This window comes from Anguilla rostrata, chromosome 6, assembly GCF_018555375.3.
Source record: "Anguilla rostrata isolate EN2019 chromosome 6, ASM1855537v3, whole genome shotgun sequence".
Classification (NCBI taxonomy): Eukaryota; Metazoa; Chordata; class Actinopteri; order Anguilliformes; family Anguillidae; genus Anguilla; species Anguilla rostrata.
This window is the reverse complement of record NC_057938.1, coordinates 44,894,783-45,038,961: the sequence shown is the minus strand read 5'-3', so window position 1 is coordinate 45,038,961 and position 144,179 is coordinate 44,894,783. Positions and strand designations below refer to the sequence as shown.

Here is a 144,179-nt window from a genome sequence, read left to right as displayed (position 1 = left end):
CTACATGGATGTGTATGCACAATGAGAAAAGAAACTGAGCGTTGAATAATTTATTTACCAAGGTTGTTGGGTAAGAAAATCTGATGTCTGTGCATTGAAACTCAAAGAGCCCTGGAACATCCAATTGTACTTGGTGTAAGTGGTAAAGGTCACGTATCAAGGGACTCGGCCAAGTTTAGTGCGATTAGTCATGTTTATTTCCACTAAGGCAATGCAATTTCCCAAAAGAGTAGAGTGAAAAAGGGTCAGAGATGCCAAGCATGGATTTAGTTGTTTCCTTTCTCTGTGAGTGTTTTCCTAAGTAAAATTTGTTATGGGGGTACATTTATTTAATTTGCAAAGAGTGCATACCCTTTGTTGCCTGCTGCGCATGTCTTCCTTGCTTTGGGGGGCCAACGACAATGAGCCAGCCAAGTGCGTGATCGACTGTACGAGCGGGGCTGCATTCCAGAATGTTGTCTTGTCTAGGTCCGCAGCCAAGAATGCATCCATATCATGATGTGATTGTATTTAATTTCAGGGAGTATACGTAAGTGTAACGGAATAGCAAGACTGGGGTAAGAAGATGTAAATATGCATATTCTGTAATTCTGTCTGCCTGGCATACTTCAGTGTGTTTTCTGCCTTATATCTAAAGCAAACTCCGTCTGATCCAAAAAAAAATCCTTTGGAAGAGAATACCTCATCATTAAATTTCTCTTTCGTAAATTCCACTTTCATTTCCTAATATTGCAAAGAGACTGCAGCGCCCTCTTAAGTAAACACTGTTCACATGATTTAACTTTTATCCTGGGTATGTGAGAAAATCTGTCCTTTCAAAGGCTCCATATTCTGAGAGCATTAAAAACACATTTGTGGTGCCCTAATTTTCAAAACCATATTCAAATCAAGGAATTAGGTTCTTGGTCAATGAAGAACTTCAGTATATGTGTCTGTCTTCCATTTTGTGTCAGCAGTGCTCATCCAGCTTTGCTCTGACATTCAAGGCTGCAATGAATTTCAAGACATCACCATACACGTTGTATCAGAGTTGTCAGACAAAGTTGATTCAGCCATACATCCATTGTTCAACATTGTTGTCATAGTCAGACAGTCTCCAGACACAACATGTACATGCCAGTTCAGATGTTCATGCCAGAGGTGCTTTTTTTGGGATCATATTGTGTCAATGCAGTTTTCAGCACATTATACCCGAGTTGTTTCATTTCATAAAAGTCTGCCAATATTAATATGTGTGAGTAGATACCACATTTTCATGACATTAAATCACGTCAAGTCAAGTCACAACCATTAACCATTAACTTTGTATGAAAATCAATAACAGAATGTTGAATGTATCGGGGTACTTCTCTTATTCCAGACCGAGCCAACATGAAACTGTCAATCTCTGATTTCTTTCCCCAGAGCTTGTGTTATGGTATGGAAGTTCACCTTATAAAGACATCCTCCAGCTGTCTATGTGAGAAGATGCAATGGCTGAACATACATCCCCAGGATATATTGACACAGGGCATGTACGTTTATACATTGACCACCATCGCTGGTTGGTCCTTGAACCCATCTGAATGTGATATTGCTGACTGATGCACACAAGTGCCTGGTGATGTTGGATGTCTCATGTCCTTCCTCAGCATACAAATGGCCCCTCTGTCAGCTGTGGTGTTCATAATAATATATTTTTTTGCTGTCCCATGCTCAGAGAAACAGAAAAAAATGACAGATCACCGTCAGGTTAAACATCTGAAAACCTTGTACGTGAATAAGATTAGCTTTTCAGGTTTAGTGAATAGAAACATATTTTTGACTAGCAAAAATAATGCATTGAAATTTTAATTCTTCTCAATAAATGTCCCCTTGGGTTAGAATAGTGTACACAATGTATTTGAGTCTTATTAAAGATCTGCAAAGTCATGTGCGCACAAATTATGATAGTTGGGAGCTTTTTGATTGATAAAATCAAACACTCATTAATAAAAGTACCCAGGCTTATTATCAATTGATGATAGATATACAAGTAGAGAACAATTATGTTTTCATTATATTATCTCTCATATACAGCATATGATCAATACTAATGTAATATGAAAGGCTTCTTTATATTTAATTAATTTAATGCTAGCTAATGCTACCTACCTGAAATACTACTCTGCCATGCAATACTACCTGTCAATTTGTAAGGATAGAAACTGTTCTGTCATGTTTCTGGTATATAATAGCATTTTATGGTTTAGGGCAACTTAAGCATAAAAAATCAATTACTATAAAACTTACATCCAGATTAATATTGAAAATAAATCTGTTTCTAATGCACTTATTTCCCAGATATTGATTTCAACTGTTGGAAGAAGTCAGTTTTGTATTTAATTAATTTTATTGATTTCTTTAAGCCACATGTCAAGGAATCCTCAGTACAAATACTATTTTATACAAGGACCATTATATCTGGCGACTAGCCACTGAGTAATTTCATGAGAAAAATATTATACTGAAGTATAATGTTCATGATACAGGAAATAGCTTTACCATATGCTTTGCAATACATTTTTTGGAACATTTCTTGCAGATAAATATATTGAGCGAATTAAACATTTGAGGGAGAACACATCAGATTATACTTTTGCTGTCCATTTTTTGATGAGCATGGCTTTCACTTGGAAAGTAGTGAAAAATGTTATTGTATCCATTGTTTGGATTAATTTGGCAGATTGACCGTGCTCTAAAGATTATGTTTAAGCTGAATACAGAGTATGTCATTAGATCATGTTGCAAGCAGACCGGGCATTCGCATAGTTTGGGTAATTTTATGTTTAGACTCTATGGTTATTGGACTGACAGTCCGAGGAGGGTGTGCAACCCATACGTTATCCTGTTTTTTCCCTTGTCTTCGGGAAATATTATGTTTTCGAGGCACCCACAGTATTCTCCTTCGCTGAACTCTGTGATATGCTTTAAAATAAATGAATACATTTTGAATGCCAGCTCAAATTTTTGGCCTGAAGCATTTTCACTTCAACACCCTTTGTCAATGCAGAGAGTACCCACTCCCAGTTACCCCCGAGACATGCAGCCATCGCACATGTGGAATGCACCCAGGCGGTACAGGCAGACTGTAAGCACCAGATCCATCGGTGCAGTTAAACTTCACCAATCCTGACCAATCATGGGCAGCCTATGGTGTCAACTGCACAGTGAAAACTATTTTTAACAGGCTTGAACCTCTGACTTCTGACCCAGTATCTCTCTATGGTAGAGGTCTGCAACAGATGGCTTCAGATCTGGTGTTTTTTTTGTTGTTGTTATTACTAAGCACTTAATTGCAATCAATTAAAGCAGATGATTATCGTTAAATCACCTCACCAGGGTTATTGGACTCAAACTGCTCATTTTAAGGTGAAAACAAAACCCTGGAATCTCTGGGGCTCTGGATTACAGTGAGAAAAAAAGGACGCATCTGGGCTGATTAATTTGGGAAAGTTTATTTTGGTTTAAAAGCATTTATATTCCCTTATAGAGACTGAGTGAATTTCCTTGAATCTTGTAAAAACACTTTAAAAAAACATAATTGCTAAAATTCATTATTCGCAGAATTCTTATAGTCACAGTTGAAGACATTATGCCTCCGGGACTGAGAATGAGTGATTATTAGTGTAAGTCAGAATGTATTTTTGTAGAGTTACATGCCCCCTGAGTATCTTAATGAAAAGTTGCTATTAACAAAGGGGGTTATCCTGATTGAGTTGCTCATGTAATATATATATATATATATTTTTGTTCTGCAGGAATTCCGGAAAGGCCAATAATACCCTGAAGTAAAGTACAGCACAGCACTTTACCATTGTGTACAGTGGACAGTGGCACGCATGATAACAAAACTTTTTCAGTCGATATTGTGTATAGTCATATGAAAGGCTAGGGACCACCAATGTTCAGAATGGCATGGACTTAATTTTATTCACAGTAATAATTTGAATAAATAAAGGAATAATGGTTTTTGGCATTAAAGCCAGCCTACTGTTTGCTTCCCCACAAGTTCTTCTTAAGGAGTTCAAAGAAGATCTCTTCTCAAAGTAACTCATATGTTTGTTAGCACTCTGATTTCAGAATAGGTATTTTGTAACTGACTTAGATTTTTTCAATACTTCACATTTTTGATTCTGTTTGTTTTCATTTCCCTTTGAGAAAAAAATTGGTTTGGGAATTATGTTTATGTGACACAAAACCATTTCAAGGCCAACAACACACTTACCGGCTTGCAACAAATGTAGCCAAGATAGCACAATAGCCACAAAATGAAAATGAAAAGCACCGCCAACAGCTGCACTGGTTATCCAGAAAGATCTATGTGACATTAAGACATGTGACAGTGGAGCTTGTTTGGTAGGCAAGCTCTGAGTGTGCACTCAAAGCAGTGGAAAAGTGAAAGCTGTTACCTTCCAATGAAGGGAAACATTTAAGTCAAGTACAACATCCAATTTCATTTCAGAGATTTGCACAAGTATTAGAATATGGGAGTCAGTGGGATATGGAATACAGCAGTCTGTTTTATTTATGTATTTTTAGTTGATATCATTATTCCAAATTTTTTTTTTCCTTTTGAGAAATGGGAATGCCTGATTACTACTGTAAGCCAGTCCCATCGCAACATGAGAGTCCTATTAAACTTGAATTTGTGGATAATGAACAAATGACCAAAGTTTAAGACAACAAATAATGCCGTAATGAAGCTGAAGTGCCCATTTTATCTTTCAGCTTAGACCAAACCAGCCATAAGGGCATGGAAGTCCCCTCAAACATCTCAACGAAACAATAAAACCACTATAAGAGTTAGCCTCATCTGTACTTTATTACAGCTGCCTGCAACTTCCAGTCATTAAAACTACATGAAAGCAAGCGTAAATGAGATTTAATTTAGTTCGCAAAACTGATTAACTTTCTAATTACAAAGTAAATAGACAAGTAGAATGATTCAGTCGTTTCTGAGATAAATTCAATTTTTTTTAAAGCAAGAGGAAAACTGACAATAAACCCTTGTTAATTGTGTAAATTGGGTTTCTATTTCAGATACTAAAACACCAACATGGTTGCTTCTGTCAATGTTTTGTTATACTTTAATCTACACAAATTACTATAATGTTTTTGCGCCTGACCATAGTCATAATGTGCCGCACCTTCTTTAGCAGGCTATCTTGACATGACCTCATTTGGGTTGTTTTTTGAGGTACCATGAATGTGCAGGTGGTGACTCCATCGCTAGAACAATTATATCAGACATGTCTGCCGTTTTACTATGGCCTTGATTCATAAGTATTAAAGGGAAAGGAAGTGGCTTATATGACTAATAATGAAACTAAACCTCAACAACTCCCCCAGGTAATTTATTCCTCTTTAACCAACCTCTCTTACAAGTGTGCTGCTGGGAAGCTACAGTCTCCTGGCACAAAATTGAGTTGGACATGCCTTAATTTGCCTCCACTATTCAAATTTGAGGTGCCGCTAGAGTTTTACGATTGCACTTTGGCTGCTAAAATAGGGCCCTATATCACATCAAGTCCGTGATGATTCTTGAATTCCTGAAATATCAGCTTTGCCACACTGCAATAAACTGAATGAGCAACTAATGAGGAGAGAGCACCCAGTCATTTCCATATGTAAATACATTGTAAATATGCTACACTTTATATATGAAATATAATTGTACTGTGCCTCGATATTTCACCTTGTAAAATACATAAAAAGGTGGCAGTTAAAGCCCTCATCCAGTTGTAGCCCACAACCATGTACTGCATTGTATTTTGACTGGAAAGAATCACACATGGCTGTACAATTCATACATGTAGAAATTTGCAACCGATTCAAGGTCACCAACCTCCATTTCAATACTTTCATAAAGACTACAACATGCACTACAGAATATTGTGTGATCTTTTTATGGATGACATTCTAACAGGTTTATGAAATTAACTGCTAGATATTAAGAGCTACATTCTATGTGTAATTGATACAAATACAAATGCATTTATTTATTTGTTTATTTATTTACTAAGGCATGAAAACTATGTTCCTACCTTGTATCGATAATCTACTTCAAGAAAGTGGGCATCATTGTTCAATTGGCTAGTCCATTTAAAATACTGTCGTCTGTCAGAATTCCTAATATTATAACAGCACCAGACAAAGTGTTGTTATTATCTGTAATAATGTTTATGTGACCCTGGCTCAATTAAGTGAACACAGTTTTTTTTTTGCTTAAGCAATAGATGAAACAAGTGAAGACATGAAGAAATCAGGCAATGCCTACAGAAGAATGCGATTTTAATTTGATCTGTCTATTGTTTTTCATACGAGGTTCATCACAAAGGCACTCTGTATCACACAGCTGTGCATTATCAGAAAGTTCTGGAACAGCACTTCATGAAGAGCCCTAGAGGCTTGCAACCGACATGCTGTGAACTTCCGTCCGTTCCCTTTATTTGAACCAACATAAACACTCAAGCTGGCCCTGATAGCACATTTAGAAGGACTTTTATTTTAAATTACCCGAATACCTAATTTATCCGGTCAAAATATAATAAAATGGAAAAGAAAAATACTTGAGTCCACGATGTACCTTGGACATGCAGGATGGCTGCTTCAACTAAATTAGCACAGCTCAGGTATTAAGCAATTACAGAATGTCATATATGATAAAATAGTCTTTGTTATTAACATTTGAGTCTTTCAAACATCCTGTTAATGTCTAACCGAATTAGTGTTAAGTGTGGTTTTATCTGCCCTTTCAGTATTAAACGACCGGTCTTGTCAGCCTAAATTGTTAATATTTTATTCATATCAAACCTTTCTCATTAAAAAAAGAAAAGTGGCTGCTTCCTGTTCTTTTAAAAGTAGTGGGCGCAATCATCTACCTGAACTCAATTAGTGACATGCTTGAACTGTTTTTTTTTAAAAGGTAAAATATATAAACACAAAATCAACAGAATAAGCTGGACTGGACAAAATTACTTTTTAAAACTGTTGTTGGTTCAGCTGGGACATTGTTTCATTTGTAATCCAATGACCTGAAGAAAACATTGTCTTTTGCATTCTTTAATAGTTGACAATAAAAATGTTTTTTTTTTTAAAACAAAAAAAAAAAAACAGTGAATTGGAAAAAAGTTGAATTTTATCACAGGATGAATGGAAGTATAAAAAGACAATCTCCTAAATTATTTTGAAATAGCAAATACTGTACCATTGTTAAATCAGAACTAGGTATTGCTAAATGTCTGATGACTTTGTGGAAGCTGAACTACCCAGAATGTCACAAATGAACCGGAATCACAATTAAGCATTGCATTTCACTTTTATCATAAGAAATGAGAATGAAAAATATATTTAAAAGGTGGTGTCAGCATTTCCTTAGCTGTAGACTGATCTAAAAGTGTTCTTCAAGTTCCTTTTAAAATACAGTCAATAAATTCAACATTTCCAAATAATTATTTGCAGTTATGTAAACAGAAAAATGATACACTACACCATATACTATATCAAGAACATTAATACTTTTCAAGAAATTGTTACTTGTGATTTGGGTCCTGAAGCCAGTATTAAATATTTACAGATAACAAATTGTGTGATTGTCTACATGCCACATTTGTTGTGGATACAAACAAGTCACTTTTATGGTAGCATATGTTGCTAAATTATGTACATATGGTGAACATATGCAAGGGAAATGTTTAACTTACTAATTTATTTCAGGGGCTCTAATGTACTCTCGTATGTGTTTTCAGCCATTCTGTGTTTTTAGATGTGTCCCTTGCCACTGATAGTAGTGCACTGATAGTCTATGCACAGATAAAGAAGGTTTTTTTTTTTTTTTTTGCAACTATTTACCCTAAGGTGTAGGTTACACACAGAGCTGATGCACCATTATTTTTCAAAAGACACGGAAACAAGGCTGCTTTCAATAACAGCCCTTTGCGCAAAGGTTACGCTGAAGCAGAGTAATGGGTTTCCCAGTGCTCGGCAAATTTTTATCCATATGCCACTGAGCTGCTTAGCACCCTCGTTCTTTACGATCACAACACGTGGAATGATGTATATGGGGACTGGAAGTAAACGGAAGCAGGTTTATAATGAGTTCCCAGGGTCTAATCAAGAAATAATTTGGAAATCACTCCGGGAATTTGTTTTTCTCTTCTCAATTGTTCTCAAATGAAAAGGGCAGAAATGCACAAGCATTTTTAAGAGGCATTAAAAACCTAATTGGTTATTCCGCTTTACGTTCACTGTGTGTGAGATGTCGCAATAGATGATAAAACCACAAGGCCTTGATTTTTGAAAACACACGTGACACTGAGCTACACTGAATATGTCCTTGCTTTTAATTTCTTTTTTTACAATACTTTTACATTACACAGAGGTTATGCATACATTTACAACAACAACAACAACAACAATAATAATAATAATAATAATAATAATAATACATTGTATTCCAATCAAGACACCTTTTCAAACTGAGGCAAAACTGCATATTTTAGAATTAAACTATATCTCTATGTATTTATTGTTGTTTAACTAGGACATATAATTGCTGTTTTTCTTAAAAATTTAACCATTATGAAACCATCTCTTCATGGCTAAAATATTTTCAATTAGCTGTACGTGTAATTTAAGAGCTTAGGGGTCACGCATCGGTAATAGGAGAAAATTGCTGCTTTTGATAAAACAATGACTCATGACACAAGCAGGACTACAAATGTAGCTCTTGGCTCAAGTGGGGCAACTCTGATTCATCGCAAAAGGTCAATGGGCGTAAGTACAGTCCTTGATATTTTTTCAAGATTTTCATCGGATAACATACAGTACCCACAACCACTGCAGAAAACACGGCGACTGCATCAAGGGATATCAATTATTACTATTCAGTGTTTGTGCAGATGTTATGTAAAGAATATCTTGTCAAGAAAATAACATGATTGACATGGTCCTTGCTAAACGCTTGAAGGGTGAATGACGGCGACATCCAGTGATGCGGAGGAAAAAAATGTGTTATTGTGTGCTCCATAGAATAGTGGATTTGCTGAGGGATTTTTACTTTATCTGGTTGAAGGATTACTTTCAGTAAAAGGTCTTTAGTAGAGAGACTTGTGTCTGACGGATCGCTGTAATGCTGGAATACTGAGGAGACTTACAGTGCTACACCATATGCATTCACTATGCATACTGTATGTTTGAGAGATTTTATGCTAATATTTCATACTTCAAAAACATTTATTGCCTTTGATGTGCATACAACTATCTTTTGAAAGCAAAAAGCAACAATATCTTCTGTCAAAGAATACAATCAATGTAGGTTTTCAGATGACAGACAAACTGGTATTGATACTTGCTCAGGCATCCATATGTAGTGTGCATTGTACAAGATCAATTTCATGATGAAAAGAAATGTCTCTGGGCATTATTTGTTAGTTGTGCCTATATTTAGAAGCACATTTCTTCATGTATTTTTTGCCCATAATAAATTTATCATATGTACATATGTATGTTTCTGCAATTATTGCTAAATGACACATGTTCTCTGTGGTTTATATTTGCATGTTTAACTCACGTGGAAAGTCTTCTAAATGTTCGCATATGAAGAATATATGCCTGCAAACATAATGGATGTTTGTGGTCTACCACAATGAGACACTTCTTCAGCAATAAAAAACAGAAGAGCTGTATTTCATGGAATCTGAGATATAAAACTAGTGCCGAAACAGATAACAAATAAGAACATAAGGACATACACATTTTTACTACTGAGCCTATCCAAGCTCATCATGTTTTGTTTCACTGTGTCTAGCCATTGTTTAGATTTTTGTGAATTATGAATGCCAGTCAAAGTGGATAGTCAGAATTATGTAAAACCAGAGGTGTACAAATTTAGCTACGCTTACATAACTGGTACTGTATGAGATCTAACCTACCTAAGTCTGGTATATTGGATCGGTTTCCTGTTCTTTTTCTGTTCTTGGGGATAGCTGTTTCTATGCCATGCTTTTTAACTCTTTATAACAAGCTCTGGTTTTGCATAACTGTCCTATTCTGACAGCCAATTTGCATACATTCAAGAAAGTACCCATTGTCAGGCACTCCTTGCACATGTGGAGGAATCAAAGTAGAATGAATATACTCAGCTTTCAGCAGCAGTACTGTATTCTGGGGAGAGAAAAAATAAATATTTCAGCATGGGTGGAGAACACACACTTTATAAGTGGTATTTGCATGCATTTTTGACCAGCTGAATCAGGAAAACACCACATAATCACATCAGGGTACTTTCTCTGGGAAAAAAAAATGCGCATAGGGGGAAAAAAAAGACATACACGCCCACTTTAACAATACATTCCCACATAGAAGTTGTCCTCAAACAGCTGTGTCTGCAGTAGAGTCAGTAATGATAACCAAGGTAAAGCCAGCCTCAAGGGCACAACGCCAATCCCCTCTTTGGGAGCTGAACTCATGACCCCCCCGAGTCACGTGTTTAAACCCCCAGACATATATCCCCCACCCCCCCACCCCCACCCACTCCCCGCGCAACTGAAATGAGATACCTTCAGATGTGAAGGCAGCGGAGCCGCAACTGATCTTTTCTGCAAAGACCGCTGGTTCGAGGTAACGGCGTGGTCCGGCGGCGTCTGTGGGAAAGTGCAACAGTCAACATCATTTGAATTCCAGAGTTTCCCCCCACGACGGCGGCAGCAGCATTTGACATTGATCCCCCGTTCTAAACCACGGCACAGTCCCACGTCCCTCCCTTCAGCTCACACAAACTATTTGTTTGCGCAGATTCACAGCAAGCATAAATGCTCGCAGAGTGTTGTCTGTTTCTTTCTTTCCATGTTTTTTTCGAGAGGACCATTTTTTAAATTTAGTCCATTTTGCAAAGTAAAGCACTCTGCCGTAGTTTTGCACTTAAAGGTCCAGGAAACTGGATTCAAGTTGTGGTTATATTTTTCACAAGTGACAATTGATTGTCTTAATATTTCTTTCAAGTTTATCCAATTATAGCCATTAAATTGTCATGAACACTATGAGATTGTGACCTGTTCGTCAAATAAGGACAGGGTGGGTGTACCTGCACTGATTAATATCTTTATCTATAAGATACATCACATGTAAACTATTATTTGTTGCATCTTTAGGGCAGGTTATCCCGTGCAGTAACATTAGACTACCAGACAACATGAAAGGAAGCAACATAGGCTTTACCACTTTATAGCTACAGCCACAGATCATTCAATGTGTAATAATGTTTTAACATTGAGCTACTATACACTAACATTAGACTCAACGGCAGTCTCAAACTCCAGACATTACACCCAAATAAAGATAGGCTTCGAGTCCACGTATCTAAACTTGAAATCTATTTAATTGTTGCTAGCTAATGGTAGACCTACTTATCAATCCATCACACGTCATTTCGGCGACAACCAGGATAGCAGCTAGAGGGAGGGGAAGGAAGGGGAGACACTGTGCTATACACCAGTGCTAGCTTTTTTGCAAGGCCACATTATTTTTTTAGATAGTTGGTGAAGTCCTCCACATGAAAATGGACAGTACAAATATGAACTGTTGGGGTTATTGCAATATTTAATTGCCCACGGGCCTCTAGAAATGAAACCCATTTCTGCTGGGGCTCTTCATTTTTGGAAAAAGAAAAAAAAGTATATTGGTTTTTCTGCATCCAGAGAAGGCCCAATGCTTAAGCATTTCCAAGTTAGTTTGCCCACTTCAAAGTGGCAAGAGCATCATTTAAATGAACTCCGCCACAATCATCAAGGCACCAAATGACAGAATATCTTTTAGATATCGTTCCATCCCTCCAGTAGAGTTCCAGAGACTTGTAGAATCTATGCAGAGGCTCATTGAAGCTGTTCTGGTGGCTCATGGTGACCCAACACAATTACTTAGGCACTTTATGCTGGTTTTCCCTTAAATTTGTCACCCCTCTGAATGTCTGTCAATGGTAACATTGTGATTCAGGTGGGGATTGTGTTGTATTCATTATGACTTTATTTGTGTGACATGATATAAGGAGTTATAGTACTTTTCATAAGCATACAAAGACATTGATACAAGTAAATATATTTCCTTAAGACCTTTTCAACAAACCAATATTTGCAATATTTACAATATATACTATGTCAGTGTTTCAAGATCACATGAATTTTGCAATAAATCAATTCAATTTCAAACATTTTATGTTCCCTGCAAAGACATGAATTGCATTTCCATATCACAGCCCTGTACAGTGTCAATCACATTCAATGGCGGGTGCTAATGCTTATCAAACAGCTCTTTCCAAATGTAAAATAGCCCTGATTAAATATTCATAGCAGTAAGAAAGGGCTGATACGTTGATAGCACACTGATTTCATCCTCGACAAAAAAAACCCCATTCCTCCATTCCTCATTCTCTGGCCAGCAACTTCTTCAGAATTAAATGTTGTTGGTCTAGTTATCACAAACCAGTACTTCCTAGACACAACACTGTCTAGCACATAATTCCTGTATCTGTTTTTAAAGCCAGAAAAAGCACCTCAGTAACACTTCATATGTAATGTTTTTTTTCTCTTAGACTGAAAGGAAATTCCTCTGCATGTTGTTCAGACTGATAAGGTGTCATGTGGTCCCTGAAGGAGACTTAAGCCTCATCTTGTTCCCCAACGCATTCCTTCAAGTAAATCATAGCTGGTTCTGTCCTAAAATAAGCAATATCTGAGGACTCCAAATAAATGACAAAATTTACATAAATAATGTCTGTTTCCCTGTCTTCTACCAAAGAATTTTGCATATAACTACTGTTTATCTTTAGTCTAGCTTTTCTGTTTCAAAGCCAAAAATGACCTTTTAAGATCAGAAGAGCTCTTACGCTTAACCCCCAAACTTGAACCTGCTCGGTGAAATCACAGTGATTTACAAGGTGAGAAAACCCTGTGAATTCCTCCTGTTCAGGTTTACTACCTTAAACATGACTTGACTCTTTCTTGCTTTCCGTTTACAAGAGAACAAAATGACACAGGTGTGAAATGCAAACGACAACTGTGTCACCAATCATCTATAAATATGTTGCCTGTTTCGAAATTGAATTCCACTGCTGAACAGTTTATCTGCGTTCATAAATCTTACTCTTTGCGATACGCGAGTTGAAATGCGCTCTGATTTGTTTCAGATTTTCACCATATCCCTGAAACGGAGAGCGGAGAAAAGAAAAATATTTAATATATGTATAATTCATGGTCTGTTTGGCTTTTTACGAGGTGCTAAAACCCAGACGATATAGACTTCTCAACACTCTGTGCCACGGTATAAATTCTTAATACATTTTATGAACTGCATTACCTTGTGTTTATAGAAACTCCAATAAAAATCTGAATCGTGACAGCATTACAGCTTTCCCAGAGCACAAATATGAACCAGAATACACACATGGGTGCATCTATATTGGCAAGAGCCATTACTATTAAGAACAGGTCTGCTTTTCTGCTGATCTGTAATAATAATTATTAACTGAGGGGCTACCAATTTCAAAAAATAACCTGTGTACTCAGATGTAGCAGGCTGAATTATTTGAATTGATATCTGTGAAGGAATTCATAGTTTTGCTTCAAAATAATGAAAAAAGCTATATGGAGAGTAGGTTTCCTCAATTAGCCCACATATTAACCTGTACAAACTGAATTTGTCCATAAGGCAGACTCAACTTAACATATGACACATGTTGGCATTCATAATTTGTCTGATGTTTCAATATTCTTGTGCATGTCTGCAGGTTGAAGGAATGGGGAAAAAAAATACAGATGTCAAACAAGGGGATGTACCGGGTGTCTGTTCCTATAAACAGCGCCATAAATCACACGTCCATGTGTTCACTCCTTGCGTCTCTTTCCGTAGACAGGAATTCAGTCTGCGGGAAGGCTGTCATAGTTCATCATGATAAGAGAAAGGGAGTACATCTTCTGAAGCCTGAAACCAATGCCGTGCGCAGCCTACGCGCATCTCTGTCTGTCGCCTGTGATGAATAGACAGGCTTTTTCGGAGAGCGGCGACGAGCGCCGTGACAAATTCGCCACGTGTTTGAGTGGCGTGGCGCATGAAGGATGTCCGTCTCTAACGCGGCCTCCACTTTCAAAGAGACCTGGGACACTTCCGTTACGTAACGGGTCATGCGTTGGGGTTTCTTCCAAAATTAAAGCCATATTCTCTCTCATTAACTCTGTTTAGCGATGGCTTATTTCATGAATTCATTAGGTCTGCTTTTTTTTTTTTTAAACCAATATCAATACTTCTGCTTTTGCAATTATAAATTGTTTTATTGTTCATAAGTAACATTGTTTGTAAGGATAGCGCTAGGGTTTGTGATAACATATCACATTTATAAATTATCACTTTACCATTTATTATCATAAATAATGCTTTGAAAGCATATAAGGTCATAAATAAAATATATATTTGCTATCAACATATGATTTTGCAATCTGAGCTTAATATTTTGCAAACCATGTAAAAAGATTAACTGCAAATCTTGGAAAATGATGATATGTACTACTGAAGCTTTAGAGCTATTTTTGCTCACAGTTATGTATCAGGCTTACAGAAAAAAGACCAAACTTACAGCAAGGGGTAAATTATTTTTTAATGCATACTCTAATACTCCAGTGGATTTAGCGATTAGCAAGCATGTGCATTTTATGTTGAAATAATGATGGAACATAAATACGTTAGAAACTGTGATGATGCACATTTTTATAACAAAATCAATATTTCACATGCTTGCAACAGTATATAAGTCATGCTGGGATTTTGGTATGCAAGCTGCAGACCTTTGTTTAGATTTGGCAGTCCTCTGTGAGAATCACTGATCAGAAGATAATTCTGAACATCTAAATCCGGCAACTCCCCAATTCCCCCGTACACTGGAGTGAGTCTGTTCAATGCACATGAAATTGTTAGTCGCTGTAATTACTGTATTGGTGGTCTATTGCTAGAAATCAAACCATCGTTTTCAAATAAATAAATATTTGATGATATACCTCCGAGAGCATATGTTTAAAATCCGCTCTATGAAAATGCAAAAGTATGTTTTATGAACGCTATCTGAAAATGAAAATTTGGGGAAAAGGTTGGTTGAAAATGTTACTATAGTCCCAGGTGTGAATTCATGATGTACAAACATTTTTTCAATTCATGTATTTTGTTTGAAATGATGCCTGAAAACAGAGGCTTGCATGTGCACGTGTCAGTTGTTAGACCGATGAATGATCCACGTGCCTTTTTTTCCAGTTAGGACATCGATTCGAAAATATATATTGACAGTGAAGTGATGACCCTTAGTGACCACCACCACCGCCCACAAGCACGTGGGCCGGTGATTCATGTCCCTTAAATTGTTATTGACATTGCTGTAGAAAATGGTCATACGGTTGGTGGGGTGACAGACTGCAGATGTTTTCCTGGAACTCAACAGCATGCTTTGATGAAGGGATTTGTTTTGAATCTTAATTTGGAGCCAAATGAGAGCTGGAGAACTGATAACCTCCCCCCTCCCTTCCCCCCACAAGCATGCTCCAGCTTGGCGAAACTCAGTGAGTCACATTTTATCCATCCAAACCAAACCAAACTGAAAAAAGGAAACATAACGAGGGTTGTGAGCTTTTTTTTTCCTTTAAAAGAAAATTCAGTTGTGATTTCATCGTGGACCTGCAAATGTCCCTGCAGGCTATTCATTTGAATAGGTTTTTTTTTTTTTTTTGGTTAAGACACTAACTTGAATATGACTACAGCAGAGACAAATTCCAGGCCAGCAGTCTCTAGCCCTGGTTTAAAAATACTACATGCAGAATTTGCCTCGCAGTCTGTCTATGTTCTTGAAGAAGCAACCGAAGATGACTTACATCTTCAAAAGACAAAGGCGTCATAATGAAAAGGATGCCCAGAATACGACTTGCTTGCACTATAAAGTACCCTACAAATTTACGTCTTCTCTTCTCAGAACAGCCTTGACGCAAATGGAACACTGAGACAGGGATACCCGTATGCACGCATACACGCACACAGTCGTGCCTGCACATGCACGCACACACAGCCATCGACGTCTGTTTGTGTGACAGCAGCATCCATTGCGACCGCCGGCTCTAACACAATGGCTTTGTTTTGCTTTCAAAATTGACAAAAGCTTCGAGATATTTATTCAAATGGCTCCCGCGAGAAACTAAAGACATCGATCTATCTGCACTGTTGATAGCAATGTAAAGGATAATGAAGTACTCATCACCTCAGTTACAGGCTAATTACCAAATAGCCTTTTAATAATGGAGGACAATCAGAACCTCTCAGTAGCTCATTTGCCAAAAGATGCATGAGCTTTCAGTTCAACAATTGAAATGGATTGTTTGCTATTCACTAATTCAATATCACGAAATCAGAAACAGCCGCTAAACAGTTGAGGTCAGAGGAAGAACCACACTTAGGTAATTCATGAATGAATGACTGACCTAAATTTTATGGCAGCATGAACAAATTATGAAATGGAAATGTGACTATTTGCATTGGTGATTAATTCTATATATATATAAATTGAGTACTGCAAGGTAACTCAACAAATAAACGCTGATGCGTGTTTCCCATATAATTGTAATCTGTTATTTCTGGAACAAATGCGTACATGTACAGCTTGTACATGTTGTCCTTCGTTTACATCAAAAAGAATAAGTACATTACAATTTTTCATTGATTTGAGTCTCAGATAATGACAAAAGCGGAAACAAAGTTGATTGTTCTAGGGCCACAATGAGGCATCGTTTTACAATAAAAAATAACTCAAACCAAAAGGAATCTAATTTTCATCAATGATTTTGAAAGCCAAACATATTTTCCATAATACTCACTTCCTGACTACTTGGTGCTCACCTTCCAATCACGAGATGGCTCCATTTAAACCAGATTGTGCATGTCCAATACAAACACAACCCACATGCCCTGACAAATTTAATGAAAATGGATGATTATCTATAAAAAGTACAGGGCTGGAAACCTCACAGGCTGTCATCTTTCCCACCATGCTGGAGGGAAATAGACCACTCATTAAGCTCTTCCCTGGAAAAGATGACATCTCTGCTAACAAGAAAAATATAAAGCCGGGATACATAGCTCTGTTTAACACATTTTTCAAAAGATGGGATACTTATTGACAAACTAATGTCCTGAAAAAAGTTAACTGTGACAGTACTCAAACAGAAGGCCAAGTTTGTCCCTCAAATATGATTGTGCTGCTCTAAACATTCAGTTATGCGTTGAAATGACTGTCTGTGTGAAAGACGCTCAAGGTTAATAAGCATGATTTTTCAATTAAAATAAATTAAATTTTTGTCCTTCTGGTCACATGAGATGCACTCATTTACTAGCTTGTGACAAGCTTGTGATTTCATTCATAGAGGTCAGAAGTCAGAGTGCATAGAAATAGCACTTCACGATTCACTGACTCTGATTTACACAGGAAGTCAATATCCCAATCGTTACAACAATTAGCTACTGGGATAATTGACCACTCTGAGCCAAATACTCATACTACAGCATATTTTATAGTTGACAGCTACTAATTGTCAAAATATTAATATGCTTACATTCCCATACATATACTGCGCCAAATATCGGCACTTACTCTACTATTCCATTCTTGTTGCAATGGTCGTTTCTTGACTCGAGCATCAATTCACAGATGGTGGCATCTTTTTAATCCAACAGGACACACTTAAAATCGGCGAAGTATTGAAGAGACTTCAATAGGCTATTTAATACATGAAAAGTGATAAACACAAGAGATTCATTAAGAAACCCACGCTTATTCATCACACATGTTTTGAACCCTCCTCGTAGCAGGTCAAATTTTGCGGTCAAATTCCTTCGTGTAACGAAAACAATGCTCGCTGGGTTCATCTGTTGGCCAACAGCACTGTAAGCAGCGCCAGCACACTTGTTCTGGAACTTGTGTCATATTTCCCGATGAGTAAAACCGCTTGCGGAACAGAAACTCGCAATAAGCATTGCTTACTGAAGCGGGCTTTCGGCCGCGGAGCCGCGAAAACTGCTGAACAGCACAATTGTCATCTGTGAAAAATGGAGGCGCGGGGGGGGGGGGGGGGAGAGGGGACCGAAATAGCAGGAGAGCCGCCCGGCGAAAGGAGCGGCGCATGTCGTCTTTCAGGGGGTGTTCCTGCGCCTCCGCCTCGACTCCCGACGATCAATCACTGCCCCGCTCCCTCGTCAGGAGTCCATTCCTGACTCTAATCTTCCCGTCGGGAAAGATCAAAGGTTCTTGGGGAGAGAGAAGGGGGGTGGGGGGAGCAGGGGGGCGCCTGCCCAGCGGAACGCAACCTCTCTCCGTCTCCCAGGACGCCTCTCACTGAGTTTTGTGTTGCTCGGAAAGCCCGGAAAACTTCATCCGAGGCTTGACCGCATCAGCCTTCCGTGTCTGTGGCGCAGAAGGCTTTCGGATTCCGAATGTCATATGACACCCATTGACGTTCGTTGTCACTCTTGCATAGCAGCCAGTTGTTATCGAGCAGATCTAATCTTCCCCTCTGAGGAAATGGGAAAAAGTTCATTATGGCTCAGTAATGAGTCAATTGGTTGTTGACCACAGACAGTTACGCTGTGAAGCCTAACCACATAACTTCATGCAACAAGACTGAACAGGCCACCAGTGTCAGTTGCAGACTTTGTAAAGCAATTTATTTTGTGATACCTCTTTTTTCATTCCCTGCTGAGTAACAGATAATTAAGACTGCACTGTATCATTTGTTCCTTCTAACTGGTACTGTCCTGACTATTTTCCCAGAGTAATGAAAATAAACGATAAAACATTCCATTTATCTTTTAAATTATGGAATAAGTACATTTTTTTGCTATCCGAAGGAAAACATGTAAAAAAGCAGGTTGTTCATTTATCATACCTACCTTTAGCAACAGTTCAACAATGTATACTGACAGTAATGCAGGACATTTAACCGCCATGGCCTAAAAATAAGCCAGTCTCACCTTTAGCGGGTGAGGAGCAGAGAAGTGTGGACAAGTCTTGATTTCAGCGATGCGCAAGATTTACCCCATGCCAAGATGCAGAATGGAGAGGCAGCAGATCAGCATGCATAATTCATGAGGCTGAATTAACCCTGAGTGGAGTCCCTCCATCAATCATAGAGATCAGGCATAACAGAGTGGGGGCCGGGAGGGTGGGAAAGAGTTTGGGGGGGGAGGGGAGAGGAGGGGGGGGGTCTCTCTCAACATGAGAGCAACACCCGCTCATGTATCTTAACTCGCCATTGGAATTAGCCACCCAATCTTTCAACAGGTGGCCTGTATCTGTAATGTACTGCATGTCAGCAGAGACAGGGTGGAGCATCTGGACTGAAGTCCAAAATGGCCCCTCTTTGAGAATACTGGCCTGTATCAGCACAGATGTTCTTTTGCCATTGATTCTGCTTTTTTTTGACATTAGTGAATACTTATACTGTAGGAGCAATGGAATAGACAAAGTTGAATAGACCTAATGTGTGGTTTAGCAGCGTTTATGTCACAAAACAAAACAAATTTTAAAAAGGGCACGGGGTATCCAATTCGTATGTGTGTAGCATAATTAAATAGCTTGCTGTTTCAAATCCACAAAAGTAAAGTGAAAGGCGAGAAAAACTACATCTTTTCAGTTTGCAAGACAGGTAGGCTTAAAAACTCTTCAAGGGATAAGAAGCATAATATATTTTGTCGTAAAATAAACTCTCATCTCATTTTCTGAGGCTGTTATTATCTGTATCTGATAGCTTGGCTGATGTGAAATAAAGTATTGTTGATAGGGGAATTTAATATTTCAGCTTCTCAATGTGCATTTACCTGAATGAGCACACCCCTACAATGCATGGACTGCCCGGGTGAAATGGAATTCACTTTATTTATTTATTTTATTTCACATTCCTGAAATACAGGCCCATGTTTTATTGATTAGAAAGCTTCTGCGATGGCATTTACATGAAGCCTTTTAGCACCTGCATGAAATCTACCCTGCATTCTCCGAGTACAATCTCTGAATGTGCAATAAAGGAACGTAGGATATGAGGAAAAGTCTTGCCTCTGCAGATGTTGCCACACGTGCATACTGTGTGTGGAAACGTTGTGATGCACGTGTCCTGCATTACAAACATTTAGTGAAATGTTTATGCTCCCAGATTTTCCGGAGATGTTATGGATGTGGAATCGTCAATTTATCACACTCGGAATTAGTTCTGCTTTCGGCTTTGCCAATGTGGCAAAATGTCTTCTGTGAGGAAAGTTAAGAGTCTGAGGGAGACATTAATGGTCACTTAGTCGAGGGCTGGTCTTCTTCGGATCCTACCTCGACGAACGCATTAGTGCAGTTCTTTGGAACATTGTGCTGTCGGAAATGAAGTCCTTTCACAGGCACGTTAAACTACAGTCCTTCATACGAGCCGCATTAGAGATTCAAAGCATTATTCAGCCGAGAGAAAGGCTATTAGCTCTGCTTTCTGGGACAAGTTCCAGCTCTGATCAGAATTCTGCCGCGTTTAAATCCCCACAAGAGTTCCTCGAACAGGCCTGCCGTTTTCTCTTCGACAGACAAGCCGCGGACACGGAGATAATAATGTTAGCTACGGCGGCCTTATACCGGGATCGCTGTTTGTTTAACTGCATATTCATTGGCTTTGCGCCGATAAAGCCAGTGGACACCTCTCCGAGGGCCGGCGCGGCGGCAGTTTGGAGGAGAGCGTTTGTTTTTGTTCTTTGTGCTCCAGCGTTCCCCGCGTTAAAGGCTTCGGTAAACCGACGCGGCTGGCGTCAACCGATAGCCCGCAGATTCTTTCAGCATCCACTCCTGCTTCGCTCCCCGTCTGATTAAAATGGGGGGGGGGGGGGGGGAACAAACAAGAAATGGGCAAAACAATTCATGCAATTTATACCTCTTAGCAGAAGTGCTGAAAATGAACAGTGACGGCACTTGTTTTATTTTCACGCAAAGCAAACGTTCTGAGGCGAGGCCCATAATGCACTTTTAATTATTGCATTTCCATACCATTGTGACAGAAGTGTACAAATACAATATGCCACCTTTTGCGGTCTAATATAAACAGATGACAACGATGATAATTATTATCAAGATCATTACTCACGCAGTCTGAGGAAAGTACCCTTTGATTAAGCGTCTTCTCTTCTCGAGCGCCCTACATATGTCTCGCATCGCCTTTTTGATTTATTTTTCCTCCTTTACAGAAATAAAAAAATAAAGAAACAAAAAAGAAAAAAATCTGTTTGATTTCAAAGGTACCTTTGAACATCATTAAGGAGAACATATTTCAGACTCATTTTGCATGCACCTTTTTTAACAGCAAACACAGTGGCTCAGTTGTTGGAATTGGAAAGCATGCCAAGAATTTACAATCCTTGGACTTTTTCCACTAAGTTTCTTTTTGTGTTTAAAGCCCTTTAAAGAGTTTCCTGTGCAATATTCTCCACTTTTCCCCTATACCGTATACTGTTTTTCTATTTGGGTCAGGCAACAGACAGGCTTCTGTGGATAGGAAAGCTGTCAAAAGAACCCTTCACTTTGCAGTGACTGACGTAAAGAGGCCTCTGAAACACCTTAGTGCCTACATGCTTGGCTCAGCTAACTGAAAGCACAATAACAAAGCATTATTCACATATATATGCGCTTATACGTCCTCCAGTTACTCGTGTGCTGGTACTGCTGAAAACAGGGTATCATGTGCGATGCAATTAAAAGTGTTATAGAAGAAAAAAATGATGCTTTCATGTGACTGGAAGAAAAGTAATAGCGATATTTTAATATACAGAAAACAAAAAATGTGAGATATACTCTGGTGAATCTTAAACATTCAGCTGCTGTGCACTGTTCTTCATGCACAATTTTTCTGAGTGTCAACACAACTCTAAATGAGAAAGCAGACTTTAAGGGAGATGTTGTGTCCTCAAAAGATTATTCACTCACACAGCATATACAAGTTTGTTTATTTTAAAAAGGGACAGTGGCAATTAATAAACATAATGTCCCTGTGCAGGTTGATAGAAAAACATAAAAAAAAAAAAAACATTTGTCATGACATAATAGCACATAATCAGCAACAAATGAGCATCACCAAGTCCCCAGCAAGCACATAGCATTATGCTGCACATAGCAATACATTGAACAGATAGAGCACACATAACAACATTTAATGCCATATAAAGCATAAGCAGCAAGCAACACATATAGTATACACAGTGCAACACATATAGCATAGACATATGTCATATTTAGCAAACACAAAGACGTTACAGACAAAGGCATCTCAGCAGCGACTGGACTAATTTATGATATATTATGTTATGAAAACATTTTTTAATTGCCCAATAACCACTGTTAAACAGATTTGGTAAAGTAATTTAAAAAATGTGACGGCACCTGAAAAGAGGAATAGCTAAGTTATTTATTGAATATAATGTTTCCCATTTGCAGCAGATATGTTGCATCCAAACAAACCGTCATTTGGGGCCTACAGTATGTGCTGGTCAGTGCAGGCAGTGTTTATATGGCAGAGCCTTTGCTTCTTGAACTCTGGCATGTTGAATCTATGGGCATCACCCAGGACATTGTATTAATGCACTGGCTAGAACATTACTCAGGCGTCCATCTGCACTCCAATTGGGCACAAGGCTCAACGCATGCTCTAATTATCCTAAAACCAGCTGGTGAGTGGGGGCCTATAGCGCAGTTGTTTAAGTGCAATGCCAAGCGTCCGGCTTTTGCACTGTTAATGAGAAATCCTTGATTTATTATTATTTATTTTTTTTATCTCGTGCATCTTGCCATTCATGCCGGTCGTACCATACACTGGGTCCAGATGGTACGCTGTATGGCAACCTCTTGAGTACAATTCATACTGTGGTCTTATTTATTGCAAGACTACACCCTCAATGCCAGTCAGTATGGTCAACATCTGCTAATGTGCTAACACAGAAAGAAATGGACATATGCTCGCATGGTAACAAGAAATGCATTGCATTTTCTTGCTTAATGAATCATTTTTATGAGGCTGACAATAATCGTAGCCATATCAAATATGAATGCTAATTCTACAAATATGGTCATTCGGACATTATTCTGTTGAGAGATAATGCCCTCAGCACACGTTTAAGTTCCCTTTTCCACGGTTCAAAAAGATTGTTAGTACCCATAAAATACATAATAAAAATGAAATATCTGTTCATTAGTAGAGATTGAGGGATGTTGAATACATATTTTTTAAACATTTCTGGTTTATTTATTTATTTATTTATTTTATGATTATTTCATGAAAACATTTTGTTAGACGGCCTTCAAAATTTGTAAACATACTGAACTTAGATACTCTTTTTAATATTCAGGCCTTATTATTTCCTTAAAAGTTGTAAAATTAGGAATTAAATGAAAAAAAACTTTCAAATGCACATTTATGAAAATACTACACAAAAGTTATTGTGTCCATTTATAAGGTCTTCAGTATTGTTCACTCAAATGGAATCAACTTTATTTTGCATTCCTACTCCAACAAATTCAAAACCAAACACGCAAATGCTAGCCCTAACTTAATGAGTACCCTAAGTACAGGTACTGTATACTTGCTAGCTTCCCATAGGCAGAGGCAAGGAACCTGGAGTAAACCCGTGATTAAAATACAGGAAGACTCAAAATTTGAGCGAAGAAGGGAACACGAGTACTGACTTGTCGGAAGGTACCTTGTTAATAATTGGGATGTAGACATGGCAGAGCCCTTTGGTTTTAATGTGATCCGTATGGCAGCAGCGGGCCTGCCTTCCTGTCTTACAGAGCTTTTATAACTGTCACATCACTGGCTTGCTTCCAGTAGATAAGAGGACTTGTAAAAAAAAAAAAAAAAAAGAACACTGAGCACTTTGACACTGTAAATGAAAGAACAAGACATGATGACATGAACGGGCACGATGTCGCTGACATTTAACATCAAATTCAGCACGGCTGTGCAGGCTAAAGCCAGAGTTCAAGTTGAACGGGGTTCGGTTTTAATTGATTTTCTCGAAGTAATGCATTTTTTAAATATATCGGGTTTTTTTTTTAAATTAATTTTTTTTAATAAAGTGACTCTGCAACAGCAATGGTCTGAAAACTTCCAAATTATCCTTATTTAATTAAATTCGCCACGAGTTTCGACATGAGATCGGCCCCATTTGTTTCTGCATGGAAGCATGCGAGTTCGATCTGTTCATGCATCCGCCGCATCAATCAAACGTGTCAGCCCATTTGGCGAGAGGGGCCCTGGGTCCTTACAGTTACAGTTTGCGTTTTTGGCGCAATGAAAACACACGCGGTCGCACTTTGTGTTTTCAGGGACGGGTTTCCGGGGGGGGGGGGGGTGCTTTCAAGAGAGCGCCAACTGTCTGTCGCATCAATCAAGGAGCATCCGTCCGGCAATCACTCAGCGAGTCGGCAGCGCCGGTGCCATCAATAAGGGCGCACTGACAGCCGGCTTCGAGAGGCCATAATGGTTCCCCTCCCTTGAAGTCCAGCCTAAACAACTCACTCCAGCAGAGCGGTCTGCTCCCTGCACTTATTCAAATGAAGTCGCGGAGCACCGTGTGAGTCCAGCAGAGGACAAAAAAACAAGGAGATCCAGGCCATGAAAAGCGATTAACATTTCACAGATTGTAATTCCGAGCGGCTCCGTCGCCTCTATTGTCTTAAACTAAACGGATGAAGTGTCTGTTTACTCGCTTATTTCAATAGTAATTAAAATGATAAAACGGCTCGATCGGAGCAGGAAACAGCCAGCGAACTGCAGTGCTTTCGCCACTTATGCACCGTGAATCATAGCCTTGTTAAATCAAATAAACACTGTGGATATCATCACTTCCATTTTTAATCAGGTCATGAAAGCCCTCCATTCTGGGAGTCCTCCAAGCATAAAGAGTAATAAGGATTGATTTATTTGAATTTTTTGTTTTTGTTTTTTTTTGGTTGTTTATTTTTTAAAATACTTTTTCAGACCACTTTATCACATCATTGACAAGGGGATTTTTCTATAGCAAAAAACTTTTTCCAGAACTAATTTGCAGTTTGCTTTCATGTTTATTCACCATTAATCTAAGATAATCACAAAACATTTCAAAGTAAATATATTGATTTGGGGTGCCAGGCAGCCAAAATGCTTTACGGCCAAACAGTACAGTATGCTTAAAGATAAATCGAGATACAGTGGCCTGGAATCAACATTATTATTCTCATTTTTGGCTTGGAAATAAATGTGACTGTATCTTGTCCTCGTCATCACAGTTTGGTGAGGTCACTATTCTGATAACTAAAATAGAAAAGGGCAACTATCATCTGCATTTAATTGCTGATTAAAAGTTAGAATAAAAAGTTTGAATCCATATGTGGAAAGTACATGGTGAATAAATGAATCCTAGGTAAGTATATTCAAAGATTTTGCCTAGTAAATGAAATGTAAATGAAATTTGCTTTTTTAACAATGACAGTGGCATTTACTCAGCCTAGGCAGAGGAAAAATGGCTTTTCTTAGCTGGGTCTTCACAAAACGCAGTTTACATCCAGTACATTCAATGCACAGAATTTTTGAGTACCCTAACTAGACATACATTACAGACCTATTATTTTATTGTAATACATTGCTAGTATAAAAATGATTAATGACCAGTTAATGTCCATTATACAGGACTAATATGTAAACCATATAAATGGAAGTGTTTGCTATTTCTTGAACTCATTGTGTTATTACTGGCTGAAGATCCAAAACAGATCACATGAGGGCATTAAACAGTTTGGTTAGCTAAATGCACAGTTATCAGTTATCTTTTGGCTAAATGACACTCCTTTCAGGAATGTGTGAAACATTGATTATGTTGAAAAGTAAATATTTACACACTTTGAAGAAACGGAAATGGATAGAAACTCTATAACTTAGCCAGATATCAAGATTACACCCTAAAGTAGACAGTGGATTGGCTGAATATGTGCATTTTCAGTGTCTTTTAAGAATTTTGTCCATACTTGAAGCTTGTGATAAAATTATACAAACAGAGCAAATCAAGTGTAACAGACATTTTGGCTTGGCTCTTTCCTCTTTCTTTGTATTGCACAATTAATCATTTTGTACTAGTTCTAAGAGAAGCAATCATTTCAATGACTAATTCTTGGCACACACCATTTGACCAGGTGTGATCAAAGATATACAGCCAGGAACAGCATATCTATGTTCCATGTCTGATATACTTGCAAAATGTGAGATGAATAAGTGATTGCTGTCTTCACGGGTGAAAAACATGTTTGATAGCCATGTTCTGCATGGTTAATTATATATGGAGGAAATATTTCAGCACATGTATGTAGAAACTATTAATCATCAAATCAATTCTCCGACTGTTTAAGGGGACACTAGCACAAAGATGCTTCAGAGGAAAAACATAAAATAGGACAAAAAGGGCAAAACCAAGCCTGAACCCATAAAAGCCCAGGAAAGTAAAATAAAAACTCCCCAGTGTGAAGAAAAAACACTCAGTGGTAAGACAAAACTACCCATGGGAATAAATCTCAGGAGGATCCCAGATATAGAGAGGGACCCCATCTTAGCTGGCCAGCTCGGTCATGAATCATGAACTTAGAAAATATGAGCACAATCAAGCAAAGCTGTGACAGATGCAATAATTACATTTTGCTATTATATTAGGCGGCCATTTCTGGGCATTGAGGGCAGTTTGCATGCATGACCAGTCCATCTGTGATAATTGCGTCAAATTTGGGTTGAAATGAATGCTGTTACTGTAGTCATTAATGTGTGGACAGAATTTGATGGGAATCCATATATGGAATAACCTTCATAACCTTGTACATGTATATTTCACAGTTTAGTGATAGTGGACAATTCCTTTCAAAACGTATATATGTAACAAAAAATAAAAAAATAAATAAAATAAATAAAAAACATAAAGGAAAATGGTGCAACAGGACCAAAAGGCTTTATATCTTTAAAAAAAAATTATTTCCAAAGGATTCTATTAGTATTGAAAGTATTTGTTGACATATTTACTATGGTTATGCCACATGGAAATGGACAAAATTGTATGCTTGTGCTCTATGTCTGTGAGGAAGGGACTGGGAAGAGTAGCTTAGGCCAGCCTACAGCAGAGAGGTGTCAATTAATTCATAACATACAGCGCGACAGAAAAGTGGAATCTCATGTCTTTAACTCTTACAGCCCAATTCATTCTGACACATGTATCTGATTATACAAGGGTGAAAGATTAAAAATTTGAATAGTTGTGTTAACTCCATCAAAAAATAAATAAAATAAATAATACAATATTTTAGCAATGCAATTTCATGAATTTTGCCTGTATTATAGATATAATCTACACCACTGAAAAATATAGATTATGTATAATGGCGACCATGTGTGTCTTCCCTATTTTTGTCTATTTGCAATTTGTGTCTTGCTGCTCCACAGCCAATTATCCAGTGTCTGTCGTTGGCACATTCTCTGTGCCCTGTCAGTGATGCTTTTCTACTGAGCGCCAAGCAACTGCTCTCAGAGGAAAGGACAGTTGGCCACCAACTTGGTTGTTAACAGGTGATGGAAACACCGGTCATCATAGGCGTGGGAAGCAGGGGTGCTGAGGGTGCTGCAGCACCCCCTGCTGGTTAGTTACGAGAGTAGATGACGAGAGTAGCCATATAGAAAATACCTACAGTAATAACAAGAGTAGCCATATAGAAAATACCTTGTCGGTCACTGATTCTTAACAGTTTAGTCACACTCAGTGCTTGAAGTGGGAAAAAAGGGGCTGGTACTCATATGTGAAAGATCTAGAAGTCTCAGTATGACGTAACAGCCTGGTTTGGACCTTCCCATTTTTGAGCCAAGCTAACTCTCAAAACACAGGTTCCGTTGCAGCTGCCAACACCTACAGAAATAAACTACTGGGTCTAGAAAGTTGTTTAACAAGAGGTAATCTACAGTTTTACAAGCAGTAAATGGCATCAAGTGGATAAGTTCAGAATTCTAAATTATGTACTGGGAGGCAAAATGGGGGGCTATGTATAAACAGTGCTGTAATTTCTACATGGTGTGCATAAAATACCCTTTAATAAAAGCTGAGAATGTGCACTTTAACCACATGTGAAATTGTGGAGTACTGAGCCAAATCAAGACATCATATTATATCGTGCAATCCATTTGTATTTGAACAGTGACATAATTTTTATTGTTTTGGCTCTGTTCTCCAGTGCTTTGAAATGAAACAATGAATATAAGGTCAAAATTAGACTTTCAGCTTTAATTTGAGGGTGTAATTTAATTTAATTGAATTACACCTTTTTGCACATGGCTCCCCCGTTTTAAGTAACCAAAAGTAACCACACAATTGGCTGCTCAGCTGTTTCTTTGCCAGCTGTGTCATCACCATCAATAGGTCATGCACAAGAGAGCTAACACATTACCTAGAGTTGATTCTAGGTGTGAAATTTGCATTTGGAGTTTGTTGCTGTTGTCTCTCAACATGGGGACCCATTTGTGTCAATGTCCAAATACTTACGGACCGTTGGTGTACATATACATACACATGGGAATAGTCATAATAATTAGAAAATGTCACTGCTACAGATACTGAATGTCTAAAAGCTTTAAATACTGACCATGTAGCACCAAACAGTTTGAACATATGGAATGCCTTTAGATAAAGCAGCAGTTTGCTATGCAATGAGAACAAAGGTTTTGGAGCTTTTGATTGGTCAGTTACTCTGTGCTTTTTATATTTATCCCCAATGAGATCTGCTGGGGGCAACTTATAGATGAGCGAATGGCAGGGTCATCTCTCATCCCTGTCTGTCCTATTCAAACGCAAGCTGCCTTGTCCCATTGACAGGCATTGATTAATGGCCTCACGCGCTTTCAGTTTGGTTTTTGGGATTGATGACCCTGGGCCGCAGCACCATTAGTGTGGCACCTGTGCCTTGTCAGGACTGTGACGTCTGCTATGCCTCGCGCTCCTAGCCTATTCCCACAGTCACTCATAGGTTTATTTTTATATAAAATGGAGAGATTCTAATTTAATTGTAGGGGGGTATACCTCTTTCGACTTCCACACAGCCAGTCGGAGCATGTCTGTGATTGCCGGTTGTTATGGATGCAAATGAATTTAATTTATTTTGCTGAGCGAGCAGTGATCAAAGTGGTTCCCTGTTAAAAGAGCGCGTAAAGAATAATGTAGACACTTCATATTCCTTTTTATTTTGCGGTGTATTCTTTTTTCTTTTTATTCCTTTTATTTGTTTTTATACTCTAAAATGTTCCTTTTATTTGGTTATAAAATGATACCTTGCTATTCCACTGTTGGAAATGTTTTCTCGGAACATTTATTCAGGCAATATACTGTGATAGCACTGCAGAGCTCTTACCAACAGAGAATTTATATGACAGCCTGAAATGGCTTATAAATTACACCACTGTCAGTTCATCATATACGGAGCTTTTCATCTCAAGCATGGTGTATTTCCCCAACTGTACTCATGGACAATTAAAAAAACAAAAACAAAACAATAATTAAAAAGAATCTGTCATGAGTTTCTTGCTCTAAGGTCACTGCAAACTGGCCTGTTTCAATCTCAGTAGTCACAGTGTCAAACGTACAAAGTAGTCCAACACAATTACCTTGTTTTGAAACCACACATAGTGGTGATCTTAAACATGTTGATTTCTCTTTGGGACAGGGATTACACGGCTTTTGAGCAAATTTACATTTAGAAGTGCTTTGTCAATTTGTCCTCAGGTCGGTTCCCGTTGCTGATAATGTCATTCATTTTACTCTTTTAAGTCAGAAATTGCCTATAAAGAACAAATAAACAGTAAATAAATATGTAATTGTGTTGGAAAGCTAAAGTGAGGCATTTCCATGTCAATTTAGTTTTTGTAAACCACTAGTCATAATATACTTGGGATTTTTAACTTACTGCCTATTGAAAAAAACATTGGCAGTTATAGAAAATAACATGGTCTGCAGACTCAATACTGTCCATCACTCTCAAGCTGGTGAAGTCCTTTAATGTCCCACATTTCTCAACATAATTATTTTGTAGTTATTACACTATGACGGACTATGCCTTGATACCGCTGACTGAATATTTAAGGAGATGACCATTCATCAACCAACTAGGGATAGAAAATATGCTTTAACTTTTCAGTTCCTCCTAACTGACAAAATACATGTGAAAATGAGGTGGATGAGAGGCTTGTATTTTCAAAACAATGACTTCTGAGTTTTACTGACCAGCAAGTGATGTCATTGGGCCCTGAACCTTTTAGGCTTTGCTAAGGGTTCGGTGTCATGCAGAGCTGCCCTTCCCTGAATAAATGTGTTTCATCTCTTTCTGTGCAAGCTAGAATCTGACAACATTTCTTATTTTCATTTATTTATTCTATTTTGGTGTGGGCTGTATTTGCTGATTTACCAAAGCTTTCTGCCGCTCTTCAGAATTGGGTTCCATGCTGAAATTTGCAGTGTTTGTTGGGAGATCAGCATGAGCGACTATTGTGCAAGCGACCTGGTTTCTCCCAAAGCGATGGGAGGCCAGACATCCAGGCCAAGTCATTTGTGCGTTCTGTTTGCTCCTTTTAATAAACATCCGTATACGGGTTGACCCAAGTCACGACTCCGGTCCCCCGTTCCTTTGTCCAATTTACACCCGCATGAAATCATTAATTAAATTTACTAATTCCTTTTCACCCATTACGCTGCTTTGAATGGATCTTTCACGTCGAGTTTTCAGAAAAGAAGGAAATAGAAGACTGCAGAATAAAGTAATTCAATTCAGATCTAAAAGCAGAAGTCCCTTCCTCTCTGTGTATTTATGCTCTCTGATCAATAAGCTCTTTGTTTCTTTGATCATGTGTGGCTAGGCTACATGCATGCGGCACACATAAAACTGATTTTTTGCACTAAATCATAGATACAGCCTACGGGTGGATCTGCACTCTGCGAGAACATATGGGGTCAATTAGACTTGAGTTGGCTCCTGGAAAGATTTCAATTGATCCACAATGGGGACCTGCAGAATAGGTGGTCTCAGGCCATTTGGCAAAGCAATTGTGGGCAGCCTGCGAGTTAGCAACATGAAAGTATCAGGTGTTAGCCAGCAAATGATCCGGGAAAGGTGAAACTGTGACACCAGATTGGCTGACTGGAGCCTTGTGTCACTGCTGCTTGCAGATGGCGAGGCGAAGCGGGAAAGAGAACTGCGCTACAGTAGATGGCTCCCAGTTTCGTAGGGGTCCCCTGGCAACCGAGCCAGCGACATTATGCAGACCCGGGAGCCAGCATACTGATGTTTTCTGCACCGCGAGTTCATCCGCGTAGAAACAATGCGTGTTTTTATCTTCGTCAGGTTCGAGGTTTTTTTCTTTTTTCTTTTTTCCCCTCAACATGCTTTGCCTTGTTAGTTCGGCTCTCTTTGAAACATTTCAGGTGCACATTTGCGTCTTGTTTAGAATTCCAAGTAATTGTTTCTTCTTTCTTCCCCACACGATTTGTAACAATGGGCTCTGTGAAAAATGTCAGGCATCGCATTTGATACTGTATGACACAGAACAACAACAATTCGGAATAATTCAAAACACACGGTAGTGGAATACTTTTTTTTAGGCTGTGGTTAAATATATTTCAAGTCAAAGTTGGACTTAGCCCTCATAACATTACAAATATGCAAAGGCTCTGAAATTTGAGGTAATTCTAATTTAGAGGAAAATAGGATAATGTGTTCCATGGGACATGATCTAAGGCTAAGAGCAGGTTCTTGGATCACCATCAATCTCCAACTTAAGAGCCAAGATCTAATACAGTTGAACATAACAATATGCCGGTAATTGAAAAGTCTTGTGTAAACAAGATGTATAAACACTTAGCACTCTTTGAGATTTATTTTCTGAGAAACTCTTTTTGGGGGGCTTTCTATCATCAGGTAAATAAATAAACATTACGTTTTCCTGCGTGACCAAAAAAGCTTTTTTTTTTTTTTTTACTTTTCAGTTTGAGGGTGACCTTTCCATTCTTATGCATCATTTATGTTACCTCAGAAAGTACCTTTCACAAGGCAAGGAATGAAGACCCGGCTCGCCGGTATTGGATCTCGGTAAGGCCTGTCCCTGTATGTCGCTAAATCATGTGTGTGTGTGTGTGTGTGTATGTGTGTGTGGGTGTGTGCTTGTATGTATTTGTGTGCGCACATACGTGTGCCTGTGTTCATCTGCAGGGTGGGTAGGAAGTGAAGTAGGAAGGTATGTCAGGGAATGCTGCAGGTTCAAGGGACAATTCCTCTTTTCAACCGCCTCTATTTATTTCCTACCGGAGAGCTGTCATCGTAGCCGGACGAGATGAAAAGCATTGTCGTGTAAAGAAACTGAAATGAAAATCCTACTCGCCCCAGCAGGGGAAGGGTGGGGGTTTGAGGGGGGGTGGGGGGTATTATCCCTGACTCAATGGCTCTTCCCCAGGATAGTATCTAATTCTGGGAGGAAAATTTCTTCATATGGCCACCTGCCGTCGACAGCTTTGTCCCAGGATCACAAGTTGTTCTGGGTGACCGGTCTTAGGACACGGCGAGAGGAATGCACTCAGCTTCCCTGCTGACATTTAGATCTCTTTATTTTCTCAGGGCCTTCATTCAGCCAAGAACAACCGGCTGGAGGAGGAGGAGGAGGAGGAGGAGGAGGAGGGAGGAGGAGGGAGGGGAGGGGGAGGGGAAATGCCACAGGGCCTGTGTCCAGGACGTGGAGCAGGGAAGAGGGAGACGCCCTCTGACAGGGGTGCGAGAGACTGCACGCCAGTTCCGTGCATACTTTCAAATGGTTCCTCCCCAGCTCCAGGCTGGCGGCCTGGCTGAAGACTGGCTGGAACAGAGCTAAAGCTTTTTCTTCAGTGGATCTCAATATATTAATGGGAATGTTTCACCATTTTCAAAAAAAGTCCAGGCTGAGAAATGGATCTATTTTTCAAATTCTACTTGCAAGAAAATCATGTATTGTAAATAAGGGACAGATTACCGAGCATGTCTGTTCACTAGTGAATGTTTTGAAGTTGGTAGTATATAATGAATTAATACATAGGTGGAATTTGGCGACAAATGTTGTAGCCAAATTCTGCTTTACCTAGGCAGTGTAAGCCCTTTATATTTGTCCTTGGCATTTACGCTAGCATCTAATGAAGAATATTGTGTTAAAGGAAGACAATAACTGTACTTTTTGTGTGCTTTTTTCCTCTGTATTAGGACAATACATTCGTGCCCGCCCCCATTGCGGGACCAAATTGAGAATCAGCTGGTGGTAGGGCAGACACTGCCGGCTCCAACACTCTGTGCATATCAAGTGTTTCTGCATGCAGTGAGCGGACGTAGGTCTGTGTGGACCCTGTACACAGTTTAGCAAAGACAAAAGTTCCCACACAAAGAAGCTGCACAGTAAAAAAAAAAAATAGAAGAAGAAGAAAAAAAAAACAGACAATGGTTATACAGACACCTTTTGTCCCTTTGTCCCTTGCACATTAAATCTGCTGATCTAGTCTTGATAATTAATAGCCAGATATATATTTATTTGCTTCCTTTCCAGACTCGGGAAAGGAAAGCAGTCCCATGTGCGTCATCTGTCCCATAAATCTTGTCACGGACAGGCTCTGAATTAACTGTTGTATTTTTTTTTTTTCATGATTAAAATTATTATTTGGGGTTCCCACTGGATTGGAAAGCATTCTTAACAAATTGCAAGGGCTTTATCGTGGGCTGAAAGCTATGAGATGAGGAGTTTTAACAGTTTGGTGGTCTAGTTGTTTTAAATCTTAAAGTTTATTCCTATAATGAAGTCACTGCAGTTGGCCATATGTGATGATTATGAAAGAAAAGGAAAGAAACAAAAGTAAAGTGTCCTGTTGAGGATATTCTAACAGAAGGTGATAGTAATATGATATTCATAAAGGTGGTCTGAGGTAATCAATGAGCAAATCAGCCTCTGTAACTCTATAACTTATGATGACAGGCCACCCCGAAAGCTATATATAATTTTCAGTAACTTGAATGCCTTTCTCATTTGACGTTTGGATAAGAACATTTTTAGTCTTTAGTAACATGTGATATGATGTTTCATACTCATTGACAAATGGTCATTATTTTTCCTTTAACTGATTGGATGATCAGAATGCATGTGAGGTTCCAATGAGTATAAACAGACAAGTTTACATGTATTTCAGTCTTCTTCACTTGTTGGTGTGATTTATTTTGGACAGAATATGTTACAGTTCATCATATATAAAATCATATGACGGTGCCAAATAAGCAAAAAGTGATATTTAAAACGTGTAGCCTTGGGGCACATGTCTTAAATCAGACAGTTTCACTTGTAGAGGCTCAGAAGCCAATATAAAACCACACTATTCTGAATATACGAGTATCATTTCCAACTCAGCATATGGTATGCAGAATTTCTACGTTGTAGTGTCTCCTCTTTCAGCAATGTTTAACAGAGAGATGTTTCTCTGCACTCTGTGCAAACAGTCCTCTGATTGGATGGCGTTATTCACACAGCTCTTCTTTGTTACCGAGTCTGAATCTCAGTGGTGTAAGAACACAAAGCATCATCTAACCTCGTTTAATTCATCCAAGATGCCCAATCAGCGTGATGTTTGGCCATCGTAACTACCCTGTTTTTTTTTTTCCATGTTGCATGGCAATGAGGCTGGCGGCCTACAGATGATCCTATGTGCAGTCTTATGAGCAGAAGCCATTTTATTTCCAAGTAGGCCCTTGTTAAGAGCTTGTTTATTTTCTTAGAAAAATATTGAAAAAAACTTGCTATATATAATAGCTATATAATATAATAGCTCCTTGGAAAAACACTGGTGACTTTTATGAACCTGATACTGCGGCCAAGTTTGTCTTACATGGAATGCGATACCTGTTGACAGCCAACACCTTGCATAGTTTCTGCTGTTCAACTATGCAAAAAACACCTCAGTCTGCATAAATGTACTAGTGTTCCCTCTTCCTCCCTGCCTGTTCTTCCCTCCTCCTCTCTCCCCTGCTCCCTCGCTCCCTGTCATGAATGCTCTGAGCTCATGAATGCGGGGGAAAAAAAAAAAAAAGATTGTGGGGGTTCAGTGATTGAAATGTGCGCTAATTCTCAGTCAGGTTAGCGTTCATTATCTGAGAGGATTCATCAGATTCATACAGGCGGTCCACTTAGCAGAACCACTGAGGTGCAACAGCTGGCATTCATACCCTGTATAATCAGTCAAAGGACGCATGCGATTGGATCTAATGGGTGAACTCTATGTTTAATTTTTTTCTCTCTTTATCAACCTCTCCTACTCCAACAGCTAATTACCAACATTCTGGACTTTAGGTTGCTATAGGGTACAATAGCCAGAACAAAGAACTGCATCTTTTATACTGAACATGGTGAATCTGCAAGGAGGGAATGAATGATAAACTAAACACTTCATATTAGTAACGTGAATAAGCAGTTCAGTATTGCCTCACTGAGCTTTGTGATTAAATGCTTGTTTAAAGACTTCATTCTGTCTCATGCGATATTCGGAACAAAATCACACACACAGTTTCTTCTCCCTGTTGACATTTACCTTTGTAACATTGCAAAAGACTGACATGAAAGCAAAAAGGTAGTTTTAGACAAAGTTCATTTGAAGCAATGCATCTGCAAAATGCAAACTGCAACCCTGCCCATGCCTTAGTGCACACTCATTCTGCACTTTTTAAATATATATAGTCATGAAAGTGCAACATAGATGGCTCTGAATATGTGAACCTTAAAAAATCTTTATAACCCAATAATGGCGCTTTTTATCATCAAATAGCTTTCTGTATGTGGAAAGCAGATATAATTTAAAATGAAACTGTAGGGAGGGCTATGTTGCTATTGCACTGAAAAATTCATTATTCCCACATAATGCATATGCAATGTTCTGGAAAGAAAATGTCTCCATAAAACTTTCCAGATGGAAAAAATATGGGGTGGCAGGCAGACTACCGGTATCTACCGGTATATTTTATAAAGCATCAACAACCTTTTCTAACAAACCAGGTAATCTGAAAAAGTTACAGGGCATGGCAGTGGAAAAAAAAAAGAACAGGAATGTATCAGAGGGAAGAATCAATCACGTGGCTCCACCTGATTATCAAGTGAAACAGACCATCAACACAACACAGAATCTCTTTCTGTTAGTTTTGTGGCTACATTAATAATCTGGGGCTGTGCCAAGTCAAATATGAGAAAACAAAACACCATCAAATTAGAGCTTTTTGCCAACTTTTTTTTTTCTTTAGAGGAAAGGCTCTTGTAACGTGCATGTAAGACTATTGGCATCCCCTGTGTCTATTACCCCATAATTCAATTAATGCTACCAGTTTCCTGGGATGCTGTTGTTTCTAATCAATAAAGTTTTATTGTTACACTGCCCAGAGTGCATTTACAACTTGGGCATCTGTGACAAACCATAAATATTCTATATAACTTATTACCAGGCAAATATATATATATATATATATATATATATATATATATATATATATATATATATATATATTTTTTTTTTGATGCTACACTGTTTTTAAATGTGTTGAAATGAAGTTTAAGGAAATCTACAAACCATTATAGCGCATATTGTACAAAACGTTTTATTGTGCAATATACGTACATTGATTCCCCTGTGAACTTTACGCAATGGTTAATGTCAATTGTGAATTATTGGGGGCGAACTCTACATGAAATCCATCTGTGGTCATTTGCCGTAGCTCGCTGTGAAACGCTGAATTATTGCTGGGGAGCTTCAGGAATATACCATTACCTTTTGGGCCGGTGTGTCATTAATGCCTCCCGTTTCTTCTGAAGGGTACATGTGTAGTCTGACAAGGACAGCGATGATATGCGACAACATCAGAGGAGTTCAAAGAAGCAGACCCTTTAATGTCAGCCAAGCAGCTGTGTTTACATGCAAGCCTGCAGAGGGGTCAGCACAGGGTACCCCGACAGGGACTAGGTGATGTAATGAGCCCGCGAGGTGACCTCTGAGCTGCAGCGGGGGTTTGCGAGATGGTTCTGCGGTGAGGGAAAGCAGTCCAGAGAGACCAGTGGGACCCGTGCAAAAACACAAGACACGGTTACATTTTCAGATCGTTAATATTCCGCACGGTTCAGTTATACCCATGTAACTTGTACCTTTACATTTGCTATAAAGCTTCATGAGAAATCAGCGGGGATGCATGTATACAATGTGAGTCCTCAAACAAAGTTATCTCAAGAGAGAGAAGCAAACATAGTCCCAGTTAGCCAGTGTTGATATATAGGCATCGGGTTCAAACAGTTCTTTCTTGCTGCCCGCCATTCTGTTTCATTATTTTTGAGTGTTGTTTTGTTTTTAAATACATTTTTAGCAAATATAAATTGCATTACTTTAACTGGAACACATATTCAATCACTATTTCCAAAAAAACAATTTCTATGAACATTTATTTGTAAATAGATCATCTGACATGAAAATCGTAAAGTTACTGAAAGTATTTTACTGAATGTATTGTATTGTATTGCAAATACATTAATAGACGTTCACTACTATGGCTAAATGAATAAATAAATTGTTCACAATTTACATATTTTACATTGTGCAGTCAGTGATCACACATTTATTTACACATGGTCTTCACATTACCAGGTGTCTGGTTTTGCATACTTCAGATACGAGCCAAAGCCTAAGCTTTAACAGCTTTATTCAGAATTCCCTCAGAAAATTACTTGGATTTCCTAGCTCATATTTTCCTGTTGGACAATAAGCAGTCTCATAAGCAAACATGGGCTGGGATTCGATCAGTATTCGTCTTTAACTGTGACTAACGCATGAAAGCAAGGATATTTATTTTCATCACAAATTAATTCAGCAATCACTAAAACTTACTTGTCAAGCTGAGTTTTGAAGAAAAAGTGTAAAGCCTGTGTCTTCTTGTAAATAGAACTTAAGGACGATTTAATACACGCCATGCCTCGTTTGGATCATACATACACAAATATATAAATAAATAAGCCTTACTTTGTAACGTAAAGACAGTTTACACTTACTCAGCACACCGAGAATGATTCAATGGTTTTACTGAGTAAGGTTTTTAAAAAATCTCGACGCAGGGCTTGACAAAATGACATGAGCTCCTGCCTCCTTAAAATCAATAAAGTTAAACACACTACGGGGAGAGCTGAAGAGCAAACTGTGTCCTGATGGAGGATTCAATAGCTGAAAAGAATGCGTGGGAATGACGAGGGCTGGAAGGAGCCTCAGCCCTCACAAATTCTGGGGAGTAATAGAATGGGAAAGAGCAATTGACCCATGAACCAGTCTGAAAGAGAAATCACTTGTTCCAGTAATGACTTTGCTTTGCACCTCACCAGAGATTCTAGATATATGGCCCATGGCCAGACGGAATAGAAATTCTGCGGGTCTGGGTTGCGTACCGCTTGTCACTGAAGCCAAGCCGACTCCTTGGATTTATGATCGGGTCGCTCGTGTGCAATGCTACATCTGTAGAGTAAGAATCTATGGAAAGTATATACTCACAGATCGCCTTAACAAATAAATGAATGACCTTCAAACTGGATGTTTATTTCCTCTTCTAAAATTTGCTTTACATGCATCTCCATCTTTGCAGGCTGTAAATAAATCATTCCAAGAGTTTAAATGGTCTATTTGCTGAAAAGCCCACTTTGTACACTTTCAAAATACCTAAAGTAATTAAGTGCATGTGCTTGATTTGATGTGTAAGCTTATCTTGCCTGTTTGGGGAATGTCTCCAAGTATTTTAAACATCCAGTCAGTTACACATTTGCAGACAAAACCAATGTTCAACAATACACAGAGAAGCTGATAACAGAGCAAACAAAGAGACAAATCATTACTCTGTCCTATCTTTGACTAGTTCCAGTGCTGAGTGTGTCCCACCATGTGTTAAATTTGCCTTGCTGCGCCCCCCCAAAACTCCCTGTGATCCTGATAAGCGGTATTAGGTCCTCCCTACCCCCCACAGTCCATGGGCCTAGGTCGCCTTACCACCGCCCCCCCCCCAACCCCCCCTCCCCCTTCCCCTCATGCACCCCCCTCCTTGCGCCTCTAGTCATCTTTTAATCGTCCCTGGTGTTCCATCTGAGTGATAACTACTCCTCCACAGACTCCCGCCCTCACCCCCGGCCCCCCGTCCTGGATTTCACTCTCACTCTAATGCCTCCCCACTCCCCCCACAACTTATCTGTCTACACATTGCACTCTCTCCCGGTGACAGCCTTCTCCAAACGACTCCCTGATAGCCGGATATCTCCGTGACCAAAACATGCCCCGCACCATGTGCCCTCTCTGGTTTGCCCCGAGCCCCCGGCTCTGGTCATCTGTCTTCCTCAAATCTATCTAATGGTGAGTTTCCCAGGCACTCTGCACTGCCAAGGCAGGTCTTCGCAGGCCTGAGAGTCAAATGGCCCCAGTGTGTATTTATAGAGGCTCAGGAATAGAAAAATATGGAGAGCTCTGTGGAGGCAGAGACACTGGCTGACAGATAGAATGTGCACATCAGCTCGAAAAATGTTTACCATTTTCCCTCGGCAATTTAGAGAAGTTGACAGGACTTGAACACAGAGAAAAGTCAAAATAAATAAAGAAATAAGCCATCACAAGGGCATAATCCTGTGTTTCAGAAATGCACAAGGATTTTTACACTGCATGTGTATTTATAGCCTTCCAGGGATGGCACGCACTCATAATTCATATTCAACTTAGTAAAATGGACTTTTCGTGTAAATCCATACCCTACATTGCGAAGCTTGCTTTAGTCAGCAAAAAAAATAAATAAAAGAAATTGTGGTAAAACTTTCTTCTGTCTTCCATCAAAAGAAACTGAGAGTTAAGATGTAATGTCTATGATATTTTCCCCTCAGAGGACATGTAATAGATACATTGTATGCAAATACTGAAATTACAGCAATATGTGGAGCATGGTTTACTTTAATTTGCATTGATATTCAAAACATCAACTATTTATTTAATCCCTTCTGTAATGCACCCCTTTTTAACACAAGCCTGAAAATGACATACCAGAAATAAAATGGTTACTATTCTCTTGACTACGGTCATCCCCCTGGTCTCTTCTGAAAGGTAACCCTTGGGAGTTCCTTTTCCGATTCAAATGCTTGTGGGTGTGTCTCCTGGGCTTAGAAACACAATAAAGCCGCAGCCACAACACTGGACAAATCCTGGTTCAAATTCGATGGCAATACCACCAAAAATTAGCATTCTGCATTGTGCACATTGCATTTTTCTAAGCTATGTCTTGGTGAGTTTCCGAAAAGGCCACTTGGAGATTCCAAATGGACACTTGGTAACCAAATGATATTATGGGTCTTTAGAAGTGTAAAATGCTATATACTGTATAGTATATGCTAGTGGGAGATGTGTACTGAAATGAGCTAATTTCCCTCTGCTTATCATCCTCTTTCCATCTTCTCCCTCTCACCCCCTCTCATCCTCACTCTCCTTGCTGTTCCTTTGCCACCGCTGGCAGCAGTAGGTCTGAAAGATTAGAGAAAATACTTACATTAATTATATAGTTTACTAATCCATTGCGTGAGGTCTAAAGAATTGCTAAGTAAACAAAAGACATTCTATCGATGTTTCTCTGAGTTAGCACGTTTTTGGAACTAAAAATAATTATGGATGTTGTTTCGATGGAATAAGGATACTGGCTTTACCATAATTTGTGCCGTCTGTCAATTTCCAAAACACATGAAAGGTGAGGACCCCCAAAAAATTCCATTGCCTATTATTGCGGTTGTGTGAGGTGAAATTATTTCATGTTGCTATGTTGTTTGACAGCAGTCAGGTTCTCCTTTTGATAATCGTGAATGCTAAGTCTAAAATCTAAAACCGTATCTCTGAAGAACTAAATTAGGGGTACATTTATAATTTTCATTAGCCATGAGGCAAAAAAAACAAATATGATTTACAGGCAGTTTCGCATGTGTGGCTGCATTTCCATTTAAGTTATTTTTCAGCTTGCCTGATATATTTATTTATTGATTTTTTTTTTTTTTTTTGGTGGTGTTGTTCTGTTTGATAATTCTCATTTCAACATTTGGCATTATATAATGGCGTAATGTTTGTACTTCAAAAATAGTTGAAGAGAACAAAAAAATTCTGACATCTATATGTGACGACCTTTCATAAAATCTCACATGCACTGTAACATCTTTTCAGTGTTTATTTTTGGCAGAGATATGTTTTGACAACAATATCTCCATACAGTTCAGGCAAAATATTGCAGCATTCCCAGTGGTATTCTGGGTATGTTTTCAATGTTCTGAGCCCTGTATCACGAAAATGGTAATGCATGCATTTCTGGGAATAAGATCGTGAGATGGAGTGAGGATGTTGTCGGATGCACCATATGGAGCCTTCTTTTTAACTTTCAGCAGTGCGCATGGTATGGTTGGAATAACCAACTGTCTTCGTATAACTTGCATCCTTGCACAATGTGAATATTTCCATGAAGATATTATTAGGGTCAGACATGGAAAGGGCAAGACATTTGGTCTCCCAGGGGGGCTTTCGGGGCTAAATTGGAGAGAAGGTTGCATTTCACTTAAGAGCTGTTAGGAGGTGAGAGGGCATCAGAAGGTCACATTAAAAAGCAATTAGCGGCAATGGTCACATACGAAAATATGACTTATTTTTGTCTTGTGACAGCCAAATTCTGTTTTTTTTTTGCTTGTTTTTTTTGTATGGCACTGTATGTATTTTTAAGAAAAAGGATACTGCAGCTTAAAAGGACAGTTGACTCTGTGGGTTTCTTGATGCTATTTCAGTTTTAGTGTATGCTTTCAACGGCCCAGACAGATTTTATGTGCGATGTTAGTTTCCGACGGTCTGACGGCTTTATGTCTTTATGTGTTCCTGGCCAAAGCAACTTGTTCAACAGTGTTTTGTTTTCTGAGGCTCCTGAAAACATTTATCTGGCAGACTTTATTTACTTTACAAAAATAAATATGATCTTTTGCATTGTGCTGGTAGTTTGTTCCTTGGATGCAACGGTTTCATGCGCCTTAGGAAATAGTTCCACCTGAAAATATTATTAAACATTTTTTTGAAGAATTATTGGATAACATACACGTATACAACCTCTAGAGGAATAACATGACTATACAAGCTGCTTTAGAGTTATTTGAAGTGTATTTTCTCACGTTAGAACTCTGCCTAATGCCCCTGTACCAGCCAATGTAAAGCTTGCAGGCTGTCAGAAGCTTCCTTAAATATCTAAAACATATTTAATCAAATACAAAAACTATGTGGGCCAATAGAAAACACACACAAAAGCTGAAATAATGTAAATAATCATATTAAGTCGCCTGTCCCTTCAATAGCATATCTGGTTTGTTAAGCAACAAAGGACAGCTGTTACATGAGACTTGTCCAGCCACTTGGAAGAAGGACAGGATTCTATTTTTTTTTTTTTTTTTTTGTTTTTGTGTTTGTTTTCTTTGGGTGGGTGGGGGGGGGGTTCACCCTGAAACTGGTAAAATGTCAATTTAATTTGCCATGAGCTGACTTATGATCCAGGTTGGAAAGTTCTTTTCTCACAAAATGTAATTGCTTCCATTGTTACAATTCTTCTCTTCTCTCTGTGTCTGTTTCTGCACCCTATCAAGTTAAATATTAATTGTCTGCTTAGGGAAGATCACTTATCAGGCTGAAACCAAATGCTACAAACACTCCCTTTTGTTGAAACAGAAAGTTTGCCTGTAGTTAGGTGGTATTGTTTCCGTAGAACCGTTAGAACATTATAACTGGGAGTTTTTACGAAGTGAAAATGGTTCACTGTCTGCAATACACAGAAGAGAACACAAAAACAGGCATGAAGAGAGGTAATTCAATACATGACAAAAGATCAATCATTGAGAAACCTTACTCCAAGGATATTTTTAATGTGTTTGACCTTATTTTACAAAACAAACAATAGGGGCTTATTCATACAATGACATTATCTTTATTCCCACATATAAAAATAGAGTATAAGCTGTCATGCACAATGGGTTATGCCATATTATACATATCCGCTTTTACATTTTTTCAGAGGGGTGTGGTATGCTGTATTTCTTTTAATGATACAGTAATCCCTCTGAAATGTTTCTTAGATGCTCGTTTTTAGGGTTACAGTGGCGAAAGCAAGATATGGCCTATAACCATGACTACGGGGGTGAGCCTCTTTCTGGATGCACTGACCTACTGAGGACTGGGTCAAAGGTGCCCTGAGGACAGGGGCACGAGTGGCCAGCCCAAACTCCTGGCAATGCCAACCCTGCCTGCACCTCCAGCCACGCTTGTCACTGTGTCGTTACCGCGTTCAGCTTCCCGGCTGACCCCCGAGATAAACCACATTCCAGGCTTCTTTTTTATGATTGACGTTGACAGGAAGACTAGTGCTATGCGACCACTTTCCCTCCCTCACTGCCACTACCCTTCAAATGTCAGAGGAAAACGCAAGCCAGGGTTAGCGATATTTGGTGTGCACTTAGCGTAGGTATACCTGTCTCACAGCTCCTATAAACCGTTCAGATAAAGGATCTTGGTCAATGTCGAGCACAGGCTGCGAAGGCATAAATGCCATATGTCCGTCTATTTAAAACCAGGTCACATGATCCCGCTAAATCACCCTTGTCCGGTGGTTCTGAGAGGTCTTAAACACTTTCCGCCAACTTCGCACAACCTTGTCTTTCATGTCATATCTTGAATTCCAAAGTATTACAAAGTCAGACAGCAAGTTTTATCTCTGTTTTGTCATCAAAAGGTGGTACTGCTTTAGAGGACACATAGAGGTCATTCAATGCAGCAGGGTAAAAACAGTGGGATTTCCTAGCGTTTACCATAGTATCGAGACAAACTGGAGTGCTATCGATTGGCAAAGAGCAGTGTCGTTAAAATAACCCCACAAACATTTATAGGATGGAACAGGATGGCCTCCTTGTGAGTAAATCAATCTATTTCACACTGGGGGCTGATGTGAAGCAGTCAGGCCCAATTTCATTCACAATGCTTCCCCACTGACAAGGCCATGTGTACACCGGACTGCTAATTGGAAGAGCCGTGTAGATTGCAGAAAATTATTTGACCTATTTTGCAGTTGTCTCTAGCGCATGCCATTGCAAATGCAGGTGAAATCCAGAGTGCCGGTTGGTGCAAGGCTCTGTTCTTTTGGTCTGTTCATTCGGACTTCCTGTCATTTGTGCTGTATGTTTGTCAGACATTTTATTTCAACTGACTCTGCTTTTTTTAGACTTTCTAGTTTGTTGATTGGTAAGTGTAAATGAATCCATGCAAACTGAGTTCTACTATAGAGGGGGGAGGAGGGGGAGGAAAATAGTACACAATAGTAATAAATATTCATTAATAATAATTAAGTACATAAATACTACCATGTCTTCAGTAAAAGTCTTGATCTTGATTGATTCTTCTATTGACAATTTCCTTTGCTCATGAAATAATAATCACATAAATGCCTCTCTTTTTGTTCCAAGTTGCCTGTTTCAAGCCCTACAGTAGTGGTTGTGATTGTGTTTGATTTAAAAGGCCAATTTTGGCTGACTTCCCATTGGTACTTATTGCTCCCATTATTGACTAATAGGCCCATTTTCTGTTGTTTACTCACATATACATTCATAATTCCTTTAGTGACATAAATCTTTAAGTGTGAATTCTTATTATTGCTGTTAAAACATGATGAGGAGGGGGGGGGACTTGCTGAAAAAATTCACAAACTGGATGTAAAACTGAGAATTTCTCTGCTTTATACAGTTGCTTTCTGTCTGGGAATACTTGTTGCTTTGTGGAATGCCTGGGAATGTGTTTCGTAGATCAGAAATGGACAAGCAGCATGAGATGGAAGGAGACATGTGGAGGAGTCATACGAACAATCAAATATATCCGAAGGGAAGCACCAGCGTACCTGAGATTTTTCACTTTTCTCCTGGCCCGGGTCGTTGGACCCCACGTCCCTATTCCAGCCTCGCTCAATTTCAAGCGAAAAATGAAAAAAAAAAAAAGCAGTAGGAAGTTCTCTGAACCACGGATTGCACCGGAGTTCACGTCATCCTCAGCTATGAAAAGTTTTGGAACGTTCGTTGAAGAGTGCAGCTATCCCAGACCCACTGAACTGAAAAACACCGCGCTAAATCATGCTTTAACAAGACAGTTTTCCACTAAGCGCTGTCTGGCGCTTCTCGGACTTTCCACCCGTTAAAAAGCTGGCGACCGAACGTGCACGTCGCTGCGCTTTCATTGTCTCATGTGCTGACCTTCAAACAGCTCACGGTGACACTTCAGAGAGGACACGCTGCCGTGTGCAGCCCAGTGTGAACCGCTCAACTCCGCAGTAAATCAATCAATCAATCAGCCGCCGATCGATACTACATTGACACGTGCGATGTCATGGATTGCGGCACACTATCCCCCCCCCCCCGCGCTTCCCTCCTACAGCCTGTAGCACCGAAGGCCCGCAGAGGTGACCTGCTGCCACCGCACGTAGCCGAGTGGCCGCGGGGAACGTTCTCGTTTGGGGGAGGGGGTGATGGTGGGGAGGTGGAGGGAGGGGGTGCGGCTCTCTGACACGGAGAACAGATGCCTTACACTAACAAACAGCGCAGTGGGCCTCTGCTTCCCACTGCGACTGGAATCTTCTCTGTCGCAGCAACAGGAAGCCCAGGACTTACAGCTGGCTCAGTCGAGGCACAATATCGCCGCGGAAACTGCGCAGGTGATATGCAAATTGACCGCAGTTTTTTTTTTTTTTTTTTCGCATGAGTTTTTTTTTTCTTCTTTCTTTGTGTTTTACTGTTCTCCCGCGGCTGGCTTCAGTTACTCGCTCAAAGGAGCGCTTTGCTGTTAGTAGGGGCACTTCATCTTGATGAATAACTTGGGGGAATCAGCAGGAAACCTGCTTCAAACATGCTCGTACATTTGTACACATACATCAAGGGTGCATTCGCTTGACCTTTAAAACATAAATCTGAAACACACGATCATCATACCTTTTTTTAATAGAAGAGCTTTAAATTATGCTAAAATTACAATTAAACTTTACAAATAATATATAAGATCAACACCAACATCATTGGCCTACAACAATAGCTCTAAGATTGTTTTTAATATAATTTATGTATTTTAGTTACTAAGGTTGTTTATTTATGCAAATGAAGACATTACACCCCTAGGTGATTTGATTTACATTTTGACACATAAAAATGCTAATGAAACACAAGTGTTAACAATCAGATTTTAAGTATCTTTAAATATCATTTTTATTGAGACAAATAGCCTAGTCGGTGTATGTTATGCAAGGGAGTCTTTACAGCATTCATCAGTCTAATTAATTGGCCATATAATTATGAAATGTAACTGCACATTGTGAATTGTATTATTTGAATGTATAACTATGATCAGGTGAAGCTTCCAAATTTAAACATAGGCATAAAAAGCTAAAGCAATAGTATTCGTTCAGGGAGTCCACATGTACCATCATGTATTTGTTGATTTGAACCAATCAAATAAATTTGCTCCCCACAACAAAAGACTTTGCTTTGCTGCTTTGCTTCAAAATTGTGAGCATGCAAATGATGATGATTATTATTAATTAATGATTCACACTGTGTGGCAGATTCACTATGATCATGCAATGGTACAAACACCAGAGCAGCATTTGATTCTCAAAGGACTGACAAAAGTAAAATCTGAAAATGGTCAACATTCTCCACTGACAACAAAATGTCTTGTTTGTTTTTAATAAAATAACGGAAAAAAAACTTCAAAAACTTGCAGACACCAAAACGTATTGTCTTTGTGACTGAGTTGCAGTTTAGCAGGAGTTGCTGCTACGGCAAAGATATTCTAGATAATAGCTGACTGAAAAACAGATGGTGAAATGTGAAAGCTTTGGTCATTTAGATGCAACGAATGCCCGTCTCCTGCTCTGGCCGCAGTGACCCATGCACTCTACGCTACACTACCCTGACAATGGCCACAGCTCTGATGATTTACTGCCGGTTTTTGACATTAGCGAGGGTGATCAGCTTGTAAGTTGTCTTTTTTCTTAACATGTGGTGCGGGAATGGAACCCACAACCTTCATCTGACAGGTCCAGTCAACTGCACCGCATGGATGCTCTGATTGTGTAGTTGTTTGTTGTTCAGAAAAGGCTTCTCTTATTATTTATCTGTTCTCTAACTTGCCCTACATTACATATGTGTATATGCGTTTCTATTAACAGGCAATAGAAAATGTCATAAATACATGAAAGCACCTTTATTTATTTGCTTTTTTTTTGTAATGCTGGCCGTTAAGTGCAACTGGGGGTCACGTTTAATATCCTTGATTTTATTTTTCAATAAATACATACAATTTCAAAAGGCTGTACATGCAGCTATGTATTTCCATTCTCACTCTTTCTTCTGAGATATGATTATACATCTTGAAAAACATTGTGGTATAGGTAAACTTTAACCACACACACACACACACACACACACAAACACAAACACATAAATCCACAAAGTAAGTGAAAGAGACTGGTGCAACAGCCTTCATAAACGGATCCACTGCGCAGACTACAGTGAACTACTTATTGCACATTTTGAGTTCGGCCAAGGTTCACAGCAGCGCCAAGGGCTTAAGAAATAAGACACAAACACGCTTTTAATTAATCTACCATGAATATTTGAAACTTACATCCCTTTAAAGTAGGATTATTATTTGGTATCTGAAATTATGGATAAATTATGAAGAGAAACAGACGCAGCTTGCCTGCATTTTAATTACTCCCTACTGCAGGGGGAAAAAAAAAAGACTTTTCATCAGCTGCCAAGTAGTCTACCACCTACAGTAGTGGAGCTAGTCTTCCACATTGTTGAGTGGCACTCAGGCAAACACCAAATTCCAGAGTGATACTTGAAATGCAACATAGCAGTACTATTGTTCAGCTCATAACAATTGGCTGGTGATCCTCTTTGTAAAAAAAAATGTATTGGTAGGTTTTATTCAAAGTGACTTATACTACCAAAATGACAGTGCCAAATATTTGTGGATCTGTGTTCCTGCCAAATATAAAAGTATGTGTGCAAATGTGCTTATGAGCATGGGTTCAAGCATGTAAGCTTGTATGGAAAATGGTTATACACATAATGCCTCGGCTCATTTTGTAGCCTAAAACTAAGGCCTGAGGGCTGAATTTTTTTCAGCTTTTGGGCGGATTACAAACGATTCAAAAGAATTGGAAAGAAGTGGATATCTCAGATGCCATGGAAACGTGAAGTATTTCAGGAAAAATTTTAACCATGTTTAAGGTGTCAAGGGACACTTTTTTAAACATTTTGTTCGGTATGTAATAAGTTATCAAGTGTTGTCATGCTGGTCCACTGAGCTTCTTAGCTCTTGCTCAAACATGCTCCACTCCACCGTTGGTGATTTGCAGGACAATCTCCCCAGTCAGACTGTGAAAAGGGTCAGGGCTGAGGGCTTGTCTAGTCCCAGGTCTTAAGCTGATCCACAAGGACCCTAATCTCCTTAAAACTGAGGTTCCAACTGCCTGTTTATTAGCCAATCAGCAGGGTCTGGGAACTTCTTCATGCTTAATGTTCACTTGATATTGCGTGTTGTAATAGTCTCGGCAGCTTTACTTCATTTAATCGAGCAATAAACTGGAACTACCAAGTGATCTGGTGACTCACATTCACTTTAATGGTTTTAATGACTGCCAACCAGCAGTGTTACCTGCACTTTGGAAAACTGGTCTTTGGCGACATGGTCAATTGTGTAAATGGCTTGTAAGGGCTTTGTGCAGACAGGAAATAAATACTTAGAAATCAATCAAATAGATCCATGTTTTATAACCAAGAGGGGGACATTAGTAACAGTACAAATCAGTGATTCTCTCACGAGTAGATTTAAAACCCAACCTAACAGACTGTAATCCCATGAAGGCAGATATAAGTTTGGCCGATGTCAACACAAAACTTTGAGACGGTCGGACTGAATTACTGAAGCAATTCAGTCGATCTGGCATTAGGAGATGTCGGGTTAAAGAACGTAAGTGGAGGAGACACACCACTGTGGGCATTTTCAATTGCTCCTTCCACATACTCAATTAACTGTGAAACTAGAGAGAGGGACCCTCCCCCACTCCCCTGACCCTGTTCCAGCCACGGCACTTGCTTTCTAGAAGAGTTTGACATTTTTTTCTCAAAAATGTCAAAGATAAAAAAAAGGGCAAACTACTTCCTCGAACCAAACCTGCTAGCAACTTATTATTTTACTGCAACGTACAGACACAGAGAATGTAATGTATATTCAGCAAGCTGATTTATTATTATTTCTTAAATGACCTTCTTTTGTGGAGGGCTTGTCAGCAGTATTGCAAAGGTGTAGGGTCTGTGTAACCCACTTTTTTTTCTTCTTCTTTTAATCCCCCTGATATCGATTAGCACCGTTGTGCCTTCGGACTCGTGGAATGGACTTTCTGACGCCATGGTGTGTTTTCTCCTTGGGGTAGAAGGTCCACCACGCGCGGGCCATTGAAGCCAATTTCAGCCCTGCCTGCCCTCGGAGTTGTATCAAGGTGGGAGGTCACTCGCAGGGCGGCAGATGAGATCTCAGATATGGTTTTTGAGAGAAATACTCCCTCCATTAACACGGCACTGTCCTGCCACCTGTCGCACTACTTCTGCTACTAGTACCACCATTGCTACAACTTCTTTATTTTCTACTTTTATACGCCACTTTTAGCTGTAGTCGGTTGGGACGCAGGCTCATAAATGGACTCGATTTCCCTCCTCTTTCGCCCAGCATTGCTTTTAAAGGCACCGGGAACCTGTGCAGAAGCCTGGAGCGTTCGAACCGGCGGCGGATTCAAAAAGGCAGCGTTTCCCCCGTGACAATCCCCCGCGCCACGGCTTGATGTGATGTCAACCCAAGTGACACGGCGGCTTCGCGTTGCACCCACCCCCGGACAGGTCAGCCACAGCCCCTGTCAGCCTCTGTCTGCCGGGAGAGCTCTAGCTCAGATGCCGAGTTGACCCCTGCACCCTTGTGTACACTGTTTACCCTGAGAAGTTGGCACCTGTACGGAAAAAAAAACAACAAAAAAAAAACAAGTCCACTTCCTTTTCTTCAAAGCAAATTGACAACTATGAGGTCCAGTCGAGCCCAGGTGGCCTCCTGGGGCTGCCAAACTTGGGAAACGCTTAACTGCCTGACCGTGAAATTCAGAATTTTTCAAAGAGGAGTAAAACTTCTTTCTGATGTTACCTTGAAATGTGTCTGTTTAATAGACGACAAAACATTATGCAAATGCATCGCCGAGTGACGAATGAACTCGGAACAAAGCAAAAGAAGAAGAAGAAGCTTCAGCGGAGACTTGTTTTTTTTTCATAGTTCAGTTTCCTGGCAGGATTTCTTTTGATTCCTCCACATTCTCCATAAATAATGTAAAGAGCGATTAGGAATACTAAAATGTAACAAATTAGATTTTAAATACATTTGACCTTTCAAGTTAGAGGTTAAAAGAATGGACGGTAATTAAAGATAAGCTGCCTCAGGTTTCCCGGTTTCCTGAATAGTGTTCTATTCTTGGAGAGCATTAATGCATGAGTAATTATGTAGAATTATTCAATAGGAGCATATTTATGCAAAGACGTTTAAATGACAGCCTAATCTGTTGCATTATGTTCATTGTTTTGCAAATGTGGTTGATGATTGTGTTATCTGTCTCTTGCTTTAGCAACACCTGTTTTGTATAATTAAAACAAACTTTGACACGGGATGTTGACTGGAGCAATCAACATACTCATAAATGGCATTCTTTTCCGGATAATAGCTATCCTGTGATGAGTTTCCATATGTGGGTCTTCAAGTCACCAAAAGCTACAGTACATAATTTAATGGTTCCCTTTGCCTTAATTGTTGGGGATAGTGACGCGTTAATTAGATTTTTAAAATATTACAGTTTGGACAAGGTGTTCAGTAATGATTTCAGGTAATCATTTTTGAGTGAATGGTATAAAAAACTAAATACAAATAGCTTGTATGCTGTATATGATTATTTGGCAATTCAACACAGGAGTGAAAATATGACATATAAACAGCCAATGATTTAATAACTGCTGCATAAGCATTGATTGAACAGTACATGCCTAATTGCTTGAAAGGGGCAAATACATGCACATTTTTTCAAAGCGATAATATAAAATGGTCATGATCATAAAATGTGCTTAACACACATTTTGTTGGCGGCCTCATCTTGACAACTATTAAGCCTGTACAACCAAATACTAAAGAATGTTTATTAAATAGCATGTTCCCAATTAAATTAAACATTTAGCATATGAAAGGATGAATATATTTCATAAGGAAATACAATGGATTTATCAAAGCTTGTTTGACACCCAATATAGCCAAACCAAAAACACTTTTACAAATCCATCCATTGGATGTTTAAAGATATATCACTACATCCTTTAAAAGGTGGTCTAATGATTTGCGAATTATATGAATGAAGCAAAAAATAAATTGAAAAAATTGGAAATAAACTGAAAAATGTTGAGTCTCAAGATTTGAACTGTAATGTAACTTAAATGAAATCACTTATGTCTTCAAACGAAGCTCCCAAGAGGTCAAAGTCAATAACCCATTACGTGGATTAAAAGAGCATTGCCCTTTCCTTGCCGTTCTGCAATAGCCAACAGATAGCTTCTGATTTTTATTCATTGGTTTCTATCGCAAAGAAATAGTTGGTGAAGAACGTGTCAGGATCAATCGTGTATCAGGCACACGCAGTTGACAGAAAGACATGCTGTTCTGTATAACACTGGACTTCCTGCCTCACAAACCAAAACAAAAAAACAAAAACCTTAGCACAAATTCCCTCACGATCAACCTCTGTGGTGTACAAAACACATTCTGGTTATGAGCTGACAACACGGTGCCTTTATTAACCACGGTTTTCATCTGTGACAGATCACACAAGGTATCTCGGAGGTGTGCCGCTGATTGTATCAAGCCCTAGCTGAGCATCTCCTAGTTGTGGCCCTTTAGAACATTTAAACTGATTCGCCATGAAATACAGCCATTGGCAGGTTTCCAGCTTTCCCCCTGCAAATGTCTTGTAGCTGCGAGGCGCATCGTGTCCCGGTGGATGTGCATACAGTCAGATTTCCCATCTTAAATCCGTGGAAGCAAGTGCTCCATCAAAACAGAGACTACTGCTGTTCCTAGGACTATCCATTCTGCGGGATTCCAAAAAGAAAAATGGCAGGATTCATGAGTCAAAACATCTGTGGTCTCATATGCTTCCACTTCAGGTATGTCTGAAAGGAAAGATATCAGCAGGACCCCTCGTCCATTGACAGTTATTCTGATGTCTTTGTTAGTCAGCTTCCTTTTGTATCAGTCTGTGTTCTGATGTATAATTTTTTTTAAAAATGAAACATTACAAAGACTTTTTTTGCTTCTCTCACATTTTGAAAATGGAATTGCATAGCGCGGTTATTGTTTTATGTGTCTGAAAAGACCAGAATCGTAAATATTGTGATCACAAATACAATTTTCCAAGGTCAGCATAAACCGCAGCAGCAGTAAGAACAAGAATAGCATGTGTTTCTGCACTGTACTTTATACGTGGATCTTAAAATACTTTACAGAGAGCTTGCATCCTCCTGCACAAAGTCATATGGACCACCTGGGTGAACAATGCAGTCACTCCATGATATTTCTAGTGCTTGAAGTAAAAAGTATGGAACTATGCTGATACAATAAGAAGGTAATACAATCTGTAAAACCACGTGCTGGGGTTTTTGAGAGCAATGGCAGACCGTTTGGGGGGGGGGGGGGTCTTGGGTTGAGAGATTGCAATTGTGGAATGGGGACAGTGGGAGGGAGAGCATACGTGGAGTTTATGAGAAGTAGCGGAACGCTTGAAAAAGTGCCGGTACTCAGAAGAGCTGAACGTAGATGTCCCCATCTGTTCCAGTCCACTTCAAGCTCGGGCTATTTCACAATTGAGAAGTCTTGATTCATTTAAAAAATTAAAGACTGGAATAACTGATTTAATTGACTGATTGATATAGATGGGGAATTTGGCTAGGATGCTGGGGTGAAAGAATATATTTTCCTCATGTGCTGCCCGAATATGGTTAGAAGCGGTGTATTTCTTTAGTTTTGAACATTGAGCATTGATATTTGTCATTTACATGATATCCCTTATGGTTTGTGCCCAATATTTGTTGTCTTTGACATTACTGTTAGAAACACGATACAAATACACCACAGACATTGTTTTTTGATTCAGAAAAGAAAATGTTCTGTTTTCAAGAATTGACCGGTTTCCAAGTTTCCATTTCAAACTCTAAATTAGGTTCAGTTGCTTAAATCACTGTCTGGCATATATTTTATATAATTTAATACATATATTTTAGAAATACTTTCAGAGGATAAAACAGTTGAAACATTTTCAGCACGGCATCAGCAGTTACAATAATCTTTCAGTTTTACAGTTGGTACAGAAAGACTTAATTGAAAAGCGGGCCACTTCTCAAATAAACTCAAGATTTAGGGGTGCTAAAACGTAGGTAGCGACAGAACATTTCTGGAGACATTTAGGAGACTCGCGAGGAGAAGGAGCAGAGGGGCTGGATTTCTGAAACAAAATGGCGATCATAATACAAAAAGCCTGAGCTATGTCTGAAATGCTAATGTGCATTATGAGCTTCCAACATCATAGGCCATAAGCAGATGGATCAGAATTAGGCCAGATTAAAGAAAAAATGTCATTTACCATATGAGTGTCAGCAAAAAATGCATTATTCTGCTTGGCAGAAGAATAAAAAGCTGGCATGCAGGTTTGCAGTGGGGAGTATGTCCTTTTCCCTTCTGCCTTCCTTTCCTAAAATGTATGGGTGAACAGCACAGCATAATGCCTCTCTGCAAACTCACTTCTCCTGTTTACATTTGAAACACGCCGCATGTGTGGACCAGCATGGACGGCAGATACGGAAATCAGCAAACGAAACGCCAGAGTGTGGGAATTCGGAAAATAGACAAAGTATGTCACAATCGGAGCGTGGAGGAATTGCGTAACTCCTCGTAGGGAAATGTAGGTGTGAAAGGGGCCACGGGGTGGAGATCAGCTGCGAAGCTACAAGCAATGGTAATTAGTGTGCCTATTTATACCTGCTGGGAAAACTTGTTAGGGAAGATCAGTGAGCTGGGATTTCACAGCCCCTCCACCCCCCTCCTCCAAACCCCCCCCATCCACCCCCGCCCACTCCTTTCTGGTATTGACGATGGCCCATGCAAAGCTTGGACTAAGCAAGTGGCCCCGTAGGAAGAAACTGACCCTCGGGCGGTGGGTTTGTTTCAGTAGCCTCGCATCGCCTCCAAAACAAAAAAAAAGCTGAAGGGCTTTGGGGGAAGCGCCTGCGTGGGTAAATCCGGAGAGGCGACGTTTAGCGAACTGTCTCGCTTCCTAAAAGCCTCCCAGCTGCTCGGGGTTTGCGGGCCCATTCGCTCGGGTGCCTGCCCGCGCTGTGCTCTGCGTTCGCGGGCTTCTTTCCAAGCGGAGGGGGGAACTGCATAAGCAGATACCATCGCGCTACAGTTGTAACTCGTTACGCTTTCTTTAATGCTGGATACGACACGGCCGTCTGTCATGTAGCATAAGGTCACACCAGGCTGTTGATCGTTGGTGCACTTGCTCATATGTATATGCCATTTATATAGTGTATATCTGTGCTGTAATCCAAAGTTCTGCACAAAACAAAGCTAGAGCAACATTTTTGCAGGCAGTATAAATAATTAAATACATAGTTTTCCTCAGTCATTAGAATGTGTGTAGCTGCTTACAAGATTCTCTGTGACCTATTGTGTTTTAAAGGTATATTTTTCCTTCTCTCATGCAATGCACTGCAGCCTGTAGTGTGACATATATGCGGATGGTGGAACTGGAATTTTGGGGTGAACTGTTTGAATTCCGACGAAATCATATCCATGTAATATTTCAGACGGCATCTGTGAAAGCATTCAGACGTGAGGAAAATGATTATTTGTGCCAGCTGCTTCCAATAAAGACAAAGTAGAATGCAATTATCTCGTGTGATATCTAATTATGTTCGTGCAGTATTGTGCGTTCCAATGTTAAATGCAGTTCATGGGCTGCTGTGGTGAGGAGGAGGAGGTGGAGGGGAGCTCGTATGGCAAATGCAGCTTTGGAAACGGCGGAATACCACCGAAGACGAATGCATTTGAATATAAACTACTTAATTCCCCGCTTATCCTCGCCAGTGGCTATGTTTGCATGGTGTGTAAGTTTGCAATTTTTGTATCTATGATCTACTCCCTGCACAGCCCGGGGTGGGGGACGGGGGACGGCGGGAATTATCATGGTTAAAAAGGTCATTCCAATATGTTCGTACCAATTGACACTGTGAAATCACAATGGTTTGCTGCCCTGCTCGCAGATGAGATGAGATATTTTTCATTTTTGAAATCATTTTACATGATATATAATGAAATCACTTTTTCAGCAGATGGTGCTTGAGCAATTTTAAAAACCTGTATTTGATCATCGTTGAACATATACCTTCTAGTAATCCTTTAGAGAGCATGAAATGGGTTCCTGCTGCCAAAAAATTAAAAATGTTAACTGAACATGAAAATCAAATATTCTGGGTTCAGCTGAATCCAGAGGCTGTGCATCATTTCATCGCTGTCGTTATGCAGAAAATAAGGGCCATGATGAGAAAACCTGACAAAATAATTAAATTTGATAACTGTCTTCATCCACTGTTACTACTGATGGCAAATATCCCATAAACAAAAAAATAAAAGGCGTGTACGCTAAATGAAAAAAAAAACGTGCTACGGTGCATTTTAAGGCTGTGTAAAATCCAGTCACTCAGGCTGCGGTCCCCATTAGTTTACCTACAGGCTGAAGTCTCTTCATTCCTCCGCTTGTACCCCTGTCAGGACCTGGAATCCGTGCAGCGTGTGACGGCAGGGTTTCCTCCTCTGCACTGCGATTCAGCAAGAGCGGTTCCCTTCCTGGCACACACGCCACCCTCCTCGGCATCAAGCTTTTTTCTTTCTTTCTGGAATTCTGCAGTATTACCGCGGCTGTTGTGTTTTCAGACGCTGCAGCCATAGATATCCATATTGCCATTTTAGAGCCACTTGCGAGTCACGTTGACCGTTCGTTTCCGAAAATAGATTCTTCATTACGTCAGGCAAAGCGCACTATAGTAGGAAAGAAAATCGCCTCTGAAAAAAAATATGGCCGCAGAGACATTTTCCAGGGGTTTTTTTTTTTCCTTGTTTCCGAGCATTCAGTAATGAAAACAAGCTAAAGAGCAGGTGGAGAGGGCTGGATTACGATGTAAAGCTTTGTTGATTGATATTACAAAAGCTTTAATGTTTGAGTGGACATGCTTCCACAATGGCCTACTTTTATTTATGCCAAAACTTTGAAGATGAAAACTCCCTGTTCAGTTGTGCTCGCTGTTTGTCTTGGATAAGGGCAACACAAAATGGACACGCCTTGTACAGTTTCCACATTACTTTCAGTGACAGTATGACAGTCGGTGAAGGGTAGGAATGCTGTCGAAGATCAATATCATGATCCAGACATTTAGGAAGGATTAATCACAAGGTGAAAAAATAATAACATGTCTGAGGAGAGTGTTTCTACTGATTGAACTGTTGTAAGAAGATACCTCAAGAAGTGATCTCACCTGAACAAGTCCTCTCCGGATCTCACTTTTCCATCTCACATTATACGGCTAATATTTCATATTATAGTGATTTTATTTCAATCAACATAAAAATGCAAATAATATTCACATTTATTATCGCTTTATGGGATTTGGCTCATCGTATTAAGGCACTGTTCTATTGCATGGATGGGCCCCGCGGTCTGGGCAATGCACAGCTGGCTCTGGCATCGCTCGCGGATGGGAGGGTTTCAGTAGGCCTCAGAATGGCAGCACTTCATCGCTCACCAGCAACCCCTGCTGGTCATCCGTGCGCCCAACAAGTATTTTAGAGTGCCCTCCAGGATCCAGAGCAGAGCTTTCAGCAAGATGTATTGGATTTTCCAAAGAGAAGGGGGGAAATATCAAAAATAAACTCAGAAACAAGTCACGATTTCTTAAGTTCATAGATGATTATATAATCCCCCTGAGTTTGCTGGTAATTATATATTCAGACTCCAGTGCCTGCCACCTGTTTTTTTTAGCTAAGGGGAATGAGGCTGCATGAACTGTAGCGATATACTGTATGCTGCGTATAGTTACATAGTTCCACACTCTGTGTGACGTGTGCAATCTGACCAACATCAATATGTGTTCAAAACATATTTTTCATGAGTTCATAAGCAGTGGTGGACACTCTCATCAACATGCCTCCACCACACCAAAGGCCTAAATTCTTAACCACACTGTATTGCTTGGAAATATCACAAAAGTAACAATGACGATGACAATATAAAATTATAATGACTTAAATCACTGTGCACCAGAATAAGCATATATGGCTCCTTTTTTGTGAACTTGCGGTACCAGTGGTAATTCAAAACAGATGAGGAAGAAGCATAATTACATTGTTACTTGTTATAGCATTCTGAGTTTCACAGACCCAGGCACAAATGTTTGAGACTAATTATAAATTACACAGAGAGACATGAGAAGTGGCTTGTGAATCATTCCATTGCACTGTGCTTTTTACAGTACATATAAATATACTGAACGTGTCTTCATACCTGTGTGAAAGAAATTTACATTTTCACTGACCCCAGTGATATATAAAAGAAATAAATAAATAAATAATCAAGGGAGATTTCAAAATGAATATTTTATAAGGAAACAAAGCCTGAGAACTGTCATTGAATGTCAGTCAAGTGTCACTGATTTGACAGAAAGTACATTACCGACAAGCCAGAAAGACATAAGTGTCCATTGAGCAAATCTAAGGCGAGTGAGTAAAGCTGATGAGCTGTTAAAATGGCTTATTATGTTTTCAGATGCCATATCTGTTTTGTCAAGGGAAGAGGATTTCAATTTAATGCCAAAGTCTGACTCTACGTCCATAATGTGCACTTGGAGCTCCTTTGTCATTACATGGCTATTATGAGGTGAAGCTCCCGGAATGAGGAATAGCTGCTAATCTCATTCTCTATGATGTCAGGTTTTCTAATCCTATGACGCTGAGCCTTGGCTGCAATAACAGTGTTTCAGCTCAAATGCTTTGTGACTTTGAGTGTCGGTTTAAGTTCACATTTCAGATGTCGATCTGCGAGTTTAAGAAGATGTAAAGCACAATTGTTTTGTGATTTAATTATCTGATAACATTGTACACTGTATGCTTTTCCAATTAAAATCTTGTATGTAAGCCTCACTTGTCAATCCTAACTACCCCCCCTCCCCCCCAAAAAAAAATATCTTCAGCATTCTGACGTTTCTGACTGATATGAATCTTTGCCATGTCTATCATCTTTGATATTTTTTGTATGTTTTCTCTTGTCAAGTAATGCGATGTAATCTTTCTTTTGTTTGATATGGCATGTACTGTTTCAGGTATTTTGCCCTACTTTTAGGTGGTAAAATACTGAATAAACATTGGCATGCTGAAATATCTGTCATTTTTAAACAAAGAACATAAAAATGTTTGTTTTCTTTTACAAGTCAAAAAATTACAACACATAAAGTATTTGACATTCAGAGTTTAGAGAACAATATGCCATCAACTAGTTTTTGCTTGTTTGTTTGTTTGTTTATTACAGAAGTAGTGCCTCTTGAACAATAGTTTTAAGGTCACTTTTGTGTGATTTTGCTGCAAAAATTATTATTTTTGTTAAATAAGCAAATGCACTTATAAATAAATGCACAAGGGGATTACTTCTGTTAATAATAATGACAACAACAATAATAATAATACTACTACTACTAATAATAATATCAATAATAATCATTACCATAATCATCATCATCATCATCATCATCATCATCATCATAATACGTGTTTTCATGAAATTGTAGTGAAATCAAAATAAAATGGAATTGAAAGCATTCATCATGTAGCCATACATGATTAACATTCTGGTGTCGTACGCTTGCTCAGGGAGAGGTCGCTGTTGCGTGCCCGTACTTCCCAGGGCACCAGAATTAGCATGTGAAAATATGCCACTTGTTAACTCGCATGTGACTTTTGGGTTTGCGCGGCCGTCAGCCCAGGGATGGTCAAGACTCCTCCGTAATGTGGAGGTGGGGAAGCGAGGGAAGGAATGAGAAAGAGAAATAAAGCAAGAGTAAGTGAAAGAATATGAGATAAAATGAGATTAAAAAGCAAAAGAGAAAGAGTGATGGAGATGGAACAAGAGATAAAGAAAGAGGGAGAGAGAGAGACATAGAGAATGAGAGAGAGAGAGGAAGGGAGAGAGAGGGCGAGCGAGAGAGAGATAGAGAAAAAGAGAGAGAGAGGAAGGGAGAGAGCGAGAGAAACAGAGATAGAATGAGAGAGAGAGATAGATAGAGTGAGAGAGAGAGAGACAGGGAGAGGGAGGGAGGATCCGGGCCTGAGGAGAAGCTCGTATGTTCCTGCTTTCAGGGTTGAGAGGGTGCGGGCGGAGCGGAGGAGCATCGCCGCCCGGCTTCAAAAGCCTCGCACAACTCAGCACTTCTGCCTCCTCCTTTACCCCACCGAAGAATTAATGGAATCAGGAGATAAAAGGGGAGAGGAACTGGGGTATATATGCGCGGATCTCTTTAAAGCTTACATAATCCCCTTTGTTTCCCTCAAGGAAAAATTAACTAAATCTGAAGTCAAAAGTCCACGAGGGGGCCTAATGACAGCGTCGAGCCGAAACTTTGGAGGGAGCCGGTGGCGTCTCATTAACGCGCACGCAGGTTATTAATAGAGTTAAAGGATATTTTTTAAAAACTTTTTTTTTTTGTCTTAATTTTGAGTTGTAACATATGGTTAGAGAAAGACAGCTTTGTGAAGAGACAGTAGGAACAGAGGGGTAAGAACCGCAGACAGACAATTGATGTTTTAATGATTGCAGCGTGTTCCCAAGGCCGCTCATTAATTATCTGAAAGCTTGGAGGATCTGTCAAATCTAGAATTGGTAATATTACTTCACGGCATTGGAAATGCCAAATGAAGGAACTGCATCAGACCCTTTCATTGGAAAAGACAATATAAATCATGAATTCTGACACATTAGTTCTGGATTCAATCAACACCTCTTTGACTTAATAATAAATGCAAGTGAAATTTCTTTTCTCCCTTCACACAGTTTGGCAAGTAAGTTTTGGTAATTGCCAAAGTTGTGAAACAATGTTAGCGAAGATTAAAACGAAAACACACTTAATTGCTAGTCAGAGTTAATGTGCCACATGAACGGATTTCAGGCCATGGTGACAAAAATGCTATCAATGTAGTTCATAAAGATATTTCTGGTGGCAAACTCGCTGGCACTACATGCCATTCTAGCTGGTGCAACATAGGTTGACATAGATGAGCTAGTTAACAAGCTAATTTCTTGCCATTTGCTCCTGGAGTGCAACAATGAGCACTGGCTTCTTGTCTGATTTTTGACTAATACTCAGCCATGAAAATATCCCACAGTAATGCTTCAGAGGTGCATCTGGTCTGTGAAGCACTCTGGCTGCTCTATCCTAGTGCACTTTTCTTACTGTTTATCTCATCCCATTGACATCAAAGTATTTAATACAATCTAGCTAGCTAGTCAAGAAAAGGTGGTGATGAAATACTGGTTTTAAATTGATGCTTTTTTAAACATGGTCAACAATTTTTTTGGCCGCAATTGATTTGATATCACTCCAAATGTCTGCTCCAAAAGTGTATAATAAGTTACAGAAATATCACAGGCCAAGATATTTTATTTTGTTTGAATTTACACAAAAAAATTTTTAAGGTCTACTGATTGATATAAATAATAATAAAAACTAGATTATCAAACATTTATTCAGGTCTCCTAAAACAATTAAGTGAATAATATCACATTTGAAAATGTCCAAAAATATATTTTCCACACAGTAATACTTATTTCAGTGAATAGGGGTGGGACTGAAGTTGGCTGGCCATTGTGCAACATCCTTTGATTTGCTTTCCCTCCATGAAGAACAGAAGCAGTGGGAAGCATGCTGTGATGCATGCCTGTGGTGTCCTTATTTGAATCAGAAAAGCAGATGTTGTTCCACCATTGTCTGCATTCCAACTTTTCCACCAATTGCGAAAGCATGTCCTACCTCACCATGGTTAGCTCAGATGAGTCTTATCTGTGACGTACTTGGGATTGCCACTATGACTGTACAGTAAATATTGTGTACATGGACATATATTAGGCAGGTGAGACACTGAGCAAGTATGATTGTGTGTTATCTTCTGTAATGCCTGAAGACCAGCCACGCATGGCTTCTGGGTACTGAGATGGGAATGATTTAGCAAAAATCAAACTATAAGAATTTGAAACATACTGAGAATAAAAATTTAAAAAATTTAAGAAAGAAAGAGAAATACAAAGAGGAAGCAGAAAATATGCATTTACTGGGGGTCCTGTCAGCAATGTTGCTGCCTTGCATGGTTTCTCTCTCTTTCAAAAGTTTCTCAGGTTCAGGAAAGATACTTAAGGTGAATTATATACTATGTATATGAACCAGGATCCGATGGCACACCACAGGCCCAGTTACAGTCAGCATGATTAAAACAAATGTTGACATGCAAATTTGTAAGGTTTTTCTCACTCATATCAAAACTCTATTCTTGAAGAACTTGCATGTGGTCCCCAGTTGAGTGATTTTAAATTAATGTGAGCAGTGTCCCCTCAATGGGTTATAACATAATAGCCTGGATTCAGTACATTTTTTAAGTGTTTGTTTATTCACAGAACGCAGTTCGGCAAGTTAATCTGGCGATCGCTTAAACTCATCAAACTGTGTTTTTATGGAGAAAAAAATAACATTTGAATTTAATTGCATTAAAAACTCATTTTGGATGAATTCAGTTCAACATCATTGTTATTGGCATTGTTCATTGCAATCAAAATATGATCACCATTTATTAACAAAATGTAATGGCAACAGTCCTTAGAAAATATGAAGTGGGCCAGTGATCTCATACCTTACCATTCTGAATGAATTAGACAAACAGTGTCCTAAAAATGAACAAGCAGGAACAGTACTAGAATGAGACGATCTAAATAAACCCAACATCTTTGAATGCACGCATCAAGAAATACAGAAGCCTGTCTAGGTAAAAGAAAAGACAATTCTGCAATATGCAAATGGAGATAAAAGAATTAGAAATGGTCAATAAGTGATCCTGTTGGTTGATGAGCAGATAATTGGAGCGGAGAAGACATTCATTTATCAGAGCCGGACCGCGCCAAAGGAACGGAGCGGGCCCGTCTGGGCCGGGGACTGGGTTCTCGGCTGGGTGCGCCACCAGATTCAGGCCACGGATCACCGAATTGGACGCCGTCAGCATTTCGGAGCAGGCAGCCAAAGAAAGGGTGAAATTATACACCTTTCTGCGGGTCCTCCTTTCGGGTTCCTGAGCCGCATTCCACTCTTTCACGCAATGGGAATCCTAACCGCCTGTCAGCCATTTTTCTCTCCCCTTCACCTCCCAGGGATTTGATTAATAAGATTTGGTATAGTAATGTAACCCTTCTTACTACGGGACATTGGATCACAGGCAAACAAGTACCGATCTGCAGTGCCTGAGTGTGATTTTTTTCTCCTCTTTTTCTCATGTTTCAATTGGTCATGTCATCGCTATGCCACCCACACAGGGAACACTGCGTTGAGATATTGCACTCCTTTGGCACAATCACACTCAAGCCAGTGGCTATTTCCACTCTAAAAGCCAGGGAGTATACCTCAGAAAACTGACCAAAAACGGTAGCCTGTAGTAGGGGTGTATCCAAATCCAAATACCCTATCTGGAAATGCACAGATAAAAAAGATTATAAAATGAAATTTCATATAATGCCTAATCAAGTAGAATATCTAGGTTAGTGTTGTAGCGCTGTAAAAAAAAAAAGATCTGTTATACCTAATGATTAATGATGCAATGATGTGTTAGATGCGTCATTGTGATTTATGTTTTTGTTTGCTACTTCGAAAGCACAGCGACAGCAGTACCAACAAAAAGTGGCATAATGTCGCGTTTAGGCCCCTTTTAGTTTTCTATCTGAATACAGATACAAATCGTTGTGATGCTCGAACAGATACAGACAGCGCTGTCTGTGCACATCCCCTAGTCTGCAGGCACCTGTTTTATAGCTATGGTGTGCTTTAAGAGCTGTAGCACATAGGACAATTGCTGTCTTCAGCCTACCCTGCCCCCGAGGGATGATGCCATTGTGTAATGCCACAATGGACTCCAGTTCATAGTCAGATAATGACATAGCCCAGATCCAAACTGGTGATGCATCAAATAAACCTATACTTACTGTGGGGCCTGTGCTCGGGACTGGTGATTAACTGAATCACTCAGCAGCCAAGAACCCTGTTTTTGATGTACAAAATCAAGTGATGTGTTTGGAACATTACTTAGACATACATTTATTTAATATCAACAACATACTTTATTTAATCAACATCTTTGAAGCAGAAAATGAATGCTATTCCAATTGTGAGTTAGGCAAGGGATATGGGTATTTTCATCGTGAAAGATTTTTATCACAGCTCTTCAAAGCTTTGGTTGGAAACTTAATAGTTATTAATCAGTGCCGTACCATTTGAACATTATAGTTTCTCATCAGATACACTGGAATTTAAGCAAAACAGCATATTGTACATTTATCCAGGGTACTGATGGACTTGAACAGAAGCTGTAATTGAAATATCTCTGGGTCTGAAAAAGTGTCCATCCTAAATTCCTTCTGTGTGGTGTCTCCGTGGTTTCACATTTTCATACTCAAAGGGCTATTATTTCATCACATGGCAGATGAAGCACATTGGCCACATATACTGGAGAACATTTCTTCTGCACTGGATGTGATCTTCACTTCTGAGCAGCAGTGCGAGCCACAATGAAAATTGATGTCAAGTATGCAACACCATAAATATATGCGAAATACAAACTGACATTCCCCAGTTTGTCCCCTTAAACATATTTGCATGCTAATCACAAGCAACACTCCTTCCCCACCATTCATTCGAACAACAAAAATAGAATTATTTGCCTATTTTTGAACAAAGTGGCATGTGGTCTATTGCTCACCCAGACGTACACAGTGACACGCAGACCTTTACAGTTTAAGATGGAGGCCTTTGTGAAATCATGGCAAAGTATACAGTGAAGCAACATCAGCCCAAGACAACCAATCAGATCCTGGCCACATAAAAGGTGCCGTGGAAACCAAAGCCGGGCTGCTCCGTGCTGCTGGATGTCTGGTTGTCCTCATCCGTCACTTCAGGAATCCACAAGTACCACAGAGACTCTGAAAGACAAATGACCCCAAAACTAGCTCAGTCATCGGGGATGACTTCCTGGGGCCTACTGTTGCAGCCAGCCTTTCATGAGTTGCATTTGGTTGTCAACTACATATTAGCAGGAAGTTAAAAAAGAAAACAAGAAATGAGGAGAGATGTTTAAGCATATTCCTCAAATAACACAGAATATGATAAACAAACAATTATACTTGTCTTGTTTGCATGGAAATATAATACTGAATTAACCAAATTAATTTCCTATTGTAATTTCCTTCATTGTATTGTGAAGCATATTTAAACTGATAACACATTTTTATCTTTTATGTACGATATTTTTGTGTGGCTGGTTGAGGGGGGATGGGGGTTGAGAGTTGGCCATTTTTATATATCCACATTGATTGTAGAATGAGTTTAATGTCTTTCCCTGGTGATTTTTTTTTTTTTCAAATTGTTTCCGACTTCAATTAATCTTTTACTGCGCCTGCAATTTGCATTTCAGAATTCTGTTCATTGTGTAATCAAATTACAGATAAGAGTAAATTGTTTTTCATGCTGGAGTGATGTCTCATCACTGGCTCTGCTTATTGACACATAACCATGCTATTACATATGAAAATGACTCTGCTAGAATCTCAGATTTTTAACTATTTTGGATCACTTATGCAATTCATATTTGCTTAAAAATATTGTAATTGTTTTCAGTAATATGGAAGGTTTCACAGTAACATAGCTTCATGAATAAGTTGTTTTCATTAGGATAAAAAAACCCTCCTACATACATCTCCAAAATAAGCCAGAGAGAAAATGCATTATACTGCAATTAAGACTCAACCAATCTGGAACTAATTCAATATTTCTTGTTTCCAAGAGATTTATTTGTCATAGACATTTTTATTTTTATATTATTTGCTTCCATTGGCATAAAAATGAGCTACATATTTATTTCATCCCTTTGAAAACAACGTGATTCAGAGGGTCTTCACTGAAGCTTAGAATTTTTATTTTTATTTATTTATTTTTCTACTGTAATAATATCTATACATGTTTTTATCAGACAGGAACAGATGCAGTTGGGACTGTGATTATATCAACAAAACAGTGTCAAGTGCAAATGGGTGTGAGTTGCCCCACAAAAATAACAGGGATTTTTCAACACTTAAGATTTCCTACGGGGGTCCCTTTCCATATTGCCGGTCTATAAAAAGTTCTAAACTGTCTGCCAATGCAACCTCTGTGTTCTTACTTTGACGCGCGACTAAATCCCAGTTTGGTGTTTTCCCATGGGGAACGGAGGAAAAGAGCCGGCTGCCACTCCTGCCTCCGGTCCTGGATCGGGCTGCTGCTTCCTGCTTTGGTGTGCTCCCAAGCTCCTCTGCACACACACAGGGAGTCTATTGGAAGGAGGCACTCACACACACACACACACACACACACACGCATGCACGTGTACACACACACACACACACACTCACACACACGCAAGCACGTGCACACACGCACACATGCATGCACGCGCACACACATGCATGCGTGCGTACACACACACGCATGCACGCGTGCACATATACACACGCACGCATGCACAGGCAGGCACACACACACAGGCGAATGAACACACAGATGCATACAGACACACACATGCACACGCACACTCACATGCACACATACACACACAGATTGACAACAGCCACAGGACCCAGCTCTTCACTCAGTGTAAAAAATATGTTCCAACCAGATTTGATTGGATTCTTGACTATAAAAAAGCGCTGCTTGTCTCTGTCGGCTGATGAGAAAAATCTGGAGGCACAGACCCAATTTCACTGGAAACTGGACCAAAGAATAAACAAATGCGTAATCTGATGTGATAAACTATTTGGAATGCAATTTAACCTCTACTTATTCATGGAAAAGAACAGTTTCACATTTGGTTATGTGGTCTTTGCTTCTAGTTTTTAATTTTAGCTTTTGTAATGGTATATACTCTAATATAATTCATTGTTATTTTCATGACAATATGTGAAAACTTCAGAGTTCTTCAGTGGATATTAAAAAAGCCATTGCCTCTCTCAGCTTCATATACAGTAACATCTAATACTAGGATATTCACCAATACCAGTACAGACAGTACAAACAAAGCCAATACAAAAGAAAAAAAACAACAACACAGGTTGAATTATATATGGAATGACTTGTGTAAATAAGATATGCACCAATAAATCACTGAATCTCAGCAAACACTGACAATCAGTGCAAATTAGTAAACAATATAAAATTATATAACGGACTGACTGAAGAAAACTCATCAAATGAATCTAGAACACACAGGCACACACACAAGCAGGCATGCACCCACATAGTCAGGCACGCACACATACACATACACACAGTCACACACGCACTCACTCGCACGCACACACATGCGGCTACACACAAACACACATGCACACAAACAGCTCTTTTTAAAAATTCCTCAACACAAAAATCAGCCTGTGACAAGATGGTACCACATGCTGGAGCCGATGAAAAGACTGTAAATGAGAAATTATTTGGTTGAATGTGTGGGTAGTGACGTAAATTAGAGAACAGACGGTGTGTGTGTGTGTGTGTGTCTGTGTATGTATCTGTGTATGTGTGTGTGTGCGTGTGTGTGCGTGTGTGTGCGTATATGCGTATGTGCGTGTGTGTGTCCGTGCGTGTGTATGTGTGCATGTATGCGTGCGCGTGGGCATGAGTGTGTGTACGTGCATGCAGACACATGCACTTGCCACAGTCCAAAATGTTGCATCTCTATTTTTTGTTTTCACCCCACAGTCTGATTCTGAGTTGAATAGAACCAACCAGATTCTTCAAGGATGCTCCCATCGAAGTAAATTTTGTGGAAACAGATACAAAACAAATCTCTGTTGCATGTATAGTAAAGTAAAAGTTAAAAAGTAGAAGTTGGGGTCTAAAATTTAATCAATTTATGATGAGTTTGTGTTATTTTTGTAAATTATGGATTTATATGTCAATAGATTAATTCATTCAAATATTAGAATGGACAAACAGATGATAAATCATGAGTGAGATTGTACTAGTTAATCTTTTGGACTGTATACATGTTGATGTTAATGGACAATGAATGAAAACAGCAGTCAATATGGACACAATTCGTACTGTCAGGTTATGTTATTGTGAACTAGCCACAGTACAACTAGGCAATTAAAGGCATCCGGTCTCCATCCAGTGATTTGCCTTGAACTTTTAAACTCTCTCCCCACTCTCACATACTTGCAGACTCTCATTTTCGCTTTAATCAGGGTGCATTAACCAACTGATGCCTCTTCTCTGCGGACATACCATCATTACGGCACCTGATAGCTGTTCTGAAATATGTAACATGACTTTTCAAATCGCAATGTCATACATGACGAATAGGTGATTACCAAAGACAAAGCAAAAAAGGGCCGTTTAAATAAAATTGTAGCCAGGGAAAGGTGGGGTTGAATAAGCTCTGTGGTTAGTTTCTTGTGTGCAGGATTCTTGAAAAGAAATAACTTTGTTCCTTTAAAAAAAATTAAAAAATAATAATAACCACAGATAAATTTTGCCTATATGTATGTATGCTATTGCTTTTCTGGTCCTTTTTCTTCCAGTACTGACCCAATTCACCGACTAAAGCAGTGGAATGCCTTGTGCTATAATGGAAAGAACTGTGGTGCCTGGCCCTGTCACAACTAATTCAGGATAAACACAGCGTGAATGTTAATGAGCAGCATGTTGGCTATGAATATTCAAGACGAAATTAATGATAATGATAATAATAACAAAAAAATGCAAAGGGTAATCTACTGTTGACAGAGAAACAGTGAATACTATCAGCGAGGTTTGAATTAATACACTAAATGACTAATATCAGTCTGTCACAATTTCTTAATTTTAGCTTATATTAACATTTATAAACACCATTTATCTCGTAGAGTAATCATTTTCATTCATCCAACATATTGTGTAATTAAAGTAACTTTAAAACAGTTTAGTACTGTAATAATTGAGCAAAAGGTAGACTGCTGTACGGACCCACGCATCAAGGATAAACAGGACTCACAATGATCTGCATTATAAACAGGATAAAAATAGAGGATAATAAACATTGAAGGAAGTCCTTGTCTACTTCTGTCCATTTGTGATATCTACAGTTTATTAATCAATATTTGCAAAGTCATCGTTACAGTTGTTTTGCTTGTACAGGGTAATGGAGTTTAATTAGTGACCTGCAAAAAATGCATTATGTGTAAGGTGATAATTAATTGTTTTGTACTTTAATTTATACATAATTTGCAAAGTCGTCTGAGCGACTGGAAATTGACTTGCACTTTTTTAATTGTGCTTTGTGTTTATCTTGATTATGTTGCATTACTCGGAACCCCCCGCAGTTCAATCTTTGCGTCGCAATTCTCTCACGCAGCAATGTCAGACTAATGAATAAGATGATGAGGTCCCATAGCCCAAACTTTATCTTAAGGTCACCTTCTAAAGACTACAAACTTGCTATCTTTCTCTTGTCAACTGATGTCGGCAAAACTGAGGCCTGAGGGAGGGAAGCATTCTGCAGTCACCCATCTTAATGGCTCTTTTCATTCAAACCACTGAGCTTCTGACACACAAAAAAAACTGACTGTCACAGAGAAACACTGCAAGTATTCAAGCTGTTGTCTAATTCTGAATTTAGACCTCAAATTAATATTTGCGACCTTTTTGGAAGATTAAGGAGACGGTTCCAGGATGCTTAAGCCTTCTGAGTCATTGACAAGCCAGTCTAAATCTTTCATTTTCTTTGCACGCCCCGCTACTTAATTGCAGTAGATTTGGTTGTATGTGGAATGTTCTGTAGCTATAGAGTAGAATTACAGACAAAAATAACAATATCACTACTCCTGATTTGCACACAAAAAACTCAGTCTGAGAAAAAAAATAAAATGAAAAAAAGTCAAAAGGGTATTTCAAAAACTGGGCCAGAACCTGTTTCACAGACATGCTGTCTCTGCTGCCAACTTTTTGATGGTGCTTCTGAACAAACACGTACTTCAATGTTCAATGTCTCCGCTGTGCTTGTTTTAATGTTTCAATAATCCCAATGACTTCATAGTGTTTCGCAGAAATGAGGAACATCACTCCAGAACTAACGCAGATCATTGATGTTTCTTTAATTTTTACAGTGGAAATTATGATCCATGGAGCATAACCATTTGAGTATACATTGTACTGAACTTAAAAAATACATACACGTTTTATTTTCCAGTAACATAACACCTACACTTCAGAGAATTCTTATGATGAATAAACAGTGTTCACATTAGGGTAATTTACCTTTCAGGAATTAAATCAATATTAAATAATAATAAAACAGTAAGTATAACCAAGTACCAATTGTCCATGTTTTCCTTAACCTTGAAAAAATAAGCGCAGTGGTAAGATGGAGCGTTCTCCTAGGATATTGTACAAAAATGTGAAGTTGACTTCATTTTAACTTATTGTCAGCTTTATGGTTGGCTATATTGTCCTTAACAACCTATGCCTTTTGTTAATGATAATAAATTCCTATCTAATGTTCAGGAATTTCAGGAACTTTTTATTTACTTCTTTTTTTGTCATCTCAGTCAGCTATATTTGAAGACAGTGCATGTTGCCTACATGTATTACACAATGTATTACTTGCATATTACACATTTTTGAACAAGCTAAAATTAATCTCATTTTAAAATAAAATAAGAAATGGACTTGATTCAAGTGGTTCAACACCATAAAAAGAAGAGACAGTAAAGAAAATACACATTGTCCTTGATTGCTATGATGAGTAAAGTTATTTAGATTATGACGACTAGGATTTGACAAATTTTGAGTTCTGGTCTCTTTTGTTTGAAAGTACCACAGCAAACAGCGTAGTCCAAATTTTAGACACACGTCCGCGCTTTCTTTCTTCTTGTCCGAAATATTAAGACCCGCCTCCCCTGCGCATCCATTCATCAGAAGGATGGTGCTGGGTCAGTTTCTCTTGCATTGTGTGGCTATTCCCTCTGTCATTCTACATGACAGACATAGGGTATGCTCCAGTCTCCGCCCCATTGCTGCCGATGCTATTTGAGTGAGGGACGGATAAGCCGTTTATTCAGAGCTCGTTCAGCGTCGTCAATGGCAAGCAAGCGTTGTGGTGGAAAAGCGCATACTGACTAGCGACAATAACTTCCAAACGCACCATGGTTTCGACATCGATTCCTTGCCTGTGGATTACATTTTGCCTTCATTTATGTTGTTACACGAACCTAGGAATAGCACAAAATACGAAAGAAGGTAAGCGCTAAAGTTTTCTCTCCTCATCCTTGCATGCTGAACATTGACTCGACTGTGGTAAAGTGATATATAAAGCAAGAGCTGAAACTATAGCCTGCATGCGTTGCGGCGTTCAAATGAGACAGATAGCCTACTCCAAACGTAATGACAGCACATTGAAATACTGAAAACTGCACTTATGAGCTGAATGAGAATGTACAGCTTGTAGTAGTCTGTTATTTACAAATAATAGCAGTAGGCTTACGGCAAGTGTTTGATCGTATTTTAGCACTATTTTATCAATGACAGCGAATGCTGAACCATTGCATACGAGAACTAAAAGGAAATGTTAATTTCAGAAAGTTAACTCGGCTCAAATTCTAGTTTTTTGACAATCTGGAGTTAAATAGCAAGCTACGTGTTAGCAGGAGTTCCGAAAGACTGCCCTTCTCAAAGCACAGTAGTAGCCTCATCAATGATCAGATTAAACTGCAAAAATGTTGCCACATACGACTCCGTCCTTCCTACCAAGAAAATAAAACTCAGACGCTTCGTAAATGTGTCATATTACGGTGGGGTTTTTTAAAATATCGTTTTCGAAAGAGATTAAACCGAAGCAGAACGCAATTAAAAGTATGTCACACTGCTATTGATGGGGAATCTCAACGACTGTCAAGTCTCCGCTAATGGTGAAGCGATATTCCCTATTTAAAACAAAAATAAATAAATAAATTATGTCCGTGGGATGCATGATTAGGAAATACCACTGTTTATGTGTACCTACTTGATTAGGTGTCATATTGCCAAATGCTGTTTTGACCTTCACTACAAATGCATAGCTTGCATTTAATCATTTTTAGGTCATGCTGCTGCGTACACTGGGCATTCAAACATATGAGTTGGCTAACAGTGAATGTAGCCTACATTATATAGTACATTTTAAATATTATTGAGATCTCACCATATTCTAATAAAATTAACACGTGAAGTAAATAATGTCAGCCACTGCGTTTAGCTGATACTATACCCCATGGAATTTCAGTTATACAGGTATTTCAGGAAAGGATGCTATTTCAAACAGAGATTGAAAAAGTAAAGCACGCTCCAATCATTCGACAGTCTTCATGGAAAAAAGAATCACTCAATCTAGAACAGAGCCCCCGATTTTACACATACAGGGGCATATTTTTTCACTTTTTGTTTGGGTATTTTTTAAAAGTTATTTTTTATCATCTAAATTATGTCATTGTTATAATTCAGGGTTTCGCCGCTGTACTATATAGCCTAATGCATTCTGATTAAAACGCGTTCTTGCTTTGTTATGTCGCGGCGTTGAAAGCAGGTGTTTTTGCCCTCTAACATTTTTGGTATTACACATTCACTCTAAATCGGTACCGCAGACCAAGTTGCAACAAATTGGTGGCGATGATGATGTTAGTTTCCACGAGTAAATGTGACGGTATTGTTTCAGGAACATCACTGGCTGAACTAGCAAAATGAGTAGGTCCCTCGCAGGGAACTGAATTGAGACAAAAAACATGCACTTGAATGAGACCTCATATTATTGTTGCGTGTCTTCCGAAATGTATAGCACGTCTCACTCGAGCAACTGCATGTTTTACTAGAAGAGCAGGTGTCAAGGCATGGCAGATGAAGTGTTTGATTTACTGCAGTGTATGTGTCCATTTGTTTTTTCTATAATTGCACATTAATCACCTTAGGAGACAGACGATGAACTATATTCTTTTTAGCATTGCCGCGAATTGATATTTTTCATACATTTTACGATAGGGCACAATGCTCCACAGGGAAATACATTATTAATTCCATTCTCTTTATTTATTTATTTATTTGTTTATTTATTTTGCCGTTAGTGATCCTGTTGGATTCTAAAGCTCAGCAGACAGAGCTGGAGTGGATTTCCTCTCCTCCTAGTGGGGTAAGTACTAAATTACTAAATTACTGTATCATACGTGAGTAACCTATATAATGAAGGCCTACCGAAATATTTTTTCATCTCAGTTTTCTTTCTGGGTAAATGCACTGGTGTCTTGCCTCAACTTCTTCAGAATCCAGTCTTCTCAATTCATTATTGCATTGTCTTCCGTGAAAACAATTAAGTCAAGGCGATACAGTTCTAAACGGGGTTTGGTTTAATTATGTAGCCTATTTAATAATACCATGGGGATGGTTACAACGCATTACTATATAGCAAAGTTGTATAGGCGGAGCAGCGTGGCAACTACACTGATCAGTGAATTGAGCGCTCGTATCGCATCCTTGATATGGTGTCAGTATGAAGTGATTCGTTTTGTGTTGAGAATATTTAATTACTGGAAAGTTAGTAAGAAGCTTTAAGCTATTTATCAGACAACCCAGTTAAATAGATAATTTTATGACATATTGCGTATGTATTAACAGTATTCTATGATTGTTTTGAAAATAGAACCCACATAGAAAATAGTTTTGAATTGACCCACATAGTGTTTCTGCTGGAAAATGGGGGTTTTCGAGATAATAAGTAATAATTTGTGATTTGTGAACTGCTTCTGCCCGACTCAAGGAAAGTAGTCACTACATAGAGAAGGAAATCTCCTCTCCTGTAGACATTCTTTGAAATTTGCTTAGAGTCTTGGACTCTGGGTCTGAGAAAGGCCATTTGTGCACAATGTTTGTTTATGTAAATCAGGTCAATAGAGATGGCATTCCAGAAGTCCAGGCTGTTGGTGGCATTTGTGCGGAGGGTTGTTGCTAGTTTTGTCTTTGGGATTTGACTTATGGCCTGATTTTATTTTGACTACAAAATACTTTGGCCTTAAAGTTCAAGAATGGGTTTAAGGTCTTAGTTACGTCACCATTGTGATACACTAAACAGCTGTTTTATACCAAGCTTTAATAAACAAAAAATGTTGTAATGAAGACAAGTAAAACACACTTCACTTCCTTATTCAAAATTAATCCAATGCCTTGTTCCAATGGAACGGGCACTAATTGGCTACCAAGAAAGAAAGAAACGTTCTTTCTTGGTAAAAAAAAAACAAAACAAAAAAACAACGTTCTTTCTAATGCTTTATTACACTGGCACTTCTTATGGATAAATGCATAGGGTATCCTAGATGTGTCCTTGAAACAGTAATTTGTAGTTTTTTCAAACCCCAATCTGCAACCTTTATGATACAAGATGGATGCCAAGCAGTATATTTTATGTTCTCCCATTAGCCTGTGTTAGCATTCCTTTGTGATGTAGATTATTGGAATTTTCTAATGGAAACAGGTGTTATGGGTAACAGGCTTATGTATTTTTATGGTAATTTATCTGGTTAATGGTACAGCTTAATTGTTTTTAAAATAGTGCATAGTACATGATGAATTACTGTCAACTGTAAACAGAATAGATTGCTTCCTTTTATTGTTATTCTTATTACACAATTTGATGACTCAGAGAAATATAAGTTTTTAGTTTATTTGTTTATTTAATGCTTGAACTTTGAATGAATCCGGTATATAATTTTGTGTTGTAACAAACAATATATTTTTGGGAGAGAATAGGTGGATGTCATTATTATTATTTCTTTTAAGTTTGGCACTTTACTAAGCAGAAATAGCCAAAGTCTTAGCAATGCACAGTGGAGTTTAGTGTTTTTCCATGATACTACTGCATGTGCTGTTTTCACAAAATGTTGACGCTGGAACTAGGATCTTGAAACATACAGATAGGGAATGGACACCATTATTATTAACTGAAGAATTGGAGTTCACAGTTAAACTCATATTAACAAAACATATTATTATTTCTCTAGCCTGTGCACTGTGCATTGATTGTTTCTTTTAAACTACAGCAGGGGTGCAGGTTGAGGACCAGTCTGTTTCAGAATTTCATGCTGACTTCTTTTGTTAATTATTTAATTTGCCCAACAGTTACTTGGTCTGACATTTTTTCATAAATTGAGCTACACTGGCAGACTGCACATATCATTTCACATATCTTTAATGAAAATGTTTTGCTGTATCCTGATATAGGTGTGGACCAGCATTTCAGTGTACAGCTGTTTGGAAGTGAAGCCAGATTAAGTGGCTCGGAACAAAAACCAGCATACAGACTAGCCTTCTGGGAAGGGAGTTGTGCATCTTTGAACTATATTATGTCTTCAGAGAATGTTGGGGTAAAACCCCTAGGGTAAGTGTTCGTATGGCATCAAATGTCAAACTCCTGTCCTTGTCTTTCAGTGGGAAGAAATCAGTGGACTAGATGAAAACTATACCCCCATCCGCACCTACCAGGTCTGCCAGGTCATGGAGCCCAATCAGAACAACTGGCTTCGGACTAACTGGATAGAGAAGGGCGATGCCCAGAGGATTTTTGTGGAACTGAAGTTCACCTTGAGGGATTGTAACAGTCTACCAGGTGTGGTGGGGACGTGCAAGGAGACGTTCAACCTGTATTACCAGGAAACCGAGTCCGAGGTCGGTAGGAATATACGAGAGAGCCAGTACGTGAAAATTGACACTATTGCCGCCGACGAGAGCTTCACCCAGGGAGACCTGGGGGAGAGGAAGATGAAGCTGAACACCGAAGTGCGCATAATCGGGCCTCTCTCCAGGCGGGGGTTTTACCTTGCCTTTCAGGACGTGGGGGCCTGCATCGCCCTGGTGTCCGTCAAGGTGTACTACAAGAAGTGCTGGTCTATCATTGAGAACCTGGCCACCTTTCCGGACACGGTGACCGGGTCGGAGTTCTCCTCCCTGGTGGAAGTGGAGGGGACGTGCGTGAGCGACGCCGAGGAGGAGGCCGACAATTCCCCCAAGATGCACTGCAGCGCTGAGGGAGAATGGCTGGTGCCCATTGGGAAATGTATCTGCAAAGCTGGATTTCACCAGAAGGGTGATGCGTGCGAACGTGAGTATAGAAATTTCATTCAAATGCAATTGCCCTCACGATGGTAAGCTCTTCCAATACTGTGTAGACCAAATTTAGATTGAGCCTTCATGTAGTACAATGTATCTGCCCAAAGAATGTTACTCGAGCTTGGTGGGTTTTTCTTCAGTTCGGCAGCACATTGGAACTTGGCCAAGAAGGAAAATTATATATGAAAAAAATAAATATGAAATTCGCTTAAATATAGAAGTAGTCAATTCAGTCAGCAAACTATTTTCTATTTTTAGAAACATATAGCCTATTTGAGAAGTGAATGTAATGGGAGCATTTTCCTCATCTTTTTCATATTAACATCTGCATATTAAATCCCATTTCACATCCTGGCTTTTTCTTCAGTTGTGCAGAAAATTTGACTTGCTAATTCTAGAAAGGATAATTCAGTCAAACATGCAATTGACAAGTAAGGTCATGTTAGGAAATTGTGATAGCAAACATAATTTGTTTTGCCCATTTGACAGCATAATGAAGGATAAAGTATGGGGGTGTGGGATTCTTCGTGTTCTAATTGGGATCCATGTTAATCGTTTGATTACCAGGCTCTTAATTTCTGCAGTTACTCTGTTGACACTGGGATTAAATGATAACATGCTCTTCGGTTTAGCTCTGTGTTCTTCTGCAAAAGTGTTTCTCTCGCTGGCAGTCAGCCAAACAATACACAGGTCTGGAGGAAGTCCAGGCAATCTTTCAATATCCCTCAGCCTCTCTCCAAAATGACCCTGACAGAGAAGCAAAGCAAATAACCACCTCCCTGTGGCATGTAGACTGTGGGCTACAATACAGTATAGAGGGTCTTAAAGGGAACTCCATAAACGTGTGGAGTGTACAGTCTTGTGCATGTGCATTTTTAGTTTTTATTTATTTGTCATTATTTTATTTTATTTTATTTTTTTGTTATCCAAATTGCCCGGCAATTAGGATTAAAATACTTCAGGTCACTGCATTGGAGCAAAGTATTGTTTTTGGTTCCCACCTGACTTCCCGCATAAAAATCCCAGTGAATAAAAAGGAAAGCATTTAGCCTCTGGAGTTTTAAGTGGCCTGTCTTGTCAGACAACCTTTTGTGTGTAAAATGGGTTCCCTTCACCGGAGCAGCTCATGAAGTACGCAAACCAGCAATAATTGAGCAGCGTGTCTCCCAGAGCAAATTAGTAGTCCATGCAGCTTTTGTGCTACACGTTTATCACAAGTTGCCATGTGAAGGGTGCTTCATAAATGTATTATACTTTATAAAAACCTAGCAGGCTGCCACTGCCATGCTGCAGCTAATGTTTTGAGAGGTAATTTAACAACAAAGAACTGATTCAGAAACCAAGGGAGCATAATGGTCAGAAAGAGAGGGTTTTCTGGTCATTTCTGGTTATTATAGAATAAATACATAAATGGCAAGACATGCATTGTCTGCTTCGTGTGTCTCTCGAGCAGCTGAGGGCATTGCATGATGTACCAACTGAGTACAAACAACGTAATGGCTTTGCTTTATATAAAATTAGAAAGCTGCTCAACTGAATGGGAATCACTGAACAAGAGGAAGGGCACGAAGAACTGAACTGTAGCCCTTCCGAGCAATTAAGCAATCCTATCCAATGAAGAAAAATTATAATTGAAGCTGTCCGTTTTGCTGTAAGGCTTCAATTAGGTAAATGTAACTGCTTTGGAACAACTTGAATATCTTCATAAAGAAAGAAAGAAAAAAACACACAAAAAACACCCTGCCTAGGCATTCATTCCACCATTCTAATTCTGGAAAGTAAGGGTCGGCAGCATGCCCAATAAGCCATTTGCCTTTTTTTTCTGATGTTTGGATGATACACAATACATAACTCAATATTATGTTGCGTTAATATGGTTGAGAAACAAAGTAATAATCATAGTATGATCAGGTTTTTACTGTTTCACTAAATGAACTGAGAAGACCTTAACACCTTCACTTAGGTATTTATACACGGTTCAGCACTGATACACTAATTTTGATTAATTGTATTTATTCACAGAAGTACCTTTGTCTTTCATGTATACAGTGCAATCATGCCTACTTTGAAATTGTTCAGGATTGATATCATGCTGTCACAAACCCATGCAGAATTTACAACAAGTGAACATAGGCATCAAAAAGAAATGAATAAATAACAAAATAATAAATAAATAAATAAATAAATGTAGGCTAATGGTGGAAATTGCAATGCTGGTTTACTGCAGTTTTTCTTTAGTATAATGGTGGACTCTGCACCATTGATTGAAATGTCATTGCACGTAATTGAGGTTTTTTAAAGCAAGCAAAACTGTTAGCAATCATACCTGTTTTTAGAAAAATCTGTGTATTATTCCTGAAACCAGAGGTGATATAAAATCATCATATTGCCCAGCTCTAGTTCAGAGTTAAGAATCTCTGTTCCCATGGTGCCATAGAGGATTTATTATGGGATTATGTCAACTGTATTAAAATGATACATTGTTGTCAGAATTTCATATGCCTAATGTTGTTTTTAGACGTTTCGTGATATTGAATACTCACTGAGTGTTTAACCCATCAGTGTTGAATCCTATTGATGGGAAAATACCAAATTGCCTATGTCAGTGGAACAGTGTAGCAGAACATTTTAAAACAAAGACCTTTTAGAAATGGAGGGCATTAAATTACCGCATCTTCCTTTATCGCGGAGCGTACAGATCGTACTACAGTCCATATAGGCCCCCTTTAGCTTTCCTCTGGGACGTGATTCCACTCTGTCTTTCTGTGCCTCCCCCACCACTCCTCCCCGGCTCCCTTACTCACTTCTTCTCTTATGTTCTCGCTGTCTCTTTTACAACTCCCGTATTTTCCCCTGCTGGCGCAAACGCACAACAGATGATTGTGAGTGTACGGCAGCCCACTTGAAATATGAAGGAGTGGGGAGTGGGAGAGGTGACAGGGATGAGCTGTCAATCACGCCTGTCCGGGAGCCCCGCCCCTCCGCGTGCCTGCGCGAGACTCCTCCAGAGTGTGTTGTGATCAAGTCACTCATCGCCGCTGGCCGAGGGACGGCTTGTCTTTCAGGTCCCTCTCTATCTCTGATTCTTTGCGGGGAGTCATCAGCGCTACACAACAGTCGATTCTTTCTTCTCGTTCTTCTGATTCCTCCTGTTTTTTTTTCTTCTTTTCTTTTGGCATCCACTCATGTCTCATTTGTCCCCCAGCCAGAAAGAACTGTTTTATAGGTGTTGGGCGGGGGGGAAGAGGCTTTTGATGTGGCTTGTCATATGTGCAGAGTGTGTTTACACATGAAAGTCTTGCTTAACCATGGAGGCTGTTCATTTGAAGTCTCCTTCAGCAGTGGGCTTTTTACTGAAATGGAGGAATCTCGCAGATAGCCATCAGTGCCTTTGTTTCCCCGTTTTGCGCAATCCAAGGAATGCACTTTAATTTTATATGTGGCACAATTACATTTTACTGCTATCTCCTAGCTATGAGTTAGTGACAGTCGGCCTACTGAACTGTGAATTACCAAAAAACGGTGATATCTCCCCTCGCACAGATTGACCACGCGTTGTTTTATCTCGGCTATCAGTAGCCTACATTTTAACACTCAAATTAACGTGAGGATATCGCGACGTCAAGAAAACACCCGACGCCATCAATCCCCAGAGAGTCAGCGGTTTGGACAGAAGTTAGTCAGAAAGTGATTGATGGGCAGAAACTCAGGGGAAGGCCCCATCCACAGACCACAAAAGGCTAGGTGTGTCACGGCAGCAGGGATGCAAGGCCCAGCCCCGGGCCCAGAGAAGGCCGCGTTTAGCATTTAAAATGAACCGGGAGTCAGGACTCCTCACAAATCTTTGACACCTCCCTGATTGATAAGGTGTGTGTATGCGCTCCAAATGGTAATCCATTACAAGTGTTGCTGAGCTTAATAATGTAAATTAAAGAGGGAACGTGGTCAGTCCCTGGGGATACCCCCGGACTTAAATCATTTGAAATTGAAATAATTGGTTGATGGATTGGGCTCCCGTCAGTGTCACTGTTGCTGTTCTGTCACAGTGACGGGGAGTTTTTTCCTCTGTTTTGCTGCTGGTGGCAGGTAGCGTGGTAAATGACACAGATGTGGCATTGTGTCTTCAGTGTAGTAAAGCTGACACGCTGACAGCCAGCGTGAGCTGTGTTATTGATTCCTCTTAAACTTAAGGTCTTCGATAACATCTGTCTTTGTTTTGGCGGGTTTAAAGCAATGGGTTTTCAAAGCAAAAATATATATATGGGTAAATACGTACTTCTAAATGGTTAAATACTACATATGTGCCCTGTGGTTAATTACAGTCACCATTCATTTTAGGATGTGGCATAGCCATTAGTGTGTTTTAAATACATACGCAAGTGATTTTCACAGGATAAGATTAACATATGTGCCTTAGCCCTGTAATCACAGTTGTTATAAACAAACATACACACACGCTCTAACACACACACACACACACACACGCCACAAACACACACACACACACACACACACACACAGCCACACACAGAAAAATAGGGATATGTGCTTGTTTTACAGAAGGAGAACAAGTCACTGGGAAAAATTGGAGGGCTTTCACGCTACAGAGTCCTTCTAAGCCCGTTTAAAAAGTCCTCTCTTTGTCTTCTGGGTGTTAGGGGGAAAAAAAAGTGCAAGGTTATGTAATAAGTTATTGATTTTCTCCTTAAGAGAAGATTGAAGTGCAGAACCACCCTTTCAGAGGCTCTCCGAGGAGCGGCGGCGGTGACAATAGGGGCCTCCCGGGCCGGCTCGCAAGGTGTTAAGATCTCGGCCAGCCACATATCACTTTCACCCAAATGCCACGGGGAAACCTCGCTAAACGGCGAGACATTGTCTTCGCTGACACCGCGTTCGCCTGTCCGATCGCATCCTTCCCAACAGACAGCGGCGAGCAATTACAAAAAAGACATCTGTGCCAAGGTTTAGATAGCTAAAGAGAGTAAGCTTAAGATTGTAAGAGGTATGGAACCGGGGATCGATGAAAACGTCTAGACCTGTTAGCGCAAGCCGGGGATGAGGGGCCCGGGGAGCCGCTGGGAATGGGCTTTTGTTTCGCGGGAGGAAGGGGGGGGGGGGGCGAAGAGGTGACTCCTTAGGCGCCCGGGGTCAACCGCCGCGCTCATCCATCTTCCGTCAGTGGCAGCGTCCTGTCAGCTCAGCGCTCACGTTACTAAGCAGAAGAGGCAGGCCTCCATTGTGGCCAGCCGGCACGTTTGCAGCCAAGTGTAAATGAAGTTAATATTCACTGACCTTATGCATAGCCAATGAGAGACCTGGGCATCACCTTGGAGATAATGCCATCTCGTGCGAAAGAAGAAGAAGAGAAAAAAAAAATCACAAAAGGTCCATCTCCTTTTAGGGTTTGTGCTTTTTGCACTAATGCGAGTATCTGAATCGGTGTGCACACGCACCGCTGTTTGGATGAAAAAGCTGAAATGCATGCTGGGCATTTTATGCTCAGGTTCCCAGGCGGTTTATATTATTACTTTTCGGTCATCGAGGGTTCCTCCTTCCCCCATGAATTCTGCGGTACTGAAATCCAGCGAGGACATAAATAGGGTTTTTTTCCCCCTAAATAGTCCACAGCACAGTTTCTGTTTTTCCACAGTCATAATCCAAAGTAGATATAAATAGGATATAAAGCTACTTTGTAGCCATATACATACGATCGAGTTTCTACAGCTTTTGAAATAGCTAAGAAGAAAATGCTTTCACCACTTCTGTGGGGCAGAGGCCAAATTTTTTCTCAGTCCGAAGTGGACATAACTCAATAAGGAGGAGCTCTTTCCCAAGAAATCTATTAGACCTATATTGAAAGCAAAAAATGGGTGCTGGATTTCAGTGATGAAAAATGAAAACCATAAAAATTCATTTTATTGTTCTGTTTGCTATTTACTATGGCCCATATAATTAAATGTGAATGTTTATGGGAGAAAATGCAATATGTGGCATCAAAACAATATAAGAAATCTACTCACTACCACACTGCGCATTTGGTCTTGCATGCAATCTGAAGCCTGGACACATAATGGAAATATTTTTTTCTGTGAAAATGAAAGCTGGCCAACTTCATTGTGTCCGAGGAAGACGTTTTCTGAAATGAAATACGTTTGCAAAGGTGACACTGAATCCAGCATTAAAAATGAATAGCTTGCTCATTATTCCGCGGCTCTCCGCTCAGCATTTTAGCAACACCCTGTGCCCTTTGACTTTGCTCCGCGGCGAGGCTTTCTACAAAAACACGGCAGAGAACGTTCAATTTCCCTTTAAAGCGCAATTGAAACACGGCGAAAATGCATCGTAATTGTATTAATCATGCGCCCTCCGTGACCTTTTAACGTTCACGTCCATTCGGACAATACAGAGAAAGAAAAATGTTATTTAATTTGTATTTATTTTAAAGAGGAATTGGAAGAATAGTGAAAATGCACTAGAATGCAATGTACTGTGTTATAGACGTATGTGCAGTGCTGCTCGTGCCAGGTTTGGTGAGGGGGAGAAGCACGGAGCTCGAAGGAATTAATTGCCAGCTCTTGGTGGGAAAAACACGCGGTTACAAAAATAAAGACGTTTTTCAAAATTCTCCGCAGCTGCAGGATTGACACGTCTTACTCTAAAGCCGACTGGCGGAAATAATCGAAGCAGCTCAGAGCTCCGCAGTGCAGCGCTTAATGTAAATGTGACAAGCAAGCCGGCCTAATTATCATGATTATAATCCATAACCGCGTAGTTAGCGTTTATTTAAATGGGGCCGCGGCCGGGGGCCCGGGGGTTGCGCTCCGCGCGGACGGATCGGTTTCCTACCGGCCTCACGTGACGACCCGTCTGACCCCCCCCACCACCCCAACGCGCTGAATGATGCATGTCCCCGCGGCAGTGACGCCCCCTCTTTCCGAGAGCGGGGGTGGAAGGGGGGGTTGTGGGGGGGGGGGCACGCCGGCGGCCCTTTGTGCACCGCCCGGGGGCGGGTGGGGGCCTGCCAACAGGTCAAACGGCTGGTTTGACATCGTCCCCACGTTCAGCTGCTCCTGCCTTCGGAAGCTGGACGGCTGAGGTGACGAGGGGCCAAGCCGGTGATAGCCTAACGTTTTTTTTTTTTTTTCCCACTCGTGCTTTCCAACTTATTTTTTTTAACCGCCGATTAGTCGTGGTGTGGGGGGTGAGGGGGGAGGCATCGGGGGGGGGGGGGGGCATCAGGGGTCCTATCCCTTCCGCTTTCATCTCCATTAATAACCGACTCTCTTTTCTCCCTCAAACCCCTTTCATCGTAAGTTCTTTCCGAAGCTTCCACGTACTCTGCTGCAAGTGACCGCCCCTCCCCCAAGCCCCCCTACACCCCCACCCCTTCTGAGTTAAATGAACTAAAAGAAAGTCGATTAGGCAGGGACATTTTCCACATCAGGATGAATTCATTAGGAAAGCCTAACACCGCATGATGAATGGAAGCTGTGGAGAAGTTTCTGGAAGAGGACATACATTTTGTGGACACACTGTTCAGTTCCTGTCCAGGCAGAACAAGTCCGATAAATTATGTAATGTAATTGATTTAATGTTAAAGTGTCCTTTGTTTGGAGTTGTGCTATACTTACTGAATCAGCACAGTAGCATGGATAGAAAACAGTGCAGGGCAGTTGTTCAAGTGTTCACAGCTGTTGTAAAAATGCTACTGCAGTAGTACAGGTTTACATGCTGTGATGGTACATGCTGTCGGGGACAGCAGGATGTTGTGTTTTTCAGTTGTATTTTCTGTTAAGCGGAAACAAATGTGGATCATGGTAAAGAAGGACAATTACCTGTTCTTAGCTGAGTCGACAGAATTCACATAAAGTAGCTTTTTGTTGAAACTTCTTGGCTATTCAAAACTCTCTGCTATTTTCTCCTTATCCTGCAATATCTGTTAAAGCTTTTTCCTTTAGCAAAAACAGTTTGGTGAGTGAATTCTTAAACCTGCAAAACATCTTTCATTAGGATAGAAATATAAAACACACATTTAGTCGGAATTAAGGTACCACAAATATTTGCGTTATGCGACCTTGAAAAGTACTCGGTGTTTGGTTTTTTTTAGAGAGCAGCCTGAGGTGTGCTTTAAGTAGACTGTAATGTAAGAAAATGCTAAGCTTTTCTCCATTTCTCTGAGAAAGGTACTGACCTCCCTCTAAGCACAGGTACCACGTATGAATGGTGTGGTTGTCTCTGTGTCCCGAACTTGCAAAAGCCAGTCGGCTCTTTTCAAGCAATGCAGGGAGTTATATGTGAATTGGGAGAATGTGATTGTTTCTTTTTGCCATTTAATCCCCCAGACTCTAAAACTATAATCTACTTTTTGCCATCTTGTTTTACACTCCAGGACTTATTCTACCCAAATGTAGGTGTGGACTTTTTAAAATGGTTTGAAGGAGAATAGTGCTGACACACTATCTATGGTTTTGCTGTGCTTTCTTGCAGGGCTTCAATGAGTTCCTCTGTTTTGTGATTTATTCCACTCTTTCCTGAGCTGTGAATAGGGCTTTGACTAATGAGTAAAATAGTTTTTTCCTACATAAACATGGTGTGATGACCCCAGTGATCACTGAAAGTGAATCACCAAAACAGACTGTGAAGAAACATTTGCGTTTCCTTGTAAATCAGACTTAAGGACAGATGCTGATTGAATACAAGCCTTTGTCTTCAGAGTTGGAAGATTAGAATTGAAAGCCAAAATGTGTTATTACTTTTGGTGTGTCTGTGTGTGTGTGTGTGTGTGTGTGTGTGTGTGTGTGTGTGTGTGTGCGTGCGTGTGTGTGCGCGCGTGTCTGGCCCGTTATAATTCATGCATCTTGTAAAAAAGCTTCGACTAAGCAAAAAGGCTCTTGTGAACTATATTAGGATGTTGATCTTAGTAAACATGTGCTTAACACAAACAGAACAGAAATTCAATCAAAGGAGCTATTAATATAATTGGTTGTGTAAATTGTGGTAACACAGTAAAGTAGTATTCTACTACTGCTGTCTGTTTACAGCTCTGGAATAGTGAGTAAGATCAGGCTGGAAGTTTAATGTGCTATTCATTAGGCGAGACTTTCAGCGCATTGCACACAAACTAAGATGTATACGATGACACAAAGCATGTTTAAAACATGTCCCCTTTACATGGTGGGGTTGAACACACTCAGAATACAGTGTACAGGCTCAGTCAGCGCATTGCTTTTAACCATCCCATTTTTAAACTCGTAGGCAAACCGTGACCAGGCAACACGTGTCACGCAGTGACCTTAAAGCAAACAAACAACGCAGTGGGAAAATAAATAGCGCAAATGTAAAAAAACAAAAACAAAAAAAAAAAACCTTGGCGTGCTTCACGTCTCAGTTGAACCGCGATTAAAGCTGATATTTGCAAAGGCGAGTCCCCCCCCCCCCCTTCGGTGCGGGCGGGAAATGTTTAAGAGGGACGGCGGCGGTTTTCGGAGGGCGAAAATAAACTGTTTCCTTTATCGCGGGTGACCCGCTCCGCCTGGCATTCATCAGCGGCCGGGCCGGTGTGGCCGTCCCGTCGGCCGCTCTTTCGGCGTACCTCTTTTATCACTCTAATGGGGCGCTATCTCCCAGTTACTCCTCGTCTCTCCCGGCCGCTTGCCGCCCGGTGTTTTTTTTTCCGCGGCGAGACTCGGCGCGCGGGCGGATTCAACGCATAATCAGGTCAGACGGGAGAGTGGCCGGGGGGGGGGGAGGCAGGCCCAACCACGACGGGGCGCGCCAACTCGGTCCTCGGGGGTGGCACCCGGACGTCGCTCTCTTTGGATGTAAGTCAGTAGCACCTGACTCCCCCCCCCACCCCAACCCTATTCAGGATTATCCCAAATGGAGTGTTCCTCCAAGCCATTCCTAAACTAAAATGAGACAGATTCGAGGAAACGTGATATCGCTCCTCGTCCCTGCAGACCTGAAATTGCCTCTGCCCTTGATGGTGGAAAAGATAGCTACCGTGATTTAATGGCAGGGCTAATGGGAGGGGATACTTTTCAGATTTTTGCAGACTCTTTTTTTTTTTTTTTAAGAGATCTTTTGCTTTATGGTAAAGGTAATACTAGCTGCAAGGCACACTGTGAAATCTAATCTGTCAGTCAAAGCGCTGCATTAACCGAAAGAAAACAATCGCGGTGCCATTTTGCGACACCAGGACTTTAATAATAATTATCGACTGGAATGGCTACAGGAAACAATATCTCACACTGTCACAAAAATGTCACCCTGGGTTCAGAATATTATCCATCTTTTTTTTTCTTCTTTTTCTTCTTTGCGGCCTTTCTAATGTCTGTCCTTTACTCGGCAAATATTTTGAGCCCCTTGGATGCAATTCAAGAATTTTAAAAAGCTGTGCAGAAAAACTACTATCTTAAACCAATAGAGCATTTTATTTTTGTGTGTGTCTGGGCAAGATAACGCGGCTTTGTTTTATCCGCAGTCTCTCAGTCTGGAGCGTGATAGAGACGTTCTCACAGCTGTAAGCCGAAGCTTATTCCTCGCTGAGTTCTGAAGGCCTTCCTTTACCATCAGTGCAGTGTATAAAAAAATGCTGACTGCAGTCTGTTTTCTCTTCTCCGACTGCGAAGCCTTGACCACTCGAAGGCAAATTACAGACACACAGACTCTCTCTCTCTCTCTCTCTCTCTCTCTCTCTCTCGCTTGCTAAGAAGCCTAGTAGAAATGCCAGACAGTTTTTAATCTTTTTTTTCCTGCACTGCTCAACCTCCGCCTTGTTTTCTAAGTAGTGACTAATTTCTTCATGTTGTAATTGGGTCGAGTGTTTATCTCAGCCTTTCAGTTGTTCGCTTTAGCAACTGTTGATCTGGAATGAGGCAAAACTATGAGCTGTTGAAACGAGGCCTGTTCTCTGTTGTTTGTCATTTGAGCTTGCCGTGGGAGTAAAGTATTCCGAAAACTAGGGAAGAGGACACGGTTATGACATTGAAAAGGCGCATCAAGGCATGCGGAAAGGATGATGCAAAGATTGATATTTTCAACCAGAGCAATACCCTGAGCTCCTCCTGTTTGCACTCTCTTCCTACTTTAGTAAACACGTACTGTACATCCTTTCATTGGAACACTCCCAATATTGTGTTTGTAATATGTCTGTTGGTGTAGGATAAGTTTTCTTATTTCTTTGATACACAATCATTTTTGAATATGTTTTTTTTTGTATTCTGCTCCAGAGAATACACTCTTCAAGTCACTGTATTTTTTAGTAGCATTTCGGGGAAAGAGTGCTTTGGTGATACGTGACTTGTTCGGATAGGAATGCGAGTGCTGGACGGCCATGTTTATACATGTCATTCACAGTGAAGCTGGAGTATCCGGGACCTGAAGTAGAGGCGAGCGTAGGTGGGGGTGGGGGGGGGGGGGTGTGTAAATGGTTACTCATGTCTCAGTTTTATTCGAAGCCTAATCTGGAGCCTTTTTCCTTTCTGTTGATTATCTAAACATTTCTGGAAAACCGAAGCCTTTTAGACACATCGATAAACAACGGCTGATTTAAAAAAAGGTTTTCTGAAATAAATAAACGTGGCTTGCGCAGAAAAACTGCTACACGGAGGATTGTTTACTTTCCAGAACTCGTCTTGCGCTGACTCTTGATACCGCTAATCTGGGGCTTGTAGTTTTTTCGCCCGTCGAGCGTCTGGAGCTGGGCTCTCTGTGTGCGCAGGAAAGGAGAGTGGGCCGTGAACCAAGCCGTGATCCTCTCCTCCAGATGCTAGCCCTCCAGCTCGCGGCTCTCTGAACGAGGAGGAAAAGGCAAACAGACACAGTGATTTATCACAATGTTCAAACAGGCTGCACGTTAGAAACGCTTAACTGGCATGTGTAGCCAATCCCGCGGCTGCAGCGTTGGCGGTGTCACGTGGCCACTATCACAGACTGCAAGGGAAAGACAACAGCACGTTGTCATTTCATTAAGTGCTAGGATATTTAGCCATTTATTTAGATATTAATGATGTTTAAAATATTTTGATTGCACATTTAATGTGAGAAGGACGCAGATAATCAAAAAGAGCACAAGGCTGAAAGTTACAAGGCTGATATTCACTATGCAGTGTTCCTGTTTTACTTTAGCTTGACTTTGCAGAGCAAGATGGCTTTTCAGAGCACTAAGCTTCTCTCACCTTTTCAAAATTCTGTTTTCAATTACGCACACTTATAGGTAAAGAAACACGAGATACAATCATGTCATGTTTTTTTTTTTTTTTTTTTTCCAATGCTGAAAACGGTCTTATTTCATTAAGCCAAGCATTGAGATAAATTCAGTTTGACAGGGTTTTCATGTTTCTGAAACTGGACTACCCTGTTCCTTTTATTTCGTGCCATGGCATGGATGTTACAATCTGAATTCTATATATTTTTTTTTCAATTCTGTTTTTTTAAAAATATACCTTTCCTGCATCAATTTATGGGAATGCTGAGACTCCATATGTGAGCTATGAGCAATTGTTGATCTGGGTTGTTGATATGCAAATCTGTATTTCTGTTATTTGTGAAAATGGGTGTAATATTTTGTGGGTACAGAAACATGATTAATGTTAAATGAATGTGGATTCAGTAATTTACATGAACAGCAGATTAACTGAATTTATGAGTACAGATTAATATGTCAAATCTGAAATGTATATTTCTATTCCCTAACTTCAGTTTCAGTTGTACTGTTGTGATTTATAATGAAATTAGCATTTGCACTTGATAAGTTTACCAGTAATATTTGACATTAATCTAGATCTTTTAACTTCAATACACTTTGCAGATTTGTTATATTTACTCATAGTTATAATTTATTGTGCTGTAGTAAGGTAAAAGATTACAAAAACTAGAGTGTACACTATTAGCCATGGAGCTTGGGTGTTCCTACAACACATGCAAGTAGCCATTGGCCATTTGGGAATAATTCATGAAATTACTTTGATCCTTGACACTCATTGTACCCTAATCTTTTGAATATAAATAATAATTTTGTATTTTTGCAACCTTGGATGGGGGCATACCAGTCTAATATCTGTGGTGCCTTAATCGCAACTTGAGGTTACATTTTGTTGTACAAATATTTAAAACAAAAGTTCATCACAAGTTTGGAAAATCAGTGCACCACATCAGTGGAATTTCTATCATATTTTCAACATTATATTGTTGACATTATATTGCAGCACGTTTCCATTTCCGTAAAAGGTTTTAATTTCGGTCGTCTGGTTTCTTGTTTCTCTCCAGCCTGTGGCCGCGGGTTCTACAAGTCTTCCTCCCAGGATCTGCAGTGCTCCCGGTGCCCGGCGCACAGCTACAACGACCGGGAAGGCTCCTGGCGCTGCGACTGCGAGGACGGCTACTACCGGGCCATCTCGGACCCGCCCTCCGTGGCCTGCACGAGTAAGCGCCGCCGCCGCCTGCCAAACTGCCGCCGTGCGCTAGCTTCCCGACCATCGCGCGTCAAGGCCCCTTAAAATGGCCGCCCCCGCCCACCGCCGCGTCTTAATAAATCGGTAAACTGTTGACACATAAATCAAACACCCACTGCCGGCTGCAGCGTCGTGAGCTGTAAACACGCTAGCGTCGGGTAGCTCGCCTTAAATTATTCTTCCATTATATATGCTGTGCAGACGTGTTGTACAGTATAGCATTTAAAGCTGGGAACCCAGGTCCCTGCACATCTTGAAAAGTAAAAATAATAATAATAATAATAATAATAATAAAATTCTTTGGAGTAAGACTCGTGCAATCTAGCACTATAAACTAAATTATACACGTTTCAAACTGTGAACCATTTCTGATGTTGATCTTTGACTCTGTGCATTCTCCTTAGCCTATTACTCGTGGGATTGCAAGCATATAATGACTAAATGACTGTGATAGCAGAGAAAAGAAAATCAAATGACTTGTCAGTACTGGTATATGATTTCGGAACTGTATGTTTGATTTCCATACACATTTCCCGTCCACACACAACTGGTATTTCCTGAGAAAAAATGTGTTTTATTCTCAGCATTGAAAATGCTACATTTTCAGGAAAATAGTTAACCCTAGTGTAGTATACAATATTACCAAAGATGTGTCAACCAGTCTAGGAGTCCCCACTGCCAAAAATAAGAGTGCTGGTTCTGGCAAAAATCTTATATACAAACCAGACCTGTTCTCCTTCCAGCCCAGAGCTCATCAGCCACATGCTATTCAATATCCCTGAATGCCAATATGCCTTTAAAATTATGTTCAAGGACTTGCTTGTGTTTCTCCTTTTCTTTGTTTTTTTGCCTTTGCGGGTAGCTAATGATCACTGGAGCAATTTGCCATTTCCTGTCTAAAAGATTGCAATTATAGTCAGCGGCAGCCTAGCAGCTTCTCATGTCTCCATTTGTCCCGGTGAGTGTGGCAATTATGTGACAGGCGTTGATGACTTGTTTACTTGGGCAAGGGATCCATTTAGGTAGGCGGGGCTCTCCCTTTCAGATCCCTGAAAATGGTCTCAGTTGCAGTTTCCGCGTAGAGTTGGCTTCACAGAGGTGGATTGAGGAGCAGTGAATTTAGCTTACTTAAACAAATGATATCCCTTGTTGGGACAGGAGTCTCATTAAGGAAGAATCTGGAAAATGATCCTTTTTCCCCCCTCTGACAGGTTAATTCATCGTTCGCGCCCCGGTCCAAAATTTCCTCTGGTTTTTTTTTTTTCTGTTAACAGAAGTTCCCATTTCCAGTCTTAATTCCGTGACTAACTCAAAAGGCAGAACTCACTGTAAAGCAATTTGACCTAATTGCTGCCCGGTTCCCCCCAATCAGTAAAAGGGGTAGACAAAAGACCCACATTCACCATGTAACCGTTCAGATCATTTTATGAATGACAGGTCCATTACTTTCAACTCCGGCACTGCTGTGGTTTTACTGTCTGGAGATGAATAACTATAGTGTTCTGCATTTTTGGTACTCACTTGACCAAGGGAAAAATACACACGCAAGAAGAAGAAGAAGAAGAAGAAGAAGAAGAAGAAGAAGAAATAAAGGGTAAAATACTTTCTCTCTGTGCTGTCGTGACTCCAAGTACTATGAAAACTGTAGCTACTATATGTCCATACATCCCCATTTATCTCAATTATCTCAGGATTACCTTATTTTGACTACAGGAGTTGTCAGAGGTAGAGATTTTCTGTGTGGATTTTGCAGCGCTTTTGGATTGAATAGTAATTGGATGTGCATTTACATTCTTTTGAATAAACAGCCTGATTGACAGATTCTTAAATGAGCACTTGGAAGCCTACAAAATCTTAGGCTCATGACAAACAGTGAGACATCTCTTCAGAGCATGGATTAGGCAATTCCAATTGTGAGGAGAAAAACAAGATTAAGATATGTTGTAAGGTATATAAACGGAAGCATTTCGCTGAAAAATAAATCTTACTCTTAATCTTCCTTTTGAAAAGGCGTCCAAACACAACATATTTCTTTTAAAAAGTTTTTGGTGTATTCATACAATAATCCCATTGATACAAGAGTCATTTACTTCCTCCATATTCAGACCTCTGAGATAATGAGATATGTAGAGCGGGCTTTTGCTTTTTCTTTTGGTGCAGAGGAGAGACGCTGGATGTTGATAGGTTTCCGAGCCTCCTCATCAATCACATGACAGCTGTGTGTGGTGCTGGCATGAGAGCAGTCTAAAAAGGGCAGTTGTGTGCACACCCGCTCCCCCAGCCCCCCACCCCTCGCCCCCTCCCCCGCTCTCTCCCCTTGTCCGCCACCTCACCAAGTTGACATCTCGTGGAGCCTTCATCCCGCCATCCAGTTGCTAGGGGACCGAGCGGGGGCTGGAGAATATGGAGCCGTAAAGAGCTTCCTCTCCTCCTGTCATGTGCAATCGCCCATTTTCCGCAACTTTTCACTCATCGTTTGGAATGCATTAATGGCCGCGCCGGAGAAGCGGGGCCAGGGGTCAGTACCCGTGTTTGTCGATCAAAGGGTTTCTGCTCGGTTGATGTGATTTAATGTAATCTTCCTCCCCCCACCTTAAATCCATATGGTTTGTCCCTTCAGTCAGTGACTAGACCCTCAATAGGCAATCGATTAGCTAAGCTATGCAGATAAGCTCTGGATTCACTTTGATCAAGCTCTGACATGCTAAGTTCTCTAATATTCTGCACACAATAAAAATGAGAAATATGATTAACTAACCAACTTCAATATGATACAAGAACTAAGACAAGTTTTTTTTTAATTCATTTTTTTGTTGTTGAAAATTTACTTAGAACTAAATGGAAACTATATTTGTCTCACTATTGTGCCAATTGTAACTGTGAAAGCAAGATGCACATCTAATGGCTGGTGTGTCACACCTTTACATATCACATTATTTCTGTTCTTTTCTCTGCTCCTATTCATATTTTTCATTAGTCCCAGTGACCGCTGATGTCACGGTCATATATTTGGAATCAAAAAATGTAATGAATAATGCTTAAATTCATAATTCAGAGTTAAGGGCAGGGAGCCTGGGTGTTACTCTGAACGGTCCCCCGACGGGGGATGTCATGATATTCGATTTGAAGGGCTGACTTTCAGGAATTTCAGCAACAGGAAACAGTGTTTGAGAACCATCAGAGCCTGGGATTCATTAATGCAGTGCGCAAAGTGAGAATTTACCATCAGAGGTGAATGCTCAATGCGAAAATCACAGGTTTACCCAAACAGCCAGACTGGAGAATTAGCTTTGAAGTGGTATGCAGAAAGTGTGACAGGGCACACACACACACACACACACACACAAACCCACGGAAACACACACAAACACATACATAAACACACACACACTCACACACACACACAATGCAGCTGTTGAAAGAGACAGAAGCTTCTGTTTTGCATGTGATTGAGACATTCCGGTCTGTGAAGGATACGGACAGAGAATGTGTGGAGTGAAACTTCATTGTGAGTGTAGGGTGGGTGGGGGGGGGCCGGTGGCGTAGATAAGACAGAGAGAGCTAGAAGCCCTTGAGCTCAGAGGATCAGCCGACAGACAGCCGGAGCTTAGGAAGTGTCGCGTCTCTGAGCCGCAGGTAAGGTGTGGTGAGAAGTATCTGGTCCCACCGAGCACAAGCAAGGCCCGGAGAGAGCGACAGGGGAACAAGGAGCAGGAGCAGAGCCGAAAACGAAATCTCATTCTCCTGGTGCATGTGTGCTTGTGACGCGGCACTGCTGACATGACCAGAAATTAACCTGGAATTGTTTGAACACACATCTTAATGTGAAACTAAAAAATTGTTGAGATTAATTGCATTTGGTCTCAATTTAGGTAATGCCAGTGTTTGAATATCTCCTTGCACATGATTGCTTTTCCTATGGAAGGGTGTTTTGAATATATACTGGCAAATATACTGACATATATTTGCATTTGGATTGACATATTATTTGCGCTTACGTTTGTGCAAAATCTCTGGCAAAGGATTTGTACTTTTTTTTGTTGGGAAGGGTTCAAAAAATCTATATTATTTTTTTCATTGTTCATGAAATTATTTCAGAAAATGCTATAACTGAGTAAATCCAGTTTCAAAGGCCTCTTTGCTCTGCCAATCCCTTCCCCTCGAATTGTATGTTGCAATGTGGTATCGATCAAGAACAGTTGAGTGTGGGAAACGGTTGGAGAGGGAGTAAATGGGGCGTCGGGACTTATCTGGGGTGCGGTGGGGAAATTAGCTGCGTGACTTGGAAGCATACAGAGCCTGCACGTGAGCAAACAAAAAAAAAAAGCATTAATTCAAATTAATTCTGAATTGTTATTATTATAATTCGGCCATACCAGTGGCTCTCACCACATCCTTTCATTGCCGTTTAGCGGCAGGGAAAACATTGCCTTGATTTTTTGCTACTTGAGACCCGCATTACAATAATCTCTGAATAAATGAAGGGATTATTAATAAATGTAGTCGTGGAAAATAAAGAACAACCAAATCACACAGAGATAAGCCCGTGCCTGAGTGTGGCTTGTGCCTCTGAAGTGGATTAAGGGTGCAAATTAGCATCGGGACCGAAGTTCTAGTGTCTACCTCTACAGCTGTCTCTTGGATATCATCTTCACCTGGAGCTTTTCATATCATTGCGTCTCTGCTCTCGAGTTTCTGGGATAGCATGAACATGTATCCACTGTTTTTTTTTTATAGCTGTTTGGGTATTCTATATGAGAGGGATATGCAAATAACTCAGGCTATTATTATAAAATTATTTCAATGCTTGTGTTGCTAAGGTCCTGCAAAAATATAGGTTATTTTGTAACTCTACGTAAATGTAGATTATGGAGAGTGCAGCATAATTGAAACAGACCAACTAAATAGTGAGTTTTCTTTCTAACAGAAACTGAGAGTAAATTTAAAAAAGTACACTCTTTGAAAAAATAAAATGGCGATTACATTATTGACAGAATGTGACTTGACGATGAAGTGACCGCAGTACCAGCACCTCAGTATTCACACAGATGACTTAATCAGTAGTTTGGCATTGGAAATCACAAAACAAACACAGGAAGGAACAAATCTGTCCTGCTTAACTACAGAACAATTATAACAGTCTCTGAGGCTGGTGTAAGTCATACTAGCTTGCCGTCTGGGGTGTCCTGAAATTTCTAACCTGGCAGGACGTTACTGCCAAACACAGCCCGTCAGCGATAAGCCACAATCTGGCAAACCATGAGCCACAACGCTACGCCAGGACCGAGAAATCATTACGTCTCATTTTTGTTTTTTTTTTTGTTTCTTTTGCTCAGTCAGTCAATGCATCAGAAAGGCTGTGTTTGTGAACAGAGCCAGTGTATCAGCAGTTCATCTGTCAGATGCTGGATGCACACCTATTGTTTGAAGGCCAGACAACCTCGCAGGGCCTTAGTGCCCACCGGTGCTCACTGAGGCAACGGAACAAGATGGAGCGTGGATCGCGAAACGGTCAAGCCAGAAACAGAACCCAGAAACGGCCCTCAGCTAGTGTAGCGCAGCGCGTTACGCCAAATCCTTGTGCGAGACGGCGCAAATCGATGAGCGAGCGCGACTGCGATGTTCGGGGGCGAGAGCGCCTAGCCGCTGCCGAGCATCGCTCGTTCTGATTGATGGCTACCCGTCCGCGCGGTGATACACTGGTATTCACTGGTGTCCCTTCCTTTCTCATCCTGACAGCAACCCATTCCGGCAAGGCCGCGTATACCCCGCGCACACAGCTCGTGTAGCAACAGCGTCAGACAGTTGTGTCATGGATGCCCCGCTCGCCGAGCGGCTGCAGCATTGATCATTGTTTGAGATGAGATGGCATGCAGCGTCTAGAGCACAGATCGGTGCAGGCGCTTCTCCGGGGCCTACAAGCATGAGAGAGAATCCCACATCATGGCGTCTATGAACTGCTGTAAGCAGTGTTTCACAGACAGATATGCTGCTGTTTTAAATTTTTTGAAGTATTAAATATACACACGACTAGCTTGTGCATTTCAGTGCGTACCCTATTTATCAATGCTGTTGATGATGTTGAGTAAATGAATTTATCTATTATCACATCCATTTAAATACATGAAGAAAAAACTTTTTTAAAACTAAAAGCAACTTATAAAGCATAGCATTATCAGGTTAGTTCAATTTATTGTTAGCATAATTTGGTGGACAGTGTATTTGTGAGTGGATGCACTTAAGGTCCTTCTTCAAAGGAGTCTGTATTGAGCCACAAGCGGTGGAGGTTGTGGAGAGATAACTTGGATTTAGTCTAACTCGTGAATTGAGATGAGTCATGCTCCCTGCCTGCTAAAATCCTAAACTTGAAGTCTCCTGTCTGCACCATTACCAGACAGATTCATTCCACTATTCAATCATTATTGCTTGAAGGTGGTGGAATGAATGGAATAGTGAGTTAATGTCAGCTTCCCTGGTGTGTCCACTTAAGTCTGTTTAAAACGGCACATCTAAAAATGTTCTCTCAAGTGGTTTTTGTACTTTAGTCATACCTCTTGAATTTGAGGAAATGTGTGTCTGACTGAACATTATAAGTAGTATGCAGTAAAGGATTTTGGTTGGATACTCAATGTTGTTGTGAATGTAATCTGGCTGTGTATGTGAGGAATTGAAGGTTATATTCCTTTCCATCATGATTAAAAATTAAAGCTAGAACAATTGAACATACCTTAAATAGGTCATTCTAATATGGAAAGTATTACTATACAGTGCACAATATGGGTGTCCCATATAGTAGCATGCGACACAAAGATACATATTCCCATACATTTCAAGATGCACAAGATACATTTCCAGCTCCTTTTCCATTATCATAGCGCACTATTGTCCATTTGTGGTTGTTGGCAGTTCCTCCCAAGCACCTTTCTTCTGGTTACCCTTTTACAATGTGCCTGAGACCTTAACGGTCTGGCCGCACATCTGTCGCTGGTGTCAAAATGGTAATTTTACACTCGGGGGCCCCGGTCCCTAATGGCGTCTGGCTGCGTCTCCCGTGACAGGACCCCCCTCGGCGCCGCAGAACCTGGTCTACAACATCAACCAGACCACGGTGAGCCTGGAGTGGAGCCCCCCGGCGGACACGGGCGGCCGCAGCGACGTCACCTACAGGATTATGTGCCGGCGGTGCAGCTGGGAGCCGGAGGAGTGCGCGCCGTGCGGCGGGAACGTGGGCTACTCCCCGCAGCAGTCTGGATTAGCGGACACCTACGTCACCGTCCTGGACCTGCTGGCGCACGCCAACTACACCTTCGAGGTGGAGGCCGTCAACGGCGTCTCGGACCTCAGCCGCACGCAGAGGCTGTTCGCCGCCGTCAACATCGCCACCAGCCAAGCAGGTAAGGCCTCCCTGCTTCGCCCCCCCCCCACGCCACAGCCAGTGGGCCAGAGTGTCTTATTCACACACACAGTCGCCTTTTTTATCTTATTTATTTCTTTTTGGTGTTTCTGAGCGTACGAGGCTGTGAGTGCAGCATTCCGATGTGCTCTGGAATTGGCTTCAACATTTTAGTCACATAAAGTGCCGTTTAAATACGTGCAGGCTCCACTGGTTCTATGTCAGCTCGGCCAACAAAAGCACATGGAAGATACAGTAAAGACGCTCTGTAATTTTAACACATTTACTATGTGGGCCATGTTTATTGCTTTCGAAAAAAATTCCTCACCGGACCAGTAAACGGTGGCCATTTAGGATAATTTGGAATGCAGAGAATAGAACCACAGTGCTTTGAAGCGAGTTCCCAGAATTCCCAGCCAAGAAAAACGTTTATGTGTTAACCAAAGAAAGGGGACATTCTTGCCATGTGATATAATTCCCTGAATTACTGATTGCATTTTTTCTGTTTTGTTTTGATTCATTTATAAACTCAAATGCAGTTTATTAAGTATTCATACTTTACTTTTTATTAGTTCAATCTACATTTGTGATGATCTGTGCTAGTTGTGCTTGCAGTTATGTTTTTTTAGGATGGCGCACTTTAGCAGTAGTCCTATAAGAAACAGTCTGGGGAGACTACTGTAATTAAAACGCTGTGTGTCTTTGGCAATAAAATCTGTGAAAGCATAGCGAACCTTTAGCTTTTTAATTATTTCCATGGGTCCAACCAAACAAGAGGCTTTTTTTCCCTGCTTAAGCATCCATGAATCCTTGAGTTCTCCGCAAAAATGCATACATGGTGTAGTCATTAACAAAGCACACTCGCTGCGCCATTCAAACAGACTCGAGTCAAGGCGGTTAACCCGTGGCAAAGTCACAAACGGCCCATCCGCGTCTTCCCGCTGTCTGCGATTGTACCAGCTGGAGCGTACCCAAGAGCTAATTTAATCTATGTAAAAAAAAAAAAAAAGACCTACTTTCAGTTGAAGCAGAGAAAAGCAAAATAACAACCTTTGGGCTGCAAAAGGAGATGAGGAAACCGAGATGAGGGAATATGTCAAAATATAGCCGCGTTTCGGACAGGAGCATGGATAGCTACAACAAAGCAACGACCGCCCTTGTTTATCTACATTTGAAACGGAGGCGGTTTGAATTTCGATGAGAGCGCAAATCAAAGACGAGCACTTTCATATGCGGACGATATTTAAGCCGTGCCCGGGCATGTTTTTAACTAAACGTGCTGCACGCTGCTTTTCGTCTCAACGACAGGTCACTGCGCACGAAGCGGGTCATCCGAATTCCGTGGTCCTATACGCAACTTTCACGGGCCCGCGTTGAATGAAATTGACTCTGTATTTCCTTTTTTTAAATTTTATTTTATTATTTTTTTACATTGGAGAAAAATACATTAAAAAGAACAAACACGGGCAGGGAAAAAAAAAAAAAAAAAAACAGTGAAAAATGAAGCAGGCCACCACATAATCATCCCATTTGCCAAGAGGTCTGACAGAGAGGGATATGGAATTGCTGCCAGCCAGCAGAATGAATGTAGGATGAACTGAGAGGGATGATGTATGCCTGGTGACAAGGTTCGTGACAGAGGCTCACGCAGGAATGTGCTGTGGGTACCCGTGGCAAGGACACAAGGACGTAGGAAGGAGACCTGCGAAAAACAATTAACAGGGACTCTGCGTGAGCCGGTCGCAATTACCCACAGTGTGTCGGCTGCACCGAATTACTGTACACCCAAACGTTAGCCGCTGTTGTGCAATAAAAACAGGCGATTGGTAAAGCATTGTTTAGGGTTCCGCTTTTATGACATGCTGTGATTTTTTTTTTCTTCCTGTACACATCCTATGTTATTTAGTAGGAGGTGCCTGCAAAAATGTAGAGGAAGCAGTTTTCGGTGTTTTTTTTTTTGTCATTTCAGGGATAAAGTAAGACGACATAATAGGCTTCCTATAAAGATATAAATCTAGAGGGTATGGTGACCCGTGGCCCTGAGTCCTGGTCGCTGGTCCTTCAAAGCTTCATTTTCCCATGGCTGAAGATGTTGACGCCTGAGTGCCTTGTAATTGGAATGTGGAGAGCTCTAAAACAGTGACCACTTCCTGGGAGCACACAGCACTTGTTAGAGTGACTACATTATTAAACCTTTACGCCTCATCATCCAGAATTCATTAACCTTTCCCAGACCGTAGGAAGAGTCACATGCCCTGAGAAAAGTGTGGAAAAGAGGAGTGTCGCTCTCTCTCTCTCTCTCGCTTGTGTTCCCCCCTCCCTCGTTCGGTAGTCCTCCCGCAGTGAGGAGAGGGGGAGCCCGCATTGTGCGACTGCAGATGGCGAATCTGCATATGTGGATTTCGCTGCCTTCCTAATTACAGCATGGAAACTGTCTGGGGTTGACATACCTACAGTCGGAGGTGTTGAGCGCTTATTGTTCCCCGAAACCTAATTACTTCTCAGCCCTGGCTTTAATGGGTTTAAATAGCTGCTGTTTTCAGTTGGTGGCTTCATGAGTGTGATCTTTTAAATTTAGTTATTTTTTTTGTTCTTCGTCGTAGTTGAAGTAAATTTGTCATATTAATGCACTGAGTAGTTTTGGAAGAGATACAGAAGATGTCGCGCGGGGCGATTATCAATCGATGCCCAATCGTCGCTTGACGACTCCGCGAAGCCACCCCTCGCAGGCTTCCTTTCAAGACGTCTTTCGCGCGGCATGCTAGTACACAAGGCCCTTTTGTTCTTTCAGATGCCCACGAGAGGGAATTGCTTATAGAATAACCATTAATATTTATTCAAGAGAGCCTTCGCATCTTTGAGCCAGAAAATTCACTGTGGAAGTGGTACAGAAATAGGATTGGAATCAGCCAGGGGAATGGGTACAGGACCCGTACGTGGGAGTAAAATTGTATAACAGAAAAATGGAGCGGGTACTGTTTAGGCATGAACGACAAGAAGCGTGAACAATGTAATAAGGGAAGAAAACGAGAGGCTGTGGAAATTGATTTTAATGCTGACTGCAGCGCTCGGCTGAAATTCGGCGGACGGTTTATATACCCGCATACAGAAAGTGCATCAAAGCCTTGTGCTTAAAGCCCCCTTCTGTGGGATTCTGAATGCCTCCAGTTGTTTGACCGCCAATTTCTCACGTCTGTTTCAAAATCGTGCAAAATTTGGGGGAACAGAATCATTTAAATGGGCTGTGATTCATATTCACAATAGTTGGCAGCATATATTTTACCTTCTTACTTTTGAAAATGTAAACTTTGTATTTGTTCTCACATCAGTCATTGTAAACTATCGACTGCGAAAGTTAGAGGACTCATCGCTTCTTTGTGTGAATATGAAATTACTTTGGTATATAATTCCATCAGTCACCGCATCCCTTTCAAATGCCCTAGCATTCAGGGAAGATGTCCTAGCTTCATTGCTATTCCACTTTATTATAAGCCTGTCTGCCAGGATACTTGCTCTTCAGTCTCCTTCAGGGCTATCTAAGGACATGTCTATTTCAATCACCAGAATTGGATGTTAATCCACAAGAAGGAAAACAAAAATTGCTGCTTTTCTGGGAAACAAATTCTCCGCTGGGACTCCTGTTGCTTAGCCCCATGTTTGTCCTGCTGTTAAGGAGAGGTGCAGCTAGTGGTGTTAGCATATTGAAACGTTTCAGAGGAAAGAGGCTATCCCTGTTTTTACCTTTGCTCTGAAGGAGGGGAGAAAGCTTAGTGGCACGCATGACTGTAAGCAAAGCATTTCGCTTTGATCTGAAAAGCCTTTCTACCGAGAGATTTCGTGAGAGGAAAACATGATCGAAAAAGGCCCAAATTTTATCCCGCTTCTAGCTGCTATTATCAAGCTCATTCTGCTTCTTGTTGTCAATCATTCTGCGGCAATGCAGGCAGAATGCATTTTGTTACTGCACAATTGCTGACTCAAAATGGCTATCGGTATTTAAACATAACATTCAAATGAGCCTGAAGTAATTGCAGGGAGGACTTTGAAGAAATATCATAATTTAGTGAGAGAGTCAGCTATACAAGAGTTCTCAAGGCACTTGGACGGCAATTTACACAGCCTGTTTATCACTACAAAATGGATATCGTTCAATGGATTAGTAAAACTAACACTTCGGGGAACAATACGGCTATTGATTTATCACTTTTATGCCCTAATCTTCCGTAATGACATTAAGCGGTATGGATTGATTGATTCGGAGGATTCCCAGCTGACCAGCAGCAGGCGGTGTAATTTTCTAGTTAAGCAGACCCCGTCTTTGTAGCGTTTGTCTGCGGTTTTACGTTACCTGGGAGCCTATTTCGTTTCTCGTATTCTCTCTCTCTCTTTTTTCGCCCCACCCCCTCGCACGGTAATTTGATGAGTGCTGGGCAGAGCGGCGAGATTCAACAGCTGCAGTGAAACTGTGGTGGTCTCCGAAGACCCGACTCGCAGTACTTAACCTGTAGCTTTCTGTAAATGCCTTCTGATTTGTCTGTCACCCAATCCGTCAGCAATGAATAATTTTCATGGAAGGTGCACTTTAATTACTTTCCCATTTAAATGGCATTATCGTGCCCTATCTAGGTAATTAATCTCCCCAAGTATCCTGTTTCAGCCTTTTATTGCTGGCAGACGAGCCCCCTAAATCCCCCAGAATCCTCTGTGCTTGAATGAGCGCTACCTCACAGCAGCGCCTGTTCCATATCCCCCCCTGAGTCGAGCCCTTGCTGGGGTGAGCGGGCCGGTGGCAGAAAGGAAGCCACTGTCTGGGAACAGAGGGCTGTAGGCATTTCGCCCGCCCAGTCCGAACGATGGTCCGTTAGTCCCTTTCAGAAAAGGACGTGGCCGCCACTGCAGGGTGTCGAGGGGCCGACGGATTTGTTACCGTCCACCGGGCACTGTCGGAAAAGGTGGTTGTTAACCGCGAACCTGTTCCTTCCTCTCTTTTTTTAGGTACTAATTAAAGCTACTGCATGTCTGTCCATCTCTTCAGGCTCTTGTTTTTTCACCTCTTAGCTGTTTATTTCACTCCTCTGTATGTACATAGTTACAGTCTGTATGTTTGTTTAGCAACATAACAAATATTTCTTAATGAAGTTAAAATGCATACATGTGAAATACACGCTACAGCCTCTCACTTTTGTAATGATGATTTCTCTGCTTGGTGAGGGATGTGTTAGAGGTAAAACGCAGGGATTTTTATTCATTTTCATCTTTTACCTCAACTCTCTGTTCTGCAGACGTCAAGATGGAGACGTGTTTCATTATTTAGCTTCCTGAGAAGCGGCAAGTGCAGTTTCTGCAAGCTGCTCTCCTGTTTACTTTGTGTGTAATCCTATGGAGTTTATTTACTACCATTGCCAAACTAATGAAAAAGTTTTAGGGATACTGTTATTCTTCAGAACTCTCAGATAGCAACTTACCCACAGCCAAAATGTTGTCCTGAAATAAATTCATCCTGATATAAATGTCATATGAAATCATTGAATGTAGTGAAGTTAATGTTTTTATATTGAAAAGATGGCACTCGGCTGTTTGAGGATGAATGGTCCTGTTCAGTTGGGTCATTTTGAAATGTTCTGCTCGTTTTTAATGAGCTTCATTTGAGTGGCAGATGCTAATTGAAGTAATCTGTCAAGTTATATCAGATGAGCACAGATAAATCATGTTACAAAACCCCGAGAACAATGACCGAGAAGTGAAAATATAACTGCTAACTAGCACCGATAATATTCTTATTGCGCAGTACTGCTAGCAATGACAGCAGCCGCACTACTGTGCAAGACTGGAAATGACAAGTCTTTTATAGAGCCGCGTGACATGTTTTTAATGAAATTTCAAGTTGTTTACTGCTGATTTTAAATGTATTCAGCTTTTAACATCTGTCTGTAATCTTTCCCGCATAATGCATTTTAACGGCGCGCGTTAAAGTGCTGTTCCGGAGATTATTTGTCCGTGATTTAGCTCACTCAAATGGAATTTCCACATTCTGTCTTCGCTAATGAGAATCTGTGATCTCTCTGACATTGTCATAGTTTGTTCTTAATTAAAGCCAATAAATTGTAAAAAAAAAAAACGATATCTCAGTGCCTCGCTGTATGGTGAAGGAATCTCTTCTCGCTCGCATTGAAGAACCAGTTCGGTTAGGTCAAGTATCTGATTTGCGCTCCTAGCTAAAAATGAACCATAACATGATAGAACAGTACATGTGCTCTACTTATGAGCGGAAAAATAGCAGGTATGTGTTTAAGCTCTTGAACACAATGCATGCTTGACAGGTGTTTACAAAGTGCAAAGAGGGACCTTTGAGAGCGTGGGATCTTGACATTAAAGTTGTTTTACCTGTGATTGAAGCAGGCTGCTCACCGGCATGGCATGTGGTGGCCGGTCCCTTTACTACCCATAGGTGATTTGAAGGCCCCAGCGCATACAAGACTCCACCTGCACCACTGTTTATTTGGAACACATGGTTCCCAAGAAAAAAAAAAAAAAAAGCAGACCCCACAGTGGAAAGTATTTCTGTAATTTGAAGTAGCCGAGGTATCAAAGTGTTTCATTTCCTGTGGTGGTGCGGAAAAAAAAAAAAAAGAACAAAAAAATAAATGACAGGCAGGAATCAAATCCGAATGGCGCCTGGTGTCGCGGTTGTGTGATAGATGCGAATTCCCCCGTGTGCAGTCACAGCAGTTAAAAACAAGTCACCAACTTGCCACAGCTGCTATCTCCGGCCATTGATTGCCCGCTCCATAAACGTGGGAGGTGAAATATCTTCGGCTGTGCCGCGGATGTTGGGGGGGAGGTCTCGTATCACTGACAGCGCAGGCGATTTTACCCGTTTTGACAAGTTAAAAAAAAAAGTCTACCTGTCACTTACTGGAGAGCGCTGCAGCCAGTCAGACGCTATAAATATTGGAGCTGACTGCAATTAATTGCATGGCCATTACACCATAGATTTATGGAGCGAGGAATTTGCGTAGTGCTGAGCAAGGAATGCTAGCATTGTGATTTTTTTTTTTTTTTTTTTTGCCGCAAAGGAGAAATGCACATAGTTCAGCCGCCACTCATGTCAGTAATTGTCCTGCTTAATCTGTCTTTGTCCTAAAACTATCCTTGTGCCTGTGGGGGGAAGTTGTTCGGAAGGAAAAATGCAGCCACAAGATTTACAAGCTTGTTTGCGTCTTTTACCTCAGGAGCCCGTTGTCCCCACCAGTGAAAAGAGCTAATTACATATATAGCCCCTCCCCCTTTACGAAAGGCATCACAATGAGCTTCAGTCTGTCCTTTCTGCGGAAACACAAAGAACGCTTGCTCGCGACTACAACTGGCACCTCCGAAAAAGACTGCCCGTAAATTTTTGCGTGACCTTTTGACCCCCCGAAGCTGTTGCCTGAGTGGCTCGGGGCGCACCCTAATCTCGGCCTCGTTCCCATGCACCTGCTCGGCCCCCTCGTCTGCGCGTCTCTCCGCCGCGCTTGACACCAGCCCCGCGCCGATACCTTTTTATCAAAGTGGAGAGAATATATGACGGCCATCTGGCACAATGCTTTTAATGACTCGGTATAAAACAACAGTAAAAAAGATTATGGCTTCTGCAGAGGGAGCAGGAGAGTTTGCACCGGAGCAGATGGGAGACACATCTGGTCCGAAGGATGTTAGGAAGGGCACCAGGGATGCATTGACTGGAAAAAAAAAAGCATCCATGCGCTTTCAAATGCATACCTCTCCCTTTGTACCCTGTGCCCCAATGATCTGTAATTTAAGCTTGGCTCGCTGTGAAGTCATTATTATTTTGGTCAACGCAGGTACACTTTGACAAAAAAAAGCCTTGAGGTGGTGATTTAATCCTGTGGGGAGGACAGTGTTCCTTCGCCATGTGCGAGGGAATGGTTTTTTCTTTCTTTCTTCTTCTCTTTGCTTTAAACTGTACAGCATAGGCCTATCCCTTGAGGTGCAAAGACACACGTGCTCAAACTAGCTCAATCGAGGCACGGGAAGGAAACTGATTTAATTGAATTTCTTTTTCAGTATTTCTCGTGAGTTCAAATGTTATGAAACTGTTAAAAGAGCTGATTCCATTGTATTCATACTTTCATACAAACACACATTTTGCAAAGAACTAAAGGTCTGCATTGTTTTTTTTTTTTATATATATTTTTGGTAGTATCATGCCATGGATTAGGAATGGCTTGGTAGTTCTCATTCTTTGCTTTATTTTTAAACATTTTTACACCAAGTAATTTTGAGCACAGAACACAGGACTTTTACTTGCAATTACTTGGTTACTTGGTGAAAGGAGAAAAAATGTAAAAATAATACTATGATAATAACTGATATGTATATTCTGACAACAGCACATTTATCCTAGTTGTAGCTTTATGTACCTATTGCAGCAGTTTCTAAAAGCTCATTCTTAGATGTAGGACTGTATAATGTATTGAATATTTAATGTACTGTATATATTTTTAATATATGAACATATTGGCTATATTCTCTGATATCAAAGAGAAATTAAAATGTAACTTGGAGCGGTTTATAAGTTTTTCATCTTAAATCTGTCATCTCTACGCATTGCTCAAAGAAAGGCACATTTTTGTCCTGTTCCAAGGAAGCTTTTTTTTTTCTACTCGCGTACAATTTACGTGCACAGCCGTAGGATAAGTTTCACATTTACAGTTCCGGACACTCATCCTCAATGATCTTATTCTGGCAGTTTATTGAAGTGTTTGTTGGTTTGCTGATAACATTGTGCAGTTCATTTATGTGAAAGCCGAGTCAGATTTAAGAACCAAAATCAAACCAATCACCTGCAACAGATGCGTTTTCCTCAAAAAGAATTAAGTGAAAAAATAAGCAAAGCAATTACCCCAAAGGGCTTTATATCTGAAGAGCACCTTCCTGTTCATATTCCATTGTGCATCTCGTCTACTGATAAGTCACATCAGTAAATAAATGACAGCACATTATTTATGAGGAACATAAGTAAGACATTAAATCAAGGACTTCATCGCTGATAAGAAAAACACTATACTAGAGAAATACAAATGTACAAGTTGAGATCCGTCTAAAATTCTATTTGTAAGTCACATTATTTGAGATCTTGTTTAAATTTATTATTTTTTATGAAAGTTAATTTTATAATAATATGTATAAATACTATACATACTATTAATGGACATTTAGACTCTGAAGTGAAAATGTCCACTAATGCGATACATCTGTAATCTCATATGATCCTTCAGAAGCCAGACGTGTGCAGAAAGGCTATCACTTGCAAAGCAAAATGCTATGTTTCTTTATATGGCCACCAGCACGGTCGCTTTAGTTATCCAGTCTTGTTTTTATGTACAGATATTTATGTACAGTGTGCTTTATGATCCATTTATTAACGCACTAAAAGGAGATGGTGGAAATTTATAGAGTGCTTGGAACTGGAAACATTATATGTCAATAGAGCCATTGCTGTCTGATGAAAACCAGGCCTGTCAACACCTTTTGCTGTGCCTATGCTGTAAACTCTATACCTTGAGTTTATTCAATATGCATTTTTTTGTATATTAATAAAACCCATGCCCCCAGAAGGAATCAGTAAATAGATAGAAGTTCTCTGGCTGATATAAAAAAAAGTGTTCCTTGCTTTATTTTTGATATCTTACCTGGCACCATCTCGAATTGCCGGAAAAAATTTTTTCAAAGATGTTCTTAACTGACTTCATCTTCAAGAAGTGTGGACCGCAAAGTGACGGTACGTTAGAACGGAGTGGATATTTTGAAATGAAGACAAACGACCGCCACCGGGGGAGGTCCGTCTGGGTGACCGATCCCGACTAGCCGCGTCGCCACAGGTGCGTCCGCTTCCCGACGCAGGTGCGAAAGCGAGCGCGGCTCAAGCAGCCAGGAGGGCTTTTTCGTTACTTTGTTACCACCTTGCTCACAGAAGATACTGTAGCTCATTTTAGCCCGCGCTAACATTCTTCACATTTGCATGATAACGGAGCCGACATCCTCCAATTAACTGGTGACAAAGTGGATTTGGATTCCCTGAGCAAACACACCTCGCCACACAAAGACGGGGCGAAGCTGTTTCTGGCATTGTGCTTACATTAATTGGGGTAGGGGTTTGGGACCAGCTCAACACCGTGAAAGCAAACGATCTTCCGGCCCTCCCACGCGGCATTAAGCCTCTTTTCTTTAACCTACGCCGCGCTATGATTGGCTATTATTGCGCCTACAAATGCTGACCACAAGTCTGTTTTGTCTGCTGTGTTACTCGGAGTCATACGGTCCTATTCTTGATCTCTCAACGCGCGGGTCGTCCAATGGTTCGGCATTTTTTTCTGGGGGTGGTACGAGGCTGTGACTGGGTTCAGGTGCAGTGCGTAATCGTGCAATCTGCACTAGCCGTTTCTCAGCGACAGTCCACCTATGAGAACGTAGTGTTGTGTGCAGTCGCTTCATTGATGGTGGTCCTCGTCACGACGGATCTGCATCACAAACACCCCCCGCCACCGGCTGGCCCTCTCGCCCCCGAGCTCACATTGTACAAAGCCAGAAAAGAAGTGGGTTATGGATATGAATAGCTGGACTTACTATTCTTTGCTTTAATGGTGAGGATTAAGGCAATTCGGGCCTATAAACAAAGGACTAGGCCAGGGCGGCTTTTTTTAATTGTGCTGTTTGATTAATGGCAGTTGCGTTCAGCCAGGCATTTTAAAGGGACGACACAATTAAATGTGATTCAAGGCATTGACTGCTGATTAGTTCCATGTGGAGACAGTGAATTTATTTGACCGTGAGCACGCGCTTCCATTTGTAATAGATTAGTTCACATCATGTTTCGTCCTCCGTATAAGGCACAGCTCAACGGAAGCTTTTGTTAATACTGTACCTGCTTAATGCTGAAAAGAATAGAACGTGGTCGGGAAAAAAAATACACTACGGAAAACGCTAAAGCTTCTGCTCTTGTGTTTGGCTGTGCTCCAGACTTTAATCAGTCTCCCCGACTTCAAAGGCACTGCAAACCTCTCCATTTCCCCTGCATCTCAATCATTTCCACTTGGTATGATCCTTTTTATATACAGAGAAAAAAAGCGTTTCATCTAAACTGGACATAGCGGAGTTTTATTAGACCCTGACTGAGGTTTGCCATTTGAAGGAACCGGCAATAAGTTCAGCGTAGTGCCCTTAACATGTCTTGCTTTGATGCTAAATTGGAAAACATTATTCACTTAATGGGCCCATTACAAAAAATGTTTCCAGTGATTATTTAATAATACGAGATATGTTACGCAGATCACAAGTCAATTATCACAAATGAATTAGCTTTTTTTTCCACGACCCTTACTCAACAAAACAAGTTGGTGTAATTGGTCTGACCTTGGCTAAAATGCCGTTTTAGACTTTGTTCTTTTTTGCTTCCACTTTTGTCGGGATATGCTGTGATAGCAAATGTGACGGAATCAATCCATCACTTGGTTCAGTAAAGCGGTGAACCTCTTTGTTGATGTATTTCCTTCTGTTCTGAGGAGACCGTCAGGTGGAGTTTTGACTGCAGTGGTAGCTTGTGCAATTTATACAAAAATAACAAACCAAAATAAGATCTGAATTCCTGAAGCTCCTTGCATGGTCAGGGTCAGAGCTCAAAGATTACATCCCGGGAGTAGTTTTAGCTGACCTCTACATATGTACATCCTGGCAGTTGTTCTACCTTATTTACCGTATACTCCCCCCCATTGTTTATTTACTGATTTATTTATTTTTCTCAAAGTGCTTTGGGCATGAATTTAAAGCCAGTACCCGGCTTCATTTTTCTGGGTGCTCGTGGGCTGGGCTACTTCAGGCTGCTCGCATTCTGTTCGAAACAGAGCAGGGTTGTTTGGTCCCACAGAAGACAGCCAATCGCTGGGGCGTGGGGAGGTTACAGGACACTGCTGAGCCTCTTTGTGTGCCTGCGAAAGAGTCCCTGCGGTTTTGACTTTGGTCAGACAAAATGAGAGAGGGCATTGTCTTAGCAGGTAGCGTGTCACTCAGCACACTTTCAGCTGGAGAAATTTCAGATCCGCGACTGTTTCCAGGGAAGGGGCCGGCTGTGGAATAACTGGCATTTCGGCCTTGCCGCTCGAATCCCACTTCGGGGTCAGTGAAAGTGGAAGAGTGAAGTTCTCAGGCGATCGGGTTTAACCTCATCACTACTGATCAGCTTTTTTAGTAAAAAGAAAAAAAGGCAAATCGTCTCTGAAATGTTTATTGAAAAAGCAAGTGATCTTTTGTCTTTCAGGGAACACTAACACAGCCATCCGCTGATTATGGTCAGTTAAGGTTTTCGCAGTTTGTATAGAGCTATTAGTGATCAGTAATGGTTGTAGCTGGGTGGTCTGTCTATCTTTAGAGCAATCTCTTTCAGATGCTAAGTTTTTGTACTTAATGAACCAAGCCCCCATTTCAGGAAGATCTCTGTAGTGTAATTCAGGAAGACCCAGGGAATCTTCGGCAAAACTCATCATATGACCAGACCCTTTTATTGATTTTTATTTATCTTAGTTTCTAATGGTATCATCTTTTAAAATGTTGATGTTTGTGTGTAATCTGTTTATATATTTAGAAAATGTTTTTTGGTTTTTAATCCAACCCTGAATATGTAGTCTTGGATAGAAAAATATAACATTTAATAAAAATTTGTTTGAGGAAAAATAAAAATATTTGTGTGAGGAAAAAAAAACCAAAGAACATTCCGTCAGTCGGATTCCGACAGACATGATGAACACATCAGAACTAAGAGCAAGCAGGCTAATGACAATGTAACATGCTGCTGATGACAGGCTTACGAAATAGCAAGCGGCTACAAGAATGACTAAGAGATACTTGCGCAATGTTTGGCAGTCTGTAAGGCCGGAGGAGGGCTGCGATTGTCTGTGTCTGGAGCTGAATTACTCATCACAAATGTTGTCGGCAGTTGTTAAATCGCAGTGATTGCGAGCTAGCGAGCTAAGTAGGCGTCTTATGCTGTCTGTCTCAATGTGTCACACAGACTCCAGTAATGCGTCATTTCTGTACGGCCGCACTGATGTCCACTACACGAGCACACGAAAACATTGCTGCGGTGTGTCATATTTGTGGTCGCCTTCGTTTATTTCTTTCTTTACGGTATTGGTGTCAACTTCAATTAAAATCAATTACAGATTTGAGGAGTTACGTTCTCCCGTGCACTCCTTTTCACCTCTTAAGCTTCCATGTCAGGTCGTTACCACCTCCAGGTGGGCCGTTGCGGTTTTGTGTGGTGTCGGCGGCGACCCTGTCGAAGGCAGCGGTGAGGTTTGACGACTTAGGCGTTTCCAGGCGGGGCCTTGACATGGATATTGGTTTTAGGGGTAATTCGTAGCCAGGCGTGTGCGAGCCTCTCGCGGCTCTGAGGAGGACAGCTGGGGGGAGAGAAAGGGGGCCACGTGCACTCTGCCTCACCTGGACGTTAACGAGCAGTCATTAGAGCTCGCGGGGCCACCGACCCGGGAGGGGCACGCGGTCACGCCATTAAAGGAAATTGCATTTTCTTTCGTTTGGTTTTTTGATCTGCTGCTAGGCTGTTTTTCATTTTCTGTTTTGACTGGCCTGTACTGAAATATGAGTTTTCTGAACAGAACTAGCTGCTGTTACTCTCTCTCTCTCTCAATCTCTCTTCTCTTTCACTCTCCCTCCCTTTCTTTCCTTCTCTTTCTCCCTCTCTCTGACTCTCTCTCCCTCTTTCTCTCTCTCTCTCTCTTTCTCTCTTCTCCTTTGTCCCTGTTCTCTTTTCTTTTACTCTCCCCCCTTTCTCTCTCTCCCTTTGAAGGTAATTTTGCTACAATGAGCCATGTCCACACTATCGCAGATGTGCCTCTGTCTCGCTGAATGATTTGATTTGCGATGGCCAAATTAAATATCACGAAATACCCCGGCTCTCTTAGGCACAGTGAACAGAAAATGCTGCTATCGATCGACTGCGCGCATGAATTTCATACATGCTAAATATGCCCCAAAACATCGGGTACAGCGGTATCGACTGAGCATTCCAGTTGAGGACAGAGTTATAATCCAGACCCAGAGCCATGTCATATAGAATCCGTAGGTAGGAACGCAGTTGCGTGCGTCCACAAGCAACAGACTGTGTCTGGCCTTGTAGCGGATTCAGCAAAAAATATGTACGACACAGGAGCTCGGTGCTCAATTGCAGCCTGCAAGGCTGGAGGGGCTCTGGATATGGTTTTGCTGGATGGACCTCGTCCAAGATTATGATTAAAGAGCACATGAACCCTGATTAATATGATCATCTTCTTGATGACAGAGGTATTCCTATAATAAATGGATGTTTACGATGCCAGCGCTTGCTGATCATATGTTCCCGCTGCGCCTTCCCACCGCTGTGAAAATTGTGCAGCTTTGATTTGAAGTTTTAATATTAGCATTGCAGCCAAATGCTAGATTTATTTGCCGCTGATAAGAAAATGAGAACAGGGCGTGCTCGCTCTGTAGGAAGTGTGAGGTAAGTGGCCTTTTAAAGGCTAAAAGGAAAGTACAAAGAATAATTGTGTCGCTTTGGGGTTTTTTGACCCTCCCACTCCCCACGCATTTCAAGTATTCTTCGTATTGTGAATAATCTGGACGTTCAGCACCCATACTTCATGGACATCCAGTCATTACTTCATTTGCACCCCAGGGGCCTGCAGTGATATTTTGCGGAAATGTGAGACCCACAGGTCTTTGGGCCGCTCAGTGAATCGTCTGAACGTCGACAGTCACGAATCCATCATCAGGAACACTGAGCGCTGTTCGCTTTAATCCGGCCCCGCACCTTTTTTACTTCAAAGCCTTTGCTTTTTTATTAAGATAAACGATCAACACTCCTTGTATGCAAACAGATATCTGGCTCAGCTGCCCGCGTGTTTGAAGAGGCTCGCCTTGTAGCTGGATGAGAGCGGAAGCCGGGCATTTGTAGAACGGGACTTTCATTCTTCATCTGGACGCCGTTTGTTTGGAGGAAACATTTACCGAGACAGTTGCTGTGTTGAGTTTGTTCGAAATCGTTATTATCAAACAGCTTATGCTTTATTCTTTTACTGCAGGTTTTTTTTTTTTTCCTGAATTCTTTGGATCTCTGGAAATTCCGCAGTAAAGCTCTCTTTCTGACCATTTTTTTCTTAGAGGAAGTTCTCCTGGATTTCCTTTGATTAAGAGAGTTCTGATGAAAAAGGCTGAAATGGTTGAACAAATCTGCCAGATTTATTTACAAAGCCAGAGAGATTTAGCTTCGTTGTTAACCTTGTAATTTAATTTGAATGGCTGCCCTGGAACGCGTAGCTTTTTTTTCTGATGAAAAGTTCGAAATTCAGTGTATAATTGTTAATAAAGACACAAGCTTGTTGCATGTAAAGATTTTGTGGTAAACAAAAATGAATAAAATGCACATTCAGAGAACAGTGAAAGTAAAGTTAAGATGCGCTTAAGGATACCACAATATGCAACTTTATCATTTTTACAGAGTTTCGTCAGAGACAGCAAAGAAAAAAAAGAAAAAACCTTGTCGGCTGACCAACCTAGTGGATGAGCCTGTCATGTACTGCCTTTGATTTCTCTGGTCTATTCCTAGAAAATTCTATAACCCACCATTTGTTTCACCTTGCAAGTAATAAATAACTATATACATTTTGCAAGAATGATAATGATTTTCTTGAGAATGTCAAATTCTTTTCTGATCATAGCGTGAAGGTGCAACACATTATTTTGTGCTACAAACTGCCTGATGGTTTATATTGTTTGCGAGGTACTGTAGCGTGTTTAATATTTATTTATTTATTTCAAATAATAGTTCTCAGTAGTTTTAGAAGACAACAAATTGACCAAGAAGTCCAGGTAGTGTGGAATTTCTGTAGTCTTCGAGCGAAGCTACTTTGTTGTAGGCGGATTATGAATGAGTGTTAAGGAAGGAGGTTGATGTGACTTTTAGAGACGTGTGGTCAGACAGATAAACATCCCCACGTGGGCCTTCTTTCGGCTCACTCAGAGGACTCTGGGAAGGAGTGTAGCGACACTGATGATAGCCTGCCAACCCAGGTCCCTAATTTGGACACTGACACAGAGCAGTTGAGTGGTTTCAGATAAGTGGGGACCCTGCTGGCTAAACAATTATGTAACAAAGCTGACCAGTGATTTCTGCGTCTGTTACACGGCCAAATGTCACTTTGCAGAACATGACAAGAGTCTGCAGCGTGGTTGCTGTTATAGGGTAAAATGAACTCGCTGTCCCCGCGCAGTTGAGATGTAATCGTGTGAGGTGCGTAATTTGCCCATGTCACTGTACCGTGAATATTAAAGAAATCTGGAGAAATCGCTTTGGCTGACCGTGTAAGGCGAGTGAGGGATCATGGGAAAATGGGGATTTCTGTGGTCCACACAAGCCTCTGCTGTTGTATGTTGGTTTACACTGCATCAAAACATACAGCTTAGGTATACGTATAGATGAGGATGTGGCCCAATGTGATTTCCTGTTCTGCTTCATGCTTTTCCTATGAACTTGGAGTGAACCATTTCTTCTCTTTTTTAAAGTGTAACTTCTTCCTCTTCTATTGTCAGGTTATATTTGAATAGTCATATGGTACTACCTACCAACCACATAATTTAGAAAAGTTCCGAAGTATATGAAATTGGTTTCGTTATCTTACTTTTGATCTGACAAACACAAATGAATGTGTGATGAAAAGGTTTTGGAAGTTCTTTGAGGATTGAAATAATGATGTGAAACTGTCATTTTGGTGGCACAACCAAGTTGTCGGTGTTGAACTGTCAAATATGTATTAATCATCTCCCTGTCAGCACTGAAGCTGTCAGCCTTCAAATGAAACATGAAAGCTTCAACCCGTACCCTCCCCCAAATGGTTCCCAGCTAATTGCTTTCAAGTTGTGACTTTCTGACCTCTACCGAATGCCCTTTGAGTATTTTCAAAGTCCTGCATTGTTATTCAGGTAGTGTCACCCTCTCTCTCGCTCTGCTTCGTAGTCTCAAGGCTACGCAATACAGTCGGAATACTTCAAAGTCACGTTTTCCCTCGTTCCAGTCTCATTTCACAATGCTTAATGAATGCTTGTAATAATTTAGTGGAAACTAAAAAAAAAAAAAGGGTGTTAATTGAATATCCGATTGACTCGCCTTTCATTTTTGCAACAGGAAGTTGGCGCACTGTACGAAAATACACCTAGTTACCTAAAAACATGGAGCACCCGGAGATATTAGGCTTCCGATTGCCCCCTGTCAAGTCTAAGTGTTTGGGAGAATATACAGCCCTCTGTAAGCTTCTGAATAAGTCTCTTGAACAGACTCCACCCTGACATCACAGACATCGGCACAAAAGCTTTGGCTTTGATCCCCTTTTAAAAAAAAAAAAAAAAAATGAAAGTGCTACAGAGCGGGCCGCACAATTCATGGCGGTGCCCGTCGTTGTCAGCGCGACCCCTCCCGGATTTTAACCGGAGGTGGCTAAAGCCGCGGGTGGCGCGAGCGCAATCCTTGCGTTCGGTCTCGTCGCGGCGGCGGACGCAGGCTGCCGGACCCGCGAGCGGGGAGGCCCGTCATGGCAATTCCACCGGTTCTCCGCGCATTGATCAAAGCCCGGGCCCATCATTGGCCCTGCACATGTATTTTCTGACTCACTGAGCCTTGGCCCAATTGCACAGAGCACAAAAGTGAATTCTTTTCTCAGGCCATCTCTCTCATTCTCTCTCTCTCTCTCTCTCTTTCTTTCTTGGTCTTTCTCTCTCTCTCTCTTTCTCTCTCTCACGTTCTCTCTCTGTGTCGCTCTGTCTCCCTGCATGTCGTGGAGTGATTGAATTACATTCACCACCTGGCTGGGGCTTGCTCCAGCCCAGGCACCACTTCAGCTCAGTGTGGGGAACCTGGGGCTAACAATGGGGCAAACACAATGATCTCAATCTTCTCCACTTGCCACCCCGGCCATGCAAAATTTAATACACTGGGTCTTTTTTCAGCACGCAATTACAATATCAGATGGAGGGCTTGACATCATTGCCTTGTTAGCACTGGGTCTGAAACACCACTATGGTTTCAGAGAGAAAAAGATGATCGAAGAGCCCTGTGGTAGTAGTGCATGTAGCAGCCTAAACCCTATAACCCTGCATTAAAGTGAGTGGCCAAAACATAAGAGTGCAGTGTAATAAATGTCAGGACTACACTGAAATAAAGTACTGTTTCAGATATGATGCTGCACTGAACTGTGAAAGAACAGATATATCTTAAATTGAATTCACCAAATGTCTGTTTGTCTTCTGATAGTCTCAGTCCCCGTGGAAAAGAGAAAGGTCCTTTCTTCTTGTTTACAGTAATTGCCAGCAACCCTCACTCTGGTTGCCTTCCAAAATATTAAGGCAAAACATTTTGGTAAAAATTCAGTTTAAGCCTCTTATACTGGTTAAACAGTATTTTTTTCAATAGAAGGGAGAGAATAAATGGCAATTTGAGTTTAACAGGCTTGATTTGAGTAGTTTGGTAATTAATAAATGAGCTTATAGCCCCATTATGGTTCACAAGCCAAGCAGAAGAACAGGAAAAGGAGCTTATATAATGAACCGACATTTCGCTATTACTGCCAGGCTGGTGGAACCATCCGGCTGAGCAGAAAGAGAAAGATATTAATATTCCCGAGTGTAATGTATTCTTAATGTATTGAAATGGGGGGCATGATAGAGAACGCCTTCCGAATGAATTAGCTTTACAGGGGAAGGCATCGGGGTCACTAACACGTTCTTTAATATTGCAGAATAATTGCACAAATGCTTTTCCCAAACAGTCACTTTAAGACAGCCGTAACAATTACACAATTTTCTGGTACACTTAGTCCCTCAGGTATGTTAAAAGTCTCTGAGTCTCTGGCTGGCTCGGGCCCCCATAATGCTAAGTATGTCATTAATGGCTGATACAGGGAACACACTAAGTAATACACAGGAGAGAGTTAGAGAGAAAACCCGGCCCGCCGGCGATAACAATGAACCGAGGTCTTCATTCTCAATATCCTGAAATGGACTCCATGCCCAGGTGCTTATTTTTATGAATAACCTGAGATGTCTTTTTCCTTTTTTTTTTTTTAGCCTGGCAGTATAATAGCGCTACTGAGCTGTGAGGGTTGGGACTTTCTGGACTCTCTTTGATTCTCCCTGAACTGCACGTATGCGGGCGGGCGGTTGTGAGCTAGCACTGACTCAGAGGAGGAGGTGCGGCAGGCTGGATGAAGGTGTTAGTTTGGGTTTTGAGGTGAGAGGCTCATCGCCGCGGCCCTAGAGGCATGTCTGAGGGCTCTCTTGTGCAACTCAGACAGAGGCACGGAAGGGGAGGGAGAAAGCAGGAGAGAGAGAGAGAGAGAGAGAGCGCGAAAGAGGGAGACGGATAGAGAGAGCCAGAGAGAGAGGTGCAGAGAGAAATAGACACAGCTCGTCCTGAATACACGCTGCACCTTAATTACAAGGCTGAGGCTCTGCGCAATGCGCAGCTCGCTCCGAGGTCTCGGTCACACACTTGCGTTCCAGATTCCCCCCCCCCCCAGAAAGAGAAGATGCATCTTAAACTTCCAAACAAGCCGCCGATGTGGTCGAGTGACAGACAGTAAACTGTAAAGAGATCCAATTACTGCCGTACAAGTGTTTTCAGCGGTACAAATGTCACTTTAAATTGCATCTCTCCACCTCCGTCGCCGAAGTCCTCTTTGGGTAATTGACACGAGCCGCATGCGATGACATGCGCGGGAGGCGAAAACAAATGCCAGATCAGAACCGCGCGTAGAATCGCAATCCGGAGGTGCCTTTGGCAGTCACAGACTCCGATAATATTCCGATGCGACGGGGAGAGGTAAAACTATGAGAAACAGAAAGTGTTTATCCTCAGTGGACTACTGGGCAAAAATGGAGAAAAAAACTGTAGCCTCTGTGGGTTGAGTCTCCGTTCAGGCCTCTGTTTCTTTTCTTTTTTTTCTTCTTTTTTTTGGAACAATTTTATTGAACAAAGGCCTCTATTCAGCAGAACCACAATGCTCTGTGCTGCTCATGACTTTTCCTCAGAATGTTGTTTTCCCATTTCAGTGACAACCTTTAAAGTCACAACTCAACTTGTGAAGTGCAGGAAACTAAAAAAAATAAAAGTGTTTTCATAAATTCAGTACTCTGTGTTTAAGGACAAAGTGCATTGAGGTTATATCAACTTAAGATGACGAGCAGGCCTAAATCTGTTAATCTCCAAATCCTCCATAGTGGGAAGGATATATGGTCTTGTCTGTTTTATTTGGATTGCGTATGGCAATTCAAATCTGGACTGTGGTTTCTGCAGGACTCCTCTGTATCCGCTGTTATATCCATATCAAGAATGCGTAGGACTGGTAATGAACTTTTAATCCATCTGGAGACACTATTATCGGGTCTCTGTCAACATATTCAGGGTCAGTTGATGTTAACTGCCTTGCATCAAAGAGTATGACATGAAGTACTTGTGGAATGAGATTCTCTCATATTAGGATCAGGTTTTTTAAATATTATATATATTTTTGATAATATAACAAAAGTCAAATTCATGTTTTTTGCAGTGTACGCAGCTTATTTAAAACTGAAAATGAATGCACCTCCATTTAAATGTCTGTGTAAAGTCATTTTTAGAGAGGCACTCTACTAACTTAGCTGGGATTGCAACACTCATGGTTCTCTTGTAAAATATGGCTGTAGTTTGAAGAATGACACTTTGAGTACATATTTAAGCACGTATCAAAGCATAAAGTTCACTGAGATGGAAAATGGATGGAGACACGGTTGAACCGATGTACATTCCTGGATTATTAATCCTCTTTCTTGTAAATGTTCACAGCTAATAAATGACGAGGTGAGTTATAACTCCAGCTGTCCATTCATAAACCACCTTCTCCCTATGTCCATCTGCTGTGTGTATTTTACAAGCATTACAGCAAACAGAGAGAGAGGGAAACCTAGTGTAGGCCCTCAGTAACTTTACAGAGAGAGGGAAACCTAGTGTAGGCCCTCAGTGACTTTACAGACAGAGGCAAGCCTATTGTAGGCCCTCAGTAACTTTACAGGGAGTGGGAAACCTATTGCAGGCCCTCAGTAACCTTACAAAGAGACGGAAACCTATTGTAGGCCCTCAGTAACTTTACAGAGGCAAACCAATTTAGACCCTCAGTAACTTTACAGAGAGAGGCAGACCTATTGTAGGCCCTGAATAACTTTACTCCCTCTGTTGTGCACACAGTTGTTAAAAGTCGCTTAATCAAAAGTTTATAAAACAATTCGTTCAGATGTGTTGGGGTTGAATCATTTGTCCCCAGTTTGAATATTTTACATTTCAAAACTGTTATTAATCATAAAGCACTGAAATTTTAAACAAGTTCAAACAAACTTTGTGACGCTAAGTGCGACAGGCAATTGCCGAACATTAAAGCGGTGTAGAGGTGGTGCAGGTATACCTTTATAAAAGCTTTCTGAATGCTTCTGTCAACGGGAGAGTAAGTGCCGGCGGTTCCATTGACTTCATTTGAATTAATTTGCCTAATTGTCATTCATAACCCACACGTTGCAGTTTTACACTGACTGGGATAATGCTATCTTCCGCTGTTTGCACTGTAATTGAAATTTCTATTATGAAGCATAAACATTTAGGAGCTGCCACGTGAATATTCATCAGGAAGCGGAAGAGAGGGGTGGAGCACCCCCGTGTTGCCGCGGCGGCGGCGGGGAGAACGGCCCAGCGTGGGGCTGATTGCGCCCGGGCGCGCTCTCTCCGAAGCGGGCGAGCCCGGAGTTTGCCCAGCGCTGATTGACGTGTCTCTTTGGAACAGCTCCCTCCCAGGTCAGCGAAGTCATCAAGGAGAGGGTTCAGGAGCGGAGCGTCCAGCTCTCCTGGCAGGAGCCCGAGCAGCCCAACGGCGTCATCACCGAGTACGAGATCAAGTACTACGAGAAGGTGAGCGCGAGGCATCGCAGGGATGCGTGCGCGCATGTGTGTGTGTGTGTGTGTGTGTGTGAAAGAGAGACAGTGAAAGACAGACAAAGAGAGACAGAGAGAGAGACAAAGAAACACAGAGAAACAGAGAGCCATAGAGACAGAGAGAAAGAGCTAGTGCGGCAGCTCAAGACAGTTCAGTTCTGTCTCTCCCTTTCATTTTATTTATATCCTCCTCTGGAGTCTCCGTGCTATCTGCTCGCTTCCAGGTCGGAAGCGTTTGCCGGATTTTCTTTGGCTAGATTTCCGCAATTGCAATAACGAATGAGGTGCTCATTACGTTTTCACAAGCCTGCGGCCCTTTCGCAGTTACCCCCACGCACACGCACACACACGCACACACACACACACACACACACACACACACACACTTCACCGCCTCGCAGCGCGCGGACAGGATTAACAATCTGTTCCTGCATCTCCCAGACCTTCCAACACATATAGTGATGTTTTGGACCTTATGGTGTGTTAATCATAAGTGGAAATTGAAGTAGCCTCTTCCCTACAGCGGAAGAGAGAGCGAGTGGTTTAGCTCTACAGTGCAAACCGATGATTTTTAGGATCTGGTGTCCGATTGGCCACAGCCCTCAAATGCAACTCTCGTCTCACTTGCTTTAAATGTCGGTCGTGCATATCGAGGACCAATAGGAAACGAGTGTGACGGCAGTGTTGTATAATGGTTAGAGAACTGGGCCTGTAAAGCAAATGCTGTGGGTTTGACTCTCAGTTGGGGTGCTGCTGTTGTACCCTTAAGCAAGGTACTTAACCTGAATTGCTGCAGTAAAAATATCCAGCTGTATAAATGGGATTGTATTTAAAAATGTAATCTGTGCTTTGGATACGACCGTCTGTTAAATGCCTTAAATGTAGAAGCAATGACTTCTTCCCTGTTAAGCTCTGCCATTCCGTTTGGGGTTTTGGGGGCAACTTTCGTACAAATGAGCGGCAAAATCCATGTTTATATCAGTACATGCAGTCTGCCAAACTCAGTGTGTTGAAATGGCATGAAAAGAAGTACTGTAACTCCACATGTCATGTATTGGATTGAGCTTGCTTTCACAGATGACTCTATTTTGGTTACCACTTGGAGTATTGCCAATGAATTGGATTATTATTTTCAGGTTATATAATTTTTTGTTTCACAAATTCCATGTACTGACAAGTTTTACGGGATGCAATCAGTAAGTATGTCTTCATGAAAACAGGAGTGAGAGATGTATAATCCTGAGGAAAAATGATTCTTGTGCAAATTATTTTCAGTTTTTTAATTATTTTTTATTATTGTGTTTGAAGGACCAAAAGGATCGTATTTATTCAACGGTGAAGTCGAGGTCAACTTCAGCCACGGTGAACAACCTGAAGCCGAGCACGGCCTACGTGTTTCAGATCCGAGCCTTCACTGCCGCGGGGTACGGCACGTATGGGCCCAGGCTGGAGGTCACCACAAAAGAGGAGGCGACAGGTATGTCTGCGTGCGCTCACATGCACCCGAATGCACGCACATGGGCGCACACACACACACACACTCCCCATATCTCTCTCTCTCTCTCTCTCTCTCACACACACACACAAACTATCTCTCTCTCTCACGCACACACACACAAACTCTCTCTCTCTCTGTCTCTCACACACACATACAAACTCCCTTTTTATCTCTCTCTCTCTATCTCTCTCTCACACACACACACACACAATTACACACACAGACTCTCCCTCTCAGACACGCATACCTTTCTTCTGCTGCATTCCTTCTGATCCCATGTCATCTATTGTTATTACTACTGTGGGTCGAACATTTTCAAATGCCTTGCATATATGGAATTACATTTTGGAATTGAGCTCTGTGCTTTGGTACCATTTTGTTTTCCATTGAAAAAGACATGCATTGAGAAAAAATATGGTAGGTGCATCTTGGAAAGTACTGGTTTACTTCCACACTTCATACAATGTTTCTATTGTTGTAGCTGAAAAGTTGTGTTATAGCTGAAATGTAGTCCTTCTAACTGCAAAACCATATGTTCATTGACCCAGGTACATAATTAGTATATATCATTATGTGTTATGTTGCTGTAGCTCCAGAATTTGTTCCAATTCAAACAGTCTTTTATCTCTAAATGAATAATAAATGAGAAACCATCCAACCTAAATGTGTCATTGTTTCAAATGAAGGTTACCAGTTCCTCATTTGGGATTGTTAAGCACACATTTTAAAATGGCACAATGATGTATTTAGAGGTCCTTTCAGTTAAAATAAAATATCCTTTCTGTCTCTACAAGGACATAAAGGGCTTTGTAGTCAAAATATGAGATTCTGAGTATACATTATTATACATGTTATTTTCTTCTTAATGATGATTAATAGCTGTTCCACATTTAATGATAATAATAATAATAATAATAATAATAATATTCACCATCTTCATCATATTCATCATATTTATATCAGTAAAAATGTTTTGATTGCATGGCTGTTTGGTCAGCCAGTCGGTTGGCTGGCCGAGTTATTTGACTGAGTTGTCTTGCTGTTCGTTTTACGTTTTAGCCACAATTGTCTCCAGCGAACAGAACCCCGTCATCATCATCGCAGTTGTGGCCGTGGCAGGAACCATCATCCTTGTGTTCATGGTGTTTGGCTTCATCATTGGGAGAAGGTACGCTCTCGCGGGCCCCATTGACTCTCCGCTGCTGTGAGTCTCCGCTTGTCAATTAGCCTTTCTGTCACTCACAGGCTTCCATAGCCATGGAGCCTGCACACACGCCATCATGTGTTGCATGCTGTGGTAATGGATTGTAGTCTGTCATTTCTTTAGGGTTCGCGCTGTGAAATAACTGATAGCTACTATTTTTTGCATGCGTCTATTCTGAATCATAAGTGCTCTCATACAGGGAGGGTTTGCCTCGGCACCTCTTGTACAAATTACACTTCGAGGCCCAGTGTGCCGAACGATGGCCTTATTGATGGTAGCGGTCCTTTTGCTTTCATCCATACATCGTTTTCGTGTAGCACCCTATCCATGACTTCCCATCACAGTTACCAAATTTATGTTTTTTGATTTTTCCATACTTACCCACAACATTTACCCAATTACAATCACTGGGACTTTCCTTGGACAGCCATCTTTAAAAAAAAGTGCATTATATGCAAGGTACTGCAGGGAATTGGCATGTTGGTGTATGCTCAATGCACATGCTCAGTTCACATCCTTGAAACAGTCATCTGCATGTCTGGTCTTGCTGTTGTTATTGGTTTTGTCGTATTGGTTCTGTGGTCTACTGCAAACAGTTAAATTAAAGAGCAACTGTGTACAGCTATTGGCCTGCTTGGACGCACTTTAAATGCACATGCATTCTACTGGACGTTCTGGTAGCGAAAAAGTGATAAAAGCATACGTTACAAAGACTTAACTTTTTGGTGCCATTTTGTGCATTGAAACTATTTCTTGAAAGCACTGCATCTATAATATATAACATGATCTATAATAGAGGCTTAACTTTCACATGGAAAAAAAGACCCGATGTGTATGGTTAATTTGTGACATGATATATTACATTAATTTCATAAAAGCTTTGCAAATTCTGCCGCATTTCAGAACCAAGGGCAGAGTGGTAGTGTCACTGCAGAGTCCTCAGAAATGGAAGGAATTGTTACGCAGTCCTTCAGACAGAGCTGCCGCCTCCTTTTGTGACAAGACTTCTTATGCACAATGCTATTTTCTGCTTACATCATGATTCTTTCACTTTCAGTTGAATTTTGTTTTTTGCTTTTCCCCTCCGAAGGCACTGTGGATACAGCAAAGCAGACCAAGAAGGAGACGAGGAGCTGTACTTTCAATGTGAGTGTCGTTTTCCATCAAATTTAGGTAGTTTTTTAAAAAACTCAATCACTGTTCATTGGGAGAAAGATCTAGTTAAACCAGAACATTTAATGTCATACATTTAAAAAAATAGTAATTATGATGAGAACATCTGTTTGGCAAATTAAATGGACAGGTTTGTTAAGATGAAAAAAAAAAGCCTCCAGACGTTCGACATTAAAATAAATCATGTGAAAAGTGTAAGCTGTACAGTAAAAAAAAAAAAACAATGGAAAAAAGCTAAAAAAAATTCTTCTTTTAAAATGCATTGTCCTATACACGCAGTTTTGTAGAGAGCGCATAGCTTCTCCCGGCGCTCGGCACTGAGATGAACACGGTTCTCTTAATCCCACGGTTTCCCCTCCTTGGCTCCTTTACCAATAAGTTTTTCACACCGCCCCTAATGATCCCCCTGGAGATGCAGCTGCAGACAGCTTCCCGGCGAAGCCGTAATGATCTGTGCTGTAGGCAAACTGCTGATTTGGAAACAAAGGGTCAGGGTGTCGCATGGTGCAGCGGGGCGGGGGGTGGGGGGGTTGGGGGAGGGTGTTGGGGGGTTTGGGGGCGGGGTGTCCGAGAGAGGCGGGCTCACGGCGGAGGCCGGCGCCGCTAAGTATCCCACGGATCGAGTTGCGGAGCGCAACCGGGCCTACCGCGGAAAAAAGGGGCCGCCGCCGCGGGATCTCGGGAAGGGGATCCGCTCGGCGATATTAAATGACGAAACGCCGCCGGGGCGACACGAGCCCGATAGCACGTAAATTCGAGTTGTAGGCCCAATTTGTCTGCCTCGCGGCTCGGAAGATTGTGATAAGACGTCTCCTATCTGATCCGGTGACAGCTTGGATGGACGAAGCAATTATAGGAGCGAGTGGAGAAAATATCTGTTGGCATCGCTCCTCGCCCAAGCTGAATGCATTCTTGTTTATGTTATTGGATAGGCCAGCGTGGTTTGGAGGGCTCAGAAAATGGCACACGCTTTTCTGTTGGGCACTATTTCGCCTGGGGCTGATGAGTAATTTAATTACGGTATTTTAGCGTGTTTATTTTCTGTGCGTTTTGTCGTCCTGTGCATTACGTGTTCAGCGTTAAACAGCTAGCACGGTTGAGGCTGACAGGTAATATTGTAATAAGGGAAATTTGACGTGAACAAATTAGGTCAGTGGAAGACATTAAATTGCCCTAACATAATGTAATATTTTAAGGTAATGTTAGAAGGAGAAGTGCAAACACATTTTGTCTTACAGTTCCAGAAAATTGAATGGAAAGCGAAGAGTTTTGAAATGTACGATACTGGGCCACTTAAGCCTGATGCAAAACCACACTGAAAGAAAGAAAGACTGATTCTCTGATCTGTATGGCCTCTGCACACAATGGCTGCGTGTTAAACCTTATTTTTTTTGAGTCGTTTTATGGTTGTTTGAAGATGACACTCCTAACCTTTCACATTCCAATGCTGCATACGGTGCTACATAAAGAACTGGACAATGACAGAAATTAACTGCTTTTGAACTCCCAAAGCTTTTATTTTGGAAGTAATGGTGTTAAAAAGCAGCAGCATGTAATTCATCTGTTGTTTTTGTTACCCTTCACATACTCAACTTAAGAGAAATCCTAATATTAAGGCATGTATGGAAAAGTGTGTTTCGCAGAACTTCAATGAAGGAACAAGGTTGAATTGTAATTATTTCTAAGAAAATCAAAAAGGTTGTAGATCAAACCTTGAGATCACACTTAAAGTTAGTAGAAGATAAAATATCTCCATCAACATTCTTGAGGAAAGTCTGAACGGGGAACATAATGGCTCTTTCATATGTACTTGGATAGAAAAATATGGTTTGGGTTTTTCGAAAAGGCCCTTTGATTCAGAAGCTTTTCATCAATGGACTGTTTAGAGATGCCTTCTGAATTGTTGCCCCGGGTAACCGCCCGTCTGTCAAGCGTTCTCTGCGCCGCGTGCATATTTAATCGTAACAGTAATCCTCTTACCCTTCTACAGTTAAATTTCCAGGCACCAAAACGTACATTGACCCCGAAACCTACGAGGACCCGAACCAAGCAGTCCACCAGTTTGCCAAAGAGCTGGACGCCTCCTGCATTAAGATTGAGAGAGTCATCGGCGCAGGTGAGCCCACACTGCCGTCCCGGTCTTTTTCTTCTCTTTAGCCACACTACACGACCATATATCACATTGACAGCCAAACATTTGCATTTCCAATTGGGGTGCTCTTTTCTGCTCTGTTTATTAATAGTACAGATTCAAGAATGGGGGGGGGGACCTTGTCGCAATTAAGACGTACTCTGAATCTTTTGGCTGAAGAGGAAAAAAAATATGCACACCGATGATAAATCACTGTCACATGGGTTGTAGGGATTTGATTGAGTCTGAAGTCCTACATACTGAGCATGTCCTTTTCTGTGTCCCAGTTACTAGAATTCTCTCTTGTGTACGACAACAAGTCCTGGGCCCGCTCCACATCCTCTTACAGGCGCAGCTGTTCTATCTGCCAGTGCGCTCACCTGTTAGCTAGGCATAAAGTCCTTATGAGTCTGTGGGTTATGAGTGACTTTTTTTTCTCGCAGGGGAGTTTGGAGAAGTGTGCAGCGGGCGCTTGAAGCTTCCTGGCAAGAGAGACATGTCAGTCGCCATTAAAACCCTTAAGAATGGCTACACGGAGAAGCAGAGGCGGGACTTCCTGTGTGAGGCCAGCATCATGGGACAGTTCGACCATCCAAACGTGGTCCACCTAGAAGGCGTCGTGACCCGTGGTAAGAACGGTAGCCTGTCAGGACATGACAAACGTGATTTATTTTAAAGACGCGGTGTACGCAGTTTCACCCAAGTAGCAACGGATGCTAATTATAAAACAAAATCCAAATGCAACTGACCTGCCTGACGTATTTGGGGGGAAAAAAACACATTGATGATGGCAAGAATATTGGTCATTTGCTATGTTGGTCTAAGTGTAAAATTCCAGACTGGCAAATAAGCACACACACCTCTTACATAAGTTACTGAGAGCATAAAAGTGACCGACGATTGTCGCAGTTGAACAATTATCTGTTAGGATTGATACATTAACTTTAAAGTAAGACCGGAAAACTGCCATAGAGAGGATCTTATTTCATTAGTGTCGGATTACCCTGAGGCATGTAATATTGTAATATCGACATGGAGAATTAGATTTGTTTTTTTGTGCTCCAGGTTTAAATCAAGGAATATGTGCACTTAATGTCAAAGGAGAAAAGGGATCTCTGGTACTTATGTATCATTATAATCCATTTTTCAGGAAAACCTGTCATGATTGTGATTGAATACATGGAGAATGGATCATTAGATGCATTCCTTAGGGTGAGTAAAACAGACTATATGAAAAAGGAATTGCGGGATTTTGTGTTATGCAACATTTTAAAGAAAACATGAAATTATTCATCAGTTTGATATTATGATGGAATGACCTACTGCTGAGTTTTTGGACCGTGCAACAGACTTACTTTGTACATATTTTGTCTGTCAGTATAAGCACAGATATGTATGTTAATATTTGTGGACATGAATTCTTATATTCTGCAAATATGTGCACGCTTTTATTGATGGCGGTTATTATTCGGTTTGATAGAGGTCATGATAGATAGGGCTGAAGAGCGGAACACATTTAGAGCACTGCTTTGCCTGTCAGTTGTGGTCAGCGGCCTGACGTTTGCCCTTGTCTCTCCGCAGAAACACGACGGCCAGTTCACAGTCATCCAGCTGGTGGGGATGCTTCGGGGTATCGCGGCCGGGATGAGGTACCTCTCCGACATGGGATACGTCCATCGGGATTTGGCCGCGCGCAACATCCTTGTCAACAGCAATCTCGTATGTAAAGTGTCCGACTTCGGGCTGTCAAGAGTGATGGAGGACGATCCCGAGGCTGTTTACACGACGACGGTGAGTCGACTGAACGCCACTCTGCCTCTCTCTCCTCCCCCTCCCCCTCGCGGAATGCGGAAATAACACACTGGCAGCTAAATCTGCAAGAAAGAATGAATCCCTTCTTTTCTATATACCCGACTGCCTTTGTGTAAAATGCGAAGCATGCACTTAATAACTTGAATCTTTCTACGGATGCAGCATTAAATGTTTAAACTCTTTCTAATTGGTGTTTTAGGGGAAGATGCAGGACATAATGAATTTGACCTTTACCCCAGCAAATGATCTGCATTTTACTGAACAGGGCGGAAAAATCCCCGTACGGTGGACGGCGACAGAAGCCATCCAGTATCGCAAATTCACGTCCTCTAGCGATGTGTGGAGTTACGGCATTGTCATGTGGGAGGTCATGTCCTATGGGGAGAGACCCTATTGGGACATGTCCAATCAAGATGTGAGTCACTGTTTTCATGTTCGCACCGAGATCTAATGCTTTGAAAAGTCATGAAAAGTGCATGCAACAGCTGTTTTCATTTAAAGTGTACACTGCTATGACACACCAAAGCTACACAACAGAAATTAATTATCAACATTTTTTTTTAAATGTTTTTGCTGAGTAACAATGAGTAACCCATGCTTATTAAAATAATAATAAAAATACAATGTGTAATACATTAAGGTGATCCAGCCTAGCTTTTAACCTATATAATGAGTAAAATTGCATCTCTCACCCCTATAATGATAATAATGTGAAGGAAACATTTAAACAAAACAGTCATAGAAAAGTACTTAGTCCTGCAAAACCTAAGACAAGAGCTTTTCCCATTGGTTTGGTTCAATTAAATTTGGACAGATGAACACTGCAACGCTGTTCATCTTGCTGATAACAAAAGTGGCTTCACAAGTGTGGCCACATTGAAATTCCGCCAGACCGGTGATGAGACGTATGGAGTAAAGTATTTTAATCCTGTTGTGTTTAACTATGTGCCTGATGGATACTCTGCGTTAGCCTGATCCTTTGCTGAAATTAAAGATTATGTAAGCCTCCGAATATTCGCCGGAGATAAACACGCCAAGCCGGAGAGCTAAACATGATTTATATATCCCGTCCCAGACAAACCGTAAAGCCCCTTTGATTAAATAGTAAATGTCAGATTGAAAAAGACAAAATCGCACAATGGACCCGTTAAAAGCCGCCTAAGTTTGTTCCACGAGAAATTAAATCAGGCAGTTGCTTAGACATAACATGGGTTTATAAATTTGCTCGGAGAGGTCTGTTTAAATGGCGCGTCAGTGGTATGTTCCATTAAACACGTTTATCTGCGCTTCACTTTCAAGTGCTTCTTGACTTTTTCCAGAAAACATACATTTCAAACATCAGTGGTTTCAAACACTCAGTTTTGTTTACAGCCATAGTTGCCCTTTAGTTGGCATGCATGGCATGGAAAAGCTTGACATGCATCACTGTCAGATCCTGTACTGTTAAAATTGGAGAAAACAATTCATCTGTGTATGCGCTGTGCTGGAAGTAAAGTAATTGCATTTCTTCAAGCGCTTTTGCATTTTGACATTTTCTTCTCTTGTTTTTTGGTTTAAATCGGCATGACATAAGTAATAAAAATGCGTGTATATGCTTGTCTGTGTTCCTGTGCATGCAGATTGTCAAAACCAAATGATCTCACTGCAAACAATTAAAAGAACACCGAATGCAGAACACATGGTGTACTTCATATGTAATATGCACACAATTTGAAAGAGATTAATAATATATTCTACTTTAAAGCCAGATGGTAGTCAGCAGGTGGTCTGTAAAATATTTTCGTATGTGTTTTTGTCTCTTAATCAGACACAGATTTAATGACGAAAACCAGCCTCATCCAAGGGAAATAGCCCTCTTGTATGCTTAATTGATCACAGAAAGTTCTGCCGTGGCAGACAGTGACATTTGTAACGGGCTAATTCCTTCCTTATACGGGCAGATTTAGTTGTGAAGTTTCCAGCATCTCCTCATTAGAGTGCTCATACATTGTGTACTTGGTGCTCGGAGTGTTTTTAACAAGCTGATGCCAGGCAACTGCGTCTGGTTAGCCTAGTTTTCCTTGAAGAGTTTATTATGAGCTGTCGCACATGCTTATCCAGTGAATAATTAGCTGATGAAAAGGAGAATTCGAGTGTAAGCTAAAGTAACAGCGAACAGTGCCTGACTATTGTGCATCTACGGTCCTTCAGGTAATAAAGGCGATTGAGGAGGGCTACCGTCTCCCCGCCCCCATGGATTGCCCGCCTGGCTTGCACCAGCTGATGTTGGACTGTTGGCAGAAGGAAAGGGCCGACCGCCCCAAATTCGATCAGATAGTCGGCATCCTCGATAAAATGATTCGCAATCCCAACACTTTAAAAACCCCCGTTGGAACATGTACAAGGTAAGACCTGACTCTTGCCCCCCTATGACCCCCCCCCACGAAGCCAATGGTTAGGGCAATCGAAACGCGGCGTTTCAGTTTGCACGGTGCGTTGGCCCCGATCCTGTCACCATCCCGTACGCGTTAACAAGCCATTATTTATTTTAATCCCTTGTTAACTTCATTAGCGGGTCATTCAGACTGTTCACTGGTTGATTTATTGGCAAGAGCCCACAGATGAAAGATAAATCATGCACGATCTATAAACCAAAGCCTCCTCCATGGTTTTATGGTCAATAGAGATGCTTTTAAATAAATCCTTATAATGACTTCCTGTGACTTTAAAGTTCTGTGGGAACTCCGGATCCCACTGTGACATTTGTCAGATGAAATCCCTTTACAGTGGAAATATGATCTCACTCTGTGGGACTCAGGACATGACCTAAAGCCCGTTTTTAACGGGTTCATTTTGAAAGGTCTATAGTCATCTAAAAGTAAAATCACTAATATAGTCTTTTTCATGTCGGCAAAAGGATGGTGGATTGGGGAATTCATTTTCATTTTCTATAGAAAATACTTGGAAAGGGTATTTGATTAACATATTAAATTGTAGATTATGGCACCGTCGTATCTCTCTTTTAGTTTTTTTGTATGTGTTGTTTTTTTACATGCATACAAAGAAACATCTGTATTGTCTTGTTTAGAAATGACTTTATTTGGTCGGTTTATTCCTGTCTTGTCTTATGATGTTTACTGTCTTTCAGGCCCATTAGCCCCCTGTTAGACCAGAACACACCGGACTTCACCACTTTCCGCTCAGTCGGAGACTGGTTGGAAGCCATCAAAATGGAGAGGTACAAAGACAACTTCACGGCGGCCGGGTACAGCTCGTTGGAATCTGTGGCGAGGATGACTATTGAGTAAGTACACTGTCTGTATCTCAAGGTCAAGAATTTTTTCCTCAACTGATAACATTGCCAGTGGGCAGTTTTACTTATTATGCAATGCTATCCACAACTTTGTTAAAGAATAGCCCCATTATGCACACTTCATATATAAGTCAGTATTTAAAGAATTTTAAAAATGTCATAAAAAATGTAAATTAAATCATATCATAATTAAATTAATCTGAATTAAAATTTAAAATTATTTAAATGTCTGGTAACAATATGAACCAGTAAATCTAAGGATTGACATTAAATTTTTTATTCTATGTGTAAAAAATTTTAATAGTGCCCTTGATAGCTTAAGATTTTTTATAAGCTATGGCTTTATGATGCGTGGATGTATTTTAGCCTCAGTGTGATCTCTAGGGTGGTAATGCAGTCACACCATAAAATGGTCTATTTTTTGAAATCATGTATTCAAGGCAAGGGGTATCTTTTATTGTTCACACAGGACTTTTTTATATGGTTCATTTAGTTCAGCTTGAAATAAAACTAGAGTGTTGTGGTCCTTGTCACAAAAACAAGCTGTTGCGAAATGGCCATTTGAAATTTCAGGATAAACTGCTTTGCACTTCGATTGAATTGCCTCATAAATCAAGTTTTCGAAGAGTAAAACGTTTTGCTTATTTACATTCGGCACCAATCGTTGAACATATCGAATCAGGTCACCGGCTGTTGATTTTGGCATTTTTTCCAGCTGTAGACGTTGAGCAAAAATGGAATTCAAAGTTTTTTGAATCAGTCTCATATTAGCAAGTACAATTAATTACGTTCTAATTAATGGATAAGGCTTTGCAGCAGGTTTATGAATTTTCTTTTTCATTTTTATTTTCACTTAATGAAATACCTGAGGCTATAAATCGTTGTTGTTGTTTTGGCTCTCCGTGGTTGAGCACGGTGATTTATGACTGGATCTTGTCTCTCCTAGGGATGTGATGAGCTTGGGAATCACTTTAGTGGGCCATCAGAAAAAGATCATGAGCAGCATACAGACTATGAGGGCTCAGATGCTGCACCTCCACGGGACGGGCGTCCAGGTGTGACTGACGACACTGCCCCCTGCAGGGCGGGCAAAGACTTACCCAGAACAATTCCACAGCGCTACTGTGGACAATCATAGAAAAACATGAATGAATACAAGAAAAAAAAAAGACAAAAAAAAACAAAAAAAAAAAAAAACAAAAACGTGTTGCTTCCCGTGTGTGACTCTTACGGATTTACGGAACTTAAAAACAAACAAAAAAACAAATCATTCCTTTGTTCCTTGGCGCCACTGACGAGAAGGATCTTAACCTTTTCCGGCCGCTGAAGAAGAGAGAAACTACCTGGACATCTAGAATTTTCCAATCTCTGAGGAAATCTGAACCACATATCAAGAAAAGTGAAGAGGAGCAATTTAATTGGAGGCTTTTTATTTTGTTCCTTTCTAACTTTGTACATTTTTTTTCCCTCCTTTTTGGCCATAATCAGTATGGATTTCACAAAAACATTTTGTCCATATTGAAGACGCTTTTTTGCGTGCAGTGGTGATTTCAATGCCATTTTTATTATAGTTCTGTTTATTCGTGTCAGCCATAATGATATGGTGTGGTATGTAAACATAACATTTGTTCTTCTCTTTATTTCTTTCCTGTTTTTATTTGTATTTTTATTTGAAATTGACAACAGGGTAAAGTCTCCCATCCAAAATGTGGATTAAATATGGCTGGCGGTATTGTTGGATGTTTAGGCATGACCAGTTTGTGTTGAAGCACTCTTGGTTCTTTTAATTGTTTGCAGTGAGATTTCTTTGCCCCAGTATTTTGCTTGAAGGTGAAAGTAATATCTTGCACTGCAGTTGCTATTTTAGAGACAATATTCACTTGGATGTTTGAAGCTTACAGGGGTGTTTTTTAGCATACTTATTTGAAAAAAGATGGTCAGAATTTTTTAAAGGAATACCTAAAATGAAAAACAGTGAAACATTACATATACCATGAAAGAAAATCACTAAATATATTTGTGAATATCAAAGATAAATGTGGAGACATTTTTTTACACAACCACTGAAATCATTTCATTTTATTAAACAAGGATTAGATTCTGAGAATCCTGTTTTTTAAATATTTAACAGAAACACTCCACGGATAGCACTAGAGAACGATTGTATTGAAACTAAAGGACGGATTCAATATAATGAAAAAAAAAATTTTGCTATAGTGATACCTTAAAAAAATCACTTTATAATTAAAGGTAGTATTACTTTTCATAGTAACTTACACATTTTTAATCATTTAAATAAAAATGAAAAAATGTGCAAGTCTTACCTGAAAGCAACACTGCCTTAAGTAAGCTTTTGTTTTTTTGTTTGATGTTTGTTTTTTCTGGTATCAGTAAGGCATAAATGCTGTGCAGTTGAATCTTCCTGAAGTTTACTTTAAGGAACAGATTTTTTTTTTCCTTTTGATTTTCCAATAATATTGTGGTATCCTACCTAGAACTTGAATAAATGAAATGAATCAATCCTTTCATTCAGAGGTTGAAGTGATAAAAAAAAATAAAAAAATGTTTGTGTACGATTAACGGTGCGGTTAACTCGACCAAACAGAGCAATAATAACTCCAGATAAAGCATGTCATCTTCTGAAATGTCACGGTGCTAGGTTTTATAGATATGCTGTAGTGTTGGGGTGCATTCAGTCACTGAATGGATTTGGAGTATACATTGACCTTTTTCAAACAGCAGGTTGCCTGGTGAGCCTTTTGGTTATTTATTTATGCGCATCTGCTTAGTCTGTCCAGGCGTTTGTGTAGCTGTAACTTACGTACATGAAACTAGGTGTATCCTTTTTCTCTACCCTCCCCCCTTTTTAAGTTCAAAGGGGCACGATGACGAGAAGTGGCCTCTGCACAGGTGTGCTCGCAGCCAATGTACTGGTGCCATCGCAGTCATGTTTGTACAACAAATGAATGTGTTATCTTCTTGAATTTTGTCTTCAGAATTGTAGTCTTTTGACGAATAATTTCCTTTTTTTACTGAATATTAAGAAAACGATACGTGTAGGTATTTCAAATTGAATGGCGTAAGGGGTTGTTCTGAACTTTTCAGAATTCTGAAAAAAAACATGAAAAAAAGAAGGTGTGGATGTATAAGCAATATTTTTGAGAAACATCTGATTTTGTTTATGGAAAAATGTACATCTTTGGAAGAAAAGCTGAATTACTTTCAGAAAATAGTTGAGTCTTCTCTATAAGAAGGTGACTGTCTCTTGACGTCCTTGTATTTTGTCAAGGCTGGGAAGCAGTTTGAGTTGACTGTATGGGAACTACAATAGGAAGCCAGCCTCAGAAAGCATGCCTCAGTGGAAAGCTTGACTCATTTATGTTTAAACATAAAATCAACGGCTAGTCACTTCCGTTCTATGACTCCTTTGTGAGAGATTAGTCAGAAATCTGACCTGTGTCTGGATGTGTCTATGAACCATTTTCACCCATATGGTTAACCAAACCAGGAACCCTTGGAAGTCTACCCAATGCCCGCACAGGGATTTTGGAAGCAGACCGTGGCATCTGGTCTCTGTGTCACAGGCCCACTTTCTATCTGTACAGCAAACCTCAGCAATTGGTTCCCTGCCAGACGTTTCAATTGAATACCAGCATAAACACATTAGTCAGCAGCACCCCGCCCCTCCCCCTCTCAGTCACCCTGCATTGCTACCAAAGGGCCAGCCATGTTCCGCCCTTACAGGCCAGGCCTTGATGTCATCCCCTGCTCCACCCCTCCCCTCAGGGTTTTTGGTTCCTATAGAGACAGAAAAGGTAGGCCAGCATGAGATTACAACATTAAAATATGTGGTGGGAAAAAATGACTATAGGAAAGCTAGAAGTGTTGAAAATTGTGGACACCCCCTTTCAAGTGTGGCAGATGTTTCCAAAGAGTAAAGCACTGTTGATTGTGAAGATCTTAGAGATCTGAAAAAAGAAAATGGAAAAAAAAAACTTTGTATATGGTCTATTGTAAAACTTGTACATTTTATTTATATTGTTGTTTTTTACACACATTTCTCTGTAGTGAGCTCTGAATACATTAAAAATGCACTATATTTTTCTATCTCACTTGCAGATTATTGTCACCCAGATAATTTCAGTTGTACATAATTTCTCATTTAGGACCAAAGATGGCTAATAGGTTTTCCATTTTTTGTTTGGTTATTTTTTGTTTTGTTTTGTTTTGTTTTAGATTAATGTACAGTAAGATAAATTGTCAATGTATTATTTATTTTTCTGTGATGAGAGTATTGAGATGATTCACTGGTCAGAAGTATTTTCCCCTACAGCAGAACTGTAAAATCATTAACCTAGGCAATTTATTGTTACATAGACATTTCTTTTTTGCTTTGTAACCTTTGTAATAGACTGTACATATATTTTTGGAAATATAATACAATCTCTACAGAAATCTTGTTTTTTTCCCCACTGAAGTCTATCAACCGAATGCTGATTATTAGTGGGCTACTTGTTAAGAGGTGATGTCTGTTGCCTTTGGTTTCTCATTGGGGTTTTAACAAATGTTAATGGGTCGTTGCTATGGGATTACAAGTCACTGTGGTGTAATCTTAATGAATCCATTGGCAATTAAGTCACCACACTAAATCAGACTGTGTGCTGTGAAAGTTGACAAATTGTCCTTGAGTTTATGTCTCAAAAGAAATGCAAATTATTTGTTCCATCAAAGTGATGACAAGCAGATGTGTGTATGTCTCAGTGTGTGTGTGTGTGTGTGTGTGTGTCTGCATGCGTGTGTGTGTGTGTGCGTGCGCGCGTATGTGTGAGTTGTGAGTGTGCCAGGAAAGGTGTCATTAAAAAGACATTATCAGACCTCCAACATTGAAAAAATCTAATTAAACTAAATCTTATGGGAATGTTTAATGGCTGCATACAGATTATATCTCCTCAGATATTCTAATATTTACTTTATTAAGTCTGGTAGAATCTTAACATCTCATCCCAGAGGCAGACAGAATTCAATAATAAAACCTACATGTTTCCAAAATGCTTTGGCTCCTCTGTGCGCAGTGGAACAATGCCACCTCAGAGAGAAGACTAAAGTGCTCCCTTCCTCCCTATTCCCTTAGCCCCCTGCTGATCTCAGATCAGTGACAGCTAATCACGTAAAGTGCTCACTTCCCGATAGCTCCACGGAGGACTTTAGGGAGTCAGTAAGGGGGGAGATTTTTTGAACGTAGTCGTGAAATGTTACGGCAGAAGCGGTGGAAGGTGGTTGGTCGGACTCAGGGGCAGGTGGGAGGTGGAATGGGTTTAAATTGCCATAGGCCTCACTTTGCTCATGAAGCCTAATCATGAAACACGCTAATGGGGTATTTCTCAATCAGACAGAAACAGGAGGAGGGTTGCAAGTGCATTGTGGGAAACACCCCCCACCCACCCCCACAGCTCATAGCAAGTTGGCTCAGCTCATAGCAAGGCGATCAATAAAAAAAGTCAGAACATTTTCTCCTTGTAATATATCAGGTATGTTTGTTTTCTTTGTTTTCCCTTGTGTGAGGGACAAATGGAAAGTGGCCAATAGATTAATCATCAGATAGGGGGAAAAAATGAACAGGCAAAAAACAGTAAAAATGCAAGAGAAGAAAAACACCATTTCTAAAAGAAGTCCTTGATTCCAATACTCAAACAATATCTGCAGTCAAAACAGTACCCATGCATTGCATGGAAAAAGCAACATCCTCTATTAACAAAAGCAGTAGAGAAATGTTCAAATGTTTATGTTGCGCATTACCAAACCAGTTCTACACTGGGCTTGAGCAAATGATGTTAATAAAATGCTATTAGGTTGATGCCAAAGTTAAGCACCTAGAAAACAGATTAACACGTAATAATGGCATTCAAGTGCAGTGCATGAGTCTCATCACTAGCGTGCATTGTAGCATCAAACAGTCATCTCAACATGATTTCTGGATAAAAATAGTAATATTGTGATAACTGATTGTAAACACTTGAAAGCAATACAAAAAGTTCACTTGGCGTTAGAAAATGTCTCCTTTTGCTGCCCATTATAAATAAAATAGCTCAGTTTTCAGCATATATATATATCTGTTCTTTTGAGGACATTGACCTGTATTATGTAGCATGTGGCTTGAGATTTTTCTTTTCAATGCTCTGGACCGTTTTGATACTGGCATGGTCAGAACGAATCCCAAGGGCAGATATGTAATCAGACGTATGGACAAATAGTAATAAAAATTGTCACGGAAAAGCAGAAAGGCTGCAAGGGAAAAGTATTATACTTTAAGGCAGTAAATCAAAGGTAATCCCAGAAAAGTAATTGACTAAGCACTACGCTATTTATCATGACTGATCTAAAGGTGATGCCATTGATGAGATTAGTAATGTTGAATAATGACAGTCAGTGGTGTGTGTGTCGGGGTGTGTCTGTGTTTGCATGTGTGTGTGTGTGTGTGTGTGTGTGTGAGAGAGAGAGAGAGGGAGAGAGCTAAAAAGCAAGAAGAAGACTTGGGTGAGGCACAGCAGAATGAAAGGTTGAGGTTGTAATAGCACAAAAACATTTCATGAAGCAGATGTGTATATTTCAGACAGCAATTCAGTACCAAATGCGTATGTCAAGGGAAACCACAGATGGTACATGGCTGAGGTCGCAGTGAATTCCTAGACTTGAACATATCATATGCAAATACGTGTATGAGAAAGCAGGTTTAAACATCTGTTCCCTGTTTTATTTTTAAGGCATTTGTTGCCGTTCGAGTCTGCGACAGATGTGTTAGTGCAGTGCTTTTGACAATTGCACAGTGAAAATTCAAACTTGCAGATAAGCGTCAACTTCTTATCTGAGAGAGCCGCTGTTTGTTAAAATTGTGCAAGGACCTATGTACTGCTTTTCAGGAGTAAAAACCTGTTTTTAATTACATTCACAACACTGATTCTGTGCCTGCACATTAAAATCTGAACTCTTCAGAATGTAGCCATGCTCATGATAGTGTTAATAAGTACAGACTTGAGAGTGATTTGTGCACAGCTTAATGGATCCTTTATTCTTAATCTAAGGCTGGAGGAAAAGCCGGCATTGAGTCACAAACTGATCAAACCGATTTGACACAGGCCGAAGTTCTTTTATTGGGAGCTGTGCTCTTATTCATAGCGGGAGATGAGCGGAAGGGAAAAAAATCATTTCTTTGATGCCGTTATTGGACTGGTTCGGTTCAATCGCGCTGCCTCCATCCAAAGCACTCACATCTATGAAAGGGGTAATTATTTCCTGGTTTCACATTCAAGTGCGGCTTAAATAAGAATCATTAGTTCATCTCGGAGAGAGACGAAAATAAGACTCGCGGTCCGGTCCCACGCTAAGCCGATCGAATCTGTTTGCACGAGGCCCGTTTGCGGATGACGGGGGACCCACACTTGGGACGCGGGATATCTTCCCTAAAAATCTCCTTTTGATGAAATATACACACAACACGTGTTGAGTGTTTAAAGTTTGGATTATTAAAGCCGTTTGAGTTACACGCTTTGTAATGCCCTGTGTGCCCGAGGCGATATCACTCAAAGTAGCTCTGCTGACATTGAAGTCGCCCCGGTTCCTTTTTACGACCTGACTCATGGTACCTTGCAGCATTAAGAATTTAGGTGGTTGTAAAAACGTGTCTCCCTCCTACACAGTGTGCCAACCCCTAGGCAGATGATCAATTTCACCGCCTGCGAATGTCTCTTTGGAGAAAGCTGTCGGCTTTGGCGAATATGACGGGGTCCTGAAAGACACACTGCGGCGGAATGAGTTATGACATTTTTGGCTACGCCATTAGCGGGGCTGCTGAGTGTCATAGGGAGTCAGAAGAATCAAATGACGCCAAGCTCGACCTCTTATTCCCAGCTCTTTGATGCCCACTGCAGAGAGCAGACAACATGATATGACGTGACGCACGCTGGCATTCTATGGTGCATTTATGGTGACAGCTGAACTCACAGACGCTAAATGCTATTTCGGTGTATACTGTGCTGCAGCATTTGCATTAAAGGAGTCAAAAACTTTTATAGAAACTGAGTATGGGCTTTGCTCCAAATGTGTCTTGTGTGTCCTGCCATTCTGGAGAAATCATGTAATTTTGTACCGTCTCTGTCCTTTTTATGTTTTATTTTTTTTCAGTTTGTAGTTTCACACTGCATTTATAGAAGAGGCACGCTGTCCCTGTACAGTATGTGACAAGCGTAATGATAATTGCCCAGCATTTGGCAGCTCAGACCATCAAACCACAGATTACTGATTGAATTTAAATAGCTCTCATGATCAGGAAATCAAATGAAGTGTTAAAAAAAATAAACTAAACAAAAACCACCATCCCCCATCAAATCAGCGGGAAAAGACAGCTGCTTTTTAGCAGCATATGTGCCTACAAGATGACTCACAAAAAAATGGATATGATTAAAAAAAACAGCCGAATCAGACCTGACCTGTGCCAAAAGATGTTGCAGAGGTTTAAAAAGTTAAAGCCGTTCCGGGAAAAAAAAAACAAGTTCGCTAAAGTTCAGCACCAGAAATGGGCGTGCGGGCATCTCCCCAGAAATTCATTCAATCACTGACCAGCAATGTGAGGAATGAGGAGGCTGAAAAAAATCAAAGAATGCCCCATTGTAAATTCTTCCTCCTCAGGAGGAATGTGCACAGGCTTTGTGACACCATTATCCCTCCATCTCCAGAGAGATGTGCGACATCAGTCATGGAAATGAAGAGATTCGAGATCCCGTCGCTCTCGGAGTGGGTGACTGGGTAAACAGACCAGATGGGCCGATGCTTCATTGATCAATGAAGAGGAAGTGCGACTGTACATTGTGAATCCTTCAGTCCTGCTCACTTCTTGTCACACGCACCACAAACTGCATTTGCATGCGCGATAGACCACAATGCAGTATGATTTGATTTATTCGTTTTAACGGTTAAAAAAAAAAAAAAAAAATGTCGCGGAGATAAATTGCATCCATCCATCTGGTCTGTTTTGCTAAAATATTCAGAAGTCTTTCGTTCAGAGCAGCCTCTGTACAACACAGCTCTGCCACATAGCATAATATATCCTCTAATCAGACTGTGGGTTATATTACCTGTATTGATTATATAAAACAGTGAGCTCAGCAGGTGCCAGTCATAATATAGAATCACGCCGAATGCAATTAGAAATAAATATTCCCAAAAATGCATTGCATTTAGTTTCCAGAGTGGTTTTTATCAGAGCTGAATCAAATCCAGTACCAACATGCAGTTTGCTCTGAATAAGACATTTAGTCGGTCACTTAGTTTTAGTCACAGTTATTTGTAAATCATACTTCTGTATTCTCTGGACAAGTAAAAATTTTAAATGATACATTTTTCAGCTTAGTATCCAGTCCAATTAATACCATGATGTGGAGGGCCCTCCACACTACAGTTTTGAGCTGTTTCCTCTAGGTTGTAGACACCACTGCTTGCAAGTGCACTTCAGTAAGTATTTCATCCTGAGTTGCCAAGACAAAGCAACTTTGGGATTGTTTTATAACTCTCCAATGAGCAGAGAGCTGAAGTAAAAGTTAAATATTGGTGGTCTACAAAGGACCTCGGAAGGTCTGTGTGTTACCACAGAAATGGATGCTGTATTTCTTTTGTTTGGACCACGTGCAATTATTGCCGAGACTGTCGTCTACATGGTTGCCTATGTTCACAAAACGGGTTGCCCATCATAGTTCTTCTGCAGTTGATGATAAGTATATTGAAAGTATCTCCCACACAAAATTTGAAATGATTCTAGCTGTTCCTGGAATGATGTACCATTTTTATTTAGGCTTACCTAAATTACCTCAATTTTCCATGCGAAAACAGCCACACAATACCTATCAGCACCGTCTCATTTTTACCCAAGGCAAGCTGTAAAACATACTTAACCCCTTTTCACACACGCATCTTAACCCGTACATCTTCCACCAATTGTCCATGCCTGCATCTTGTGCAGTCTCAGAAATAAAGGTACAGTGGAGGTACATATTTTTTCTTTAAGGAACAAAATTCCCAAATGTACCATGAAAGTACAGCAGTGTTCTATTTGGGCATAAATAAGTACATTTCACAAACAAGAAAGGTACAAATGAATTATGCATTGCTGGCTAGGTGTACAATCTCATGTACCTATAGGGTACTACCTCAATGACAAGTGTTTGTGCCTTTTTAGGAAATTTTTTTCTGAGAGCGTGTGAACAAGTGAAGGAGTCAATCTTTCATGTCAGACACTCCTCCAATTTGCCAGGACAAGGCCTAGCAGGATTTACGGACATCTCCTGTGAACGGGAAAAAAACGCTACCTAACCCGAATAATTGAACCCATCTATGCTGTGGATTCCATGTGTGAAAGGAGCTTTAATATCACCCATCTTATCTCTGGCGGGACCAAACCAATTGTGTCCTGTCATCTTGGATTCCCTGTGACAGCCAATTGGAGACATAGCTGAGGGCTCAAACCCGTAACTATAGGGTCCATCCTGGGCTTGTGATGAACACCTTGGGTGGGACACTGGATAGTACAGAAACGCAATTAAAATCTTTGCTCAGTGTGTTCTTCTTCACAGTAAAGAGAATATTAATCAAGTTACACTGTAATGTAGTCAAATCCTAATAAAGAAAAATGAACACTTAAGTTAATTATTCATAGTTTTAGTCAAAGCGTAGGAGGACCGGAGGACCAAACACCTTCTAGATACAAAGAAGCAACCCCCCCAACAGTCCCCTCCCCCATAAACATGCACACCCAGCCAAAATACACTCATACACCCAGCCCCTTCCTTGCAATAATGAACCCCCCAGCCCCCCACGCAACAGCGCTAGATCTCAGTAAATGAGGCTGATACAGTCCCACTGTAACTGATAATCACGGCTGATGATAGCTCAGAATAAATAAGAGGCTGCCATTAGCGCAGGTGTACCCAGAGGTCCTCCGGCATGTCCAGGGAGCCGGGCTGACGAATGAGGGCATCACGGCCTGGGGGGGGGGGGCCAACCGGCCACCCAGCAGGACAGCCGAGCCAATGCCCCCACGAGGCCACCCTCACAGCAGTCCCCTAATGAAGCGCATATTGATTTAGGGCAAAGCGCTCGTCTGATGCGCCTAATGGGATGGCCGCCGAACCAAAATGAAAGGAGGATGAAAGGACAAAAGCCCAAGCTCTCGGACAATGGTTCGCGTGATGGTTAATGGCGAGGATGAAGAGCGGTTCACCGTCATGGTTCAGTGTGCTTTCATCCATTTAAGTCAACGGCAGAGTGTGGGGTGGGGGAGCGCACGCATAACGGGGCGCGCTGAGCGCTATCCTTTCACTTTCGCGCGTAATGAAACGTTGGCCTCCATTATCGATGCGTCGGGTCACCTGGTCTCGAGTGCGCCGTCCCTCATTTGAATGCTTTTTTCTCACAGCGCCAGCCTCTGTGATGCATGGTGGAGGTCTCCCCCTCTACACCTTGGCGTAGTGTATTCAAAAGTAAACTGGGTTACCTTACCGTCACCTTCACAGGAGAGGCACTCGTGTTTGGTGGTGAGGGGCAAGACCTCTACCGTAGGTAAGGGAGCGCCTACCGCAGGGCCGAAATCCATCACAGCCTGCTACTAACCCAATTAATCCCCTGGAATGGATTAGATGGGGCAGTGATGTGCCGATGCATACAAATACCATATGGGTATGTGCTACGTGGCTGTAAATCTACTGTAAAATACATTAACATTATCAAGTGACCCAAATTAAGTGAGCCCATTGGGATTTCAGTGTGCTGGGAACTGGAAGGCTCTAGAATATATAAAATTTTTAAAAAGACGTCACACAACCATAGACCACAGACGGCACACAAATTCAATACATGTCACTTGTTTTAGTATGTGTGTGTGTGCGTGTGTGTGTACTCTCATGTGTGTGTGTGGGTTTGGCCGCGTGAGCAATCATGCACACTGGCTATGTGTATTGCTTTCCAATAAGCATGGCGTTTAAATATTCACTCTGTGTAACATCTCAAATTTGGAGAAGATTCCTTTCAGAATACGTAATTTATTACGTTTTTTCCAGTATGGAGATTGTCTGATTGCTAAATTAACACTGTGGCCTTCATTCAACAGATAATTGTTAACAAGAAATCTAGCTTTCATGTGCAATTGTTTGTTCTATTTTTGTGCCTGATGCAGCTGTCAGCTGGAGTATGCATCTGTTAGAAAATTGGCTTTGGATGTGCATGGTGCTGATGGGATGCTGGGGGGGCTGGGGGGGGGGGGGGGGGGCTGGAGAGCACGATATCAGATTGAAAGATGAAAGAGTGATACTTTTGGGTACAATTGATTCAATGCATTTCTGCTCCCTTCTTTCTTCTTTTGTCACATGAATCTGACATTTGAAAGGACCGATGCATCAAACCGAAGATTGATTGTAATTCAGGAAATTATGTTGTGGCCAAACTCGAGGTTACATCTGCATCACTATTTGAATGTACATAATGATGAGCTAACAGGAAGGAAGGAAGACTTGGAACATGGAAAACAATGACAACACGTACAACATGTTGACATTCTTATTTGGCAGCCTGCTTGCAGATTTTGATTGATCTGATTTTTCAATTTATTGAGGGAAAATGACTGTATACTATCTTCCCATCTCATCTCATCAATAATGTATGTGCCATGGGGCTCTTCTATTTTAGCATGCTTTTGAGCATTTACCCTTAAAAATATGGTAATACTTTCTATTTTCAATTTCTTATTTTAAATTTTCAAACAAGTGCATTTGCCAAATCCATAAATGTCTTCTTTAATGTATAAACTAAAATACACATATTTTATATGAGTCCCAGGTCTTAATCTCAAGAACCACACATTGTACTATGCTGACACTTACACCACAAGAGAAATTCAATAAAAAATAAAATAAATAATATTTTTTGAAAATATTTCCGCTGCAGTCCAAGACTCTTGTATTATGTCAAAAACATTAAAATGCTTAAGCTTTCGCTTTTTTCCGCCAGGTTGCAGGAAGCTATTATCACTTGGCGGAGTAAAAGATCTTCTACAAATTTTATTTCAAAATGGTGTCTGCGAGCTGCTCACATATATAGAAACATTCCGATTTTGACAAAACTGGAATGATATGCAATGTGATGCTTATCATATCCATTTCCTGAGGCCAACATTCTGTGTGGTGGTCTGTATGTCCTTGAGGATTTTCAGCATAAATATCACATGGAGGTAGGTCATGCATGTGATTGATAAGGGAATCCTGGTTTAGGAAATGATTCCCGTAGCTATTACCTTGCTTCTTCACAGGGCTTCTTGCATATGCTGTATTATGATGAATATAACCGCATGGATATGACATTCAATATTTCTATTATCCTCACCAAAGACTGATTATATGTGGTCAATGAGCTATGCATGATGGTGTTTTACATTTTCTGCTGAATAATAGCATAGCTTTATTTGAAAATATGGTGTCAATAGAGGTAATAAAAGCAAACAGCTAAAGACAACTTGACCCATTTTAATACAGCCACACCTCTCAGTTTAAATACACCTACTGAAAAAAAGGATAAGGGTAGGGCTACTCCATTAAATAATCTCTCACATCTAAGATTTCTTACATTTTAGATCTTTTGGGTTCAGATTAATTCTTTTTAAGTTGACTTAACTCAAAAATGTTTATGGTTTAGTCATTTTTTGTGAAATAGGCCATATCCATTCTTAGACAACATCTAAGACTTATCCAGTAGGTGTCAGCTGTCATAATACGTATTTAAATCTCATTTTGTCATCTGCCTTGGTGCCAGACATTTCCAGGGAGAAGCTGTAAGGATTTACATATTTTTGCAATGATATTTAAGCTAAAATATGTGCCCGCAACTGTAAATTCTCTGAAACAGCATTTATTTATTTATTTATTTTATTTGATCATGAGGTGAGGGGCCAGGGTTCAAACTGTAATTGGATGTTTTTGTTGTTACTATAAGGGGACACAAAACACACCGGAAACAATATATTTCCCTTTTCATCACAACGCTTTTGACAGCTTTAATGGCATGTGGCCCATGCAAAATGAATCCTCCTAAATTTATTTTTAAGATTTGCATATGATTACTTTAAACTCTAGCACCCATATGTTCTACTTGTGTTAATTGGCGTATGGTGAGATGGAGGGGGGAAAGTTTCTGAGAGTAAATTGTTTATTGGCATAGCATTTAGGAGAGGGAGATG

At 40.6% G+C, this 144,179-nt stretch overlaps 1 protein-coding gene across 5 annotated transcripts; it reads left to right on the top strand.

Annotated features, from left to right (window-relative positions):
- Window positions 1-70,827: 70,827 nt before the first annotated feature.
- epha7 (eph receptor A7) lies at window positions 70,828-134,588 on the top strand. Of its 5 annotated transcripts, none has more exons than XM_064339966.1 (17): window positions 70,828-71,012; window positions 72,866-72,930; window positions 75,219-75,888; window positions 89,166-89,321; window positions 96,409-96,744; window positions 118,652-118,776; window positions 120,109-120,277; window positions 121,358-121,466; window positions 122,593-122,648; window positions 124,678-124,791; window positions 125,250-125,435; window positions 125,957-126,018; window positions 126,388-126,597; window positions 126,884-127,033; window positions 128,809-129,002; window positions 129,746-129,901; window positions 130,857-134,588. In XM_064339966.1, the coding sequence occupies exons 1-17, from the start codon at window positions 70,919-70,921 to the stop codon at window positions 130,969-130,971; spliced, it is 2,967 nt and encodes a 988-aa protein (XP_064196036.1). In that variant the 5' UTR covers window positions 70,828-70,918; the 3' UTR covers window positions 130,972-134,588. The 5 variants fall into 5 exon arrangements, with proteins under 5 accessions (XP_064196036.1, XP_064196034.1, XP_064196035.1 ...); XM_064339964.1 differs by having other exon boundaries at window positions 126,818-127,033; XM_064339965.1 differs by having other exon boundaries at window positions 124,666-124,791.
- Window positions 134,589-144,179: the final 9,591 nt, after the last annotated feature.

What these genes read in the sequence shown, in the direction of transcription:
- epha7 (XM_064339963.1), top strand. Translation starts at nt 70,919, where the DNA reads ATGGTTTCGACATCGATTCCTTGCCTGTGGATTACATTTTGCCTTCAT. An exon ending in CGAGGAGCTGTACTTTCAAT is followed by an intron (nt 122,649 to 124,665) that starts GTGAGTGTCGTT and finishes ACCCTTCTACAG; the next exon opens with TTAAATTTCCAGGCACCAAA. An exon ending in TGAGAGAGTCATCGGCGCAG is followed by an intron (nt 124,792 to 125,249) that starts GTGAGCCCACAC and finishes TTTTTCTCGCAG; the next exon opens with GGGAGTTTGGAGAAGTGTGC.